Source organism: Condylostylus longicornis, unplaced genomic scaffold (genome assembly GCF_029603195.1).
Source record: "Condylostylus longicornis isolate FDR11 unplaced genomic scaffold, ASM2960319v2 ptg000177l, whole genome shotgun sequence".
Lineage (NCBI taxonomy): Eukaryota > Metazoa > Arthropoda > Insecta > Diptera > Dolichopodidae > Condylostylus > Condylostylus longicornis.
Genome location: NW_026578145.1, coordinates 85,296 through 229,474, shown reverse-complemented (window position 1 = coordinate 229,474; position 144,179 = coordinate 85,296). Strand labels below are relative to the sequence as shown.

Here is a 144,179-nt window from a genome sequence, read left to right as displayed (position 1 = left end):
AAAAACCAAGTTAGCGCGGAGGTAATAGTTGGTCTGTACCACCAGTTTTATCCGTTCGGGAGTAACTCCTACCTGTTTAGGGAGGGAGTCACGCTCCCCCACTGTCGGAGGAAAAAGGCAGATAGCGCCGCTCTTCTTCGTCTTTCGAGATTTTTTCACCTAGTAGAAAAAAAAAAAAATAATTATGTTAAAATTAAGTCTAAATAAAATTTCATAAATACAACTTTAAAATAATTGCAATATGAAAAAGAAAATAATAAAAAGGCAAATATAAGAGTAAATATAAATCTTACTTAATTTAAAGTTGTTTAATATTCTAATAATAATTATAATATAACTTTCAACCAAATAATTTATAATATCTCTAAATAACCTATTCAAAATATTCATAAATGAAGAATCATTTAAGATTTCTTTTTTTAAAATTGATAAACTGTGCTTGTAACTATGTACTGTTGTAGCTCGTCATTTTAATTGAAAATTAAAACCGGTGAAAAAATTGTTAGAAAGAAGAAAAAGGAAAAACAATCTTAAATTTAATCTTATTATTAGCTGAATTTTAATTTTTTTTTACATTTTACTCTTGACATAAATCGGCCTTATATTAGCAGCAATAAATTTAGTTAACTACAAGTTAAAGATTTTCACGATTCTCGATAACATTGAATTAAAATACATAAATAAATAACTTCAGAAAATGCATTATATAAATGAGATGAATATCTATCTTATTTAAAATTAAAAACAAAAAACCTAATAAATATTCATTAAATATTAATTCTAATTTCTTCAATTTATACAATATTTTTCAACTTTAAGCCCGCGCGAATTAAATATTGTACAGAAAAACTGAAACTTGCCTTCTCTTTTTTTTTTCTTTTTTTTAATTATTATTATTAATTTATTATTTTTTTTTATTTTTATTTTTACATTTGTTTCATTATAATAATAATGATAAGAATCTTTTTCTAGCTCTATGCATTAACTAACTTTATATTTTTGAAATTAATTTAACATCAAGAACAAAACTTCCATCACTTATAAATACACATCAAAAAAAACTTCAAAATTCCTACCGGTAGAATCGTATGATTGAAAAAAAACCAACAACAATAAATCAGATAACCCTAAAGAGAATTCCACTTAATATTTAATACAATTTATTCTTATCTAACACCAACATGATCATACACACACCTATAATTCGCATTAGAATAGTATATGACATAATAAGGTTAGCAAAGAATTAGAATATTATAAACTGAAATAAAACAAAAATAAAATACAACAACATTTTGCCAATAAAGTACAACTATATTTATGCGTGAACATGCAAATCATCCGATGTGCGACTGTACACATTTTTTTCTATAAATATATATGTTTATGAATAACATGTGTATACATATAAACATATGTTATATGTACGCACAAAAATGTATTTTGTTAAAGCAAAAAAAAGTTATTATTGTCGATAATTATTTGCTGGATTTTCTTTTTACTCGCAGCTCCTTAGTGTCGTCATGCCGCTTCGCCACTGTGGTTATAATATGACAACTTATTCTGGCTCGTGTACCATTTGGCGCGAAGGTATTGAGTTGAACTCGGGTGCTCTGGAAACAGCGTGCAATCACGTGTATCATCCGAACTGTTTGCTGCCGTGGTTTAAGGCTACTCCAAGTGTCCACAATGTAGGGCGGTATGTAACAGTAAGGATTGTTTGGCTCCAGCCGTGGGGGCTAATACCCGTTCGTGTGCTCAATCTCGAGCTTCATCGGAAAATTTGGCGCAGGGGACCAGTGCTGCTCCTGCTGCTGTGTCTGGTGGGAATCCTGGCGCGAGTCATTCGGAATCAGTACCTGGGTCGAGTGCGAACGCCAGCCGTCGGGTGGCGCTTCTGCCATAGATGACGATAACCGAATTAGGAGCCTTGTCTCTGCTGTTGTAACAGCACGTCAGGCTACGTTGACCGAAAATTTGGAGGGTTTTGGAGGCGCTTATTTCAGCTCAGCTTATTATGGAGCCGCTCAGCTTCGTGATTTAGAAACTTCAAGTCGGGAAGTGCCAGTTCCACAAACTAATCCGCAAGATGTTGGCCGCGTGAGGATTGGCCGAGTGAGGATCCAACGTTTCACACTAACGATCGCGGTGGAAACACAAGCTTTTCGTATTTCGGTGATTTTCGGCCTAGTGACACTACTCTATCCTCAGGTAATAGTAAAATTTCGGGACTTATTTCCGGTTGGGATATTAAATTTGAAGGAACCGCGCCTTTTTCTGTAGAAAATTTCATTTACTGTGTTGAAGGTCAAGTGGTCGATACTCTCCGTGGTAACTTTAAGTTGTTGTGTGAACACGCTCAGATTCTATTCGCTAAGGAGGAGCTAAGGATGGGTACGAGATCTGCGAGAATCTATCGGTGCTCGAAAGCAAGCAACTTGCAGGACCCTTTGCCGTAATCTGAGCTGGTTGAGATATTTCTCCGTGGTCTAAGGCCGCGTGTTCGTCAACAACTGTTATGCGTGCCTGTCCATACCTTGGCCCAACTTCGTTCGTCTTGTCTGAAGGGAGAGACTTTTGAAGGAGACTGCTGGTTCTAGTTCTATCGCGTTTAACCATTCGAGGCCGCAACCCAATCCTAGTGGGAGACATATTGGCGAGGTTGAGGGGAGCGATATTGGCGGTGACGTTTCGGTTCCGGTCTGGCAACCTACGGTTAAGACTTTTGCGGATTCCGGGCCCAAATTGGTATGTTGGATCTGCCGGATAGAGGGGCATAGTTATTGCGATTGTTTGACTGATAGAAAGGTGTTTTGTTACGGGAAACTTGCTAGCTGCCGAGGGGGCATAACAGTACCCTCGGCCGAATTAAAACCGCGAATTCTGGTTTCCGATCCTCCATCTTCGATTTTACCATATATTTCTTCTTACAAACCAATTTCCAAACCGATTATTCCGCACGAGGAACGACTAAAGTCGCACAAAAAGAAAAGGTCTGAAATTTTTGGATATGTCAATTCAACTCATTTTACTCATAATTTTAAACGTTCGTCCGTCCGAATTCGTAATTTTTGGCATAAGATTATATCTCTTCGTAAAAATATTTGCTCGTCTACATGTGCTTTAACTCATAAAAATTCTGATATGTGATCTTATGCTGAGGTGAACATCTTGAATAAAACTTATTTAGGTCTTTTAGACTGTGGCGCGCAAGTTTCGTGTATTGGGGGCGATCTCGCAAAAGAGATTCGTAATAATGAAAACTTCGTCGCTCGTAAAGCTTCAGTTAGAACCCCCGACGGACGTGAGCAGATCGTATTCGGTACTTTTAAACTTTCAGAATCTTTAAGGGAAAGTTTGAATTAATGGAATTTTAAATTGTCCCTATAGGGACTATATTAAACTATAGTTTAACCCAGAATGCGATCTTAGGTATTGAATTTTGGTTTAAATTTCAACTTGCAACCCAACTCATTTCACAAATTGATGATCCCGCGTCAGTCTCTTTGGAGATTGATTTGAATATGCATACTCTTTCTTTTGTTCAGCGACGCCGCTTAGAAGCTGTGAAGGGCTTGTTCTCATCGTATATAATTGAGGGCTTAGGAAAAACGTCTTTAATGTCTTTTAACATAAAATTGAACTTGAACCCGATTCCCGTCCTATTAAACAAAGGTATTTTCCGGTCTCACCCGCAGTGGAGAAGCTCGTGCAACGTGAAGTTGACGAAATGTTGCGACTAGGCGTGATTAAAATGACGCGGAATAGCCCGAGGCCGAATCCGGTAGTGTTGGTTCGTAAATTGCACGTTTAAATTCATAAAACACGTTTATGTTTGGACTCACGAAAAGTAAATAGTCTGACAATTAAAGACGCGTGTCCGCTTTCGCGTATCGAGGGTATATTAAGTCGTTGGCCGCGTGCTGAATTTGGATTTACTTAAGGCTTTCTGGCAAAATCCTTTGGAAGAAGATTCTCATGACTTAACGTGCTTTACTGTTCCTAATCGACTATTCTATATATATTGTGTTATGCCTTTTAGTTTATGTAATGCGCCTCAGGCAATATTTAGATTAATGGACCGCCGCAGCTTCGCGAAAGTGTTTTCGTTTATTTGGACGACCTTCTGATTATCTCTGAGACTTCCGAATCGCATATGGATACGCTTGTAGAGGTGGTGCGTCGATTAAGACTTGGTGGTTTGACCATAAATGTCGAAAAAAGTAAATTTGGTTTGTCCGAAGTCAAGTATCTGGGTTACATCGTCGGGAAGGGTACCTTGCGCACTGATCCGAATAAGGTTTCGCCGATTGCAGAAGTGACCGCTCCTTTAACTAATCTCCTGTTTTAGCTAACGCGAATTACTCTAAACCCTTTTTGATCCAGTGTGATGCGAGTCAGTCAGGAGTAGATGCGCAGTTGAATGACAAAAATGTTGAGGTTTCACTTGCATATTTTTGCCAGAAGTTGAATAGTGCCCAGAGAAATTTTAGAGTTACGGAACTGGAGTGTTTGGCTACTGTCTTAAGCGTAAAAAAGTTTAGAGCGTGCGTAAGACGACAAGATTTCACTATTAGCACGGATCATGCAAGTCTGCAATGGCTGATGCGTCAAACCGATTTGAGCAGCAGATTGGCGAGGTGGTCTCTTAAACTTCAGGGCTTCAGATTAAAAATCGAACACCGCCGGGGCTCCCAAAACGTCGTATCAAAAGCATTTTCAAGGTAGGATTGTGAGGAAATATCGCAAATTGACTTGGCTCCGATGGTAGACTTAAGTGCCGATGCTTTTAAAGCTGAGTAATACATAAAACTTAAGCAACACATTCTAAACAATGGTAGCCGGCTTCCTGATCTTCAGATTATGGATGATAAAATTTACAAGCGGAAATTTTGGATTCCTGAGGAATTGATCACCGAAACTATTGGTAATGCACACTTACCGCCGAATAAGTGTCATGGAGGAATTGCAAAGATGCTGCAGAGATTACGAACATATTTCTTTTGGCCGTCAATGACGAGCGATATAAAGGAGTTTATCGCGAAATGTTATGTCTGCCAGCGAAGTAAACCAGCGAATATCAGCGTCCATTTCAAAAACTTTATATCGATTTACTTGGTGCTTACTCCCGATATAAATTTGGTAATATAGGTATAATTATGGTTCTCGACCATTTGTTTAAATTTCCATTTTTGAAGCCTATTAAGCGGTTCGATTCTTTTGTAATTTGTGACTACCTTAAGGAAAATATTTTCTCTGTGTTTGATACTCCGGAGATGAACTTGTCGGATAATGTCAAACAGTTTAAGTCGAAGCAGTTCGAGAATTTTATGGCCGAGCAGGGCATTCCTCACATTACTTTTGCCTTGTACAGTCCACAAGCGAACGCGAGCGAAAGAGTCAACCGATCAGTGATAGCAGGGATTCGATCGTAGTTAGACAAGGATTTGGGACAAAAACATCTTCGATATAGCTGAAGCGCTGGGAAGTTCTTATCATCAAACCATAGGATTTTCACCTTATTAGACATTATTTGGCTTACACATGGCGAACCACGCGAAGGATTATGAATTGTTACGCCAACTGGAAGCACTGAAAGACGAGGATATTGGGCTCGGTAATGTAGATAAACTGCAATTAATTCAGGCTGAGATCTTGGAGAATATAAATATCGTCCTCGAGCGTCCTAGTAGCAAAAAATTGCGGTAGATGACTTTGTATATCGGCGTAACTTTGTTCTGAACGACGCGAGTAAGAAGTATTACGCTAAATTTACACTAGCCTTCATTAAGGCTAAGGTCCTGGTGATGCGGGGGAATTGCATGTTAGAGTTGCAGGATGAAGACACTCATAGGATAGCTACGCGCCATGCAAAGGACATAAAGAGTTCAGCTACTTGAGCCTCCTAAGTTAGCTTGACAGTGGCCGAAATGTTTTTCTGTATTTCGTGCCCTAATTGCCTTTAAATTTTTTTTTTAAAAACTGCTTGTAAACTTCTTTATTTAGCCTGGTCTTTTTATATTTTCCTTATTGTTTCCCTCTTTCAACTTACATAATCGTATCGTGTAACTTGCCTTGTTATGGGCTAGGTATCCCCGCTCAACATTTTTTTTCTATTCGCAAAACTACGTTTTCTTTCATAGGAAAAATTTAATTTTAAGATCAAAAGGAACTTTTCATACATACAAATTTTAATTTTACATAGATTGCTCTATTCCAGGTAGCAATAATGCAATTTCAATTCACCATCCCTAATAATAATTTCAATAACACAACTTAAAATAGTGGTCAGATTTTATACCTCCTTTTTCATACGCATTACTTTTTTTTGCTTTAACGTGCGTACATCCTATATAACGTACATATGTATGTATGCGCCATACTATTATATTCGCCATACTATTCATGGGCATCCATAATCATAGAAAACAGAAAAAAAAATGTGTACAGTCGCACATCGCATGATTTACATGTTTAGGAATAAGTATGCGTGGACTTTATTGGTTTTGTAATTTTTTTATTGTTCCTTTTCGTTCTATGCTCTTCTCATACCCATAATGCAAACTATTGTTGTATATTTTTATACCCTGCACTTCGTGAAGGGTATATTAACTTTGGTATGGAGTTTGTAACTACTTGAAGGAGTCATCGGCGATATGATCATATATATATATATTCTTGCTCAGCGTAAAATTCTGCGTCGATTTAGACGTGTCCGCCTGTCCGTCCGCCCGATCGCACGATACCTCAAAAGCGAAGAATGCAATCGACTTTCAAACTTTCACAAGTTTTTTCTTTTGTGCCAAGGACGAACCCTATTGTTATTGGACTAATTCGGACAACGGGTTCAGGTACCTGCCATACAACTCAAAGAGCTTATTTTAAATATTTCAAAAACTAATAAAGCTATAAATATAAAATTTTGTATACATGTGTCCAATTATATTCTACATATGCTCTAAAATGGGATAGCTGCACCGGTTCGGGTGGCTGCCATACAACTCCAACAGCAAATTTTTTATATTCGGCAAAATAATAAATTCATGAAACTTGGCAGTCATGTGTCCAACAATAGGTCAAATATATTTTTGAAGTTTTGGAGGAATTGCCTGACAGGTTCGGGTACCTGCTAATTTCAACTCCAGAAGCTAATTTTAAATAATTGAAAAACAAATAAAGTCAGATTCATGAAACTTGGCAGTTGTGTGTCGAGTGATAGGTCAGATATATTTCTGAAGTTTTGGTGGAATTGTTTGACAGGTTCGAGTAGCTCCCATACAAGTCTAAAAGCTTATTTTAAATATTTGGAAAAATAATAAAGTCAGATTCATGAGAATTGGCAGTCGTGTGTCCAGTTATAGGTCAGACATATTTCTAAAGTTTTGGTGGGATTGCTTGACAGGTTCGAGTAGCTCCCATACAAGTCTAAAAGCTTATTCTTAATATTTGGAAAAATAATAAAGTCAGATTCATGAGAATTTGCAGTCGTGTGTCCAGTTATAGGTCAGACATATTTCTAAAGTTTTGGTGGGATTGCTTGACAGGTTCGAGTAGCTCCCATACAAGTCTAAAAGCTTATTCTTAATATTTGGAAAAATAATAGAGTCAGATTCATGAAACTTGGCAGTTGGATGTCCAATTATAGGTCAGACATATCTATTGAATGATTTCACAGGTTCGAGTTATTGCTACAAAATAACGAAGATTGCAGGGTATAATTCAATCGGTTTATACCGACTGAAACGTTTTTTCTTGTTTTTATTTCAGTTTAAAATATTTTAATTCTTTGCTAACCCTTATATGTCTTATACCATTCTAATGCGAATTATATGTGTGTGTATGATCATGTTGGTGTTAGATAGGAATAAATTGTATTAAATATTAAGTGGCATCTTACGTAGAGTTAAATGTTGAATCATATAATTTTTAACACTTTACCAAAAAATTTTTGAAAAAAAGTGCTTATTAGTTTCATTCTATTCCGCCAATCCGTGTGCCCGTTTACAAAACTTCTACACCCTTGAAGATAGAAAGCTGCAATTTTATGCGTACATAGATCTTTACTAGAAACTTATTTCCGTGGAAAAAAATTTTTACCTATCTCCCTCCTTTTAAAAGTTATGCCCCTTAAAAACACTAAAAATGACGTTTTTTAGTTATTGACTGCAGTTAAACTGTAAGCTTTTTTTAAATTTTGTAAATGCAGAAATATAATGGCTGGCTTCTTCTACCAGAGTATACTATATTTAAGCTATATAAGAACGAAATGGCCGCTAAAATATACCGCTATCTAAAGTTAGTTTTTCCCGAATTTTTGATGTCGTTTTTCTTCTAGACCCCAGCCTGTAGAAGCTTGAAATTTTAGTAGCTTTTAGGCATTAACAAATAGTTCATTTCGTTAGAAGAAATTTTTTTTTTCATCTCCACCCCCTCTCAAGTTATCACCTCTCGAAATTTCTAGAATTTGAATTTTTGACGCCTTATATTTCTGAGACGGCAAGCTTTTTCAAATTTTTATAAAACCAAAAAGCTTACGGTAAATTCCATGACATTGAAAATTATATTTATTTTTCTTAACTCATGCAATTAACTCTTAAAATTGAGCATTATGTTAACCCCTCTTTAAATTAATATTTGCTTTATTGCAAAGACTGCATAAATCGTTCATCCCGAATGCATGCAACCCTTAATGAAATAATTTCGTATATGAATGAAAATAATTTTAATGGTGTGGTTGAAGATACACAGATTGTTTTTAAAAGGATTATTTTTAATTGTTGAAGAAAAAAGTGATGCAATACAAACCATTGCTTTGACCAAACTTTATTTTTTGATATGACCTGATTAAATGTTGTTAGTTTTTTTTCTATTGGAATTTTTGAATCTTAGTTTCTGGTAATTCATCATACGATGGTACAGTTAGGAATTTTGAAATTTTTTTATTTGTATGTATGAATTGTGTTTTTTTTTCTTGATATTGAATTGAAAGAAAAAGAAGTGTCGATCATTAAGTACGGAAATAAGTTACGATTCAGACGTGTTAGGAAAAGAAAGAAAGAGAAAGGAAGAAAAAAAATAATAGAAAAAGTACAAAAGTAAAATAAATTGATTTTTTTTAATAATTTTTTAATAAGTTGTATTTATGAAATAAAATTTCATAAATACAACTTTAAAATAATTACAATACGAAAAAGAGTATAATAAAAAGGCAAATATAAGAGTAAATGTAAATGTTACTTAATTTAAAGTTGTTTAACATTCTAATAATAATTATAATATAACTTTCAAACAAATAATTTGTAATATCTATAACTAACCTATTTAAAATATTCATAAATGAAAAATCACTTAAGATTTTTTTTTTAATTGATAAACTGCGCTTGTAACTACGTACTGTTGTAGGTCGTCATTTTAATTGAAAATTAAAAGCGGCGAAAAAATCGTTAGAATGAAAAAGAAGAAAAAGGAAAAATAATCTTAGATTTAATCGTTAGCTGAATTTTAATTTTTTTCACATTTTACTCTTGATATAAACCAGCCTTATATTAGCAGCAATAAATTCAATTAACTACAAGTTAAAGATTTTCACGATTCTCGATAACATTGAATTAAAATACATAAATTAATAATTTAAGAAAATGCATTATATAAATAAAATGAATATCTATCTTATTTAAAATTAAAAACAAAAAAAAGGAGAAAAAAATAGAGTTGACCTTGTCAACTCTGTGATACCCGTACAAATTTGTTATCCTATGTGCTAATAAGGATGCCGTAACTGACTAGGGGACAGACTATGACTTTAAGTTGCCGTATTACCATATTAATGTATGCAAAATTTCAGTACTATGTGTTCTTCAAAATACTGTGTGTGCCAAACTACTATTGAAGTTGTATGGCAGCTACCAGAAAGAGCCAAGAAATTATATCGAATATTATTAAGCACATCGGCCCTACTAATATATTTGCTTGTGTGAAATTTCAATACCATAGCTTTTATAGTTTCTGAGATATAGCCAAATAACTTTTGAAGTTGTATGACAGCTACCCGAACCGATACCCTGATCATGTCCACTTTAAATAGGATTCTGGCACTTAGCACAATAAATCATTTGTGAAAATTTGGTGAACTTAGCTCAATTAGTTTTTGAGTTTTCGTTGGGACGGACGGATGGACGGACGGACGGACGGACAGACAGACAAAGCTAAATCAACTCAGAATCTGTTCAAAACTGACTGAAATGACGCTGATCAAAAACATACACTTGAGTCTATATCTAAGACCGTTATTTCTTAGCGTTACAAACGGTAAGGCAAATTTAGTATACCCTTCGAACATACGTTCGTACGGGTATAAAAACCTAGAACAGCATTTTAATATAGAATTTCAATATAGAAATTCAAAATTTCGAATTGCTGTGCAGAAATTTTTTTTTTTAAAGCATATGAAAAAAAAAATAAAAAAAAAATAAAAAAAAAGGAAGAAAAAAAAGAATATATATACATATAACATTAATATGAAATCATCAAAAGTTTATATGTACATAAATTTAATAAACTAAAGTAAAATTTCATTATACATATTTGAATTTCAATAAGAAAACTAGTAAAAATATTTTGTATATGAAAAGTCGAAAGAAATACCCTGCACCTTTCGTTATTGTATAGCAATTACTCAAACCTGTGAAATCATTCTATAGAAACTTAACGGATATTTCTGACCTATAATTGGGCATCCGACTACCAAGTTTCATGAATCCGACTTTATTATTTTTCCAAATATTTAAAATTAGCTTCTGGAGTTGTATGGCAGGTACCCGAACCTGTCAAGCAATTCCTCTAAAACTTCAGAAATATATTTGGCCTATAATTGGACACATGACTGCCAAGTTTCATGAATCTGACTTTATTATTTTTCCAAATATAAAAAATTTTCTGTTGGAGTTGTATGGCAGCCACCCGAACTGGTGCGGCTATCCCATTATAATTTTTAGAGCATATGTAGAATATAATTGGACACATGTATACAAAATTTTATATTTATAGCTTTATTAGTTTTTGAAATATTTAAAATAAACTCTTTGAGTTGTATGGCAGCTACCCGAACCCGTTGTCTCAATTAGTCCAATAACAATAAGGTTCGTCCTTGGCACAAAAAAAAAAACTTGTGAAAGTTTGGTGTCGATTGCATTATTCGTTTTTGAGTTATCGTGCGATCGGGTGGACGGACGGATGGACATGTCTAAATCGACTCAGAATTTTACGCTGAGCAAGAATATATATATATGTCCATACCGCAGATGACTCCTTCAAGTAGTTACAAACTCCATACCAAAGTTAATATACCCTTCACGAAGTGCAGGGTATAAAAAAGAGCGCAAAGACGAATCACAAGGAAGGAACACGCACGTGGAGACCGGAACAGCCTACAATGTAAGTACTGGGCCCAGTTTTTTTTTTTATTTTTTTTATTGTATTAAACTTTCTGGTACCAAGAAATATAACTGTAGTAAAGAAAAATAAAATCTAGAAGAAAAGAAAGAAATATGGAAAAAAAGCAAACGATATTGTAATGACTCAACAATAATTTTAAGTTTTTTTTGATTTGGTAAAGTACCCGATTAATAAAATTTTTTCTCTTTTAACTTTGGAATATTTTGTTTTTTCCAATTTTAAAAATTTCGAATTTGATAATTCTTGGAAAAAAATGTTTATAATAGCTAAAATGCTTATATGAGAATCTTATAATAGGACATAAGGAATTTTTTTTAAAGGCGTAATATAATTTTTTCTTCTGAAATTTAGAAAAGAAATATCATGATCTTCCTTTTAAGGTGAAGGGTTGCCTCTTATTTCGTTTCCAATTTACAAATTATTATATTGTCATAAAGCTGAGCAACATACCCTAAAATTTGTTTTTGATTTAAAGTTTTTTTTTCTTATAACTTTCTTTCTTTTGAATATTTTGTAAAATAATAAGGTATTCTAAGGCTGACAAGAGAGTCTTTCATTTTATTTGGGGTTTATTTTTTTACACACATAACAATAAAAAGAAAAATAAAATAAAATTTATATATCCTATTGCATTAAAATTTATATATCCTAATAGAAGAACAAAAAAACAAATCAAGGAAAACCAAAATGAAATTGAAACAAGCAAAGTTATATTTTTACTATAATTTTTTTTTATAATTAGTTGAAAGTACTGTGTTGATAGAAGCAAAATAAAACAAAAAAAGAGCTAAGGAAGTTTTTTTTAGATTTTTTTTGTTATCTTATATTTTTTATACTTTTTTTTCTTTCTTTTCACACTTGTGCTTCCATAAAATGGTAATGGTGTTGTAATTCTATTCCGTTTTGGGGTGTCTAAATTTTAGGGGTTTTTTGAGCAAAGATTGGGAATCTCAACACGATCGGAGACTCATGGAAGAGTAGAGCTCGGGACATTGGTGATCCGTGTCAGCACAGTGATGTATCGTGTGGCGCGTCCTCTTTCAATGCTTCACGTTCTGGTTCACTACAAGGAGGTCTAGCTAAATCTAACTATATATGTTTTGCAGTCGCACTAATTTTTTTTTGTTATTTATTTCAACGTGTGCATAATTTTTTTTTTTTTCTGCTTATTATATGTAGCCATTGGTGGTAACCTGCTGCTTTGATTTAACCCACCCCAGGTTAGTGGCCGGTGCCCCAACCAGTGGCGGCCGTCCTAATCATCATCAAGCAACTAGTTCATAACAATTTAGCCAATATACCTGGCGGGCGGTTGTGTGCTCACCACTTCAAATTTTTTGAATATCAAATACAATTTAAAGTTTTCCATTGTCAAATGCAATAAAAAGTTTTGAATTTATCACTAAATTCTTTGATGAAATCTTTTATTTTGTTATATAAGGGTTTTTTTTAAAAATAACAAAAAAAGTTAAAATTATGCATTTTAAACTTTTTTTGATATTTTTCGTTGTTTCAACCATATTGCAAAAACTTGAATTCACAAAACAAAATTTTTAATTCTCGTAATTTTTAATTAATTTTTAAAAAATAAAATATTTATGTTAAGAGTCAACCTTTATTTTTTGGAAGCAAAGACCTTATATTTGTCATAAATATGAAATTGCATGAACTTTTTGCAGTAAGAAACAGAAGTTTTAAGCAAAAATAAAAATCGAATATGAAAATGGTGAATTATTATTTGTTACTTGCACTTTCATATATCTTTTTAAATATTTTTATTATATTAAACACTTTATTTTACCATCGGCACAATTTTTATTACGAAAAAGTGTTTCAGAATATTCTTTTGCATATAAATTGAGTACAACACAGTTTCTCTCTCCAATTTTCGTTGTTGATTAAACTTCTCCTATGGTATAATTATCTCCGCATTTGCAAATTCTCATATTTTTTTTGCTTACCTAAAAAATAATTAATACAAATATCTCTTGTATTAAATCTAAATATTATAATAGAATGTATCAGCTAAATATATTCTAATACAATGAAAATCTTATGCATTTTTTTACGAGGTATGTATGATTTTATTTAACAAATTTAAAAAATAAATGAAATAGAAATATTTATTAATTTTTAATAAGAAACTCACAAGATTAGTTTTAAAATAACTCGCATATAATTTTGGTGCACTGGTGATAAAAGTGGACAATATATTTTTCTTTAAAATTAAATGTTTACAAGTATTGCAGGGGGATTCTTTGATAAATTCTTGGAGTTGGTAAATTATTTTTCTTTGCAGATTGAAATATTACACATTTTATAAATAATCTCAGAAAATTATGATTTGTACAGACGCTCGACATAATTCAATTTTCAATTTTTCAAATAAACAGGTGAAAAAAGTTTAATTCTTGAATATTGGAATGCCCTGCTTCCGAAAACTTTTGGGTTATTTCTAATATATGTATTTTAATTTTACTTTAAAAATACTTTAATTGCTGTCACATTGTTTTTGTACCGACTTTGTAGAGCACGGGAATCACTCTATAATGTTAATCTGTTTAAAATAGGATATGATTTTATTCTTTAAAGATTTTAGTCAAATGCGAACCAAAGCACTGATTATGTCGTTTCCAGTTCTACCACTATAAACCTCCGCCCAAATACCACAATAGGTAATCTTGTTCTTATTCGCCAATATTATAGATATAATATAATATAACAGATTATAATTATAATAGAAGATAGAAACATTACCTGTTTGAAAAAAAAATAAATTAATTAAATTTTTTTTATGTGAATTCAATAAAGAACAAAAAAAATCGCATAAAATGATTTAACAAATAAGTTAATAATGAGAAACTATTATAACCTTTTTGTAAACCAAAATCTTTTTGCAAATCGTAACAAATAAATTCATATCTGAGATCTATATTAGTTCGACCTATTGATCGATCTATTAATCAAACACATTCACTTTTATATAATAGTCTTTTTTTTTGTGAAATTCATACTTGCTTTTTTCTGCTTCAACTAAATTCCCATTTTTTCCGTATAAATAACGCTTGTCCCTTTGCATTCGCTTTTGCATTTATGATGCATTCACTATTATATACCTGAAAAATTGATACATTTAAATACCTCTACAAAAAATTGATACATTTTGGTAAAGTTTAAGTTTGCTTCTTACGTTGTAGATGACCGGGAATAATGTGAATCAACAGTTTTGAAGCTTTCGATATATTTGCGAATCATTGTGTTTGGGGATTAGTCACTATTACATGTTTTCCCCTTTTACCAATTTGAGAAAACCCTAGAGAATGCATAGTAAACTCTTCTTTTGTCAATATTTAATTTATGCATTTATGCAATTGTAAAAATATTGTTGATTCGGTCATCAATCTTTATAATATATAAACTGCATTTTCTTATTTAAATCATAACGTCTACTTCGTTTTATTAAAACTTATTTGACAAAATTGAAGTAAAATTTTAATTTCTCCTAGTCACATGTTATTGTTATCATAATGAAATTGAAAATTTTCTGTAAACTAAATAAAATCAAAACAGAAATATAATTCGTGATTTATTCATATGCAAAAATAAGAAATAAAGTTATACTCAAAGATGAGAATGTAGTGAAACTTTTTCACTTTTTATACCCTAAACCTTCTTCGGTATCGAAATGTACATATGTACATATGTATATATATTCTGATCAGCGTAAAATCCAGCTCGCACGATAGCTCAAAAATGTATAATGCAATCCACACCAAACGTTCAAAAGTTGTTTCTTTTCTGTCCAGGACGACCCCTATTGTAGTTGAACCAATTCGAACAACGGCTTCGGGTAGCTGCCATACAACTCAAAGTGTTTATTTTAAATATTTCAAAAAATTAATAAAGGTACAAATATGAAATTTTATGAGAGTGTGTCCAATTACATTCTACACATGCTCCACGAATATTAATTGGATGACCACATCGGTTCGGATGGCTGCCGTACAACTTAAAACTTGGCAGTCGTATGTCCAATTATGGGTCAGATATATTCTTGAAATTTTGGTTGAATTTCTGGACAGAATCGTGTAACTGGCATATAACTCCGAAAGCTAATTTTAAATATTTCGAAAAATGATAAAGTCAGATTCTGAAACTTGGAAGCCTCGTACCCAATAATTCGCCAGAAATATCCGTGAAGTTTCCATAGAATGGTTTCACAGGTTCGAATAATTGCTGTACAACAATGAAAGATGCAAGGTAAAATTCAATCGGTTTATACCGACTGTAACGTTTTACTTGTTTTATTGTTGCTTTTGTTCCTTAAGTTAAATAGTCAAAAGTTTTGCAAAACTTTCCCTTAAAAATACTACTCAGAAAAAAAAGAAAGCATACATTTTATGCGTAATATCATATGCATAATATCATATATGCATTATATGTCTGCTTAACATTCTTTTTAGCACTTTTTCAAAAAATTTTTGAAATAAAGTGCTTATTAGTTTTACTCCTTCCATTCGTCCGCCAGTCCGTCCGTCCGTCCGTCCATCCGTGGACACTTTTTTTGTTTACAAAACTTCTACACCCTTCAAGACAGAAAGCTGAAATTTAATACGAACATAGATCTTTAAACTAAAAACTTATTTTCGTAGAACAAAATTTTTACCTATCTCCCCCCTCTAGAAGTTATACCCCCGCAAAACCCTAAAAATGGGCTTTTTTAACTATTTATTGCAATGAAACCATAAACATTTTTAAAATTTTACAAACACATAATGGCAGCGGCTTGCTTCTCCTAGAGCGGTATACTATAGTTAAACTTTAGAAAAACAAAATGGCCGTTCAAATTTACCGTTATTTAAAGTCTTTTTTTCCAAATTTTTGATTTCGTTTTTCTTCTAGACCCCAGCCTGTAGAAGCTTGAAATTTTAGGAGCTTTTAGACATTAACAAATAGTTCATTTCGTTAGAAGAAAATTTTTTTTCCATCTCCACCTCCTCTCAAGTTATCGCCTCTTGAAATTTGTAAAATTTGAATTTTTGACACCTTATATTTCCGAAACCGCAAGCTTTTTCAAATTTCTATAAACACAAAAAGCTAACGGTAAATTCCATGACATTAAAAAACATAATTTTTTATCTTAACTCAGACAATTAACCCTTAAAATCGAGCATTATGTTAACCTATCTTTATATTAATTTTTGCTAATCCTAAATATATGCAATCCTAGAAATAGTTTCGTATATGAATGAAAATATTTTTAATAGTGTGGTAGATATACATAGGCTATATTTAAAAGCAGTATTTTCACTAATTATTAAAAAGAAAAGTGCTATAATACAAACCATTGGTTAACATTTCAAATAACCAATGTTAATAATAATCATTATTAACATTTCAAATAAGTAAATACAAAATAGTCTGGTCCAAGTATTAAAGCACGCCGGAAGTGATTCGCTGAAGTTTTGTAGAAAAAAAATCGTATGAGTGTGGAGAGGGGAGGCACACATTGGGCGCTGTGAAGGCATAAAGCATTACATAAGTTAACATTAGTTATCGCATTGGCTGCAAAACGCTGGGCGAGCCATGAAAGTTCCCTATAGCAAAATTGTAAAAGCAGATGTACCGCATAGAGAAAAAAGAAGAATGGGCTTTTTCGAGATATTTAGCGTTTTTTTTAAATTTTCAGTTTTTCAATTCAAGATTTTGTGTTTGAGCTCCTATTAATTGAAAGCGTAAGTGTTTTACCTGTCATTGGTATACCCAAGTAACAATTTCCAATAGTAATATCCTAAAAAATCTCTCTCGTAAGGTTCTTACAATAAAGATTTATCACTTGTACTGTTAAAAATTCTGTTACTCTCATAGCAGAACTACTTTCAGTAAGCCTAAAAAAATTTTAATTCTCATAAAATATTTTTCATGTAGCTTTCGAAAAAAAGTACAGAAAAAATATCTGGAGCATAAAGCATCATCAAATTCTAAAAAACCTAATGTAAATACTATAAAAGGTTCCAATTTTAATCAATCAGACATAATAATGCCTGACGATTCTAAAAATTTACAACAAAATAATAACCTTTTAGGGTCGAGAATTATCAGTGCCAACTTCTTTTTATGTGTTACAAACGGAAACGAATAATGACAACATACCTGTAAACATTATTCGTTTAGGAATCCATTATTCTCATAAGAGAAATTTAATTCTCATAAGCCTAGTTGTTAGATACGCCCATTTTAATATTGTCATTTTTCCTTGTCTAAATTTTAACCCTTATAAGACTGAGAATTATTTTTTTGGAAAGAAGTCCGAAAAATATTTATGGTACAGAAATTATTAAATTATAATTAATGAAATGCAAAATTATAGTTTTATTTGAATATAATAAAGCTTTAGTTGGAATTTATGCACATTATAATACATATTTCTTTTTTGCTTAACAATTCTTAAATTTTAAAATTTATGTAAAAGGAAATAAGATATAGGGTTAAAAAATATGTATAAGAATTTTTTAAATTTTAATTATTTTTAGTTGGCGTTGCTTTTTTTTGAAGTACAATACCAACTTTTATCAATAAATTTTAATGCCAGCAACTTTTTGATTTATAATCATGGCAAAAAAACTATTTTAGTTTCCCATATTTATAATTTTATAATATTAAATTTTGAAAACAAATATTTATTGATTACAAATCATATACGTATGTATATTTTGCTTCATTTTTGTTAGAAAAATTGTTATTAAAAGCGGAATAGATATATTTTTTTAAAAGTTCGAAGTAAGACCGATACATTTATCTTACATTGCTTTCTTTTTCTAGTACCACCATTATAAGTGGCTTGCGAGAGTTTTCGTAACTCTCATACTAGTTTTGGTATGAGAGTTATATGCTTTAAAACTTTTTTAATGGGAGCTTAACTCTCATTACCAGAAATAATAACAGTCCTTATAAAGATCTCACTAGGGAACACTTTTAGTGTTCTACAAAACTGAAATTATTAGAATTTAAGAATTCTCAATATAGCTCTACCAGAGTCTTATGACATAAAAATTGTTACTTGGGTACTGTTATTAAGCCGATGATAGATGAAAAAATTACCCACTAGAGGCTTCTAGTCCAACATATAATACAGAAATTGTAGCCAGACTAAAAGAGAAAACAAAATAATTATTTATTAAATATATAATTAGCTATAAAAATTCTCATACAAAATAACTATTTAGTTGTATCGTATTCGAAAAAGCGTACAGTATCTTCATATCATACCGTATTTAAACACTCTATGCGTAATAGATCCTATGTAATATTTGTTTGCTTAGATTAAGTATTAACATTAAAATCGTTTACGGCCGAAGTTAAAAGTTCACAATTTTGTAACATTTCGAATAAGTAAACATAGGGTAGTAAGTCCAAGTAAAGAGAGGGGAGGAGACTTTTGGACACTTAAAAAAATTTGAATGAAAATTTTGTTCGACAAATATCTATTATAATTTCGAAGCTTAACTAAAAATTTTTTGTCAACTATATAAACTATAACCTTATCTGCAAAGTTCTTCATTGCAAAGTTGCAGCGATAAATGAAAAAATTATAGGCTTTCGTGAAATAAAATATTACAATTTTTTTTTAAATTTTCCGTTTTTCAAATCAAAATTTTGTGTTTGTGAAGTTCATATTATTATGACAGTTTGTAAACGAGCGTAAGTTTTTGAAATGAACAGTACTACAATAAACGCAGTCAATATTTATATGTCCAATATTATGAGTTGAACCAATAATGACATATGAAAGATAAATTTAGTTTTATCGCTAATATAACCTATGTAAAACCAATTTTTACATAGTAAAGTTATTTAAATTACTATTTACTCCCACTACTTATTGCAAGGAAAAAAAGCCATTAAACTGACTGCAAAATTTTGCTCAAATGAAAAATTTGCATAGATTTAGGTTAACGCAGCTATTCAAGTATCCACTTAAACAAAGTAAGTCCATTGTGATACCATAGGATTTCTCTATATATACTTGAAACCTTTATATACCGATTTGGATCCCCGGCTTTTACAGTCGTTAGTTCCGAATGTTAGTTCACTGAACCATTCGTGACTCGATTCCCACCGCTTTCTAATGGCTCTCTACTAAAATGTACATAAAATAGGATTAATTGCCCTCAATGTAATACCTATGTGAAATATCTTTGATCTATGAGTTTAGGGCAACTGAAAAAATTAGTCACCCTTGCAGATTATGGTCCGTCATACAAATACAATTTAACTTATATGATTCCATGAAAACCAATCGCAGACATTTTATTGAGAAGAACTTTATGATTGTCAACTCATACAGAGAAATGCTAACCAAATTATTCAGCACTGAAAAAATAAATTCTATCAAGATATTTTAATATTTGAGATCTAATGGTCTTTTCGAACACTTTTTAAAGCATGATAATAATAAAATTGACCTATAATTATTTCTAACTAAAGAACTATCGCTTTTAAATAATTACAATACAACAGCCACGTTTTACTACCGAACTAAAAAAGGGAAAATAATATTATTCGTTGCTAAATAAAATTTGACCTAACCAAACAAACATAAAAGTAACAAAAATGTGGTAAAAATGTAAAACACACTATATATTTCAATAATTTAATTATAATAGCATCAGCTCTAACATAGCATAGGTTATCTAAGAATCTAATTGTTTACAAGAATTCATATTGCATAAACGTCAATACTGTGACAAAAAAAAACTACCAATTCATCCATAATATTATTAAAAACATTAAAATGATTAATAAATTCACTGCAACAGAAGAGCAGCGCATGCTGAATTCCTTCGCAACCAAATTGTAATTTTACTTTTAAGCTGATTTAAAAAAAAGTCTTACTAATCCACAGTCTGAGTTTAAAGGTTTTCTAGAGATAGGTAAATATAAGCACACTTCCATATAATTTCACACAAGGTCTACTGTCATACCTCCCGATATAATAAAATCATTAGAATCATTAGAATTAGATGCACCCCTTAAAAACACGAAAACTTTTAAGAAAAAAACTAACGCGAATGCTATTTAACCCATACAATCAACATATTCTAAAATAATCCATTAAGCTTCCCCTCTCGTACACAAATTCAATTTATTACACAATATGCATATGAATGTAATACACACATAAATTTATACAATCTTTTTAAATAGTCCAACTCGACCAACATGATAAAAGTTATTAACGTTGGCATAAATTTTTTAATCTGGTAAATTATATATTTTAATATTTCTCCATTCAAAGTCTCTATTTGCAACCTTACATCTGGAACCAGATTAAAGCTGAAACTTTCCTAGAACTACCCAAATACGACATTAAACTACGTACATTATTGCAATAAATAAATACAGAATGAATGAGAAAGTTATAATTGTTAAGATTAAAATTTAAATTATTACTTATTTTGAGTTAATACTAACACTATGACGGCTCAAATGATCCATTTTAAACTTTTTATCAGAATTTCTTTTATCATTTTTATGTTTTTTAACATTAACATGTATATAAACTATTTTGAGTTGTTATTCAACAAACATTTTTTTACTTATGCGCACTTAATTTGCCTAATTCATATATTTTCCACTAGACATTTTAATATATATATAAAATTTTAAATACGGGTCCTTTGACCCTTTGTAGGATTCGTGCTAATTTGCTTATAAAATCCAAATTATGAGTATCAAATCAGTTGATTTATTTCATTCTTTCATTTTCCTATTTTTTCGTTTATTATTTGAGAGCCCCAAATATTTTTATTTTTTTTAATTTTTTTTTTGTTTTTTGCAGCCAGAAACAAACGATTAAAAAATAAAGTTGGGTCAAACCAATGACTTGTATTGTAGCACTTTTCTCCTCAACAATAAGTGAAAATACTGCTCCTAAATATAGTCGTGTGTGCTTGCATTGCAAGCCTTGCAAATATTATGCCTGTAGTTTTGAAATTGTGTTCCATTCTGTGGCTGAGATATTTTAAGTTTACTTTATTTTTTCAAAAACACACCCGTAATATACATATAGATATGTTTTTTCCTAATAAATAATAAGGTAAAACTTAAAATAAGAAAATTTCTAAAAATAATTACCAAAAAATACATAATTAAACAAATAATTAGTTCCTTTGAGATCTCATACCTTTTGAGTAATTTATTTTAGAACCTCACTTTGAGTTATGTCGCATAAAATCGTAAAATACCTTTTACAATAAGCACTTTGAGCGATAAATAATTACTGTATACGCATAAAATAATTCGCTACTAAAATGCATTTACGTATGCATTTATAGTTTATAATACATGCGAATAAAACGCGTGACTGTAGAATGAGTTAACACCAATACTAATGTGTATAGGGTAATGCTTATAGCATACGATTTCTATGCAAAAAATCCCAAGTTCGAACCGTGAAAAATGCGATTTGCCAGATGAACTTTTTTCTATTGATAATCTTATTTTTCTTAAATTAAAATTAAAATAGGCTTCACCCTTAAAATTCAATACCAACGAGTTTCCGTTCTAAATATTATTTTGAAAATACCCTATTTGTAAAAAGTTTAATGCAATACAATAACATTTTCTTATAAAATTTTGCCCTAAAAATATATTGTCAAGAAGTTTAGTGTACACTTATGTTTTGCTTACTAATACATTTTGCATGAAACCACGAAAAGAATACATAACTAAATGCGTACGTACATACTTACAAAACAATGTAAATTTTATTAAAACATTACAATTTTCTTAAAAAAGTGATCACTTTTTGTTATAACTCACACTTCCAAATATGAATATACATACAATATTTATACCTCCAAAAGTAAATAAAAATTACCCCTACAGGATGTAGTACCATTTCGTAAAACACGGCTCCAAAGCACCTTGGGAGGGGTGAAGGAGAGGGCGAGTGGAATTCTTGCTTTTTCTGGGACCCTGGAGGCAAAACCCTATCTAATGCCTTTTATCCCATGTCTCTAGCCCTTCTAGAAGTACCCGTACTTTTTGGTACCTGAAAAGTAGATATATATATATAATATTTTCATTCTTATACGAAACTATTTCTAGGATTGCAGATAGATAGGATGAATGATTTATGCAGTCTTTTTGCTTCATTTATGCAAGCAAAAATTAATTTAAAGAGCGCTTAACATAATGTCGATTTTAAGGGTTAATTGCGTGAGTTAAGAAAAATAATTATTTATTTTAATGTTATGAAATTTACCGTTAGCTTTTTACGTTTATAGAAATTTTAAAAAGCTTGCGGTTTCGGAAATATAAAGTATCAAAAATTCAAATTTTACAAATTTCAAGAGTCGATAAGTTCTCAACTTGGAAGGGTGGAGATGGAAAAAATGAATTTTAGATAACCGTAAATTTGAACTGCCATTTTGTTTTTTTAAAGTTTAACTGTAGTATGCCACGATAGAAGAAGCAAGCCACTGCCTTTCAAAATTTGAAAAATTTTAAAAATGCTTATGGTTTCATTGCAACAGATAGTTAAAAAAAGCCATTTTAAGGATTTTGATGGTGTACAACTTTCAGAAGGGGAGAGATAGGTAAAAATTTTGTTCTATGGAAATAAGTTTTTAGTAAAGATCTATGTACGTGTTGAATTTCAGCTTTCTATCTTCAAGGGTGTAGAAGTTTTGTAAACAAAAAAAGTGTCCACGGATGGACGGACGGACGGACGGACGGATGGACAGAGTGAAACTAATAAGCACTTTTTTTCAAAATTTTTTTTGGAAAAGTGCTAAAAATGTAGACCTACTATTAATATAAATCTTCTTGCTAAAATCATCACCCAATAAATTTGCTTTCCGATTTTTGAAGCACTTCCTTTTTAATCATTTGCCGCTCTTATCATTTCTGTTTATCACCTCTACCGACTCAATTTTTTATTTTTACCGATGTATACAATAAGGTAGGTTATGTGATGGCAACAAATTTTGCATGTCGAGTTTTCTCCAAGGTATGGGAGTGTAAATAAACTATTTTTAGCAACCTGTCGGACTGTGTGTGTATCTCTAGTTCGGCTGAACCGATTTGGATGAAATTTTATATTTAAGTTTTAAATTCGAAGTGTTAAAACAAAGCGTCTATAAATTTTTTGGGCAGAACAGGGCTCAGAAACTTATCTGGGGACCGATTTTACATTTTCTTACCTTATCTACGGGATGAATTAATGGAATTCCTGGGAATTTAATATTTGAGTTCTGGTTGTTTACGTATAATTCGAAGGGCACAAAATTAAGCTCTCCTAAGTGCCGAATTCTAAAGTAAAATTGTAAAGAAGTTTCTAAAACGCATTTTCATAATCTTCTGGAATACTTTTATAATCTAGACAATATTACATTGCGTTCAGTAACGTTCTGATCACATCAGATTGTTTTCAATTCTTTCGTGCGAAAACTTTTAGTTTTAGACATTCTTTCAAGTTTTTATTTACCAGTATATACATAGTCCTCTGCACTTGGATTATTGATATACTTTGTTCGAATATTATTCGAATTGTTTAAGTAAACTTATGTAATTTTTACATTGTTTATTTGTTTTAGCACTTGTCTAAAAAAAAATTTGATGTTATATACCCCCTTTAAAAGTTATATACTGTGTGTGCACGCGTGTATCTAAAGTTCGGCTGAACCGATTTTGATGAAATTTTATATGTAAGTTTATTTCGACCACGGCACGGATTGATCGACTTTTGGGATATATCAAGCCTCGGGAACTAAATTTTTTAGCGGGCTTGTTTTACATTTTTGCCCATTTTAAAGAAAATATTCAACCGATTTACTTGAAATTTCAAATATGAGCTTCGCCCGACCGTCCGCAAAATCTTTTGGAAGAAATCAGGCATCAGTAATTGGACGTTTACTACGGGTCAATTATATATTTTTGCGTATATAAAGAATGCAATTACTAAAGCAATGAATATATAAAATTTTTGGAAGAATCAGGGCTCAAAAACTGATCTGAGGGCGGATTTTACATTTTTCACCATATCTATGGAACGAATTGATGGAATTTCTTGAAATTTGATATTTGAATTCTGGTTGTTACCGAAACTAACTGGTGAGCGTTTCAGGGAATTCGGGTAGCACAAAGGGAAATTCTACTATGAGCCAAATTTACATTTTTCTAGGTATGTTAACTTTAAGCTTACTATTATCCTAAAAATTAGAAAGAAGTATTTAACAGACATTTTTATAATATTCTGTAACACTTTCACTTAACTAGACAGTACACATTGCGGTCGGTTATGTGCTGACCACATCGAAATTTTGTTGTTTTAGTTCTTGCAAGTTTCTTATAATATTTCAAGCGCTTTTTGTTTTTTATACCCTGTACCTTCGTGAAGGGTATGTTCATTTTGGTATGAAGTTTGTAACCAATTAAAGAAGTCGTCTCCTGTATGGACATACATATATATATATATATATATATATATATATATATATATATATATATATATATTTTATTTTTTTTTATTTTTTTATTCAAATTTACAATATGTATTCAAGATTATAATATTTAAGGTCTTATAAAAGTATGCTATAATATATAATATAACAATTTATTATTAACTTATAATTATTTCAAAAACTTAATTAATACAAAATTTAAAATTACACTGTATCATATTGTTACAAAAAAATATTAAATTCTGAATGAAAATTAAAATAAAATAAAAAATGTCCATATATATACAGGGTTTTTCGGAAAGGTATACCACAACATATACCATTGGTTAGAGGGTGGAAAATGGGTAAAACTTTTGTTCCGAACTAGGTTCGAAATCTCAAGGGTTTTCGAGATATAGAGATTTTAACGAATTTTCATAAAATTTCTAGTTATCTAAGCTTTTTTGATTATAACTTCCGTTCCGAAAAATATAGGGGAAGAAAATCAGCTTTGACAAAGTGCGTATGTAGCGCACGAAATATATTAGCGAAAAATAAAAGTATTTTATTCCGAATAAAATATAGCGGCTTCAAACAAACAATTCGTGAAAGGTCTAGTAAAGGGCTTAAAATAAACACCTTCCTCGATTATGTATTTTGTGTACTTTAATTTAAGCGACTAAGGGTTGAAAATTTTTTTATGGTACAGAAGATATAGCACGAAAACTTTTTCTATGTCAAAATTTTAAGCATTATTTTTGATTTTTATTGATTTTAAAGGCTATATTTATCATCTACTATTGCACTATTAATGCACTTTCTTCCTAAAAAACCGGTAACACTTTTAAGAACCGTTATTTTGATAAAAAATCTAAATTTTATTATTTTTATAATACAATAAATTATAGAGAAAAAACACTTTTTTTGAATTTTTTTCGGAACTTTTCTCTACAAATAAATTTTTTAGAGATGCTGTGAGCAAAATAAGTGACCGAAGATTGCCGGAATTCTAAAAGGCCCACCTGTTGTCATCTCATTCACTCTTTCTGGGAGCTAAATTCTTGGTCAACTTTTTATATTTAATTAACTTCAGTTTATTTCCCTTCTGAAATCCCTGAACAGCTTGAGCAATTGAGTATTTGTAGCAAAAAATTGTAAAATAATAAAACCATGGAGAATTTTTTCTAAATTACGTATTTCAATAAAAATGTTGAAATTCAGATTTTTATCAAAATAACAGTCCTTAAGAATGTTATTAGAGTGATATTACAATAAATAAAGTTGGGCCAAACCAATGGTTTGTATTGTAGCACTTTTCCCTTCAACTAGTCAAAATTGTACTTTTAAATACAGTCTATGTATACTTATCACACTATTAAAATTATTTTCATTCATATTCAAAGCTTTTCCTAGGATTGCATATATTTAGGATGAACGATTTATGCAGTCTTTTAAATAAAGCGAAAATTATTATAAAGAGGGGTTAACATAATGCTCGATTTTAAGGGTTAATTGTGTGAGTTAAGAAAAATAATTATATTTTTTAATGTGATGGAATTTACCGTTAACTTTTTCTGTTTATAAAAATTTGAAAAAGCTTGCGGTTTCGGAAATATAAGGTGTCAAAAATTCAAATTTTACAAATTTCAAGAGGCGATAACTTGAGAAGGGGTAGAGATGGAAAAAAATTTTCTTCCAACGAAATAAATTATTTGTTAATGTCTAAGAGCCCTTAAAATTTCAAGTTTCTACAGGCTGGGGTCTAGAAGAAAAACGACATCAAAAATTTGGAAAAAACGGACTTTAGATAATGGTAAATTTGAACGGCCATTTTGTTTTTCTAAATTTTAACTATAGTATACCGCGCTAGGGCAGGCAAGCCGCTGTCTTTATGTGTTTGCAAAATTTCAAAAACGCTTACGGTTTCATTGCAACAAATAGTTAAAAAAAGCCATTTTTAGGGTTTTGGGGGGGTATAACTTCTAGAGGGGGGGAGATAGGTAAAAATTTTGTTCTACGGAAATATGTTTCTAGTAAAGATCTATGTACATACAAAATTTCAGCTTTCTATTTTCAAGGGTGTAGAAGTTTTGTAAACAGACACACGGACAGACGGACGGACGGACGGACGGACGGACGGACGGACGGACGGACGGACGGACGGACAGAGTGAAACTAATAAGCACTTTTTTTCAAAAATTTTTTAGAAAAGTGCTAAAAATCAATAATAGGTGATAAATACAGCTTTTAAAATCAATAAAATCAAAAACAGTGAATTCTTTTAGCTTTTTAGATTTTATTGGGGCCTTTACAATCTGAAATAGAAAAGGTTTTCGTGCTAAATCTTCTGTACCATAAAAAATTTTTCAACCCATAGTGGCTTAAATTAAAGCTGGGGAAAGTGACCAAAATTCTGTAAAAAAAATTTCAAAGTTTCAAAAAATTTCGAAATTACCTGGTTAGAAAAAATTGAAAAAATAAAAAAAGGGAAAAATTTGATTTTTCCTAAAGTTCGAACGATTGGTCTTCCGAAAGTACTCAAAATACATAATCAAGTAAGGTGCTTATTTTAAACCCTTAACTAGGCCTTTCAGAAACTGTTTGTTTGAAGCTCTTATCTTTTTCGGAACGGAAGTTATAATCAAAAAAGCTTAGATAACTAGAAATTTCGTGAAAATTCGTTAGAATCCCTGTATTTCGAAAATCCTTGAGATTTCGCACCTACTCCGGAACAAAAGTTTTAACCATTTTCGACCCTCTAACCAATGGTATATGTTGTTGTATACCTTTCTAAATCACCCTGTATATATATATGTCCATAAATGCAATTACTACAGGGAGTTGAAGCAAAACTTTGACTTATATTCAGTTTTTTCATTTTTGTTTTGTGTTTATTATTAAAAACACAATCATAATCATTATAATCATAATAATTATATTAAACCTTCAATTAGTTGCTTAATTTATCAATATTGAAAAATTTACTTTCACAGGTAAAGAAATGGTCGATTACATTGCAGACTACCTTGAAAATATACGTGATCGTCGAGTCTTTCCCGATGTCAAACCTGGTTACATGCACAATTTATTACCAGAGTCAGCACCGGTTGATGGCGAAAAGTGGGAAAGTATATTTAATGATATTGAACGTATTATAATGCCAGGTGTAACTCATTGGCAAAGTCCCCATATGCACGCATATTTTCCAGCATTAAACTCATTTCCATCGATGTTAGGAGATATGTTAGCTGATGCTATCAATTGCCTAGGTTTTACATGGGCAAGCTCACCAGCTTGTACCGAGTTAGAAACAATTGTAATGAATTGGTTAGGAAAGATGATTGGTTTACCTGACGAATTTCTTCATTTGAACAGTAGCAGTAAGGGCGGTGGTGTAATACAAACAACAGCAAGTGAAGCTACTTTGGTTTGCCTTCTAGCAGGTCGCACACAGGCTATTAAGAAATTTCATGAGCAAACTCCTGGACATCAGGATGCAGAAATCAACGCAAGACTTGTTGCTTATTGTTCAGACCAAGCACATTCAAGTGTAGAGAAAGCTGCATTAATCGGTATGTATTAAAACATAAAATTCTATTAAAATTTTATCATTTTCAATTCCAGGTCTTGTGAGGATGCGTTATATTGAATCAAATGAAGAGCTTTTGATGCGTGGAGCACCACTAAAGGAAGCAATAGAAACCGATATTAAACAAGGCTTAATACCTTTCTGGGTAATTTAAATAGTATTAATTATGATATCTTTATTGCTTAGAGATTCCAAAATATGTTATTATTTTTGGTATGTTTATAAATGCAAAAATGGAATTCATACAATATATTTCTATTTGGTTGGAATTTCAATTTTTTTCTCAAAATTAATTGGTTTTAAAAAAAGATTGGGGAAAATGAGTCCCTTTGGGAGCAATTAATTTTTGATGCCACAAAAAGGAAATTCATTGAAAGCTCCTTAAATGAATTTTAATGATAAAAATAGTTTTTCATCAAGACGAAAAGTAATTTTTTATATTATATCTTTGACTATGCGCATAAAAAATTGTAAACATGTATCTTATATAGAATAATATTAGAACGAATATTTTTTAAAGAGATCCAAAATTGAATATCTTGCAATTCGTTGCAAAATTTAATGTTTCACAAAGTTCTGCAATAATAATGTTGGAAGAATTTAGTGTTCAAATGATTTAATTTAAAATAAAAACTCCTTATATAAGTAACATAAACCAAAAACATTTTAATGTTCATTGCTCTTTTACAACAAATTTTCAAAATTGTGTTACAAACACTTTTAGTAAATGATTGTTTATATACATATGTACACTGTCAATTAAGATGTACATACTTTGAATCAAAAATAGTTTTGTTACATGATACTAAAACTGACGCGTGTGTTTATTGATATTCATATTTGTGAAGTTCTATTCAATACTTACTACTCTTGTTTTTTGATATGTTATATGAACATTGATTTATGATAAAACCTTATATTGATATATGACAAAACTTATTATAATTAAAATTACTTAAAATTTGTTGTATTTTTAAGGTTTGTTGTACATTAGGAACAACTGGAGCATGTGCTTTTGATAATTTGGATGAGGTCATTTAACATATTCATTTATTTTAATATTTATTTTGTAATCTTACTATATTAACTATTTCTATAGATTGGAGAAGTTTGTCGTGAATTCGGTTTGTGGTTACATATAGATGCCGCATATGCAGGAAGCGCATTAATTTGCCCTGAATATCGCGTATGGTTAAAGGGTATTGAAAGAGCAAACTCTATAGCATTTAATCCATCGAAATGGTTGATGGTTCACTTTGACTGCACTGCAATGTGGTAAGTGGAATTTAAAATTTCAAAGCTACATTTTGAAATTTCTGGTAAATAAGTGTTCACAATGTTTGTTTAAGCTATTAGGATTTTTCTGCAAATTAAATTAAAAACTTGGTTTTACATTTCATAGATAATATGGAACTCTAGCTATGTCTATTTTTATAAAACGTAAAAATTTTGCAAACAAAAACACAGACAGTTTTATCTTGGAAATTGCAATTCAAATCGAATTAATTGAACGCAAATAAACAGCAATCAATTACCTGTAACACAAGCTCCCAACAAGACTACAGCAGGCAGTAGCTTAAGAACGAGTATATCTGCCCCCATCCATACAATTTTTTTAAAAATTTATCAAAAAATCATCCTTGAAATTACTTACCACCCTATGCGGAACATCTTGCACAATAACTAAAATATAGTGCACATTAACAAAAGGTTCTACTTCAGCTACGTAAACTGTTTCAATAGTTGCTGAAGGATTAGAAATGTACAAAACTCAAAGGAGTTTTTCTTGAATGAAATATTCATCATCAATATTATCTTTAAAGCACTTTTAATATTAACACAGATTGGGAAAAATCTTCGGAAAGGTTGCTAGAAAAAGTAAAAAAAAAAATTTAAGTTTCGAAAAAGCCAAAGTATAATTGCTTTAAATTTAATTTTCCTGCATGGTGTTTTGTTCAATTATCATTTTAAGTTTCAAAATTTAAACTTTTTAATTCTTTTATTCATTTCAAAGAGTATTATAAATTTGCTACTCTGCTTATAACTTAAATAATAGTCTGACATATTGGCGCAACTGCATGTTTTTGATCAGAGTCGAATTCTGGTTCTATTTAATCATGTCCTTTCGCATGCCCGTCTATCCATCTGTCTGTCCGTCCCAGCGATAACTCAAAACTAAATGAGTTAAATTTGGCTAATTTTCAAAATTAAAAGATGAATTTATGCGTAATTTTCAATTTTTTGCTAAATTTCGGATTCCGAGCTTAAATATAATTATCCAATGTATGATATTCACGAATATAATGTTCAAAATGTATAAGACTTAAATGTAAACTTAAAGCGCCATTTTATTTTATTTATTTTGGTATAATGATAATCAACAAAAAAAAAATAGGTTTTCAGATATTTTAAACTAATTAAAAATCTATTCCAATAAAATAATATACATATACATAACATGCATTTAAAAATTTAATAGAAACAAAAAATTAAAAGTTTCAAGAAAAGGTGTTGAATATAGTTGAATCTAAATCTCGTTTTTTTCTGAAAAAAGAATAATTATTAACCATACATAAAGAGGACATGCAATAGGTTAACTTGTCCGTCTGACCGTTTTTTTAAATTTTACAATCGCGTTTGAGTAAAAAGTGAAATTCAGCTTTCCGAACTTAATGAAATTAAGTTTTCTGATTAAAAATTCTGAGCTGAATCGAAGTTTTCTATTAGAAAACTTAATTTCATTAAGAGCAAACTATTTACAAAAGCAAAAATGTTTCACTTCCCCAAAAAAAAAAAAGTGATTTTAAAAATTTGTGTTTGTCAGTGTGACCACTGATGGAACTTAAGGGTTGAGTTGTTTTGTAAAAGCCATACTAAAAAGTAAAACACTCTCACGTATAACGTTTCCTAAAATGTATTTTAGTAAACTTTCCTTATATTAGGGTCAAGGACAGCACTGCAGTTCATAGAACTTTTAACGTCGAGCCTCTGTACTTGCAACATGAAAATTCCGGACTAGCAATAGATTACATGCATTGGCAAATTCCTTTAAGTAAAAGATTTCGATCACTTAAACTTTGGTTTGTTTTACGATATTTTGGAATTCGAGGCCTACAAAAACATATCAGAGAGGGGGTACGACTGGCACAAAAATTTGAAGCATTAGTTTTAGCAGATCATCGGTTTGAAATCCCAGCAACACGACATCTGGGTATGTCATTTTTTTAAGAAAATATTAATAAATTGCATTTTTTTTGCTGATAAATGTAGGAATGGTAGTATTTCGCATAAAAGGCGAAAATGAACTCACAGAAAAATTACTAAAACGCTTGAATCATCGTGGAAGATTACATTGTGTTCCAGCATCATTGAAGGGTAAATACGTAATTAGATTTACAGTAACATCAACTCAAACAACAATTGAAGACATATTAGAGGATTGGAATGAAATTAGAGTAGTCACATCAGAATTACTAGAAGAAATGAATGTCAAAATTGATCGTATAAAAGTGTTTTTAAAAGGTAATTGACCATATTGATCCAGTTTGTTTAATTTAAACTAAAATTTAAATATTCTCGAATAACAATTCAAGAATAAATGATTTATGAATATAACAAACATGCGTTATAAAAGTACAAAATCCAAGACACGGTAAAATAGAACGTTTTGACGCATAAAAAACATAAATCCGAAAGTAACTTTTTCATACGTTTACTGCAGCTATTTCTGTATGGATGTATAAAGATATACATATATATATTTCTCGCTCAGCTCAGCTGAATCGAATTCAAATCCGGTGCTGAACAAAAATATTATGTAGAATACGAAGAATCACTTGAAGATAATTTATTCATAATTTAATCTCAAAATGAGCAACATAATAAATAATAAAGGCAACTAGAAGGAAAGACCGATTCGATTCGCAATGTGCCAAATTTTCGAGCCCTGAAACTTACCTGCTAATCTGGCAAACTGAGACTTTTTTGAACTTTCATAGTCGCGAAATTTCTTCTTGTTAATTCTGTAAACTTAGCATTAGTTCAATGTCTGAACCGAAATTCGCGGGAGTACAGTCGAAGAAGTAAGATTATTCCTAATTATTTACTTAAAAAATGATACACATACATACATATAAATATTATAGATGGTATATACATATATATATATATATATAGATATAAATAATAGATATAAATAATAGATAGACATTGAAATTGAAGAACTTCAAACATATCAATGTAAAAGTTGAATATTTCAGTATAAAAATTTTCCAAACAAAATTTGAAAATTGCAAAATATTTCCGATACCAGTCATAAAGCATTTGTCTACCCATTTATATAAATTATATTTTCTGCAAAATTTTAATTAATCTTCAATGCAAATAACTTTGTATTTACTATAATTGTTGCTTCGTATTTATAGACACAAAAGAAAAAAGCGAAGCATTTGGCTCAAGCTTATTACTTTCTAATTCACCAATGTCGCCAAAGGTAGTAAATGGCTCTTTTGCCGCAATATTTGACGCTGATGAATTCTTAGCTAAAACTTATGCTGGAGTAAGAATTGCTGTAAGTAAATTTAATTTATATTTTTTTTAAATTTTGCATTCCAAATTATATAAATGTCTTCATCTAATTCAATTTTTATAATTTATAAAAAGAAATTTAATGTTTATGGCATTTATGATTGTTTAATTTTATTTGGAAGTAATCTTGTTTTAAAATTTATGTAAGAAAATATTAATTTAATTTGGGTTTCTTTTATTTTTAGGGTTTATTTTTCTTTAAATGGGTGGAAAAATTAATTTCATATGCTTTGAAATACTTCCGCTAAAGCAGCTGCTTGAATTAAGTTATTTTGCTAAAATTGAATAATAGTTACAGATAGCAGAAACTTAATAAATATATATTTATTTATTAGCTTGTATTGTACTGTATTGTTAATTTATAAACCTTTTAATAGTATTAATTTAATTCAAATAAGTAATAATTTGATTCAAAATTTTTTTAATTTAATTTAAATTAATTGATAATTTTCGGACTCGATCGTTCGGTCCCAGAACTACAAACTGCAAACAAGTACCGATGGTTGTCATAAATTCAGTAATTATATTGTGCTTTCTTGCTTTATTTTGAGCTTAGTAAAAAACTCGATGAATTAATTTCAACAAGAACCAAATATTTTAAAATATTCTTTAATTTATTTATCTTCAGCTTCTTTGTAAAGTTTTAGAATGTTTTACCTTAAAAATTTAAATGTAGTAAAAGAAGTTGGAATACAGAAAAATTTGGTAGACTTCTGTAGCTCAGTTGATACAACGTCCGCCTAGAAGGCGACAGGCCCCTAGTTCGAGTCTAGTTTGAGGAGAAAATTTTTCTAATTTTTCTGCCTTGACTCGTTTCTTTGATTATTTTATCTATTTGTTTAGCAGTTGTTTGAAGAAATTTCCATTAGATATTTTTTGATTATGATAACATTTATACAAGACCTTTTCTGGAGAAATTTTTTCCAATATATACGGCTTTCATTGTGAATTTTTCACAAATAAGTTACATGTAGTTTTATCATGTAAGTTACGTATAACGTAGTTTTAATTATTTCCTTAAATGCAGCTACCAACTTTATATTCGAAAGCTTTTGGTCTTATTTCTTTTTCGGTTCACAAGCATTCAACGGAATAAACATATTGTATAAAGACCGACAAGAATTTTTGGGAAATTCAAACATTTTAAATATGTGTTTCTAATCTAAATCAGGAAATGTGGCTCTTTCTTTAACTTTAACAAAAATTTCGCATTCACAAATAAAATTAATCAAACTGTTTCTAAATTTTTGTTTTTCTTCAACAGAAGACATAGCTTAAAAAGTTGATACATAAACATCGTTTTACAAAATACTTCATACATATGTATGTATATATAAGTTATACAAAATGACAATCTCCAATAAAAGAAACGAAGCTGCCAAAAAAAGCTTTGTTAACACCAAATTCCATCTGAAATAATTTAATATTCGCGTCGAATTTAATAAGACCCTGATTTTTGATTTGCATACCGCCACCGAATCAAAGAAATTTCTAAGCGACTACTGCATTTCGTTGTAGTACTAAATGAATTTTTCTTCTTATTTATTTACGTATTTTTTTAACGTCAAAAACAAAATTATAAGTATTTCAAATTATTTTTACGTTTTTGACATTATTTAAATAGATGCAATATCAAATCCAATCATAATGCAAAAAAATATTTAATTCTAAACAAATACACGTACCTTTTTTTATTAAATTTTTAGAATGCGTACACTGATTATTAATTGAATTTCTTATGCTTTCACTTTGGTATCCAGTATCTATAATGCAAATTTAAAAATAATTTATGTACAAATTGTACTAAAAAAAAAGAAACGCTTTTGTTCATCGTTTAAAATTAAGAATATGCCATATAAAGAAATATGGCGTAAAACAAAACATTGTGTTAATGCATTTACGGGTGACAAAAGCTGTAAGGTTTTGAAAATATTGCTACGTAATAATGAGAATTAAACATACTTAATTTAAGAATAAAGTAACGCTAACTTATACATTCCAACTACCATATGTTTTCATTTGCCATTACATATTAAGAAATTTTATTATTAGAAGCTTAACATTAAAATTTTATCGATTTAAAAATTATCTCAATTTGTTTGCAAAAAGCGCATGTTTTTATGTTTCTATATTAAATGAGATAAACAATATCTCTACAAGGTTTGGCCTTTGCTTTAAATGTATTAGGCATTGCATATTTATTTTATTTACACCTTTTCTACCTTATTTGAAACTTTTTCGAATATATTAATACTTTTTTCAGATGAAATAAAACAAAATTTTATTTAATTGAAACTTTTTTTTCAATTATTACATACAATTAGTAATATTATGTGGTGGCATCAAGTTCGCTTATTGTTGGTGGAAACTCACTTTTCCATAGTACCGAATCCTAAATAAACTATTTTTAGACAGATGTCTGTTTGTCGATCTCTGTGTGTGCGTGCGCGTATCTCCAGTTCGGCTGAAAATTTATATATGATATTACATTTTTGATTATATATTATATTTTGATAAGAAATTGTACAGGGTGATCCAGTAATCAGTTACATAAAGTATACATTTAGGGCATCAAAAATGAGTAAAATTTTGTTTGGAGCATCAAAAATTAGTGTCAAATCTCAACGGTTTTCCGAGACACAGGGATTTTAAAGAATTTTTGCTTATAACTTCGTTGCAGAAAATGATAGAAGCTTTAAATAAGCAGTTTTTGAAAGGGCTAGTACAAGGCTTGAAAGCAATATATTCCTTGACTTTGTATTTCATGCACTTTTGGAATACCAATAGTCGAACTTTGGGAAAAAGGTAAATTTTTACTTCTATTATTTTCTTTGAACACGGTAATTTCGCACGAAGTTTTTGAAACTTCGAAATTTTTTTACGGAATTTTGGTTACTTTTTCAAGCTTTAATTTAAGTTATTGGATGTTAAAAAATCTTGTTGGTATAAGAGATATAGCCATTTCATATAAGAGATAAAACCATTTCTATGTTAAGATTTTAAGGGCCCTAGTAATTATAGAAACTCAAAAAATTGTCACTTGACCTTGGAAACTAGATTTGTTTGCCTATTTAATATACTTTCTAATTTTTATGAAAAAATACAACAAAATTAGAAATATTAGCGTCCGGAAACTAAACTTTCACCAAGGGCTGATTTTATATATTTCATAATACCGAAAATCTTGAAGTCTAACATTTGAGTTATGTTTGCTACCTAAAGTACTCGTAATTGGCGAGTTTTCCAAAAAAATTCGGATGGCTTAAGGCAAACCTCTACTAAGAGCAAAATTTATATATTTCATTTACATCTTTCTTTGTTACCTAAAAGCTTATTAGCATCTTTAAAATTTGAAAAAAGTGTTTAAGAAACACTGTCATAGTTTTGTGTTGTGCTTTCGCCAAACTATAGGCAGTACATCTTACGGTTTCTTTGCTGATGGAACCCTTTTTTCTTTATTCAAACGTTTTTTATCAGAGATTTAATTTTATTAAAAACATCTGATGTAATCAGCACATAACCGACCGCTATGTGTATTGCCTAGTTTAGTGAAAGTGTTACAGAAGATTATGATATTGCATTTTGAACACATCCTTTCAATTTTAAGGAAGTTAGCTTTCAGCTAACATACCTGAAAGTTGTTTACATTGAGATGTTACATGCAATCTACTATTTGAAACACACAATCACTCGTTCTTTTGATCACGTTATCCATTTGTTCTGCAGTTGTATGAAGAAATTTCTATTAAATTAATATTAGTAATGTAATAAGCACATTATTTATTAATTGAACACGTACACGTTGTATTAGTAATCCAATATATTAGTGTAATAGGCACTAGTCATGGGTAATATCGCTCATTTCAGTGATTCGTTCTGAACGAACTACTTTTCTTCACTGACCCATTATCACTGAACTTAATTAAGCAACTGTTTTTAAATTTTTAGGAATAATTTTTGCTTGAAGCTTATTCATTTGTTATCTCCATATATGTTATACATAGAAATAATATAAATATTTTTTTTCTTTTTCAATATAACTTAAGTCACCCAAAACCACATTCAGTTTTGCAACAACAGCTTAAGTCGACTTAATTTGACGAAAATACAAAAGTAATTTTTCACAAATCGCCTAAGTCGAGATACACTTGGCAAAGTGCTTTTTATAAATTTGGTATAACCACATATCTCACATTTTCCATAATTATGAGACTACTATTGGTTGTTTTACATCAGGTTATGAGTTAATCGCTTTTTTGTTTTTAATTAACTTTCGTTAAAAAAAAAATTGGTTCAAAAAACTTAATCACCTTTAACACAATTTATTTTGAAGTGTTAAATTCATTTATCTCGAAATTACTAAAACAGTCTTAAGTCGTTTGTGCTTGAAGAAACTGAATTATATGGCTATTCGTATTTATGGTAAATTTTAAAGAAAAGAATATGTGATGGGTTTTGTAAATATTAGTAATAAATTTTGAATCATAAAATGCCTCTACTTATATAAGCCAAAAGGTTTAAAACGCAGAGAAAATTTAAGACTTTTGCTTAAAAAACTGTTAAATTATAAAACACTTAAAATATAAATAATTTCTTAAATTTGAAGAAATAAAAATTTTAAACCATTTGAGTTTAAATTTATTATTTATAAAAGAAATTTATTAAATAAAAATAAATGCAATTATCTTTATTTTTAATCCTCGAAAAAAGCTGAAATCATATTCTAATTTACTTAAACTTTTGTTTAATTTACTTTAACCTTAATTTTAATCCTTAATGGACTAGTATGTTAACTTATAATGATTATTGTCCCTGTACGAACGTATGCTCGAAGGGTATACTAAATTTGCCTTATCGTTTGTAACGCTAAGAAATAACGATCTTTGATATAGCCTCAAGTGTATGTTTTTGATCAACGTCGAATTCTGAGTTGATTTAGCTTTGTCTGTTCGTGCGTCTCAACTCAAAAACTAATTGAGCTAAGTTCATCAAATTTTCACAAATGATTTATTGTAGTAACTGCCAGAACCCTATTCAAATTGGACATGATCGGGGTACTGGTTCGGGTAGCTGTCGTACAACTTCAAAAGTTATTTGGCTATATCTCAGAATGTAATAGCTGTAATATTGATATTTCACACAAGCAAATATATTAGTAGGATTAGAATTGGTCAGTTCTTGTTCGATTTTCGTTGTATTGCATATAGCGATAGGTTATTTAATATATTGTTCAATTTTATTTGTATTTGATTTCATTTATACTTCATTTCTCGTTTTATACAATACATTTATTTGTATTCTATATTATATTGGTAAGGCAACTGATTCGGTCACTTTTGTGTGTATAGTACTTCGTTTATTCTACTTCTCATTTGCTTTTATCAATATTGCATATAGGAGTATGTCGTTCGTAATAATAGGCACAACACCTATTTATATATCGTCGGTTAAAAAGCAGAAAGCACTAAGTGCATTTTTTGAGAATTCGGATTTCATAGATGAATTAAATCAGAATAATATAATCTTTATTGTGGCAAAAAATCATGCAAATCCAGAATGTAGTTCATAAATCCAGAAATTAAAGAGGCCAATCCCATTGCACTTATTGATTAGTTTTACAATTTTGCGATTTTTTCAAATTGATTTTACTCAAAACACAGTTTAATGACTTGTGATTGTGTGCTTTAAATAGCAGATGCATGTAGCATCTAAATGTAAATAATACTTAATAATCATGTGGATTAAAGTATAAAGCAATGTGAAGAACATTTCGTCGGCAATTTCTTCATACCTCTGTAGCTAAGGTGGTAGAGCGTTTGCCTAGAAAGCGGTAAGTTACTGATTCGAGTCCAGTTCGAGGAGAAATTTTTTTTTAATTTTTCTAATTTTAACTCATTTCTATTTAACATTTATTCTATTTAACATCTATTTAACATATTTTTCTATTTAACATCTGTTCTGCACTTGTATGAAAGAGTTTCCATTAAATTAATATTATTAGTGTAATAGGGACATTACTTATTAATTAAACAACTACACGTCGTGTTAGTAATTCAAATTGGCAGTTAGTTTCGATAACAACCAAAACTCAAACATTAAATTTTTAGTAATTACATCAATCCGTTCCATAGATATGGTAATAATGCAAAGTCGACCCCTGACTTGGTTTCCAATCCCTTATATTTCTAAAAAATTTAGAGTTTTTTTTGTTTTAACACCTTTTTGTTTTATTTAACCACCATATAAATATTTAATTTTATAAAAATTAATTGATTATTTCTCTTTATATACGGAAAAATATACCGACATCTCTCTAAAACTAGTTTAGTTGAAAAAGTGCGTTCCAACCAAAATTTGGTGCTATTATACAAACTACCTCACTATATACAATGTGGTTGGTAAATATAGTTTCAATAAAATTGAAATGATTCAATGAAAAATAATTTGTATAAAATAAAGTTTCGTCGAGAAAAGTTCCTTTGGGTCGAAAAAGTTTCATTATTTTAGAAAACCAGTTGATTAAAGTTAACGATGCTATATGTCGTAAATGTTATTTCTAAAAGCGCTTCAGCTGGAAAAGCTTAGTTTTGTACTTGTCGCAAAAGTCATGTTTAAAAAAAGTGTTACGGAATTGTTAATAATTCAATTATGAGATGGGTTAATCAATATAATATAGAATAATATTATAAGATTATCTTCATACAGCTTTATATGCCGATCTGACGCAAATAGATCATTTTAGTCCAATTACATACTTTTTACCCATTAACAAATTTAACTTATGTTTTTTAAAATTAAAAATTAATTATGTCGACAAACATTCTGTTTGTTCAACATCTCATTACATTCTGAAAATTTTTAGAGCGCCCTAATAACTGGCGCTAAACGTCTTAAGCTTCTTGAGCTTTTAATATAATGACCCACACATCTTCTCTCGTTACAGCATCATCGCTCCAATTCGATCAGATAATCACTTACTTCCGAAAGTGATTGTCTGCTCGACCTCAATGATTGTAGAACTCAGCCTTTGCGGCGACCCTAGCAGCAGATTTTTTCCATTTTTGTCAACCCTCTCGGACAATAAATCAATAGGTGATTGTTCAGGAAGCGTACCGACATCAAGATCCCTCTCCATTCCAATATCGCTAGAATGGAATAGCGCTGTTCTTGCTACTGTTATTTTTGTTTTATTCATTTCTAGCTTGGTCTCATGAGTATTGTGAGATAAAAGTGAAATATCATGTTGAAAATAATATAATACATTATATATGAAAAATCCTCGCTAAACATGAAAAATAGGAATCACATTGGCATTGAAAATTTGAAATGAGTGGCAATCACAATGGAACTGCAATTTTTATATTTTTTTTTCTAAACAGCACATATAGACTGCAAGTGTGAGGTTTGACATTCAAAATAGATTATCTATTTAATATTTCTTTCTTTTTTGTTTAATTTAAGTACTGTTTCAATGTTACTCGTTTTATTTTTTAATTTTAATTATTGGCGTTCAGAATCCAACATTACACACAAAGCTACCACCTTTACGCCCATTAATAAAACGCCCAACAAATTTCACTAATTTTCAGCATCAAGATTCTCCATCAATGCGGCGTCGAGTTCGTGGAATTTTGATGTCAGGTAATTTTTTTAATTTTATATTATACACATTACTTCCAATCAGCACTTTCCATAACATGAAAATATATGTATATAGAAAATACATTCTATTGTATGTTAAATTGTAATCTTTCATATTGCTACATCATGCACCTAGTATTAACTAGTATTATTTTTGTCATATATCATGGGATTGTCAGAATGTGATAGATACGTATTAGGATTTTTTCTTGTGTCGTTGGTGTTTTATAGTTTCGATTATTACATGTGATATTTATTGCATCAAAATTACTTACTTGTGGATAAGTGAGTAGAATTTCTGATTTTTTTTTTACATTTGAATACTGTCAATTGGTACTGTAAACAAATGCTGTTTAAATTTAAACTTTATTTGGAATATATGATTCAAAAAAACGTATCGCGGGATTTTAGTAAAGAACTTCAATATGCTTTTATTTAATAAGCTCTAATATCGATAGGAATCATAGTTCCTATCGGTTTAACTCAAAAAAAGTACTCCCCCATCCTAAGCTAAGAATTCATAAAAAGATTAAAAAAGTTCCAAAAGGTGGTATAATTTCTTTGAACCTTACTTTTTAGGCAAACTCGAGCGGCTTTATTTTCCATTTATTTTTTCGCAAATTGATGTATTAAAATCGGCGAATACATTTTTCAAATCATGTACATCCGACTTCTGGTTCGAAAGGTTCAAAACTTCCTTACATAGTCTTAAATGTATTCGTTACTAATATGATTGATTACATTTCTCCGATCGATCATATAGGTTTGCCTCGTCATCTTAATTAAATTTCTAAATGTTGTATCAACTTAATGGTATGCGTACGATTGGTTTCAAAATTACCATTTTCGAGTTGGGCTAAAAGAAAAAAAAAATTTTCAAAAAACAATCTCAATTATCTCCTAATTATCTCAAAAATGCGGGCTATTGTTTTTTTTTCGAGATGCGTTATAGCATCTTCCACAATTATAAATAAGTTTCCACATCTATAAGAAAGTTTAATTATGAAAATAATTTTTCGTTTCCCGTAAAACGAGGTCGTCTTTTTAAAAATATAGTCGTTATACCAAAGAAAAATACGAGTAAAGGTTTGATGCTTGAATTTTTCTTAAGTATAGAAGTATTTTTCCACTAGTAAAACTGATAGTATGATAGTAGACAGAATAGCATGATGAACAACGATCAACTAAAAATAATTGTTGGAAATTAACGTGCGAATACTTAGTTGTTAATAAGACCACATTGCAGTCGCAAACTTATGAAAATAAATTTACTAGGCCACAAAATGGCAAGCACCTCTGCTTGTGTTTGCAATTTGGACGATCTTCAAAACATTTTATTGGGCTGGCAAGCAGAAAGAGACCTCAACTCCTAATACTCTCTTGCTGAGGGTAAACGTTCGCGGCTACCTTTCCGTCAACAATTGCATTCCGCCAGCTTTGCCTCGGGTGGATCGAGGCCCCAAAGTTCTTCACGAATGAAAGCACAGGAGGAACCGAATAAATTGTCCCCAGCTCGTTCCCTATTGGGCTACAAAACCACTGTGTTGCCACACTAGAACTAGATAGCCAATGAACCATGTTTGATTTCAGGCCCTACCTCCACCCGATGGCTTTCTTGCACGACCAGTTCGGTTTTGAATCCAAAACCAACCCCAACAACCCAGTCTTCCCGCTCAATGATAGGCGGATTTCGCCGAGTTTCAGAAAAATTAGGCAAGGAATCTTATATCTCCTACTGAAAATAACTAAATCCGTCTTCTGATATTTAATAGTTAGCCCACAACCGGCCGCCCAGTTCGAAACGAGGTTAAGGGCGCTCTGCACCAGCCCATTCAGATACGGCCACCACAAAATAATCTGCGTAGGCGACAACCTTATAGCCCTCCCCCTCATAGTGCACCAGTAACCGACTGATTCCCAGGTTCCATTGAAGCGAGGAAAGCACACCCGCTGGCAGGTTACAAAGCTTAATGCATGACCAGCCTTCTGACAGCATGTTTCCTATCAAGGCAGTCAGGGAGCTATGAATTGTGAACTGCCACAGAGCCCGAGTGATCGGCTGCGACTCGACAATATTGAAAGCGCCTTCCATATCAAGGAAGGCAGCCAGTGTGTATTACTTGCATTTAAGGGACCTTTTAGGGGACGTTCGATACGCATGTTCCGCTACCCTTCCGGTACGCATGTTATGCTGGAGAAACCCATCCCGGGTTAAGGTTGCTCCTTATGTATGCGTCTGCCAATTTTTCCAATATTTTTAGTAGAAACGATGTTAAACTAATTATTCACAAACCTTTAGGGCAGCTGTAAGAGCTTCTCCCAGTCATAGGAATGAAGACGACCTAGCAACATTCCATGATTTTGGAATATGGGTTAGGTCTATACACCATCCGTAGAAAATCTTCGGCCAGGGCAGGATGACCTCGGCCCTATATCACCGCACTCGCCGACTTGAAAGGCTGAAAGCTGCGGATGGCCCAAAGAATTCCTCTTTGGTTGCCCACTTCTCAGCAGACGCTTGCATTTGCTGTGAATATCCTCGTATTTATCTTCGTAGATATCTTCATATCTTTGCTCTGCTGAATTGACTTCTGTCCTTCAAATATTTTGGCGGAGCAGCACCTGGTCGAAGGGCAGGTATACTAACGTCCACCGAGATATGATGCCACCTGCTGCAAGACTTCATTGCTGTAAAGAGGTAATAGAAAGTCATTTAAGACACTTTTAATAAGTATGCATTACCCAACTTTTCCGCTGCTGTCGCTATAAAACGGCTTGTATTCTCAGCGGAAAAGGGGCGCAAGCAGATCTGCTTTAGAGTGGTGGAAATTGATCTGAGTTGCATGAAGCATTACTGCTTTCATTAGCCTCCACCAGTATTTTTTCTGCACCCCCTGTAGATCCAGGTGTTTCACATCATCGTCCGTCAGTCCCGCTTCAACCACAATTTTTACTTCTGATGAGAACGGGGACTGACCAGACGACTTTTCCGGAGCCCTAGTAACGATGTCGATGACGAATGGACCACTTTCCGGATGCTCCCGTCGGTTACACTATTTCTAGGATCCCTCCAGCTTCGTGTCACTTTTATACACTTTTAGGGTTATAGGGAAGACCAGTAATTAAAAACGAATCCCTGCCTGTTCAGAGAACCTTGGTCTCTGCACGGGGGATATGGGACTGGATCTTCCTTCATGATTTCAAAAAAGCCCGCCATCAATCCGCTTTCAACTTTACTCCACTTCTCCACTGAGATCCTGCCATCTTCTTGCGCCTGATCTACAACAGCGACAAATAAAATTGTCCTTCAGGATCTCACTGAAAGGGGCAACCGTAGTGGGTGCGCTCAAGCGTCTGCTCGGTAGCGCTGTCGTTTTGTTTCCACCTCCTTCTCTTGGCTCAGTTGCAGAGGACCTTCGTTCACACCTGTCTTTTTCTGAAATCCAACCGATTCTTTCCAGGTTACTGAATGCAGACCGCCGTTCCTTGTAGGCCCTTTACGTGGACGTTATCGTTACTGACGGCGTTCTTTTCTTACTGTGGCTAGTCTGTGCTACTGTAGCTATCGAGCAACAACGGATACCAGGCCTGACTGAATCACTGCTTTGTGTTCGGTAGCTGTGCTTTTCGTATTCTTGGTGATCACCTGCGGTTTTTGTACTGAATTCGCCATCAGCGATGTTTCAACACCGTTTCCCGAGACCGGCCCAAAGGGGACTCGGCAGTGATAGCATACAGTATAGGGATAAGTGCGGGGGAAGGGATTTTTATTATCTTTTGGTTTGAGATAATCCCGTAGAAGAATGAATTAATTAAAAAACAAATTAAATAAAATAAAAAAAAAAAAAATAACACAAATACTACAAAAAAGTTTCCCCTTTTTATGTTATCCTTGGTTTATACCGAAGGCGAAAATAAAATTTATAAAAAAGAACATTTTCAGCACAAGAGAGTAAAAGTTTTCAATATAATAAATGCCACAGACTCTAACATGCACAAAGATTTTGTTGAAGAGCGGCTAGATAAGTCAGATGACATGCTGCTAAGAATTTACGAAATTTCAATGAGTTTAACTACTATGAAAGGCAAATATCCTAATGTATATCAAGCAACCCCGAAGCTACTTTTAAAAGAATTTCAGGAAATAAATTACAAAAAGCTATAAGAAATACCAATGGCGTTAAAGTAAGAAGCACGAATTAGAGGTTTTTCTTAAAAATAAGAATATCGTAGTATGTTTATTGTCGGCAACAAACTTATGGAATGATTTGAATATTTTATGTTATAAATAGTTCAGCTCATCCTGGTTATCTTTCAAGAAGAGATATAGCTATTTACTTGAGGTCACCATAACGAATCTAAAATATTGACGCAGGAAGTATAATTTATTATGGTTAAATTCAACAAAATTTGTAATATAAAGTAAAATATTTTTAAACATCTCCTGTAGACAGCTGGAAACGAATTCTTACCGACTATTATACAAACCATTTGAAGTGGAATTCTACAATGACCGCAAACAGCAGTAAAGGACTAAGGAATTGGAATGCTCACTGATAATCTGACTTATTAGTCTACAGATACTAACAAAATCTCATATCTTATTGCTTTTTAAATCCAAGGGAATTCCATTAAATTTTGTGAATTTGGAAAATTTTTTCCCAAATTTAAAAGAGGTTGATGATTTAATTTCAATTTAAATTCAGATCATGTTGCTGTCATATTGAACAGTGAAGAGGTACCTGAAAAACATTATAAAACAATTTTATTTAACAGAACCACACATTGGATAAGCTCGTCCAAATTAATTTGATCCTGTCAATGTTTTAAAATCAATATGTTTCTTCTGATTTTGAAATTTAGGTGCTTGAACATTGTCTAGCAGCCGCGTTGGACAGCTCACAAATAGTAGTAACACGACTTCACCAATGATGCGCTTGCAGCATTAATTTATGAAAGACTTCATATTATTTTAAATAAACTGAAAGAATTAAAATATATGATATTAAAAAAATATTAACATAAAAAAATTTGAAATGTTAAAAAGAAATGAAATATTAAAAAGAATTGATATATTAAAAGAATTTAAATGAAATAATGAAATAAAATTAAAAGAGGGAATTTTTACAATTGACTTGAAAATAAATCAAATTAAAAAAACATTAAAAATTGTAACAATTAAATCTAAAAAAATTAAAAAATAAACTTTATAATTTAATGGAATCTGAAATTATTTTGCCAAAATTTTATGAAATTGAAAATTATATTAAAGAAAACAAATTATAAATCTATTTATTTTTATCAAATTTTTATATTATCTTCTTTTTAAATCGATTTAGATTCTGAAACTCAAGATTTTACTGACTTTCATAAAAATTATAAAGCCACAAAGGACTAAAAACCATTCCTGAGAATTTCACGACATTTTCAATTGACGCCGTTTTATATCATATTACCCCTATAATCCCTAGCGAAATCTGTTAATTCAAATTCTTTCAGCAGAAAGAATTTGAATTAACAGATGAATCGAATTATGATGTTGGAGTTGTTCCCTGGAAAAATTATAAACCAATCATTTTTTATCTTGAACAAAACAAAGATCTGATGAATCACGTGCATGCAAATGAAAAAGAATTATTATGATATGTTATAAAGATATGTTATAATTTTAATTTTAACATCTGTTTGAAATTTCCTTAATTTCTCTTTTTATCAATTTTCTTGCTAAAAAAAAATTAAAAAGAGTGTTCATTATTTTCTCTACTCTATACAATCATACTCTATCTCTAGCCTGTCGCTGACATGCTTACAAGACTTCTACATCCTTGAAGGTTACCTAGTCTCTCTGAAAGTTATAGCCCCTGAAAACACTAAAAATTCCATATTTTTACTTTTTATTTCAATGAAACCATAAGTATTTTTCAAATTTTGTGAAACATAGAAAAGTAGAGGCTAACTTCTTCTACTGCAGCGTGCCATACTTTAGCTTCAACAAACAAAATTGCCCTTAAAACATACCGTCATCTAAAATCCATTTTTTGTGAAATATTTGATATCGTTTCCCTTCTAGACATGAGATTTAAGAAGTCTGAAATTTTAGCAGTTTTTATGCCCTAGAAAATAGTTTATTTCGCTAGAAAAAAATTTCGGCCACCTCCACCCCCTCTCAAGTTATCAGAGCTCGAAACTTGTAACATTTGAATTTTTGGCTCCTTATATTTCCGAAACTGCAAGCTTTAACGAAATTCTATAAATGCGGAAAACCAACGATAAGTGCCAATAACAAACACAATTATTTTGCTTACCTCACGTAATTAACCCTTAAAATAGAGCATAATGTTAACTCCATTTTAAATTTTTATACCCATACGAAGGGTATACTAAATTTGCCTTACCGTTTGTAACCCTTAGTAATAACGGTCTTAGATATAGACTCAAGTGTATGTTTTTGATCAGCGTCGAATTCTGAATTGATTTAGCTTTGTGCGTCCGTCCGTCCATCCGTCCCAACGATAACTTAAAAACTAATTGAACTAAGTTCACCTAATTTTCACAAATGATTTATTGTAATAAGTGCCAGAACCCTATTTAAATTGGACATGATTGGGGTACTGGTTCGGGTAGCTGCAATACAACTTCAAAATTTATTTGGCTATATTTCAGAAACTATAAAAGTTGTGGTATTGAAGTTTCACACAAGCGAATATATTAACAGGGCCAATGTGTTTGATAAAAGTTGTTGAAAGTGCTTGGCTCCTTCTGGTAGCTGTCGTACAACTTCAAAAGATATTTGGCTATATCTCAGAAACTATAATAGCTGTAATATTGATATTTCACACAAGCAAATATATTAGTAGGGCCGATGTGCTTGATAAAATGCGTTAAAATTTCGTGGCTCTTTTCGGTAGCTGCCATACAACTGCAATACTAGTTTGGCACACACAGTATTTTGAAAAACATATAGTACTGGAATTTTGCATAAATTAATGTGGTAATGCGGCAACTTAAAGTCATAGTCTGTCCCATAGACAGTTATGGCGTCTTTATTAGCACATAGGATAACAAATTCGTACGGGTATCACAGAGTTGACAAGGTCAACTGTATTTTTTCTCGTTTTTTGTTTAATTTCAAAGATTGCATACACGGTTTATGCTAAATGCATGCAACTTTTGAAATATATCTTTATACATATAAATAAAAGTAATTTTAATAATGTGGTTCATAGATTGTCTGAATAGATAGTTTGTTGAATGGAAAGCTACTAAATTACAAATCATTGGATTGACGCTACTTTATTTTAAACATCTATTCCTCAATTTCCTAAATTAATAGTTTTTTAGAAAGTAAATTAATGCTAACTACAATAAGCAAGCTAACTAAATTTAATTTAAAATTATTGAAAATACGTGATTTGTTTTTCTTTTTCTTGTTCTATACAATAACGTTTAATCCCTGAATTCTGACAATTAAAGTACCGTGAGTCCAATAATGCTTTATAAAAAGTTTAAGTATGGTATTAATACGATTGCACTACCGTCTCAGAGCTTTCAATACCTTTACATTGTAAAAAAACTCTTAAAGCTTTTGATCTATTTTGGAATACAATTTTTAGAATATTAATCTTGACATTACAAAAAATCAAAATCAAGACCCTGCTTTTTTTGTGAATGCATTTGTAAAATTGCATATGTATTTCGAGGGAAATGACATTTCTGAAGAATCATTTTTGCCTATTGTCATTTCGAGTTTTTTTACGAAAAGTGGACTAAAAAATAAAATTTGGAGTTTTCTGAACAACATAATCAAAAATTCAAATTTCAACTCAAAATTTTAATTATAATTTGGATTAAATATATTTTCGAGATTTTTCAACATTTTTTTCTACCGCCATGTCAGACAACATATCTGAGAGAATTGAGAGTAAATAAAGTTGGGTCAAACTATGGTTTGTATTGTAGCAGTTTTTCCTTCAACAGAAGAAAATATTGCTTTTAAATACAGTCTACGAGTATGTATACCTATAGAGTGGTATTAAAATAATATTTTAATACCACACTATTAAAATATTATTTTCATTCATAAACGAAACTATTTGTAGGATTGCATATATTTAGGATGAACGATTTCCGCAGCCTTTTAAATAAAGCAAAAATTAATTTAAGTTCTTGAGTTAATTAAGAGGTGTTAACATAATCTCGATTTTAAGGGTTAATTGTGTGAGTTAAGAAAAATAATTATGTTTTTTAATGTCATGGAATTTGCAATTAGCTTTTCTTCAAAATGTATATTATAATGTATATAATTATATCAGAATTATGGTATATAATTATATCAGAAGCATGCATTTTGGAACATATATCATACAAAATTAGCAAACTTGTATATATTAAATACACAATTTCTCAAATTTGAAAAAGTACACCAAAATCAACTAAATGCTTCGAAAAAAAATGCATTAATTTTTACCGACCGTATTGTGTATACAATAGGTAGGTTATGTGATGGCAACAAATTTTGCATATCGAGAGAATGCACTTCCCCATAGTAGGGAAGTGTAAGTAAACTATTTTTAGCAACCTGCCGGTCTGACGGTCTGTCGGTCTGTCGGTCTGTCGGTCTGTCGGTCTGCCGGTCTGTCGGTCTGTGTATGGACGCGTGTATCAAGTTCTGCTGAACCAATTTTGATGAATTTTATACGTCAGTTTATTTCGACCATGGCACGGATTGACCAACTTTTTGGATATATCAGTCCTCGGGAACTGCACTTTTTAGCGGGCCTGTTTTACATTTTTGACCATTTTGAAGACAATATTCAACCGATTTACTTGAAATTTTATATATCAGCGTTGCTCGACCGTCCGCAAAAATTCCTAACTTTTGGAAGAAATCAGGCATCAGCAACTGGACGGTTACAACGGGCCAAATATACATTTTTGTGTATATAAAGAGAAATAATCAACCGATTTTATTGAAATTTAATATTTGAATTCCTGGTATAAAAACAATGAACATATAAATTTTAGAAAGATCAGGGCTCGAAAACTGATCTGCGGGCCGATTTCACATTTTTCATCATGTCTGCGGAACGAGTTGATGGAATTTCTTGAAATTTGATATTTAAGTTCAGGTTGTTACAGAAACTAACTGGCGAACATTTCAGGTGATTCGGATAGCACAAAGCGAAATTTTTTTAATATTCTGTAACACTTTTGCTTAACTAGATGATACACATTGCGGTCGGTTATGTGCTTACCACATCAGATTTGGTTTTTTTCCTGTAATGTAGGAATCTTAAAAAAATGAACGGAAACGGGATGGTTTTTTTAAGTCAATTTTGAAATGTTTTAATAACGCAACACTTTAAGAATATAAGCACTAGTAAAAACTAGTAAGAATGTAAGCACTAGTATAGATCCCATAAGAATACGTGCACTATATCTTAGAGTCTAGGGCTGTTTTTCTGTCAGCCATGATATTAATACACACTTGTTTGAAAATTACAATTTAAAGTTCTGTGCAAATGTTTGTTTTTAACAAACGTTACCTCATCATTCAAAACGATTTACTTTTATTTTACCTACTACGTATAGAATTCTTTAGAAAAAGTGTACTACGTCAAGAGATTTTACTAAACTTTTTGGAATGTGATTCTTTGTAAGGTTTACGTTGTAAGCGCATTATTGAAGTCCCGGTAATGTTAACATAACTAATTAAAAAAAATATCTTTTTAAAAAACAATCCTTTTATTAAATGTACTAAAAAGTAAAAAATACATTTGGAATACACGTTCAATAAAAGTAAAGTGAAAAAGATTTATTGAACTTCGGACCTGATCTCTAAAGCTTCAGTCTATAACCAAAACGTATATGTTCCGTAAATGGCCAGTATACCCGGCTGTACAATACATTTTATATTGAAATTGCACTAATTTGTTGCAGAACTTTCAAGCATGTTGCTACAAAAATATTGCCTTTGTTTTTGAGAAAAATTTTGGTGAATTACTATATTTGAAATGAGTTTTGAAAACTATATTTGAAATTAATTCTGAAAACTATATTTGAAATAAATTTGGTTATTTTTCTCTTGTTTTATTTTTTATAACCGAAAACTACATAACTATAACGAAAACTTTTCATCTCCATATGAAATGTATGTGTGTATCCGGGTATACCGGTTTCGGATGTATGACACTTTTTTTTTGCATATTTTAATCATAAACTTAAATATCTTATAAAAATACTTCAATTTGAGATTACCTGAAATTTTTGACCGATTGTACTCATGATTAAAAAGTTATGGTAAGTTAAATTACAAATGTGCAGCCGGGCATACTGTGAAAAACAGAAGTATTAAATGAAATCATAAAAACTTTTCAAACGTTATTTGAACAAATATAATTTTACTGGAACAACCTTACTTGAAGCTTTTTTTGGCAAAGTACTACATGTCAGTCCGGAAAAGTTTTGCTCAACTTATCATTATTATTTTGAAATTATAAAACTAAAAGAAGATAAAAGTCTTGAACATATACTTATAAAAAATTATACTCCGTTTTTTAAAATAATAAGGGAAATAAGCTTCTAGTATAGATCTACTTAGGTACATATAAAATTTCAGCTTATTACCTTCAAGGGTGTAGAAGTTTTGTAAACATGTCCACGGACGGACGGACGAACGGACAGGGTGAAACTAAAAGCACTTTTTTTCAAAATTTTTTGGAAAAGTGATAAAAATCCCTTAGTAACTAGTAAAAGTATCATTACTTCGAGATGCTTTCGATTTTTTAACATTTTTATACTTTACCTTTACGAAAAAAAGGTTAATAACCAACAAAGCCTTTTTCATTATTCCAAGAAAATAATATTGAGAAAAGTACGTAAAATATCAATCACTTGAGTGAATTAAAAGTAACGTACAAAAGTACATAAATATATCTAAGTAGATGTCGCATTCTGATATTCATTTTGTTTTACACTCTTTGTTACTTACTTTTAATTATAAATTTCGTAGGTAAACAATTCTCTTTGGACTCTGGGATGGATCTCGTAATTCAATCTTGTTGTGATTCTAATACTGAACAAATAGAAGCAAACGCCATTAAAGAAGATAGTGAAGATGGTTTGGAAGGTACGAAATGCAGGTATTGTAAAATATTTTTAAACTCTCATCTATCAATAAAATTTTGGAATATGTATGAAGCCATACTATTTGTTATTTTTTTAATATAATATAAAAATTTATAAACTCATTAGCATAATAAAATTTATGACCTTATAACTCGCGAATTATAACTAGTTTGAGGCATTTTTTTCTTTTAGCACTAGTTACAAAACAACAAACATAAAAGCAATAATAATGTAAAATTCAGTCACTTTATTGCGCATTTTACTAGTATTTAATTCGTATTACCAATATTGATAAAATACCAACCACAGCTTTTCAAATGTTTTTCAAAAGCTAGAATTTCGTTAAGATCAAAATCAAATTCAATTCATTGAAATATGTTCGAAAGTATATCTATTTGATGTAGTTTTACTTGTACCAAACCGTTAGTTTTGGTCTGCATGCCTCTTTCACAATTCTCAAAGTATTCCATTTTTTTTAAGGAATGCTTTTATTGATTTTTTTTTTTAATAATAAGAGTTGTGTAGGCAAAAAAGAAACAAAGTATGTAAAAAACCGAGGGTATCAAAAATAGCGAACTGAAGCAAAATTGAATTAAGTTAGGTAACTAACTTTTTTAACTTTTGTCGTTAAAAACAAAAAAATTATTTGTTATTATACATATTATATTTTTCATTTTATAAAAATTAGGCAAAACTTTCGGATTTATAAATACAGGAGATATAAGTTTAAAATTTCGTGTATTGTTATATACAAATGAGCGTGTACCTGGTGCAGGGGAGACATAAATTGATGTAGTGATATAGAGATAGAGCAATTTTTAAAGCAAAAATGCATATGCTTATGTATTTTCATACGAATTATGTATTTTAAATTGTATCTTAAGACAAGATTGAAATAAAATAAATAAAAATCTATCACACCATTTAATAAAACTTCAAGGATATTATGTCTGACTTATTATTGGACACACGACTGCTAAGTTTCATGAATCTAAATTTAATATTATTCCAAATATTTAAAATTTTTGTTTGGAGCTGTATGACAGCTACCTGGATCTGTCGAGTGATTTCACCAAAACTTCGGGGATATATATGACTATTAGTTTTTGAAATATTTAAAAAACCTCTTTGAGTTATGTATATGGCAGCTACACTTCTCCGAAACGTTCCAATTACAACAGCAGCCGTTGTTAGCGCAAAAGAAACAATTTGTGAAAGTTTGGTATCGATTGCATCATTCGTTTTTGAGTTATCGTGCCATAAATATTTTACGCTGAGCAAGAGTATACTCGCAAATTACAAGTCCATACCGGAAGCGACTCCTTCAAGTTGTTACGAATAAAACAAATACGATAAAAAGTTCACAAGTTGCTTCTGTTGTATCGAGGACGAATCCAATTGTTTTTAGACCAATTCGGTCAACGGGTTCCGGTAGCTTCCATTTAACTTAAAGAGTTTATTTTAAATATTTGAAGAACCAGTAACGATATAAATATGCAATTTTGTACACGTGTGTCCATTCTGTATGTGCTCTAAAAATTTCAATGGAATGGCTGCACTGCTTCGGGTAGCTGCCATACAACTCTAAAACTTAATTTTATATATTCGGAAAAATATGAAAGCTAGATTCATGAAGCCTGGAAGTCAATCATGCGTCTGAAATATTCTCGAAGTTTTTATGGAATGGCTTGACAGGTGCTGGTAGCCGTTACACAACTCCTAATTTTTAACAACAAAAGCTAATTTTTAATATTGGGACGAACACAACTCATGGATAGCAGCATAGAATTTAACAGACGGGTTTCCAATTATAGTCCAGATATATTCTTAAAGTCTTTTTGGACTGGCTTCGGGTAACTCGCATGCTACTCCAAAAGCTCATTTTAAAATTTCGGAATAGTAATAAGGTTAGATTCATTAGACTCGACAGTCATGGATTCAATTGTGACTCAGGCATATTTGTGAAGTTTTTGTGGAATTGTCTAAAAGGCTCTTTTTTTATTACTTTTTAAAATTATATTATTCAAATTATAACTATTTTTTTGTATTTTAGCACTTCCTTAAATTTTTTTTAAATCGCCTTTTGCCTTCTTAATGTGGATATACCATTTTTGGCACCTTGTATCGGAATGAATTGCAGAAATTAAAGTACAATTTTTAAAATGCTTAATATTTTTCACTTTTGAAATGCTTAAAATTTCATCAGAACAACATAAAAGAAACTACAATAAAAGGCGTAAATTTGCGATTTGTTAGTCTCATTATATTGTTATCATGCTTGTACCAAAAACTAACGAGTTAAACTAAATTTTAATAACAAAAAGAATTTCATATTGTAAATGCCAGAACAATATTTCTGCGTCAATATCTCTGCGTTTGCAAAATTTAAGAAATGCATATGATTCCACTACAATAGTTAGTTTAAAAATTGCATTTTTAGGGTTTTGGTGGGATATAATTTTTAGAGAAGGGGAGATAGGTAAAAATTATGTTCTACGAAAATTAGTTTCTAGTAAAGATCTACGTACATATAAAATTTTAGGTTTCTGTATGCAAGGGTGTAGAAGTTTTGTAAACAGACACACGGACAGACGGACGGACGGACGGACAGAATGAAACTAATAAGCATTTTTTTTTTTTAAATTTTTTGGAAAATTACTAAAGAGAAGTTTGTATAAATCGGTGTGACATGTATCTCACGATACATAAATCATTGATTCGTGCGAGTATCATAAAATTGGCACGGTCAGCCCCACCTTTTCTGGTTTTAAATGAGATTTTTAACAGTACTTTTGTCTATTCTAAGTATTATTTCATTTGTTGGTTTGCGTTTCTAGTAATATAAAGTATAAAAGAAAAAGGTGCTTTTGTTATACAAAAATTTTTTCAGAAAATCTTAAAATAGAGCTATTTCAGGGCTAAAAAGTTCCAATGTCAGATTTTTGTGGGACCCTGGAAGCAAAATCCTATCTAATGCCTTTTGTCCCATGTCTCTAGCACTACTAGAAGTACCCTGACTTTTTGACACCTGAGAAGTAGCTATATATATAAAACTAGTCGTGTGTGCTTGCATTGCAAGCCTTGCAAGTATTATGCCTGTAGTTTTGAAATTGTGTTCCATTCTGTGTGTGATGTATTTTGAGTTTACGTTTTTCTTCTTCAAAAACACACCCGTAATATACATATAAATATGTTTTTTTCTTAATATTTTATAAGATAAAACTTAAAATAAGGAAAGCTCTCAAAACTAATTACGAAAAAGTACATAATTAAACAAATAATTAGTTCCTTTGAGTTCTAATATCTTTTAGTAATTTATTTTAGAACCTCCCTTTGAGTTAGGTCGCATAAAATCGTGAAATACCTTGATAATACGCACTTTAAGCGATAAATTACTGTATACGCATGAAATAACTTGCTACTAAAATTCATGCACGTATGTATTTGGAGTTTATAATACATGCGAATAAAACGCGTGACTGTAGAATGAGTTAACACCAATACTAACGTATATATTGTAATACGTAGAGCATACGATTTCTATGCAAAAAGTCCCAAGTTCGAACCCTGAAAAATGCGAGAAATGAATCCTGAAAAATGCAAATTATCAGAATATAAACTTTATTTTAAAAAGGTCATTTTATTTCTTTATTGTTCTTATTTTTAACCTTGCTGATGCAATATTATTTTCACATTTTTGGACACTTTCTAAGTCTTTTGGCTTTTACTTTGAAAATGCTTTGTGCAAAAGTACTAAAATTATTAAAAACTGAAAATATAATTAAAAAAACTTTTTTAATTTCAATTAAGTTTTTGAGATTTTAATTTAATGAAACATTTAAACGTATCAATACCGTTCATAAAGAAATAATTAACTTTATTAGCTGTTAAGTTAAAATAATAAATTATTTACTTCTGAGTTCCATTATAAAAAAATTGCATTAACATAAAATCACAGGAAAATTGATGCACAACTGATTTAATATAAAGCGAATACGATGCGTATTTTTAACATTTTTGGGCACCAAACTTTGTCAAAACATTTTCATACAGGCCATTTACATGATTGCATATCGATGCTGTATCGATTACTTTCCGATTATACCTTAGTATAATTGATTATACTTCGCAAAAAGAATACAAATGTATGTATTTAAGTAAATGTGTATGTATCGTACATGCTATAAAACTATATGTAGATACTCGTATTATTAATTTTTTATTTTCTTGTTATAACTCACACTTATAAAATTTAACTTTTTTCCAATATATATATGTATGTATGTATATTTTTTTTAAAGCTTTCTGAGTAATTTTTTTAAGCTTTCTATATGAATTTAATAATATTCAAAACTGTAGAATATATAGAAATAAATTTTAAACGCATAATTATTAAATCATGGGAGTAAACATACAAAAATTAATGTTTCAAATAAAGAAAAAGTTTAGTCAAAAACAAAATAATAATTTTATTCAAATATATGTATGTTTATGTCAAAAACAAAAAAATAATTTTATTCAAATATATGTATGTATATCAATATATGCATGTATGTTTATATGAATGTTTTAGAATTGAAGAATTTAAAATTTTTCGTTCCAACATATGAACGTATTAGAATCGAAAATTTTGAAATTTTCTGTTGGAACAATTAGAAATAAAATTATTAATACAAACATACATAATTATGAATGGATACCTATTTTTTTAAAACTGTGGGTGAACATATAGGATTGAATTTTCCAAATAAAGAAAAGGTTTAGACAAAAACAAAATAATAATTTTATTCAAATGTATATATGTATGAATATATGAATATATGTATGTATGTATATATGAATGGATTAGAATTTAGCATTTTACAGTTTTTCGCTCGAACAATAAAAATAAAATTTTAGGTAGATACAGACATATGTACATAAATTGTGTATGTATATTTTTTTAAAGCTTGCTGACGAAACATAATATTCAAAACAATAACAAATGAAGCATTAGTATTCAGTTGCCACAAAACATCTGATTTCGTTTATAAAACCTGGCATTTATTTAAGTTTATTTTGATTTTTCGAACTTAAAATATATGTGAGATCATTATATTTTCGAATATTATTTATTTCTCGTTCTCGGTTTGTGTTTCTAATGATAAAAAGTATTATTTTATTTGTTGGTTTGCGTTTCTAGTAATATAAAGTATAAAAGAAAAAGGTGTTTTTGTTATACAAAAATTTTTTCAGAAAATCTTAAAATAGGGCTATTTCGGGGCTAACAAGTTCCAATGTCAGATTTTTCTGGGACCCTGGAGGCAAAACTCTATCTAATGCCTTTTGTCCCATGTCTCTAGCCCTTCTAGAAGTACCCGTACTTTTTGGTACCTGAGAAGTAGCTATATATATGTAATATAAAATTGGATGGTTTTTGGAGAGTTATACGAAATATGAATAAAATATAGAATTATAAAGGGAAATTCGAGGTACTGCGTAGCCTAGTGGTTAGCATGGTAGTCTCATAACCAGAAGGTTATTAGATCGATTATTGCCTGGGATGTTGTCGTATTTTTTTTTTGGATTATTTTAAAAATTTTTTCTTTATTTCATTTGAATTTTTTGTTGTATTTTTTTTAATATATAACAGATAAATATTATTATAAAAATTTAAAGAAAATTTCCAAAAAAAAAATTGTTATAATAGATTGGAAAAATTCACAAAAATTTCAAGTACATAAATATGTATGTATGTATATTTTTCTTTAAAGCTTCCTGAGTAGTTTTTTTTAAGCTTTCTATATGAATTGAATAATATTCAAAACTGTGGTACTGCGTAGCCTGGTGGGTAGCGTGGTAGTCTCATAACCAGAAGGTTATTAGATCGATGCTTACCTGGGATGTTGTTGTATTTTTCTTTCTTTTGAATATTTAAAATTTTTTTTTTCTTTTTAAATTTTTTGTTTTATTTTTTTTTAATATATAACAGGTAAATATTATTATAAAAGTTTAAAGAAAATTTCCAAAAAAATATTGTTGTAATAGTTAAGTACATAAATATGTACGTAAATTTTTTTTAAAGCTTCGTAAGTAAATTTGTTTGGCATATAGAAACACATAATTATTAAATCATAAATTTTTCAATTAAAGAAAAGGTTTAGGCATAAATAAAATAATATTTTTGTTTAAATATAAGTATGTATGTACATGAATATATTAGAATTGAACATTTTAAAATTTTTTGCTCAAAAAATTAGAAGTAAAATTTTAATCACAAACATACGTAACTATGAATGTATACCTATTTTTTAAAACTGTGGGAGAGCATATAGAAATCAATTTTTCAAATAAAGAAAACGTACATAGAATGTATTAAATAAGTGCATTTAAATATATGTATGTACATATAAATGTAATTTTGAAAATAAAGAAAAGGTTTAGGCAAAAACAAAATAATAATTTTATTCAAATATTATGTATGTACATATGAATGTATTAAAATTTAGCATTTTACAGTTTTTCGCTCGAACAATAAAAATAAAATTTTAGGTAAATACATACATAGGTACATAAATTGTGTATGTATGTATATTTTTTAAAGCTTGCTGACGAAACATAATATTCAAAACAATAACAAATGAAGCATTAATATTCAGTTGCTACAAAACATCTGATGTCTTTTATAAAATCTGACATTTATTTAAGTTTATTTCGATTTTTCGAACTTAAAATATATGTGAGATCATTTTATTTTCGAATATTATTTATTTCTCGTTTTCGGTTTGTGTTTTTAATAATAAAGGGTATTATTTCATTTGTTGGTTTGCGTTTCTAGTAATATAAAGTATAAAAGAAAAAGGTGCTTTTGTTATACAAAATTTTTTTCAGAAAATCTTAAAATAGGGCTATTTCGGGGCTAAAAAGTTCCAATGTCAGATTTTTCTGGGACCCTGGAAGCAAAATTCTATCTAATGCCTTTTGTTCCATATCTCTAGCCCTTCTAGAATATATGCGAATAAAACGTGTGACTGTAGAATGAGTTAACACCAATACTAACGTATATACGGTAATGCGTATTGAATTCGATTTCTATACAAAAAGTCCCAGGTTCGAACCCTGTAAAATGCGATTTGCCAGATGGACTTTTTTTTATTGATAATTTTATTATTTTTAAAATGAAATTAAAAAAGCTTCTCTCTTACAAATCAATATCAGCGAGTTTCCGTTCTAAATATTATTTTGAAAATACCCTATTTGTAAAAAGTTTAATGCAATACAATGACATTTTCTTATAAATTGTTGCCCTAAAAATATATTGTCAAGAAGTTTAATGTTTTGCTTACTAATACATTTTGCAACAGATCGCGAAAAGAATACATAACTAAATGAGTACGTACATACTTATAAAACAAAGTAAATTTTATTAAAACATTACAATTTTCTTAAGAAAGTGGTCACTTTTTGTTATAACTCATACTTCCAAATATGAATTTACGTACAATATTTATACCACCAAAAGTAAATAAAAAATTACCCCTACATGATGCAGTACCATTTTGTAAAAAACGGAAACAAAGCATCTAGGGAGGGGGTGAAGGGCGAGGGCGGGTGGTATTCTTTCTTTTTCTGGGACCCTGGGGGCAAAACTCTATCTAATGCCTTTTGTCCCATGTCTCTAGCCCTTCTAGAAGTACCAGTACTATTTGGTACCTGAGAAGTAGCTATATATATATAATGTAAAATAGGATGGTTTTTGAAGAGTCATATAAGAAATTTGAATAAAATATAGAATTATAAAGGGAAATTCAAGGTACTGCGTAGCCTGGTGGTTAGCATGGTAGTCTCATAGCCAGGAGGTTATAGGATCAATGCTCGCCTGGATGTTGTCGTATTTTTCTTTTTTTGAATTATTTTAAAATTTTTGTTTTTTATTTTGTTTATATTTTGTGTTTTATTTTTTTTTTTAATATATAACAGATAAATGTTATTATAAGAGTTTAAAGAAAATTTCCAAAAAAATATTCTTATAAATAGTTTGGAAAAATTCGCAAAAATTTTAAGTACATAAATATGTATTATACATACATACAATTTTTTTTAAAGCTTCCTGAGTAATTTTTTTTAAGCTTTCTATATGAATTTAATAATATTTAAAACTGTAGAATATATATAGAAATAAATTTTAAACGCATAATTATTATATCATGTGAGTAATCATACAAAAATTAATTTTTCAAATAAAGAAAAGGTTTAGTCAAAAACAAAATAATAATTTTATTAAAATATATGTATGTATGTATATATGAATGTTTTAGAATTGAAGATTTTAAAATTTTTCTTTCCAACAAATGAACGTATTTACATATGAATGTATTAGAATCGAAAATTTTGAAATTTTGCTGTTGTAACAATTAGAGATAAACTTATTAATACAAACACACATAATTATGAATGGATAACTTTTTTTTAAAACAGTGGGTGAACATATAGGATTGAATTTTGCAAATAAAGAAAAGGTTTAGTTAAAAAGCAAAATAATAATTTTATTCAAATATATGTATGTATGTATATATGAATGGATTAGAATTTAGCATTTCACAGGTTTTCGCTCGAACAATAAAAATAAATTTTTAGGTAGATACATACATATGTATATAAATTGTGTATGTATATTTTTTTAAAGCTTGCTGACGAAACATAATATTCAAAACAATAACAAATGAAGCATTAATATTCAGTTGCTACAAAACATCTGATGTCTTTTATAAAATCTGACATTTATTTAAGTTTATTTCGATTTTTCGAACTTAAAATATATGTGAGATCATTATATTTTCGAATATTATTTATTTCTCGTTCTCGGTTTGTAATAATAAAAAGTATTATTTTATTTGTTGGTTTGCGTTTCTAGTAATATAAAGTATAAAAGAAAAAGGTGCTTTTGTTATACAAAATTTTTTTCAGAAAAGCTTAAAATAGAGCTAAGGAATTATATAGGGCAAAACCCTATATAACTCCTTTTGTCCCATGTTTCTAGCCGTTCTAGAAGTCCCCGTACCTGAGAAGTAGCTGTATATATTGTTACGTCACCACCATGCTTTTCTCTGCATGATTACAGAATATCCCATAACAAATTCTAATAAAGATTGCCCTCTACCTTTCCAATAAATAAAAGTTGTTTTTATCAAATAAAATAAATTTTTTTTTTCCTTTCGTAATAAAATTCTACTTGCACTTTTTAAAATAAATATTCGAGACGCGTTATGTAACATCCGTTTGCAATTTATCGAATTACATAAAATTTTAATTAAATTGTAATTATGAATTTTAAATAATAAACAAAAATTGCCTATCAAGCATTTTTTACTTTGAATCAAAAATATTGGGAAAGAAAGTTAATAACAAGTAAAAAGTAAGTTAGTTCTAAGAAGCCATAAGTAGAATTAACAAGTTTGTAAAATTAATAAAAATAATTTAAGTGACAAATAATTTAAGTAAAAAAATATTTTAAATAAAAGAAAAAACTTTTGAATACAAAAAATAAAAAAGTGTGGGTTAAAACCACGTATAAAAAAATTCAACTTTTCTTACGCGAAATCTTGAAATACGTATGTGGCGCAGTTCGGTAGAGAATCTTAATCGCTAAGATCTAAAAAGATAAAAAGATTCGCATTAAAGTTGTGTCTAGAAGTAAAAAAAACTTGAAAAATGAAAAAGAAAATTTCTGAAACTAAAAATTGAAAAATTTTTTTTTGAACTTTTAATGTTGGAAAACTTAAACATCCACTAAAATTTTAATAAAATAAAATTATAAAACAATAATCACAAAATAATATTACAAAAAGAAATTAAAATTAAATACAAAAAAAAAATGAACATTGAAAGAAAAAGTGAAAAGTGGATTCCATAAAAGAAAAGCGACTAACAATTAGGTACGGGGAAATATTCAAAATGGCAACAAACAACACTGATGCTTCAACATCTTCAGCTACCGCCAACACTATAGCTCCGCTGCAATTAACGATAGATCCGATGCAGTACATCCAAAATTTACCAGAATTCCGACCAGTTGGTTGGAAATGAAATCCGTCTTGATCAATAATTTTGGAGATAGTAAAACTGCTTTGCAAATTTATGATGAACTAAGAGCAGTTAGTTTTACTACTCATAGTGTGGACTTGTTCAATGAAATTAAAAATATATTGAGGCGACTCAATAGTAAGGTAAAAGCTGATCCTAATTCAGTTTTTACAAACGCCATTAATATCGAAACAGCTTTAAAAATGTTCAAAGTTAAGTTACCAGAACCAATGCGTTCCATTTTATATTGCACAAATCCGGCTACAAAAGAAGAAGCAATGAATATTTTGCATGAATGCAACTATGTACAGTCCTTTCAGAAATAAAGCAAATTTTAACAAACCACTCACACAAAATTTCTATAGGCCTAATAACCAAAATAATTCTAATAGATCAAACAATTTTAATCATAATAATTTTAATAACATTAACCGAAACAGGAATTATAATAACAGTAACAGAAATTATGAACATTTAAAAAACAATTATACTAACCAAAATTTACAAAATAGTTATTTTAACAGTAGTAGTAGAATAATCAAATTAGTAGTCTTCTTCTTCTTCTTCTTTTGGCTCTACAGTTCGGGGTGAACTTTGGCCTTCTTCACGATCTGCCTCCAACTATCACGATCCTTTGCTGTTGTTTTCCAGTTTATGATTGTAAGCTTTGCAGCATCACTTTCAATATTTTCTTCCCATCGTCTTCTGGGTCTTCCTCTGTGTCTATTTAGACTAGGTCTTGCTTGCAGAATTTTGCTTTGTGGTCTATGTTCATCCATTCGAATTACGTGCCCTGCCCATTTTAAACGCTGCGACTTGCCATACCTTATTATATCCTCGCCTTTAATTAAGTCGTTAAGCTCATCATTTGTTCTTCTCCTATATTCGCCGTTTTCTAGATTTATGGGCCCAAATATTTTTCTTAATACTTTTCTTTCAAATATTCTTAAATTATTTTCATCTACTTGATTTAGGGTCCATGATTCGCAGCCATACGTTACTACCGGACGAATAATTGTTTTGTAAATTAGAATTTTAACTTGTCGCGATAGCAATTTTGATTGAATTAATTTTTTATTCGCAAAGTAACATCGGTTTCCTGCCTTAATTCTGTCTTGTATCGAGTAAGATATGCTGTTGTCGTTACATAATAATGTACCGAGATAATTAAAGCTTGTCACTCCTTCGAACTCAAACGAACCTATATTTACATTTTGTGGTCGTCTTCTTTCGTTGTTTCTCGACATTCTCATGTACTTAGTTTTATGCTCGTTGACGCATAGACCAACACTTTTTGCTTCTCTCTCTATTTGTAGGAATATTTCTTCCATTTCTTTATGTCGCTTTGCCACTATTGCTACATCATCTGCATACGCGATAATCTGATACGATTTAGTGAAAATAGTTCCACCTCTGTCAAATTTGCCTATCGCGTATTGCAATACCATATTAAATACTAATGCCGAAAGTGCATCTCCTTGTCTAACACCACTTGTAATTGGAAATTCTTTTGATATATTTCCTTGTACCATTATTTTGGCTTGTGATTCATTCATTGTCATCTCTATCAGTTCTGTAATTTTCTTTGGTACGCCTAGCGCCAGCAGTGCAACCGTAACAAATTTTCTGTTTATACTGTCAAACGCCTGCTTAAAATCAATAAACAACAAATGTATGTCGATGTTGAACTCATAGCATTTTTCCATTATTTGCTTAATAACAAATATTTGATCTATTGTGGATCTCTGACTTCTAAATCCCGCTTGATACTCTCCTATTTGCTCCTCATAATAACTTCTCAACCTGTTACATAATATTTTTGATAAAATTTTATAGGAAGTGTTCAATAATGTAATTCCTCTATAGTTGTCACACAGTAACTTGTCTCCTTTTTTATGAATGGGACATAGTATTCCAGTTTCCCATTTTTTCGGCATTCTGGCAGTCTCCCAAATTCTACATATTAACTTATGTACTCTTAATTGGAGGTGCTCACCTGCCATTTTGAACAGTTCCGCTGTTAATTTATCTTCTCCAGGAGCTTTACAGTTCTTTAGATCCAATATTGCACTTTTCACTTCTTCAATCGTTGGCAATCTATCCTCAGGTTCTGCAGTATACAACTCGAGATTTCTATTTTCTATATCATCCTCATGCGACGTATTTAAAATTTCACCAAAATATTCACGCCATCTATCAAGGATCTCATCCTCATTGTTCAGAATGATACCAGATTTATCCTTGCATGCGTTCAATCTTGGCTGAAATCCATTTACTTGATTTTTAATTTGACCATAAAATTTTCTTATGTTCCCTACATTATGTTCTTCTTGTATTTTCTTTACTTTATTTTTTAACATTTCTTTTTTCTTTAGTCGACACAGTTTTGTAGCAATACGGCGTTTTTCTTTGTAGTTTTCTCTATTTGCTCTGGTGTTTCTCTGTAGCATTCTTTTTCTAGCATCATTTTTTATTTCAATTGCATCCATACATTTTCTATCAAACCATTCGCTATTTCTTTCTATTGGTTTATTACCTATGTTTTCCCGAGCTGCAACGGTCATTGCATTTTCTATATACGTCCATTCATTGTCAATATTATTTTCCTCTTCACTATCATTTTGTTCTAATTGCTGCTCTATGCTGTTTTGGTACTGGCGAAGAACACTCTGATTTTTCAATTTCTCTACATCCCACCTTATTCGTTTTACTCCTTTCTTCTTGACAATGTTCGATATTCTTTGCCTTATCTTTGTTATTACAAGGTAGTGGTCACTGTCGCAATTTGCGCCACGAAAAGTTCTAACATCAATGATTGATGAGGCCCATCTTTTAGATATAAGTACATGGTCAATTTGGTTAACTATGTTTCTCCCAGGTACCCTCCACGTTCCTTTGTATATATCTTTTCTTTGAAATGAGGTACTTCTTATTTTCAACTCATTTTCCGTAACAAATTGACATAATCTCATTCCATTATTATTTGATTCTTCGTGCAAAGAATAGATACCAGCGACGTTTCGAATATGTTCCTCCCTTCCAACTTTAGCATTAAAATCTCCCATTATTACGACTGTGTCGTAGCTAGGCAACTTTTCACATGTATCATTCAAGCGGTCATAAAAATCATCTTTATCGTCATCATGTGATTCTTCCGTTGGGGCATATGCAGTAACTATTGTCAAGTTATTAAATTTTCCCTTAATCCTAATATTGCACATTCTGTTATTTATTGGCTCAAAGCCAATTACTGCACTTTTCAACTTTTTATTAACTATAAATCCAGTACCATATCTTCCTGATCTGTCGACATCACCACTATAATACATTGAGAATGTAGGTTTGTTTATTGTTCCCTTACCTTTCCACCTTATTTCTTGTAATGCTACTATATCCACTTTGTATTTCGTCATTTCATTTACTACCTCCTGCATTTTACCAGGCTGCATCATTGTTCTTATGTTCCATGTTCCAATTTTCAAATCATAATCCTTTATACGTTTCCGGGTCTGTGTTCCATTATTTCCACCAATTATCCGAGGCCTATTTGAAGATTCCATAACAGTTACATTTTTCACAGGGTAGGATCGTTAGCCCTACGCCCAACCCCCATCTTTGGAGGGCCGTGGAGATGCCCCTGGATATTTAGTCCAAGGCTTTGTTTTCTATGGTTATTCCGCCAATACTCGGTCGCCATTGCCTCATCCGTTTTAAACAGGCTCTACCACGTGAAGGTTGAGGATGACATTTGACCATGAGAGGCTATATAATCGCTTCATGGCCCATAGAGCCCAATCAAATTAGTAGTAGTAGTACTAATACCAGAAATAATGACAGTTTTGATAGAACAAATTCTAACTTTAACTCGCATGGTACTCAAAACATCGAACCAATGGGGGTCGGTACGAGTACCACGCGTAGAGTAAACAACTTAGAAGTTAGTAAATCGAAAGGAAACTTTGAAATAGAAAATTTTTCACTCGCAAGCCTCGGAAAAACATTGGAACTTCCTTATATAAAAGTTCAATCAAAGGGAAGACCTTTAATAATTTTAATAGATTCTGGTGCTTCAATGAGCATCATCAACACAGGTGTTTGTAATCCTATTTACAAATCCGAAATAAAACCAATCAATGTAAAAACATTAACCAATTTAATAGAATGTTTATTTCTACATTCTAGTTACAATAGATAGTTTTATTGAATTTGATTCAAATAAAAAATAGAATTCTTAGAATTAAAATTCCATAATAGATTTGATGGGCGTATAGGCAATAATATTCTATTGCCGTTCGAAGCTGAAATTAGTTATAAAAAAAGAATTTTAAAATTGAATACAGGTAACGAAATCCCTTTATACTTCAATGAAAATGAACAAAAGGATTATTACGTTCCTATACCTCTACAAAATATTGCAATATTTCAAAATGAAATATTTTTGGCACGTAACAATTTAAGAATTAATCATTTGGATTTAAAAACCAAATAAGAACTTTTAAAAATTTTGAAAAAAAAAAGTAAAGTTTTCTTTCATGAGGGTGATAACTTAACATTTACCCATGAAATTAAACATAAAACTAATACCATAAATGACGTACCCATTTATATTATAGCTTACCGGTACCCAGAAATACATCGCGAAGAAGTGAATACGCAAATAAAAGAAATGTTAGATCAGGGAATAATTAGGCATAGCGATTCACCTTATTCTGCTCCATTATGGGTTGTACCCAAACAGCGGGATGCGTCAGGTATACAAAAATGGCGTATCGTCATCGATTATAGGATATTAAATAACATCACAACTAGCGATAAATTTCCTATCCCGAATATAGACGATATTTTGGATAAGTTAGGTAGGGCAATGTACTTTACCACACTCGATTTGGCTAAAGGTTTTCACCAAATCGAAATTTTGTGAGAAAGACATTAAAAAGATTGCTTTTAGTACAAACGGAGGACATTATGAGTTCCAACATCTGATGAACTCTGTACTAAAAGATTACATTGGAAAAATCTGTTATGTCTATTTAGATGATACAGTCATATTCAGCACTAGTAAAAAAGAACATTTTGATAATTTATCTAAAATATTGAACAGACTCAACAGCGCGAATTTAAAAATTCAATTGGATAAAAGTGAATTTATGAAGCAAGAAACCGAGTTTCTAGGACATATAATCACGACTAAGGGCATAAAGCCCAATCCAAATAAAATTGAAGCAATAAATAAATTTCCAATTCCAAAAACATCTAAGGAAATTAAAAGGTTTTTGGGACTAGTTGGATATTATAGAAAATTCATCAAGGATTTCGCTAAAATTGCGAAACTCTTAACAGCTTGTCTTAAAAAGGGAAAGAAAATAAATATTACAATACCCGAATACAAGGAAGCTTTTGAAAAATTAAAATTATTAATTATGACTGACCCAATTTTGGTCTATCCCGATTTTACAAAACCATTTGTATTAACAACTGATGCAAGTAACTTTGCTCTCGGTACCGTACTTTCCCAAAATAATCTTCCTGTTTGTTACGCATCGCGGACACTCAACGAACATGAGTGTAGGTGTTCAGCAATCGAGAAAGAACTACTTGCAGTCGTTTGGGCAACAAAATACTTTCGCCCATATCTGTACGGCAGAAAATTTTTAATTAGAACTGATCACAAGCCTTTACAACGGTTACACAACTTAAAAGAACCCAACTCAAAGCTGCAAAGATGGAAAGTTAAATTAGAAGAATTTAACTTTGACATTGAATACTTAGCCGGGAGGGAAAACAAAGTTGCAGTCTAGAATACAAATAAATAGTAACGATATTAAAGTAGATGAAATCACTTCTGTACACGCGACTATAGACACTAACGAAAACGTAGAAACTAATTCAAATAATAATCCACATGAAAATGATTTGGATGATGTGCAAATACGCTCAACTAAAGCTCCTATTTATTCTGCGCAAGAAGATAGTACAGAATACATCCCTATTTCTAATTTACCTCTAAATGTGTACAAAATACAAATTATTATTAACATTGGGCCCCACACTCAAACTATAGTAAAAAAAATCTACGATAGAACAAGAAAAATATTTTACCATCCTAAACCGGATGAAAATTTCATGATTAACCTTTTAAAAGATCATATACCATACAAGGGAATAATTGGTATAATGATTGATAACCTACCAACATACAATAAATTTCAAAACGTTTATTTAAAACATTTTTCAAAAAATAAACTATTAAAATTAAACAAATGTTCATTTCTACTTGAGTACATTTTATGCCGACATGAATTGCAAGAGCTTATTCTTGACCAACGCCAAAAATCAAATCATAGAGGTATCAATAATGTCTATCAAAATTTAAAAAATAAATATTACTATCCTAAATTAAAACAAGAAATCCAAAAACTAATTCAGTACATATGTGGCAATTATAATTAAATAATAATAATTGCCACATATGTAATGTAGCAAAATATGAACGAAAACCCTTAAATCTACCACTAAAAATTACTGAAACTCCTTATAAACCACTAGAAATAATCCATCTCGATATTTGGTTTAAAAGCAAAGGAAATGCTTACCTAACGGTAATCGACAAATTTTCAAAACATGCGCACGTAAAACCAATTAAGTCCAGAAATTGGATAGATTTAAAAAATGCTTTTATGCAATACATCTCATCTTCTGGCAAACCTAAAAAAATTATAACAGATCAAGAAAAGGGTTTTAACAGTTTAAATTTTAAAAACTTTTTAGAAAATTAAGGAATTACGATACATTTTGCCACACCCAATAACCACTCAAGTAACGCGGATATCGAAAGATTCCACAATACGTTAAATGAGCATATCAGAATTTTATACGCAATACAAAAAGAAGAAAATTTACCTATGGATGAAGATCCAGTAATAAAAAGTGTAAAAATTTGCAACGAAGCAATCCATTCCTCCACAGGCAGAAAACCTATTGATTTTGTAAACGGTATCGTAAAAACTACAGATTACCCCGCCATTCACAAAAAATTATTATCATCTAAAATCAAAAAAATTAACAGTATTAATAAATAAAGTTGGATCAAACCAATGGTTTGTATTGTAGCACTTTTCCCTTCAGCAAGTGAAAATTCTGCTTTTAAATACAGTCTAGGTATAACTATCACACATTCTAAAAATTATTTTCATTCATATACAAAACTCTTTCTAGGATTGCATATATTTAGGATGATACATACATGCAGTCTTTAGAAATAAAGCAAAAATTAATATAAAGAGGGGTTAACATAATGCTCGATTTTAAGGTTTAATTATGTGAGTTAAGAAAAATAATTATATTTTTTAATGTCATTGAATTTACCGTTAGCTTTTTGTGTTTATAGAAATTTGAAAAAGCTTGCGGTTTCGGAAATATAAGGTGTCAAAAATTCAAATTTTATGAATTTCAAGAGGCAATAACTTGAGAGGGGAAGGAGATGGAAAAAAATTTTCTTCCAACGAAATGAACTATTTGTTAATGTCTAAAAGCCCATAAAATTTCAAGCTTCTACAGGTTGGGGTCTAGAAAATAAATGACATCAAAAATTTGAAAAAAACGGACTTTAGATAACGGTAAATTTGAGCGGCCATTTTGTTTTTCTAAAGTTAACCTTTAGTATACCCCGCTAGGGGAAGCAAGCCACTGCCTTTCTGCGCTTGCAAAATTTGAAAAATCCTTATGGTTTCATTGCACTAAATAGTTAAAGAATGGCATTTTTAGGGTTTCGGTGGGGTATAACTTCTAAAGGGGGGAAGATAGATAAAAATTTTGTTCTACGAAAATAAGTTTCTAGTAAAGATCTATATATATGTAAAATTTCAGCTTTCTATCTTCAAGGGTGTAGAAGTTTTGTAAACAGACACACGGACAGACGGACGGACGGCCGGACGGACGGACGGACAGAGTGAAACTAATAAGCACTTTTTTTCAAAAATTTTTTGGAAAAGTGCTAAAAACGAAAAAAAGAAAAAGCATCTACTTATCTTAAACTTAATAGAATTACCAAACTTCAACCTCTGCATAAAAAATTAAAATCGAGAAAGAAAGTGATTCTCATTCTAAAATTGATAACGAGAGCTATCCTCGTTATTTCCATCAATTCAGGAAAAAATTTAAATTTCAAAATTAAGACGAAAGTTCTTCTTCTATAAATTTTTTAACCTAGCAAATTTTACAACATCAAAGTACCATATGATTAACAAATTGACAGTCTTAGATTTGATTTTTCGTTACATTTTTATACAATAACTCTTGTTACTTTGATTAAATGCATATAAATTCATACATCATAATTTTATCATAAAATTTTCTGATCTTAATGTCTAAATAAAAATCTATAACAACTAACAATACTAACAACAACTCTGTAATTTTTATTTTAAAAGCAAAATAAAAAAAAAACAAAATAATAATAAGATTCTGAAATATTTATAAAACCATTTTAGCTTATGTCAGCACTAATTCGAAAAAAAAATTTTTTAACTTATTAATCTTTTAAAATTGACAACAAAATTTCTGCTTAATCATATTACATCAAATGTAAATTCTTACTGAAATGATTTTGTACTCTTTCAGCTCTTATTACCGACCGTATTGTGTAAACAATTTGGTAGGTTATGTGATGGCAACAAATTTTGCATATCGAGTTTTCGGTGGGAATGCACTTCTCCATAATAGGGAAATGTAAGTAAACTATTTTTAGCAACCTGTCGGTCCGTCGGTCTGTCGGTCTGTCGGTCTGTGTGTGCATGCGTGTATCTCCAGTTCTGCTGAACCGATTTTAATGAAATTTTATATGTAAGTTTATTTCCACCATGGCACGGATTGATCAACTTTTGGGATATATCAGGCCTCGGGAACTGCACTTTTTAGCGGGCCTGTTTTATATTTTTGAACATTTTGAATAAAGTATTCAACCGATTTACCTGAAATTTCATATATAAGCTTTTCTCGACCGTCCGCAAAAATTCCTAACTTTTGGAAGAAATCAGGCACCAGCAACTGGACGTTTACTACGGGCTAAATATACATTTTTGCGTATATAAAGGGATATAATTGACCGATTTCATTGAAATTTAATATATAAATTCCTCATATTGAAACAGTGAACACATCAATTTTTTGGAAAGATCAGTCCTCGGGAACTGCACTTTTTAGCGGGCCTGTTTTACATTTTTGACCATTTTGAAGAAAATATTCAACCGATTTACTTGAAATTTCATATATCAGCGTTGCTCGACCGTCCGCAAAAATTCCTAACTTTTTGAAGAAATCAGGCATCAGCAACTGGACGGTTACAACGGGCCAAATATACATTTTTGTGTATATAAAGAGAAATAATCAACCGATTTTATTGAAATTTAATATTTGAATTCCTGGTATAAAAACAATGAACATATAAATTTTTTAGAAAGATCAGGGCTCGAAAACTGATCTGCGGGCCGATTTCACATTTTTCACCATGTCTGCGGAACGAGTTGATGGAATTTCTTGAAATTTGATATTTAAGTTCAGGTTGTTACAGAAACTAACTGGCGAACATTTCAGGTAGTTCGGGTAGCACAAAGCGAAATTCTACTAAGAGCCAAATTTACATTTTTCTAGGTATGTTAACTACAAGCTTACTAAGGTCCTAAAAAGTGGAAAGAAGTATTTAACAGACATTTTTATAATATTCTGTAACATTTTCACTTAACTAGACAATACACATTGCGGTCGGTTATGTGCTGACCACATTAGATTTTTTTTATTATAATCGTATTTTGCAACATAACTCACATTAATTGCTCATATATCGAAATTAACGAAGTATAAAATGGAAATGGTTATAACTTATTACAAGACTTCGAATTAAAAATTGTAAGAAATTTCGAAAAAATATTGCATGTTGTAGATTTAAATTTATATGAAGAAACTATTAACGAAATTCAAACTAATATAATCCACTTTCATAAAAAAAACAGAAATACCCACTAATCTTTTACACAATTTTGAACATTTAAAAGAAGAATTTAAGACACTAATTCCCCATCATGTACACAAAAGGGGTTTGTTTAATTTTTTTGGTAGCGGTCTTCATATTTTAGCCGGTGTAATGGACGACGACGACAGAGTAGAAATAGAGCAACACTTTGACATATTAAAAGGCAATAATGATAAAATAACTTAAAAATTAAATCAACAAGTGACCCTGGAGGCAAAACTCTATCTAGTGCCTTTTGTCCTATGTCTCTAGCCCTTCTAGAAGTACCCGTACTTTTTGGCACCTGTGAAGTAGCTATACATATATAATGTAAAATATGATGGTTTTTGATGAGTTATACAAAATATGAATAAAATATAGAATTATAAAGGAAAATGCAAGGTACTGCGTAGCCTAGTGGGTAGCGTGGTAGTCTGATTGCCAGAATATTAATTGTAATATTAATTGTAATAAATTGAATATTAATAATATTCAAAACTGTAGAATATATAGAAATAAATTTTAAACGCATAATTATTATATCATGAGGGTGAACATACAAAAATTAATTTCTCAAATAAAGAAAAGGTTTAGTCAAAAACAAAATAATAATTTTATTCTTATTAATAATAATTTTATTATTATTTTATGTATATATGAATATATGTATGTATGTTTATATGAATGTTTTAGAATTGAAGATTTTAATATTTTTCGTTCCAACATATGAACGTATGTACATATGAATGTATTAGAATGGAAAATTTTGAAATTTTCCTGTTGGAACAATTAGAAATAAAATTATAAATACAAACATACATAATTATGAATGGATACCTGATGATAATATGTTACGGCTGATCGTTAAAAAACACACAAAATTAAAAAGAAAGCAATCAAAGGGAAATTTCGACATAAAAATCGGGTTTTACGCATCAGTTCACACAACTGATAAAGTGATAATAAATGGTTTTAATTTTACAGACTAACTTTAATTTACATAAACACATATACAATACGCAAATATACATATGAACAAACTTAATATAAAAATAAGTAAAAGCCTTGACAATCTGAGTTAAAAAATTTATTTTTAAAATTTAAAATTTGTTTTTGGAGTTATATGGAATATTTCAAATTAGCTTTTGGAGTTTACTGGCAGCTATCCAAAACTGTCAAGCTATTCCACCAAAACTTCATGGATATATCTAACTGAATTGGACACACGACTTTGGCGACTTCTCCTGTAAATGGTCTTCATTTTTGCTAGAATGTTTAGTATAGCCAATCATTTTTCAGAGATCGAGTTGTACCGATTTTTACTCTAGCTTTACATAGTCCACCAAAATAGATAGCCATTAAAGAATAAAATGCCATTAAATTGACTGCTTCGATATGCAATGTCAGTGGACAGAGTTTTGATTATTATTCTTATTGACGTATGGATACTAATATTTAAATTCAAATGCCTTGTGAATCACATTTATTGTATCGTTATGAAGCCATTCTAATCCTGATCTTTGTTTTGGCGGCGGTTAAAATTGATTTATAGCTTCTTGGTGCAATCGTAAGTATACTGCGCCATAATAGTATACTACGAAGCCGTGATGTTCAATTAATTTTACTGAAGTGTAGAAAAGCCACCTTCGAATTTTTACATGATCTACATCGGTTCGTAAGATATTTGCTGCCTCGTATTTTATTCACCAGTACTTAGTTTGAGCAGAGTTTTCATTACTAAATATAGAGCTACGCCTGTACCTAGATGTCTGTCATTAACGTATACTCTTGAATCGGATTATTTAGTAAACATCCCCAGACGATTTTTTGCATATTCCTATATTTGTCATTGATTAATATCTGGCGCTACATTCCTTTAATATCTGCCGTATAAACATGCTTGTGTTGCAATATAATAATTGCACTTTATGCTGGGAAAAAGCTGTTTTCTATATTAAATAAATAAATGAATGTTGTTAATAACATGTTAATGTAAATGAGTTATCAATAGCACGCTTATAAATAAACAAGTATGCAGATAAATGAGTGTAGAAATGAATGTGAAGAACATTATCATCATAATGAATAAGTTCTTGCTGAAGTTTTTGCTGAGTACATGAATAAATGGATGAATGAGTAATATAGTAAAATATGGGTGACAAAAAAAGGTGAATGAATTATGAGGTCAGAACGAAGGTGGTGAGTCACGAGAAAATTGAATGAACTCTGGGGTACGAGAAGCGTTGTAACCTAATGAAATACGCAAGGCACTGCGAGTTTTTGATATAATCATCAAAAATAACTTTTTAGTATTAATAATTGAAATTAACTGAAGAACAGGTGTGCAAGTGAACACTTGATTAAATAATACATATTTATAAATGATGTTAGATTGCAAATATTTATGCTAATGAGAAGTGAATATACTTGTGAACTATACATTTGATATCAGATTGCATAATTAAATGATAGTAAAAAGCTTTTTAACATTAATAATTGATTATTGAAGAACAGGTGTTGTTATAATTCTAAAAAAAGCCTTGTGGCATCAGGCGCCTGTATGGAAGAATATAGTTACTTAATAAATAAACAAGTCGTGTGTGCTTGCATTGCAAGCCTTGCAAGTATTTTGCCTGTAGTTTTGAAGTTATGTTCCTTTCTTCAAAAACACACCCGTAATATACATATAGATATGTTTTTTTCCTAATATTTTATAAGATAAACTTAAAATAGGAAAAGCCTTAAAACTAATTACGAAAAAGTACATAATTAAACAAATAATTAGTTCCTTTGAGATCTAATATCTTTTGAGTAATCTATTTCAGAACCTCGCTTTGAGTTATGTCGCATAAAATCGTAAAATACCTTTGACAATAAGCACTTAAAGCGATAAATTACTGTATACGCGTATTTAAGCGTAATTACTGTATAAAAAAATTCGCTACTAAAATGCATGCACGTATGAATATGGAGTTTATAATACATGCGAATAAAACGCATGACTGTAGAGCGAGTTAACACTAATACTAACGTATTATACTAATACGATTTTTATGCTAAAAGAACCAAGTTCGAACCTTGAAAAATGCGATTTGCCAGATAAACTTTTTTTTATTGATAATTTTCTTTCTTTTAAAATTAAATTAAAAAACTTTACCTTTACAAATCGATATCAGCGAGTTTCCATTCTGAATATTTTTTTGAAAATATTTCTAAAAGGTTAATGCAATAGAATTATGTTTTTTCATAAAATTTTGTCCTAAAAATATATTGTCAAGAAATTTAATGTATACTTATGTTTTGCGGCAGATCACAGACATTTTACAGCAGAATATATAACTAAATGCGTACGTCCATACTTATTATAAAGCAATGTAGATTTTATTAAATCTATAAAATTTTCTTAAGAAAGCGATCACTTTTTTTTATAACTCACACTTCCAAATATGAATTTACATACAATATTTACGAGTATACCACCTAAAGTAAATAAAAATTACACCTATAGGGTGTAGTACCATTTTGTAAAAGCGGAAACAAAGCATCTAGGAGGGTAAAAGGGGAGAGCGGGTGGAATTCTTGCTTTTTCTGGGACCCTAGAGGCAAAACCCTATCTAATGCCTTTTGTCCTATGTCTCTCGCCTTTCTAGAAGTACCCGTACTTTTTGGCACCTGAGAAGTAGCTATATGTATATAACTAGTCGTGTGTGCTTGCATTGCAAACCTTGCAAGTACTATAACTGTAGTTTTGAAATTGTGTTCCTTTATGTGTGTGAGATATTTTAAGTTTACTTTTTCTTCTTCAAAAACACACCCGTAATATGCATATATATATATATATGTTTTTTTCCTAATATCTTATAAGATTAAATTTAAAATAAGAAAGCTCTTAAAACTAATTACGAAAAAGTACATAGTTAAGTAAATAATTAGTTGTTTGAGATCTTATATCTTTTGAGTAATTTATTTCAAAACCTCGCTTTGAGTTATGTCGCATAAAATCATAAAATACCTTTCATAATAAGCACTTTAAGCGATAACTTACTGTATACGCATAAAATAATTCGCTACTAAAATACATAAATGTATGTATTTGGAGTTTAGAATACATGCGAATAAAACGTGTGACTGTAGAATGAGTTAACACCAATACTAACAAAATACTATACAAAAAGTCCCAGGTTCGAACCCTGTAAAATGCGATTTGCCAGGTGAACTTTTTTTTATTGATAATTTTATTTTTTTTTAAATGAAATAAAAAAAGCTTCACCCTTACAAATCTATATCAGCGAGTTTCCATTCTAAATATTTTTTTGAAAATACCCTATTTGTAAAAAGTTTAATGCAACAGAATAACATTTTCTTATAAAATTTTGCCCTAAAAATATATTGTCAAGAAGTTTTATGTACACTTATGTTTTGCTTACTAATAAATTTTGCAACAGATCGCGAGGAGAATACATAACTAAATGTGTACGTACATACTTATTATACAACAATGTAGATTTTATTAAAATTTTGCAATTTTCTTAAGAAAGTGATCACTTTTTGTTACAACTCACACTTCCAAATATGAATTTACATACAATATTTATACCACCAAAAGTAAATAAAAAATTACCCCTACCATATGTAGTACCATTTTGTAAAAAACGGTTACAAAGCATGTTGGGAGGGGGGTGAAGGGGGAGGGCGGCTGGGATTTTTGCTTTTTCTGAGACCTTGGAGGCAAAACTCTATCTAATGCCTTTTGTCCCATGTCTCTAGCCCTTCTAGAAGTACCCGTACTTTTGAAGTACCGTACCTGTGAAGTAGCTATATATATATAATGTAAAATATGATGGTTTTTGATGAGTTATACGAAATATGAATAAAATATAGAATTATAAAGGAAAATGCAAGGTACTGCGTAGCCTAGTGGGTAGCGTGGTAGCCTGATAGCCTGAAAGTTATTGGATCGATTGCCTGGGATCTTGTCGTGTTTTTCTTTTCTTGGATTATTTTAAAATTTTTTTTTTATTTTGTTTAAATTTTTTGTTTTATTTTTTTTAATATATAACAGATAAATATTATTATAAAAGCTTAAAGAAAATTTCCAAAAAAATATTGTTGTAATAGTTTAAGTACATAAATATGTATGTATATTTTTTTTTAAAGCTTCCCATATAATTTTTTTTAAGCTTCCTATATGAATTGAATAATATTCAAAACTGTGGTTTGGCACTTAACTATTGAATCGTGGAGGTAACATACAGAAATAAAATTTTCAAATAAAGAAAAGGTTGAGGCATAAATAAAATAATATTTTTAATCAAATATAATATGTACTCGTATGTACATGAATGTATTAGAATTGAACTCTTAACTTTTTTTTGTTCAAAAAATTAGAAATAAAATTTTGAGCACCAACATACGTAATTGTGAATGCATACCTATTTTTTTAAAGCTGCGGGTGAACATATAGAAATAAATTTTTCAAATAAAGAAAAGGTTTAGGCAAAACAAAATAATAATTTTATTCAAATATATGTTTGTACATATGAATGTATTAAAATTTAGCATTTTACAGTTTTTCGCTTGGAGCAATAAAAATAAAATTCGAACTACATACGTACATATATTCTGTATGTAAATTTTTTTAAAGCTTGCTAACGAAACATAATGTTCAAAACAATAACAAATAAAGCATTAATATTCAGATGCCACAAAACATCTGATGTCTTTGATAAAAGCTGACATTTATTTACGTTAAGATTAATTCGATTTTCCGAACCAAAAATGTGTGAGATCATTATGTTATATTTTCAAATATTATTTATTTCTCGGTTTGTGTTTCTAATAATAATAAAGTTGGGTCAAACCAATGGTTTGTATTGTAGCACTTTTCCCTTCAACCAGTGAAAATTCTGCTTTTAAATACAGTCCATCACGGTGTACTATAGTCAAACTTTAAAAAAAGCAAAATGACTGTTTAAATTTACCGTTATCTAAAATCCGTTTTTTCCAAATTTTTGATGTCGTTTTTCTTCTAGACCCCAGGTTTTAGGAGCCTGAAATTTTAGTAGCTTTTAGACACTAATAAATATTTTATTTCCTTGGAAGAAAATTTTTTTCCATCTCTGCCCCCCCCCTAGTTATCGCCTCTTGAAATTTGTAAAATTTGAATTTTTGACACCTTATATTTCCGAAACCGCAAGCTTTTTCAAATTTCTATAAACACAAAAAGCTAACGGTAAATTCATGACATTAAAAAATATAATTATTTTTCTTAATTCACACCAACTTTATTTGAAAAACTTTTTACCTTGATCCGACTGAGTATTTTCAATAATTAATAAAAGCTCTACCGCCATTTTTGAGATTTTTTTTCATAGCAAGTAAAATACTATTTGCATTTTTATTTTTAACTTTGAGAAAAGTTGTATGCATACTTTGAGAAAGTATCTATCTCAGTTAATAAATATTTATATCCCTTGTTAAATCTTGCATATGGAATAATTTCAACTAAATCAATTTGGCAGGTGTCGTTTAAACCTTTTCGAACAAGCTGCTGCAGCTCAGTAGTATAACTGTCGTTAGAAAAACAGTTGCAAGTATCTGGTCCGCAAAATGAATTACCATAAGTCCAAAGACAAAGATCAAAATAGCTACCATATATTGATGTAATCTTTTTAGATGTAGAGAATTCTTTTAAATATTTATCTAAGTGATTGATTCCATTTTTATGTTTGTTTAATAAAAGAAAAGAGTATATGTTTAAAAACTACCTCTTATAAGTCCATTTTAAATATGAAAAATTCGCTTGGCAAGATTGTTGTGGCTTTTATTTGTATTTTGTAAGCATATACAGGGTGATTCAGAAAGGTATACAACAACATGTACCATTGGTTAGAGGGTCGAAAATGGGTAAAACTTTTGTTCCGGAGTAGGTGCGAAATCTTAAGGGTTCTCGAGATACAGGGATTTTAACGAAATTTCTAGTTATCTCAGCTTTTTTGATTATAACTTCCGTTCCGAAAAAAATAAGGGCTTCAAACAAACAGTTTCTGAAAGGTCTAGTAAAGGGCTTAAAACAAACACGTTGTTTGATTATGTATTTTGTTTACTTTCGGAATACCAATCATTCGAATTTTAGGAAAAATCAAATTTTTCCCTTTTTTAATTTTTTCAGTTTTTTCTAACCAGGTAGTCTCGTTCGAAATTTTTTGAAACTTTGAAATGTTTTTTACAGAATTTTTGGCCACTTCTCCTAGCTTTAATTTAAGCCACTAAGTGTTGAAAAAATTTTTATGGTACAGAAGATATAGCACGAAAACCATTTCTATATCAAGAATTTAAGGAATCTAATAAAATGTAAAAAACCAAAAAATTGTCATTATTTTTTATTTTGATTGATTTTAAAAGCTGTATTTATCATTTACTATCAATTTCTTAATGCACTATCATTCTAAAAAACCGTTAACACTTTTAAGAACCGTTTTTTTGATAAAAAATCTGAATTTTGTTATTTTTATTGAAATACACTATTTTATAGAGAAAAATCGCTATTTTTGAATTTTTTCGAAACTTTTCTCTACAAAAAAACTTTTCAGAGATACTGCGAGCAAAACAAGTGACCGAAGATTGCCGATGTGCTAAAAGGACCACTTTTTGTTATCTCATTCACTGTTTCTGGGAGCTAACCTCTTGCTCAACAAGCTTTGTATATTTAATTTACTTCAGTTTATTTCTCTTCTAGAATCACCGAACAGCTTGAGCAATTGAGTATTTGTAGCAAAAAATTGTAAAATAATAAAACCATGGAGAATTTTTTCTAAATTACGTATTTCAATAAAAATGTTGAAATTCAGATTTTTATCAAAATAATAGTTCTTAAGAATGTTATTAGAGTGATATTGCAATAAAAAATCAATAGTAGGTGATAAATACAGCTTTTGAAATCAATAAAATTCAAAAATAATGACAATTTTTGGGTTTTTTACATTCTATTAGGGCCTTTAAAATCTTGACATAGAAATGGTTTTCGTACTGTTTTCGGTTTGAGAAAGTGGCCAAAATTCTGTAAAAAAGTTTCAAAAAATTTCGGACCAAATTACCTGGTTAGAAAAACCTAAAAAAATAAAAAAGGGAAAAATTTGATTTTTGCTAAAGTTCGAATGATTGGTATTCCGAAACTACACAAAATACATAATAAAGAAAGGGGTTTATTTTAAGCCCTTTACTAGACCTTTCAGAAACTGTTTGTTTGAAGCCCATATTTTTTCGGAACGGAAGTTATAATCAAAAAAACTAGATAACTAGAAATTTCGTGAAAATTCGTTAAAATCCCTGTATCTCGAAAACCCTTGATATTTCGCACCTACTCCGGAACAAAAGTTTTACCCATTTTCGACCCTCTAACCAATGTTGTTGTATACCTTTCTGAATCACCCTGTATATTTGCTATTAATGAATTACAAACCATCATTGAAAAATGGTATATTTTAATCATCCTTTCACTATGATGATTGCAGGACCATTTGCATGTGGAAAAACAACATTTGTTTGTAATTTAATTAGAAACATAATTATATTAGTTTATCCAAAAATTGTAAAAATTAAATGGTGTAACCCAGAAATTTTTGCAATACCGATTTTGTAAATACAGAATTTTTTACAAGCATATCAGGAGAGCTCAATGCAATCGAAAATACCTTCATTTTCATTGTTTTAGATGATTTAAGGTTGGCTAATAAACAATTATGCGAACTTTTTACAAAAGGCTGGCATGACCGTAGTTTATCCAATGAGTAACGAATGATTTTTATGACCCCTGAAATATTTGAAAAATTTAAAAATATATTTGAAAAAGATAAAAATTTAAATTTGTTGGATCAAAAAATAAGAATAAAATGATTTATGATAAAAAATTAAAGTCTCTTCAAAAATGGTATTCATACAGGCAAAACCTAATGAAACATTCAATAAATAAGCGTTACGAAAGAAAAATCCCACAAAAATCAAATGGAGTTACATTTGATGAGGGAACTCAAACCAAGCTCTATTCTAAAAGAGACGAAGTCACAGATATAAAGTGAACCAAATACAAATCCTCAGTAAAGCAAACAAATTATTTACCATTTGCTACTGATGATGTGTTTTAATATGATCTAAAAAAAAGAGCAATCACAAATGGATATTGATCTATCGGTCCCTGATTATAAAAGCAATAATTTTCTTGAAGAATTAGCAAAATCAGAAGCAAAAGGTCATAAAGTAGTTGCAAAACCATCTTTAAGTTCAATTATTTATCGAATATACGAAACGTCTGGAGATATTATAACTGTTGTTGTACCATCACCTGAAAAAAAAAGTTAAGATCGGCTAGTAATTTAATCTGGCATGTTGTCAAAAGTTCCTGAGACTAAAAAGCGGATATTACCCACCATTAATAAGAAGTTGAAAATTAGGAACATCATCAGTGCCGTCGTGGACAATGTATAAACAGTGCAACATTTTGATTTTAAATCAACTAATCAAGGATGAATAATCAAGAATTCTACATACTTTGTTCAGCAATGACAAATTAAATTTGTTTCTCAACAATACTTTGGTTTCTTTTGAAAATAAGCTTCCAAATTGTTTTGATCTACGAAATGGAAACTGTAAACTAGATATTTTGGATATATGTGAACGATTTTCTACAAACATATAAATTTATACGAGAAAAATATAACTGCTTATGCAGGGTTTATTCGTAATCAGGTGATGAAAGATTTTTTTAATGACGTACATTTCTGATGCAAAACATTACGATGTGTCATTTGAAAAAATTCCGGAAGGTAACAGAAAAGATTTAATTCAAATATCACGAATATTTCTCGTTTTCGAATATTCCGAAAATTGCCAAAATTGTTTAAGCCAGTTTTTGCTAGTACTGATAATGATTTATTAAAATGTAGTAGAATCATCTGTTTTTGAAAGAAAAAAAATTGCATTAAGATGCACTTTTTTTCCTTTCAAAAAAGTTTTTCCATTAATATAGAAAATTGTTAAAAACCAACAAATATTAAATTTCAAAATATTCGGTATGTACCTATAGAAAAAAATCTGATGTGGTCAGCACATAACCGACCGCATTGTGTATTGTCTAGTTAAATGAAAGTGTTACAGAATGTTATAAAAATGTCTGCTAAATACTTCTTTCCAATTTTTAGGATATTAGTAAGCTTATAGTTAACATACCTAGAAAAATGTAAATTTTCTCTTAGTAGAGTTTCGCTTTGTGCTACCCGAATTCCCTGAAATGCTCGCCAGTTAGTTTCGGTAACAACCAGAACTCAAATATCAAATTTCGAGAAATTCATATCATAGATATGGTGAAAAATGTAAAATCGGCCCGTAGATCAGTTTTCGAGCTTCGATCTTTCCAAAAAATTTATATGTTCATTGTTTTAATACAAGGAATTCATATATTAAATTTCAATGAAATCGGTTGATTATTTCTCTTTATATACACAAAAGTGTATGTTTGGCCCGTAGTAAACGTCTAGTTGCCGATGCCTGATTTCTTCCAAAACATGTGAATTTTCGCGGACGGTCGAGCTGAGCTTATATATAAAATTTCAGGTAAATCGGTTTAATATTTTCTTTAAAATGTTCAAAAATGTAAAACAGGCCCGCTAAAAAGTGCAGTTCCCGACATTATAAACTTACATATAAAATTTTATCAAAATTGGTTCAGCCGAACTTGAGATACACGAGTGCACACACAGACCGACAGGTTGCTGAAAATAGTTTATTTACACTTCCCTACTATGGAGAAGTACGTTCCCACCGAAAACTCGATATGCAAAATTTGTTGCCATCACATAACCTACCTATTGTTTACACAATACGGTCGGTAAAAATACATATTTTTGAAATTATTGGAATAAAAATATATAATCAGTATGGTGAGACAATAAATTTAGTTCCAAATTTTTACCCGACTAAAATTGTTTTACACTTCAAAAAATAAAATAAATAAAAACAAGCTTTTTCAAGTATTGAACGAGCACATGTATGTAAAATATTACTTTTTAAAAGTGGGGGGAAGAGTTAATGATATCGGAACGTTGCTACAGTTTTATTTTATAGTTCTACCACAGGGTCCTGGGATCTTGTTAAAAAACTAGCTTTAACTAGAGGAACAAATATTCTTAATGATATAGCATCTGGTTCAAATATAAAACAGGCAATAATTGATCAAGGTAAAACAGGAATGAAAAATTTACGAAAATGAGTTGCCAGTTAATTGCATTCAATTTATGGTTGAAAACGACGAGCGGCTATAAAAAGAAATATATGAAATCTGGGCTAGACTTTTTTGTTTCACAACGTATACAAACAAGTACTCTACATTCGCATGTGAATTTCCTCAATACTCCAAAATTACTTTTAAATAACGTTGACATAAGAATTGCACTAACATTAGAAAAACGAGGTTTTATTATTTTTTTCAATGATACTGATGAAAGTTATCTAAAAGTTCTTGAAGCAATTTTATACATGAAACATTTGACAATTAACCCAAACATATTGCTAGCACATAATACAATACTTGAAAAAGCGAATGCAAAATATCAATACCGTATATTAGAAGTGAAATTAAAAAAATTACCATTCGCACATCCAATATGTCATTATACAATGTGTTTATAGTACAAATTGCAAACGCTATTCTATTTTGCATTGCAAGCAATGAAAATTTTAATCGTAACAGAATTTCAACTTTATGTAAATGTCGCACTAGTTCCTAGTTCATCAATTTAAAAAAGTTTTTCAACATACAATTTCTGCAGTTCAACGGCATACTTAACGCTATTCAGTGGAACAGGCATACATCATTCTGACAAAAGTCATCAAATTTCACAAGAGCTTTTTACAAAAGAATACACAATTCTTGCCTTCGGTTTGTCACTAGATGGTTTTGGTCTGAATTTGATGCAAGCATAGAAATTGACAAAAATCGAAACGTCTACGTAAACATATAAAAGAACAACTACACAAACAAATTTATTCTATTACATAATGACTGTGCTTTAGTAGGTATGTCGTTCTGTACCGATGAGAGATTTTCTTAAATTTTCCAACACAATATTCCCACTTAAGAACGATAAGAAAGTACAAAAATCATTTCATACAATTTTTGAAAATCCGAAAAAGACTATAATTACAAGTTCATAAAATAAATTCTTCAGTTTAAATAACAATGGAACAAGAATGAAACTTCGCAACTACTGAAAAACATGAAAACGATTTCTTAGTGGTACCAAATTTGTTTTTAGCACTTTTCCAAAAATTTTTTGAAAAAAAGTGCTTATTAGTTTCACTCTGTCCGTCCGTCCGTCCGTCCGTCCGTCCGTCCGTCTGTCCGTGTGTCTGTTTACAAAACTTCTACATTCTTAAAGATAGAAAGCTGAAATTTAATACGTACATAGATCTTTACTAGAAACTTATTTTCGTAGAACAAAATTTTTACCTATCTCCCCCCCTATAGAAGTTATTCCCCTCCAAAGCACTAAAAATAGCCTATTTTAACTATTTGTTGCAATGAAACCATTAGCATTTTTGAAATTTCGCGAACGCAGAAAGGCAGTGGCTTGCTTCCCCTACCGCGGTATACTGTAGCTAAACTTTAGAAAAACAAAATGGCCGTTCAAATTTACCGTTATCTGCAGTCCTTTTTTTCCAAATTTTTGATGTCGTTTTTCTTCTAGACCCCAGCCTGTAGAAGCTTGAAATTTTAAGGCCTTTTAGACATTAACAAGTAGTTCATTTCGTTAGAAGAAAATTTTTTTTCATCTCCACCCCCTCTCAAGTTATGGCCTCTTGAAATTTGTAAAATTTGAATTTTTGACACCTTATATTTCTGAAACCGCAAGCTTTTTCAAATTTCTATAAACGCTAAAAGTTAACGGGAAATTTCATGACACTAAAAAATATAATTATTTTTCTTAACTCACACAATTAACCCTTAAAATCGAGCATTATGTTAACCACTGTTTATATTAATTTTTGCTTTATTTCAAAGATTGCATAAATGGTTCATCCTAAATGTATTTCTGAAACCGCAAGCTTTTTCAAATTTCTATAAACGCTAAAAGTTAACGGGAAATTTCATGACACTAAAAAATATAATTATTTTTCTTAACTCACACAATTAACCCTTAAAATCGAGCATTATGTTAACCACTGTTTATATTAATTTTTGCTTTATTTCAAAGATTGCATAAATGGTTCATCCTAAATGTATGCAATCCTAGAAATAGTTTCGTTTATAAATGAAAATAAATTTTAATAGTGTGGTGGATATACATAGACTATTAAAATTTAAAAGCAGTATTTTCACTCGTTGAAGGGAAAAGTGCTACAATACAAACCATTGGTTTGACCCAACTTTATTATCTTACACATATTATTTATAACAAACAAAAAAGGAAAATATCAATGGGATTTAACATAGAAAATTTTGCCGCATCAATCATTTTTCAACGTCATAATAAGATCATTTGTGCGATAAATTACTTGGAATGGTACAAATTTCATCAAGATTTCATCAACAGTCAAACAAAATTAACAGCAAAAAGTTGTTCAAGAATACGTGTGAAGATATATTGATAAATGTATTGAAAATTACAAATTAAGATTGCATCAAGAAGTATTTTGTACAGCTATAAATTTCCACATAGCGCAATTCAGTTATTCTAGATTATTTTATGAAATTCCAATGTTTTTACCATAAAAATATGGTGCTCAACAATAAATAAATGTTTTATAAAATATTTTATTTATTTTTAAAAATTTACAAGAGCGTTTACACAGTGAATGTAGTGGGCTGCAATGGGATGGCGGCATAACTGAGTATTCTGAGGTGTCAGAAATTTAAAGAGATTATTTTGGATTCTTCAGTAAAATTTATTGTCAAACAAATCAAAAATAAAGAATACTTGGGCAAGTATATTTTGGATTCAGCAGAAGTGGTCGACCTTAGTGATTCAATTCCTTCCCTGCAGAAATTACGTAGTTTCGCCTGCATATGTCCTTACCAACATGATAATAAAAGCAAGTTAAGATACGCTATTAAAAATTGAAATATCATCTATATGGAATAAAAAAAATGGTGTATTTTAAAAGTATTTGTGTTTTTTTAGGAGGTAAATTTTAGATTTTAACGAATTGATTTATAGTTTTAGTAAAAGAAATTTTTTAGGGGTATATTGACTATAAGCCTTGCAACTACAAAAGTTTTTTTTAATTTGAAATACAAGAAATATATTTATTGCAACATCTTCAAGTTTTTTTTTATTTTTCTTCAAATATGGAATTATTATTTATGTCTGCAAATATGGAATTATTATTTCCAAAAAAAATGTCAGAGTTTTGCTTGTTTTATAAATAAACATTATTTGAAAAATGTCGTTATAACGGCAATTAATGTAAAGTAAAAGGGGCATTTCCAAAATCTTATATTTTCAAAAACCAAGTAATAAGAACATATTAATTTTTAATATTTTAATTATTTATTTTTTTTATTTGTCTTATTTTTTAATTTGACATTATTATTTTGATTTTAACGTTACAGTATAGCTGTTAATTATTTATCAGCTCAAACAGGGCCGTGTGTCATCTGCTAAGATTATGCACTATTAACTTTATCCTCATCTATATTATTTAATTCTTCCAGCTCATCGTTTGTGGCCACTTTTTAGCTAAAACGGCAAGCTTGCTGTAGGATCTCTTTCCTGGATTTTTGTATATGTTTTCCGGCTCTAGCTAAATATTTTTTTCTTCCAAAAAATCTTGTATATATTTTTGTTTTAAATCTTCTGTTTCATAATCTTATGGCCACCCAGAAGCTTCTTTTCTAATTACGAGAAATTTATCCATCACATCTGTAAAAACTCCAGGTTCATTCAACGTTTTCTTAAATTGCTGAACTTTGTATTTCCAAATTTTTTGTATATCAACTATTTTATAACCCATTTATATGGCTTGTTGTACCTGCCTTATCAATTAACCAGGTTCCTGACAACATTTTTTTTTACCAGAATGAAGACATTCATCCTTATGACTTCTAAGACTGCAACCTCAACAAAACATTAATTTATTGTTTTGTTTTATTGGTAAAACATGATGAATTAAGCCAGAAGGCGGATGAATTTCGCATTTGATTAAACCATCAACACCATAGATATCAACTTTCACACATATTTCATGATCTACTAAAACTTCTGAGTGTCCTACTGGAAATTTTTCATATTCGCACATATATGGATACAATGAAAAAATGTTTATGTATTTAATTTTTTCGTTTTCCTTGGCTTTATAAAACATGTAAGTATTTCTAGTTCAGCCACCGTAAGAAGCATCTCTTAGATAATCGGGTGATCCAATAAATATGTCATTTCCTCGTTTTCTTCTAATTGCTTCCTATAACCGCATTTCCACATTTCAATTACTTCGTATCCAAAAGATTTTAAACGATCTCCTCGTGTTCATATATGTTTCCAAAAGTATCAAACTCTTTCCAGAAAATAGTTGCCTGACGTCTGTGTTTAAAACATTTTGGATGTCCATGATAATAACATCCATAAAATTCAAAAATTTGTTTTGTTTCCTCACAAAATCCGTCCACTTTATCGTCATTTATAATGGCTTCAATTATAATTAGTTGCATGACGAATATTTATTTTGTATTTGTAAAATAAATTTTGTAATTGCTCAAAAGTTTGTCACTGATTTTTTATGCTCAAAATCAGTGTAGCAATAATTACCATTTTTAGTATTAAAGCAATATTTTCGGGTATTAAAAAGTTCCTCCTGGAAACTAAATTTCACACTGATACAGTAAAATATTTTTTAAATTGACAAATGCCTCCGATAAAATATACACATCGTTTTGGCAATATTCAATCAAACCCTGTTCAATATTAAATTCAGTGTTTATGTTTTCTTCATATATGTTTTCATAAATGTTTCCCGATTTTCTGACGCCATTGTGTCAAGGCTATAGTACTGTATTGGTGTTAAAGGTCTAACGTAGTTTGCATTTTCTCTCCTATTGAGTAGAAGAGCAGAAAATGGACTTTGCTCTCATTATCAAGTTTGGTTATATATCACTCTTATGAAGCAATTCATGTAATATAAATTGGTTATCAAAATTTAGAACGGATCGCAACTGTCACTTTACGAATTTTTTTGAAATTTCAACATGTAATCTATTAAATTTGGAAAGACATTTGATTTAAAAATTTTTGTTCTAAAACCACGTTTACTGCAAAATGATAAGTTTCTTTCCGCTATACAGAAATAGCATCTGGATGAAAGAACACATAAGTTTATTTCATGTAATTTTACGTCTTCACTATAATTTTTTTGAAATGACTTTTCTTGCATTGTTTCAAGGTCATAAAAAATGGATACAAAATATTATTTTTGGTGGTTAGAGTGTTTCTACTTTTATATTATAGCATAAATGATTTATTTGCACAATTTTCTTGCAATTTTTGCAAAAAACTCACGTCACATGTGTCACATTTATGCAAACCAAGTTTTGTAAAATATATTTTAAAGCATTTTAAACATTTGTAACATTTTTAACATCTAGGCATGTACCCTTCTTATAACAGCTGTAACAGTTTTGGCCTTCAAGGGAACGTATATTTATATATATAGATTGAAATGTTTATCTTTTTATTATTACATGAAATAAAAGAACGGCAACAGAAACAATTGTTATCACATACATGTCGGTTTCGATTACGGTATCCTATATAACATCTTTCGCAATAGTAATTTACAAAACTGATGTTAATGATGTAATTACATTAAAGTGGTTTTGGTGATCGAGTAAATTAATTCTTTTTCCCTCGTTTCTTCCTTCAAAAATTATGCTTTTATTATTGCCATAATCGTGAACTACAATTTTATAGTTATTTCCTTAATAGTCCTGTACCTTATTCAGCACTATCTGTTATATTTATTTTTAAGTTCTGCATAAGTTCCAAAGCGAAATTTTTTTGTATTTTTCCTGTATCTTTCACAATATTTAACGTACAAATACAATTCACGTCTTTATCCACAAAAGGTTTTGCTACCAACACAGCCCTTAGTAGATAAAAATTATCTTTATTAATAACCGCATTGTGTATACGATAGGTAGGTTATGTGATGGCAACAAATTTTACATATTGAGGTTTCTGTTGGAACGAGTGATTCTCCATAATCAGTAGTACGCAGTCTATGTGTGCAAGTTATATATCCGACCAATGAGATTTTATCCAGAATAATAGAACTAAACTCTATTAGTCCTAAAAGTAATAAAATATAAAATTTATTGTATGATTCTTAAAATTTCAACTTATGACTTATTTAATTTCAATTTCAAATTTAATTTCAATTTTATGACTTATTTAAATTCAAACATAAGAATCATAATTTCTGATTTCTTCTTTTTAGCACTTTTCCAAAAAATTTTTTGAAAAAAGTGCTTATTAGTTTCACTCTGTCCGTCCGTCCGTCCGTCCGTCCGTCCGTCCGTCTCTCCGTCCGTCCGTCCGTCCGTCCGTCCGTCCGTCCGTCCGTCCGTCCGTCTGTCCGTGTGTCTGTTTACAAAACTTCTACACCTTTGAAGATAGAAAGCTGAAATTTAATATGTACATAGATCTTCACTAGAAACTTATTTCCGTAGAACAAAATTTTTCCCTATCTCCCCCCCTCTAGAAGTTATACCCCCCCAAAACCCTAAAAATGGCCTTTTTTAAATATTTGTTGCAATGAAATCATAAGCATTTTTGAAATTTTGCAAATGCAGAAAGGCAGTGGCTTGCTTCCCCTTGCGCAGTATACTATAGTTCAACTTAAGAAAAACAAAATGGCCGTTCAAATTTACCGTTATTTAAAGTCCTTTTTTTCCAAATTTTTGATGTCGGTTTTCTTCTAGACCCCAGACTGGAGAAGCTTGAAATTTTAGAAGCTTTTAGATATTAATAAATAGTTCATTTTGTTAGAAGAAAATTTTTTTCCATCTCCACCCCCTTTCAAGTTATCACCTCTTGAAATTCGTAAAATTTGAATTTTTGACACCTTATATTTCCGAAACCGCAAGCTTTTCCAAATTTTTATAAACGCAAAAAGCTAACGGTAAATTCCATGAAATTAAAAAATATAATTATTTTTCTTAATTCACACAATTAACCCTTAGAATCGAGCATTATGTTAACTCCTTTTTATATTAATTTTAGCTTTATTTCAAAGACTGCATATATGCGTCATCCTAAATATATGCAATCCTAGAAATAGTTTTGTATATGAATGAAAATAATTATAATAGTGTGATAGCTATACATAGACTGTATTTAAAAGCAGAATTTTCACTTGTTGAAGGGAAAAGTGCTACAATACAAACCATTGGTTTGACCCACCTTTATTTATTATTCTTATTATTATTTCTTAAGTACTTGACCTATCCTAATTTTGAACAAACAATTAGAATATAAAAAACTAAATTTCAACACATTTATTTTTCAAGTTCATTAACTGAAATATTAAATTACATTAAAACGCAAACATGAAATTATTTTTTTCGTTTATTAAAATTGAAGGATCATATTACAAAACGGCAAAATAAAAACTTGTTTCACAATTTCCTTTTCAGGTGCAACAAACAAAATTTATTGCATTTGAAAAGAAGAATATTACGTAAATTATATTTTTTTTTCTTGTTTTAATAAATTAATGTTACTATGTAAGAAATTGAACAAAAATCGACTTGATTTTTGAATACTTTTATAACAAGATTTTTGAAAGTAAAAAGTTTAGTTTAAGTTTTGGTTTCATCGAGTTTAGTAATAAAAGATTAAATAAAAGAATAAAATAAATTCTTTTTATTTGTTTCTTTTTCTAATACTTAAAAAAGTAACATACAAAACTGGCGCAGTCGGTAGGATCGCCAACTGATGTCAATCGCGAATTTTTAAAAGTTATTTAAAACACAGCGCGATTAAAAAACGCTAATTTTAACTATTGTGAAAAATGCAATCGATTTTAATAATATTAACTCATATAACTATTGTGAAAAGTGCAATAGATTTCAATAAACAATTTAACTCTTATATACCTATTGTGAAAAAGTGCAATAAATTTATAACAAAAAAAAAAAATTTTTATTGAACAATAATAAAAAATAATTAAGGGGTCAGGTTTTTTTTTTTAAAAAATTAGTGGCGATAAAAAGAACCTTAGAAAAAGAAAACATACTTTTATATATATTAAAATCTGAATAAAACCATATAAAATTCCAGTAAGGAATCAAAAACTCAGAAAAGAAAACTTCATTAAAAATTTAAAAAACATAAAATTAAATATGTCAGTAAATCTAGAAGAAATTGCAACTCGGGATTTAATAACTGAGGTGAATTCAAAGGTGATGGCACCTTTGAGCTATCGTCATTCATCAATCAAGTTGATTTAATCATTGGTTTAACACCAGATCCAGCGGTGAAATCGTATCTATTCAGTATACTATTGTCAAAAGTACAAGGACCAGCGGCAGTTAGTATAAGACGTTTGGAAAGTGCAACTTGGGATGTCATCAAACAGCAGCTAAAAAAGTCATTCGGGGTTCAAGAATCCTATCTTAAGTTAAAAGAACAAGCCGATTCAGTAAAGTTTTTCAATGTAAGTCAATTTTATAATGATCTGTCAAATATTCTAGGTAAACTTAATCTTAAATATAAGCTAGATGCCAGTAGTCCTTTAGAATTTAGTCCCAGTGATAACGAAAAGAGTATATTAGAAAAATTTCTTAGTAAACTTAATAGGTCAGATAATATGTATTTAAGAATTAAGAATGTTAAATCTTTAGAAGAAGCCTATTACGAGCATCTAGAAACTGGTATTTCCAATAATACAAATAATAGTAACAATAGTAAAAAAATTCAAATTCAATCCAGAAAAATAAAAATAATAATTTTTCAACATATAATAATCGTAGAAATAATTATTATTATACTCCCAACAACAACAATAACAACAATTTTAACAACAATCATTCTAAATTTCGAAATAATAATAAAAACTTAAAAACTCTTTTTCTAATAATAACTTTAATAGTAACGACCATTACCGTTATAATAATAACCCAAGTAGACGATCAAATTATCGTTACCAGGGTAGCAATAATCGAAACCAAAATTTTAACAACAATCAAAATCATAATGCTATCTCAAGGTATCATTAAACATAGTAATTCTCCTTTAAACTCACCTATTTGGGTTGTACCAAAAAACTTAGATCAGTCTGGTAGCCAAAAGTGGAGAATCGTTGTTGATTATAGAAAATTAAATGACATAACTATTGAAGATAAATTCCCCATACCGAACATTCAGTCACTCTTTGATAAGCTAGGCAAAGCCCAATATTTCACCACTCTCGATCTCGCTAAAGGATTTCATCAGATCTTTGTAGACAAAAAAGATAAGCAAAAACGGCTTTCTCAACTCCCCAAGGCCACTACGAGTTTGTTAGGATGCAATTCGAATTAAAGAATGCTCCTGCAACATATCAAAGAATGATTAATCATGTTTTACGCGATTTCATAAACGTTAATTGTATTGTATATCTTGACGATATATTAATATTCAGTACTCTTCAAGAACATGAAAACGCTATTACAAAAATTTTCGAGAGACTTAGAAGTTTAAATTTAAAAATTCAAATAGATAAATGTATATTTTTTTCCAAGGAGTCGGAATATTTAGGGCATCTTCTCACCGATAAAGGAATTAAACCTAATCCGAAAATAATTTAAATTATTAAAAATCTTAAATTACCTAATACTCGTAAATCAATAAAAAGTTTTCTAGGCATTACGGGGTATTATCGTAAATTTATAAAGGATTATACAAAAATTGCTCAACCCTTAACTTATTGCTTAAAAAAGAATAATAAAATCGAAATTAATAATCCGAAGTACATCGCTGCCTTCGAAAAATTAAAGCAACTTATTACAAACCATCCAATATTACAATATCCTAATTTTAACCAAAGGTTTACGTTGACTACTGATGCAAGCGACTTTGCTTTTGGGGCTGTTCTATCGCAAAACGGACATCCTATATCGTTTGCAAGTAGAACGTTAAACGATCATGAAACACGCTATAGCACTATCGAGAAAAAGCTGCTAGCGATCGTCTGGGCTACGAAATATTTTAGACCCTATGGCGTTAAATTTAAAATAAAAACAGACCGTAGGCCTCTAGTTTGGTTAAACTCTTTAAAAGAACCTAACTCCAAATTACAAAGATGGAGAATAAAATTAAATGAATTCAATTTCGATATAGAATACGTGAAGGGCAAAGATAACAAAGTTGCCGATTTTCTAAGTAGAATTAACTCTGAAAAAAATGAAATTGATATATTGCAACCTAATGATGAGTTGGAAATTGAAACCGATATAGCTACAATTCATAATGGCGTCGAAGATTTGGATGACCACATTCCGATTGTAGAAAATATCGTTAATAAATATTTAAAACAGATTCACCTTGTAAAAAATAAAACCAGCGAAATAATATGCAATGTAAATTACTTAGACGATATTTTGAGAAAATCCAAGAAAACGTAATTTTCTCCAAACACTAAATAATGAGTAGATCAATCTTAACACCAGAGGAAATAGATCTTTATAATATCGACGTTTTTAAGATTCAGGAACTTAAGAGTTCCATAGCAACAACAAATGATAATAAATTAGTATTTGTTTTGGCAATACCAGTTTTAAGCACCGAAAAGGCTATTAAATACAAAATGTTTGGATTACCAAATACTAACTTTGAACTAGTTAATATTCCAAGTTCTGATATTATATCTTTCAAAAATAAAACATATTATCTTACCCAGGAGAGATATATAAAAAAATTGCAATTAACTTCAAATTGTATTTCAAACCTTTTTATACCCTGCACTTCGTGAAGGGTATATTAACTTTGGTATGGAGTTTGTAACTACTTGAAGGAGTCATCTGCGGTATGGACATATATATATATTCTTGCTCAGCGTAAAATTCTGAGTCGATTTAGACATGTCCGTCCGTCCGTCCGTCCGTCCGTCCGTCCGTCCGTCCGTCCGTCCGTCCGTCCGTCCGTCCGATCGCACGATAACTCAAAAACGAATAATGCTATCGACACCAAACTTTCACAAGTTTTTTCTTTTGTGCCAAGGACGAACCCTATTGTTATTGGACTAATTCGGACAACGGGTTCGGGTAGCTGCCATACAACTCAAGGAGTTTATTTTAAATATTTCGAAAACTAATAAAGCTATTAATATAAAATTTTGTATACATGTGTCCAATTATATTTTACACATACTCTAAAAATTATAATGGGATAGCTGCACCGGTTCGGTTGGCTGCCATACAACTCCAACAGCAAATTTTTTATATTTGGCAAAATAATAAAGTCAGATTCGTGAAACTTGGTAGTCATGTGTCCAATTATAGGTCAAATGTATTTCTGAAGTTTTAGAAGAATTGCTTGACAGGTTCGGGTACCTGCCATACAACTCCAGAAGCTAATTTTAAATATTTGGAAAAACAATAAAGTGAGATTCATGAAACTTGGCAGTTGTGTGTCCGATTGTAGATCAGATATATTTGTGAAGTTTTAGTGGAATTGCTTGACAGGTTCGGGTACTTGCCATACAACTCCAAAAGCTTATTTTAAATATTTGGAAAAATAATAAAGTCAGATTCATGAAACTTGGCAGTTGTATGTCGAGTTATAGGTCAGATATATTTCTGAAGTTTTGGTGGGATTGCTTGGCAGGTTCGAGTAGCTCCCATACAAGTCTAAAAGTTTATTCTTAATATTTGGAAAAATAATAAAGTCAGATTCATGAGACTTGGCAGTCGTGTGTCCAATTATAGGTCAAACATATTTCTAAAGTTTTGGTGGGATTGCTTGGCAGGTTCGAGTAGCTCCCATACAAGTCTAAAAGCTTATTCTTAATATTTGGAAAAATAATAAAGTCAGATTAATGAAACTTAGCAGTTGTGTGTCCGATTGTAGATTAGATATATTTGTGAGGTTTTAGTGGAATTGCTTGACAGGTTCGGGTACTTGCCATACAACTCCAAAAGCTTATTTTAAATATTTGGAAAAATAATAAAGTCAGATTCATGAAACTTGGCACTTGTATGTCGAGTTACAGGTCAGATATATTTCTGAAGTTTTGGTTGAATTGCTTGACAGGTTCGAGTAGATACCATACAAGCCTAAAAGTTTATTCTTAATATTTGGAAAAATAATAAAGTCAGATTCATGAAACTTGGCAGTTGTGTGTCCGATTATAGGTCAGACATATCCATGAAGTTTCTATAGAATGACTTCACGGGTTCGTGTAATTGCTACATAATAACGAAAGGTGCAGGGTATAATTCAATCGGTTTATACCGACTGAAACGTTTTTACTTGTTATAATGTCATATGATAATTGTTCTAAAACTACTGAAAAAAGTTACAAGATAGAAGAAATAAATAAAGGTATGATTTTAATAATAAATGCTCAAAACCATACTTTAAAGAGCGATTGTAATGATATAACATATTTACTAAATAAAAATTATACAATTTACTTTAACAATTGTACTATTCAAATAAATAATATTAAATTTTCAAACAAAAATAAAGAGTTTAAGTATAATATCGTTATATAATACAATTAAATTAGAAAATAATAAAGAAATTCATGAAATTAAAAATAAAAGAAATTTTAATGAAAATTTAACATATCTTAATACAATTTTTGTAATAATAATGCTTTTTATACCCTGCACTTGGTGAAGGGTATATTAACTTTGGTATGGAGTTTGTAACTACTTGAAGGAGTCATCTGCGGTATGGACATATATATATATTCTTGCTCAGCGTAAAATTCTGCGTCGATTTAGACATGTCCGATCGCACGATAACTCAAAAACGAATAATGCAATCGACACCAAACTTTCACAAGTTTTTTCTTTTGTGCCAAGGACGAGCCCTATTGTTATTGGACTAATTCGGACAACGGGTTCGGGTAGCTGCCATACAACTCAAAGAGTTTATTTTAAATATTTCAAAAATTAAAAAAGCTATAAATATAAAATTTTGTATACATGTGTCCAATTATATTCTACACATGCTCTAGAAATTATAATGGGATAGCTGCACCGGTTCGGGTGGCTGCCATACAACTCCAACAGCAAATTTTTTATATTCGGCAAAATAATAAAGTCAGATTCATGAAACTTGGCAGTCATGTATCCAATTATAGGTCAAATATACTTCTGAAGTTTTAGAGGAATTGCTTTACAGGTTCGGGTACCTGCCATACAACTCCAGAAGCTAATTTTAAATATTTGGGAAAATAATAAAGTCAGATTCATGAAACTTGGCAGTTGGATGTCCGATTATAGATCAGATATATTTGTGAAGTTTTAGAGGAATTGCTTGACAGGTTCGGGTACCTGCCATACAACTCCAGAAGCTAATTTTAAATATTTGGAAAAATAATAAAGTCAGATTCATGAAACTTGGCAGTTTTGTGTCGAGTTATAGGTCAGATATATTTCTGAAGTTTTAGTGGAATTGCTTGACAGGTTCGAGTAGCTCCCATACAAGTCTAAAAGCTTATTTTAAAAATTTGGAAAAATAATAAAGTCAGATTCATGAGACTTGGCAGTCGTGTGTCCAATTATAGGTCAGACATATTTCTAAAGTTTTAATGGAATTGCTTGACAGGTTCGAGTAGCTCCCATGCAAGTCTTAAAGCTTATTCTTAATATTTGCAAAAATAATAAAGTCAGATCCATGAAACTTAGCAGTTGTGTGTCCGATTATAGATCAGATATATTTGTGAAGTTTTGATGGAATTGTTTGACAGGTTCAGGTACTTGCCATACAACTCCAAAAGCTGATTTTAAATATTTGGAAAAATTTTAAAGTCAGATTCATGAAACTTGGCAGTCGGATGTCCAATTATAGGTCAGACATATCCGTGAAGTTTCTATAGAATGACTTCACAGGTTCGAGTAATTGCTACACAATCACGAAAGGTGCAGGGTATAATTCAATCGGTTTATACCGACTGAAACGTTTTTACTTGTTATTTTAATCATTTTAAGTTATATGTTAATTAAAGCCAGAAAAGAAAGACCTTTAAAGAATATAAATAAAAATGATCCTCAATGTTTTGTTCAGGAGAATAAAAATCTTAAGGATGGGGAAGTTATATACCCGACCAATGAGATTTTATCCAGAATAATAAAACTACACTCAATTAGTCCTAAAAGTAATAAAATATAAAATTTATTATATGAATCTTAAAATTTCAACTTAAACAATTTTATGACTTATTTAAATTCAAACATAAAAATCATAATTTCTGATTTCTTCTTTTTTATTATTCTTATTATCATTTCTTAAGTACTTGACCTATCCTAATTTTGAACAAACAATTAAAATATAAAAAACTAAATTTCAACACATTTATTTTTCAAGTTCATTAACTGAAATATTAAATTACATTAAAACGCAAACATGAAATTATTTTTTTCGTTTATTAAAATTGAAGGATCATATTACAAAACGGCAAAATAAAAATTTGTTTCCTTTTCAAGTGCAACAAACAAAATTTATTGCATTTGAAAAGAAGAATATTACGTAAATTATATTTTTTTTTCTTGTTTTAATAAATTAATGTTACTATGTAAGAAATTGAACAAAAATCGATTTGATTTTTGAATACTTCTATAATAAGATTTTAGAAAGTAAAAAGTTTAGTTTAAGTTTTGGTTTCATCGAGTTTTGTAATAAAAGATTAAATAAAAGAATAAAATAAATTCTTTTTATTTGTTTCTTTTTCTAACACTTAAAAAAGCAACATACAAAACTTGCATAGTTAATTCGAAAAACGACATCTCATTTCCGTCGTCTTTCTATTATAAAATTTAACAAAATTTTCCGTTAACTTAAAATAATAAAATTCTTTCCCATAAATTTCACATTTCTTATTTCATAAAAAATTTCATATTATTCTTATTTATTAAAAATTTGCATAAAACAACAAAAACTCATAATTAACAGCAATTACTTTCACATAAAAAATTTGTTTTCACATAAAAGCTAAATTATCAAATTATTAAGAAAAAATTAACACACTTAAATAATTACTAATGACTAAATAATTTTATGCTTCCAAGTACCTTATGCTAATAAATTAATTTTTAAAATCAATTATTATTAAGTTTACCCTAGAATAAGTCAACTGTTTTTCCGAAGAATAAAGTTAAATAAAGAAAATAAAGTTCGAATTTCAAATTTTGCATTTTATTTTTAAAAAATTATTTTTTTTTATTACGGTGATATAATAACCACGTAATTCGCGTGTATCTCAAGTTCGGTTGAACCGATTTTGATGAAATTTTATATATAATTGTATTTCGACTATGCACGAATTGATGAACTTTTGAAATATGTCAGGCCTCGGGAACTGCACTTTTTAGCGAGCCTGATTTACATTTTTGATCAATATGAAAAAGATATTCAACAGATTTACTTGAAATTTCATATATATAGAATTTGCTCAACCGTCCGTGAAACCGCCTAACTGTTGAAAAAACTCCGGTGTCAGCAACTGGACGTTTACTACGGGCCAAATATACATTTTTGCGTATATAAAGAGAAATAATCAACCGACTTCATTGAAATTTATTATTTAAATTCTTTGTACTAAAACAATGAACATATAAATTTATGAACATATAAATTTATTTTATATATACGGAACGATTTGATTGAATTTCTTGAAATTTAATATTTGAGTTCTGGTTGTTGCCGAAACTAACTGACGAGTATTTCAGGGAATTTGGGTACCACAAAGCAAAACTCTGCTAAGAGCCAAATATATATTTTATATCTAGGTATGTTAACTATAAGCTTACTAATGCCCTAAAAATTGGAAAAAAGTATTTAGCAGTCATTTTTATAATATTCTGTAACACTTTCACTTAACTAGACAATACGCATTGCGGTCGGTTATGTGCTGATCACATCAAATTTTTTTTAATAGTAAAAATACCTTTTCGCCTTAAGCTTTCTTCACTAAATGTAAAATTAGTGAAGAAGCGCGGAAACTTCCAGAAGGCAATGTCGTACTGGCGTTGTTGTTAACTGGAAAGCAGCAGTGTCAAGTCCTTCTGAATTACTTTAAAAATTTTACTGATCAGCTCCCAAATTTCTTAAAACTTAATTTCACTGGCTTTTTTTAAAATTCATCCCAGCAGGAGTGTTTTGATAAAAATTATTCAAAATGAATATAATCCCAATTAAGTCATCCGGTTGGACATCTTTTACTGAATACTCCATAATTTCATCTTTTACTGAATGCTCCATGTCTTTAGTCTACATTATTTAGTCTTCAGTATTATTTGGCACTTTTCTTATTTTAAATGTAATTTTCCTCGACATGACCCGAATTTTTTTGAATTTTAAGTTGCAAAATAATGACCTTCCAACAATTTCAACATCATTACAAAAAAATTTAAAGAAGTTAATTTATTCTTTGTTACTACTTAATGCAAAAAAAGCATATAAAATAATTTTCTATAATGCAAATTAAGTAGAATAGAATAAATTTACTATCAAACTGTAACAGGAATATCCATTATTGAATAATAAAATAAGGTGCAATAAAAAAATTGTTCTTGTTTTTGAAATTGGCTTTCTTTCGATTTGAATAAGATGATACAATATATGTACCATTATACTTATAATGACCATGCAACAAAAAAAAATTATTAAATAAATAATTCAAATTATATTACAAATAAATTTATACTTACATTCTAAGCGGAAGTTGTAAAAATATTTCATGTTCTTGTTATAAAAAAAATCTTTATTGAATAATCAAGTAAGTTGCAACAAATTTAACTTAATATTTAAAACAATTCATTTTAATACTTAAAACAATTAATTGTCACGACTTTTACAAATAATCAACTAAGAATTACCTGTTTTCCTAACATTTCTTAAGAGAAACAATTTTACATTTGTTTAATTCCTGTTTTTGAGCACGATTTTCTTACAATTGCTAATAAGATGATTCAACGTTTCACGATATGATTGCATATTAAAGGGCAACAAAAAATAAATTTGTAACACATATTAGAAAATAACCAATTCTTTTCATATGTATGTAACTACATTTAAAAACGAAAAAAAATAGAGTTGACCTTGCCAACTCTGTGATACACGTACGAATTTGTTATCCTATGTGCGAATAAATATGCCATAACTGACTATGGGGCAGACTATGAGTTTAAGTTGCGTATTTCCATATTAATTTATGCAAAATTATCTGTGTGTGCCAAACTACTATTGAAGTTGTATATAAGCTACCAGAAAGAGCCAAGCAATTTTAACGAATATTATTAAACACATTGGCCCTACTAATACATTTGCTTGTGTGAAACATCAATATTACAGCTTTTATAGTTTCTGAGATATAGCCAAATAACTCTTGAAGTCGTATATCAGGTACCAGAAGCAGCCAAGTAATTTCAACGACTTTTATCAGACACATTGGGCCTACTAATATATTCGTTTGTGTGAAATTTCAATACCACAGCTTTTATAGTTTCTGAGATATAGCTAAATAAATTTTATGGCAGCTACCCGAACCAGTACTTTAATTGGATCATGTCCCATTTAAATAGGGTTTTGGCCCTTAATACAATAAATCATTTATGAAAATTTAGTGAGCTTTGCTCAATTAGTTTTTGAGTTATGGCTAGGACAGAAGGACGGACGGACAGACAAAGCTAAATCGACTCAGAATTCGACGCTGATCAAAAACATACACTTTAGTCTATATCTAACACCATTTCTTACCTTCGATCTTCGAACATACGTTCGTACGGGTATAAAAATCTGAAAATTCGCATTTTTCAGGGTTCGAACCTGAGACTTTTTGTACAAAAATCTTATCCTATACATACGCATTACCCTGAATATTATTAGTATTAATTAATTATACATTTACGGATTTTATTCGTATGCATTATAGAATCCAAATACATATGTACATGGATAAGTAGCGAATTATTTTGTGCGTATACATATTAATCGATCGCTGAAAGTGCCTATTGTCAACGGTAATTTACGATTTTAAGCAACATAACTCAAAAAGAGGTTCTAAAATAAATTGCTCAAAAGATATTAGATCAAATTAGATATCTGCTAACAAAACTTCTACACCCTTGAAGATAGAAGGCTGAAATTTTATATGTACATAGTTCTTTACTAGAAACCTACATCCATAGAACAAAATTTTTACCTATCTCTCCCCCTCTAGAAGTTATACCCCCCAAAACCCTAAAAATGTCATTTTTCAACTGTTTACTGTAGTAGAACCATAAGCAATTTTCAAATTTTAAAAGCACAGAAAGGCAGTGGCTTGCTTCTCCTACGCGGCACACTATAGTCAAACTTTAAAAAAACAAAATGACCATTTAAATTTACGGTTATCCGTTTTTTTCCAAATTTTTGATGACGTTTTTTTTCTAGAACCCCAGGTTTCAGGAGCCTGAAATTTTAGCAGCTTTTAGATACTAATAAATACTTTATTTCGTTAGAAAAAATTTTTTTCCATCTCCACCCCTCTGAAGTTATCACCTTTTGAAATTTGTAAAATTTGAATTTTTGACGCCGCAAGTTTTTTCAAATATCGATAAACGCAAAAAATTAATGGTAAAATCCATGACATTAAAATATATAATTATTTTTCTAAACTCACACAATTAACCCTTAAAATCGAGCATTATGTTAACCTCACTTTATATTAATTTTTGCTTTATTTAAAAGACTACATAAATCGTTCATCCTAAATATATGCAATCCAAGAAATAGTTTCGTTTTTGAATGAAAATAATTATTAAAATTATTAATTAGTGTGGTAGGTATACATAGAGTGTACTTAGCAATATTTTCACTTGCTTGAGGGGAAAGTGCCACAATACAAACCATTGGTTTACAGAATGGAACACAATTTCAAAACTACAGACATAATACTTGCAAGGCTTACAACGCAAGCACACAAGACTATTTTATAGTAAAAAATAGCCTTTTCCCAGGACAAACTGCGATTGTTATTAGTTTTCATTCCTTAAAATTTGTTCGGTGTTGTTAAGGAGAGCCCATCTGCTTTTATTTACTTGTTTTTGCGACGTTATTGTTATTCTCATATTATTTTTTACGGAGCTTATTTCTTTTGCATCAATTTTTTTCATTTTAGTTGTAGTTGATTTTCAACTTCCTTTGCAATAAACGACGACCTCAACGCATGATCTATTAGAACTCGCAATGGCGTATTTGAAACGCATAAAGTTTCTGTAAGTAATAAAACTTTTTTGCAATTTTTTATATGACGCAGTTGTATGGTTGCCTGCCCGAATTTTGTGTTGATGTACTATGTGTTTTTATTTTGCTTTCATCATTTAAAAATCTGTGATGGTTTTTGTTGCATTTCACACATGTGTTCTTTGGAATGCTGTAGTTTCTGACATGATTGCTGCTGCAACAGTTTGAGTATAAGTTGCGCTTTCTTACTGCTGCTCATTTTTGAGTAATACTTATGTCTTTGAGTTTTTGACATGACTACATTTTGTGTTGCTCTTTACAAATTTGACATTCTTCTACCTTTATCACGATGTGATACATTTGGTTGCTTCGTTTTTGACGTTTTCTTTTTGTTGCCGACTTTTTCTTTTCATTGTTGCTTGAAACCTTGTTTCCAGGAACTGTAACATAGCTGTTAATTTTAGGATTCTCATGAAGTTTGGTACTTGTTGTTTGTAAAGATTGAAGTTTTCTTATAAACTTTTTGTAAGATCAGAAAACTAATCATAAGGTGCCAGGAATCAGTATCAATGTCTATGTTCTTTATAGCACCAAGACATTTTTTTGTAGTGCCTAACATTTTTTGTAAACCAGCCAATTTTTCATTATTTAGATGAGATCGAAATACTTACAGCTTGTTCATATATGTTGAAAATAATATTCTTGTTCTCTGGATTGCTTTTGCTTCCGCGTGTGCTCCTCTACTTTTGTAACTATTTTCTAATATTTTTCTTCCACTTCGATACGCTCACCTTTTAGATATTCTGATTCTAGTTCATTCGCGGCATGTGGAATTATTTCATCGTTTACTGTAATAATATCTTTCCTCAGAGATATAAATAACTTGCATATTTTATTTTCGAAATAACACAGTGCTTTTGTTTCACGCCTTCGTCTACCTTTATATTTTATTATGGTACTTTTTGTAACGCTGCTGTTGGTCAATGTCTACCAAATCATTAAAGTTCAACCGAACTTCTTCATTTTTGTGTATGTGCCAGCAAAGTCATGCAGGCCATTTATCCGGTAGGCTATTCCATACTTGATACTATACTGTATACTATATAAATCGATAAAAAATTTACAATTCGTCAATATTAGTTTGGTCCATACGCCATTGACTTAATTTCGAGAAAAACGGCTTTAAAGTTTGAGATTAAAAAAAATGTGCGCGCAAATATAATTTTTACCAGACTTAAATTATGTATAACGTTAATATTTATTTTCCTTAATTATTTATACTTATATTTGAATCCCTTGTGGGAGTCGTCTGCGGTATAAGGATTCTTGCTTAGTGTAATATTCTGCATTGATTCAAACTTGTTCGTCCGTTCGTCAGACTGAAACGTTTTAACTGGCGCATCTTCTTATTTTTTTTTAAATAAAAACAATATCTGTTTTGCTAAATTATTTATTATAATTTTTTTGCTAATTTTTAACAAAAATAAATCATTTCTAACACTTTTTGATAAAAAAAAAATGGTCTTTTTTCATGACTTTTAAAGTTAACCTACTAAATTTTATAATACCAAATAAAAAAAAAATCAAACAGTCTTCTTTGTAAGAGCTTTTGTATTCCTTGAAACAATCTTAAATATAAGTTTTTTTTGTAATAACAATAAATTGAATTTTCTTCAGAGCTTCAGTTACATTTAAATTTTTTTGATTTAATTTTTAATATAAACTTTTAATTACCTATTTCTTATTTTGATCGCAATAAAGCTACATCTGAAGATGGGAAATAAGGAAATAAATCTATCAAGTTTTTTATTTTCTCTTTGAAGAAAAGGCAATTTCAGGAGCCTTTAAAAAAATATTTTTTGGAGTAGCCAATGTTTTTTTGTAGCTATCTTATGTAAAGAGACAACCTTATAATCAATTTCCTGAAGTGAAATTTTATATTTAAGAGATACATATGTTGTTAGATTCAGTGTCTTTTTCGTACAAAATCGATTTTATTTTTAAAAAAGCACTATACTATATTCTAATGTGTTTGCAATTTCAGAGTAGATTTTAAAGTTCGTTGGCTTCATTAATCCGTTGGCTTATTGATAATTTACACTTATATGAATTATAATGCATGCTTGCTAATAAACGAATCAAATGAAGAGTACTGTAAACTTCCACATTTTTTAAATAACGATCGATTGAGGAATGTACACAGTCAACCTCCTGTATATTGGAATGTCCTGGTTCAGAAAACTTTGGAATTATGCATTCAAAGTTAGATGTTACCTCCACAATCGCCGTTGTGTTAATCTTATTCCGATTTTGAGGTATGCGATCCATACCTCAAATATCCTCGGTTCATAAAATAATTCTTTTTAGAAAAGGAAAGTCTTTGCAAGCTTCTTTTAAAATTCTTATCACTATTAGCTTCTGTCCATATAGCGCAATATGTTATATTTTCTTTATCTGGAATTATAATAGTTCCCGTTAAATTGAAAACGTTAAGCTTGTAATAGAATAAACATATTTCCTTTGGGCAAACCGAAAACTTTTTGCATATAACGTATGCATAGGGATCTATATTACTTCTATCAAGATCCCGATCAGCTTTGCAGATTGTTTTTTCTTGCTGATAAATTTCATATAATTGGTTTTCTTCTTCAGAAGTGTTGCTTTTATTTCGAAATATAAAACATTTATCACATATATCCTTTCTAGGCTTGTGGAAAGCGATATTAAATTCATTATTAAATACTTTCCGATATACGGGTAATTTTACTGCATCTTTATACTTTTCCAAATATAGATTGTACATCTTTGTTAAATTTAAGTCTGCTTCTAGATAAGATTTTTGTGATTTAGCCCGACAGTAGTGAGAGTCAACTGTTTGAAAAGAATTTATATGCTCTCGAATTTCACCAATTTTTTCAGAAGGTGTTACTTTTTTGATAGTTTTTCCTCTTTTCATTGAACTTGGAACTCCAGTTTCTAGATTGGAAAAATTCGCAAAACAATAATAAATTCTTCTTTTTGAAACATCCAAAGTATTTAAGAAAAATTTTCGGCAAACACGACAAAAGCTTTTCTATTTTGATTTGACGCGCGGACGTTTAAATGTATCTCTTTTAACAAATTTAAAATAAAATGTAATTTTTTCTTCATCTGGTAGTTTCCAAAATTATTTAAAAATATTTGAACGGTCCACTTGAATTTCCTTTTCTAGTTTTTGGTGTTGAAGATATAGATTCTGTAAGTACGTATCAAATATAATTTAAATTTGTTCTATAGCAACTGTCAAATTAAAAAACAACTTACCATAAAAACTTGATGTAGAGAGTAAACTACGTAAATCATCTGTTTGCATTTTTGTAAATACTGAAAAATTTAAATATATTATATAAAAAAAAGTAAGAGAAATAAATAATAGTAAGAGAAAGAAAAAAATATCTCCAATTGTATAATTTTTGTTATTTTTTGGTAAATATGCTTAATCTGCCCAAACATCGGTATCTATTTGAGAATTAAATAAATAGTGTTCAATTTAATTTCAAATTAAATTCAAGTATTAAAAGAAATTTTATTGTTTTTTTTTCTTATTCAAAAGTGTTACAATTTTTATCTTTGTAGTTTTTCGAAAGCGAAATTAGCTCAGAAATTTTTTTTAAATGATTTACCTGAAAAATCGTCTCTTGAGAAGCTCGAATAATGAACAATTCGTGTTACATTTGGTCTTTTTCTTCTAACTCTCTGAAGTTTTGAATCGTTAGAAAAAACTGAATCCATCATTTTGAAAAGCAAGTATGTATATATATAATAAAATATATATTTTACAACTATACATACGAGTATATATTATAACATAATAATAAAATTTTTACTTATTTTAAAACATCAAGTTCCAATATTGGCTTGGGAGACGATTCAATACTTTTTGGTTTTACTTTTTCCTTTTCAACAACACAACCTCCTTCTACGACGGTTTGAGTACGACTAATGACTATAAATTTTGGCACTCTTATTTATAGATTAATGACAATATTAACAGTACGCCGTGGATATGGACCAATTTTTTTTTAACAAATTCGATGTTGACTTAATTCCATATCCATAACACAACATAAAAGAAAACTTTTTTTGTAACACATGGAACAATTTAAAATTAACGTATAAAAGCATTCTATCTTGTTCCATGTAGCTCACTCATGGAAATGGATCAAATTAACTTTAAGGAAGTTTTTTTCAAAAAATGCATAAATATCTTGTTCCATACGCCACAAATTTGGATTCCACCAAATGGTGAACGCAAACTAGTAAAAATGGTGGACGTGGAACAAAATCGATACTAGGCTTCTAGAGAACTAATAGAGATAATCAAAAACGGGTAAGAGATTCTGAAAGAGCGTGCTTCAAAACCGTAGGATCAACTTCTAACTCAAAATATGCAAAAATGGCGTAAGGAACAAACTAATATTTAGGTGACGAATTTTTAATTATAAGCCTCTGTTTTCTATAAAAATTACTTCTTGTAAGAATTTTGGGACACCCTTTAGATCCTGCTTGAAATCTTTCACATTTTGTGAATATGATACACTAAAATTACCTCCAAATTCTAAAAGTATATCTTCATAATCAATGTCTTATGATGATAAAGACGACATTGATACTAATGTTTCTTCATGCCACAAATTCTTCATATTCAATATTTTTATTTTCTGACACTATTTTATCTTGAAATTCTCAATCGTTAGTGCTATTTCTGCTACAGTAAGGCTTTTTAGGTATTCATTGTTAACTAGTTCTTACGATTTTGGGTCTTTCTTTTCCTTCTTCTTTATCTGAAACTTCATTCGATAATATAACATTTTTATTCTCACCGCACCTTATTCTTTCTGATTCATCATTTTTCATCTTTTTGCAACTCTTTTTTCGTAGCCTTTTTAAATAACTCATATGCTTTTGCTTCCTTACTGTAGATAACAAAATGTAAAAATTTAAATCTTGCATCAAATTTACTTTCAAATTAACCATTTCTCTTAAATGCACTTAAAATCAATTCGCTATTTCTATTAATTATTTCAACTTGTAAACTTTGTAAAAGATTACTCTATGATTGAAATTAAATCTGTACGAAGATCGGGTACTAATAACGTATCGTTTAATCTTATCTATTAATCTTATCTATTCATTTATCTATTTCATCATATTATCCATTTTTAAATTTATTTTAATCCTTTCCCAACAATATTGTTGTATAACGGTTTGCCAAATTAATTACTGTTTTATTCTCTTCTACTGTTTGAGAAGAAGTGCGTATGTGCGTATGTGCGTATGTAGCGCACGAAATATATTAGCGAAAAAAAAAAAAAAAGTATTTTATTCCGAAAAAAAGGAAGTTTTCTTTTCACACCAATAAAAAAAAAAAAGAATTATATTTCGGAAAAATTATCAACCATTGAAAAAAAAAACTTTTTGAATACTGTTTTATGTTTATTTAATTAAAAAGTAAATATTTATCGGTGATCCCATGCAAAACTATGTCAAGTCAACCTAGATTTTTAACGGAGATTATCTTAATTGAAAGACTATACAACACAACTATACCTTTTTGAGTCATCCGCTTTTTAGAAATAATTTTTTTTAGAAAGCATATGCCATTTTAAGGTCCCCAGTTTTTATATATATTTGTATTATGTTTTTTTTTCGAATGTATGCTAACTTAGCTTACCACAATAGAAATCAATTATTGTTGAAACCTAATGTATCTAGCTAATAAAGAATTTTTGTATGTTAGCGTTCTCTGGCTTCCATATTGTAAAACAAAACGTTTTCGGTGCAATATTTTATGTTTTATATTGTATTTCAAAAACTTTTCACGATGTAGTAAGTTCAAAATTGTTTGGAAGCCGTTTGAGTTATCCAGAAAAAAGCAGAGAGAAAAATTTCACGATGCTACTATAAATTTTGTTTAAGCCCACGAAACCAAAATAATGAATATCTTTCTGTTGGTTAAATATTCAACCATTATTTACACATTATTTTGTAATGTAAAAAAGCTAAAAACTCAAATTTAATGGAGATTTAAAAAAAGGTTTAAAACCTATTTTTTTACAAAGTGGAAGTCACCTGTTTAAATGTCAATCAAGGATTGACAACCATGATTGAGTCTGATGAAGATTGACTGTGTAAACATCGACAATCAAAAATTTTCTTCAAATTTTCAAAGCTATTTTTATACCCTGCACTCTGTGAAGGGTATATTCATTTTGGTATTTATGAAATTCGGCATGCGTATGTCCAATTTCCGTTCAGATATATTTCTGAAGTTTTGGTGGAATTGCTTGACATGTTCGGGTAGCTGCCATACAACTCCGAAAGTTAATTTTAAATATTTAGAAAAAAAAACTATGACTAGATTCATGAAACTTGGCAGTTATGTGTCCAATTTCAGTTTAAATATATTTCTGAAGTTTTGATGGAATTGCTTGACAGGTTCGGGTAACTACGATACAACTCTGAAAGGTAATTTTAAATATTTGGAAAATATTAAGACTAGATTCAAGAAACTCGATTCAAAAACAACAAAATATTTCAAAACCAAATGTTTAAACTCTGATTGTCAAAGTGCATGGTATTATTCAGTCGGTTTATACCGACTGAAACGTTTTTAAAGGTAATTTTAAATATTTGGAAAATATTAAGACTAGATTCAAGAAACTCGATTCAAAAACAACAAAATATTTCAAAACCAAATGTTTAAACTCTGATTGTCAAAGTGCATGGTATTATTCAGTCGGTTTATACCGACTGAAACGTTTTTACTTGTTATCAATAACTTTTGACAAAAATAAAATAAAAAATGGGGTAAACATAATTTTCAAAAGAATAAAATGGACTGTAATCAGCTGTTTTAATAGTTTTTTTTTTTTGTTGCGACTCGTTATTTGGTAGTAGAGTAACATATATTCTCATCAATTTTCTTTAATTTCAATAATGATTGCCAATCTTTGGTTGACATTTAAACGCTGCCTAACGGTTAATTTGGACAATAATTACCTATGTGATAATTAGATTTTTTTCATTGAAGTGTGTGTTGAATTACAATGTTGTAAGAAAAGTTTAATTTTAGTTGGTTTGGTATTTCTATTAAGAATTATATGCCAAGTGGATTTGCCCCAATACATAAAATCGAAACTTCTGTCAAAAAAATTCTGATTTATTTTATCCTACTAAACCATACCAAAAGAGAGAGTGACATTTTCCAACTGACTAATTTACACGTATTCTTAAGGAAACTATAGAGGACCTTTTTTAACATTTTAAACCTCCGATAAGATCAAATTTTTTAAATTCCTAGTTGGGAAAAGTTAAAATTCAATCTTTTTCTATTTTACTAATGATAACATTCTTATAATTTTGTGTTATAAAAAATTAAAAAATTAATTTAGAAAATCTTCCCGAATCTATTCATTTTTTTACACTACATACTGTACTTACACTACAGGCAAAAAGAAATAAAACATACATTTGATTTGGTGAAATATTAAGCCGATTTTTATGTTTTTCCTAATTTGAAGAAGTAATATCAAAAGTAGATATAAATATGTTATGTGTTTTATTTAGCTACACAATTTTAATTATATTAATATGTGTCTATATATTTTTCTTTTTATGAATGCACAATTATTTGAAATCACTTAGTCAAAATTAAAAAGCATATTAATAAAATTTTAGTTTAGAAAAACTAAAAGAAAATACAAAATAAAACAAAACTTTACATAATCACATAAGTATCTACACAACTTAAAAAAAATATTACATAATATAAATAATATAATAAAACAGGTAGTTGTTTGCTATAACAATATAATATAAATAATATAATATAACACGTAGATACTTTATAATATTGTTTTCTTTATTCTTCGTAATAAATTTTTTAGTAAAACTATTTAAAATTAAATTAAAATTTAAAAATTTTGCTTTTAGTAAACTACATTTTAAAATGCTTTGCATAAAAATTTTCTTGTTTTTTTTGCATATTATTATATGCAAAATCCAATATTTTTTTATTTACTGTATGAAAAAAGAATTCTACACCTTCGTAAAAAATTCCAGAATGCTTTTTTTTTCAACACTTAGTGACTAAAATTAAGGTTTGAGAAAGCGGCCGAAATTCTGTTAAAAAAAATTTCAAAGTTTCAAAAAATTTTGAACGAAATTACCTGGTAAGAAAAAACTGAAAAAATTAAAAAAGAGAAAAATTTTATTTTTCCTAAAGTTCGAATGATTGGTATTTCGAAAGTACACAAAATACATAATCAAGTAAGGTGTTTATTTTAAGGCCTTTACTACACCTTTCAGAAACTGTTTGTTTGAAGCTCCTATCTTTTTCGGAACGGAAGTTATAATCAGAAAAGCTTATCCTGTATCTCGAAAACCCTTGAGATTTCGCACCTACTCAGGAACAAAAGTTTTACCTATTTTCGACCCTCTATCCAATGATACATGTTGTTATATACCTTTTTTGAATAACCCTGTACTTATTGCTTAACATTTTAAAATAGTGTGCATTTTAAAAAGAGAGAAGGTATGAAGTAGAGAAATCGCTAGAATGAATTTTAATTTGATTTCCATACAGTTGCATGCAATTTGTGAAAAATAATATACTTCATCAAAAAAACAGTTTTTGTTATTGTTATATCAAATAGTTATCACACCTACAACATGAAATAATTCAATTTTTATATTTTTCATACAGAATATGAATTACTAGAGAATACTCCGCTAACACCTCCACCAAGAATATCACCAATGATAAACCATCATTCCCTTCAACAACTGAAAGAACGAAAATTAATGGAGACCAAGGCCTTATTGAGAAATTCAGCGAAGTCGGCTATTCAATTTTCAAAACAACCAAAACCAATTAAAATCGAAATGCAAGATCCAACCCAAGTCGGAAATAAATGTAAACTTTTAGATAATTCTTCATTATCAAGATCAGTGGCAAAATCACTTCGCCAAGAAAAAACAAAAGCCAATGATTTTAAGGGTAGAATTTTTAATTTTAATAATAGATTTGAAGACAAATTTTTATCATACATTAAAAAAAATTCATCTAATATGGAAAATACTTGTAGTCAGTGTAAAGTTCCGTTAAATTTGAACAATGATGATACTTGTGCAAAAGTGAATGAAAAAAGTCAGTATAAATCAAATTTTAAATCTACAGTTAATACCGTTATATTAAAACAAAAAATTTTTTCAAGTCAACATCCCAAAAGTAAAGGCAAAAATATCTTAGCTAAAGAAAGATATTTTCACAACGAAGAACCGATTCTTTCAAACGAAATAAACTCTTCATTTAAGCAAACAGAAAATTCGTCGCTAAAACCACAAACTTATCATGGCAAAAAGTTTTTAGAACAATCTTCAAATAATGCAATATTTGCATTTTATAATATAGTTCCCAGATCTACCAACTCATATCGACATTATAGTAGTATTAGTGATATGTCAGAAGAGGAATTGTCTTTATATGATAGAAATAGTGTTGAATTGAGTTTCGATAGTCATTTATTCCCTTCACCTACAACACAAATTTTTAATAATTCAAAATTGTTAAATAAAAATCAAAGTTCACCCTTGAAAATAGAGTTAAAGAGTGACAATAATGTAAATTTTAAAAGTAATATTGATGCACATGTTAAATGTAATAATAATGAAGACGTTGTCAATCATAATCATGAATTAAAATTAAATGTTGAAACTGAAAATCAGGAAGATATAACGGGGGTTTTAGAACGGTCAACAAGCTCTTTATATTTAGCCGCATTTCTACATACAAACAATGAAAAAAGATCTCCAGTTAAACAATATAATTGTAATATTTCAACTCAGGAAAATCAAAATAATAAAATTGTAACTGGAAAAAAAGAAAATGAACCAAAGAACAATAGTTCAATCGAGAATATGGTTATTCCGCTTAAAAGTTTATGTGAATATAATGAAAATGAAGGAAAAAGTCAAGTTGAAAGTTACGAGAACAGTAACGAACTCAAAACTAACAAAAAAAACCAAAGCTATTTTCATGAAACCAAGACGGACTCATCAACATCCAACTCATCTACAAGTGTTTTATCGTATGCGGCAAGTTTGTGGTCATCTCTTGAAGTTGTTGAATTATTATCGCGATCATCTTCAACCGTACATTTGGGTGCAGACAGTTGGACCGTAATAAAAGATCTCTCCGAAAAAGAGAACTCTGAAAATACTGAAATTTGCAAAAAATGTGGACATAATACCATTACAACACCATCTAATCAGCTATTCGACGTCAAACCAAAACAAAATGATTACTGTAATGAAATAAAGAATATTTACAAAACTAATTCCATAGAATATAAAAATTGCAAAACTAACCGTGAAGATTGCCATAAACAAAGTGTTGTTAGCGAACACACGTTTGAAAGTTGTGGTGTAAATTATGAGGAATCTGCTTGATTGTTACTGATAAATCGAACAAGTACCCTATAACAAAATTTTCATAGAAAATTTAATTAACCGGTTTTTTTCTAAAACAATCTCAATTATTGACTGAAATAAATCAACGACATCTTGCAGTTAAGATTTGTTTCAAATGTTAGCTTTGCATTATATAATTAACTGTCATATGTTATATAGATAGACAATAATTTGTCAATTTGGTCCGTCACAATGAAAAAATCAATAATATTTTATAAATAATTTTTAACAATTCAAAATTATAAAAAAATTAAAGCTATAAATTATAAAAAAATTTTAAAAAACAAAAATTTATCCTATTAAAAATTTGGGTAAAGTTCAAAAGACTAAACATTAAAAATATCAATCAAATTAAGTCAAAATTTTTAAGCAACATCGTACATATCAATATACCCAGCACTCGTCGCGTGAGTGCAATTTTAATCCATAGACCACTTTCGTAATTTTTGACTTAGGACCACAGCCAGGTTTTCAAGGATGAACGTTCAGAATATGCAATCCGTTTTTCGCTATCTCATTGATTTTCTAAATATCCAGACGTTATTTTGATCTACCTCCATTTTTAATTTAATTTGGGACAGATTTTGATTCATTTTTTTGGCAAATGTTTTAGTGCTATAATTTCAGAAGCAATTTTCTCGTTTCAAAAAATCTGTCGTATGGATTCAAATTACCTTTAGTTTACGATATGTATATCTATTTACTAATTAATTACATACTTCCTATATAGAAGCAGAAAGGTGGAAAAACCAAATTCGTTAATTTTGTTTTTATATAGAGTAAAGCGTCCATGGATTAGTTACTTAACTGCTGCGCTAATCAAAAACTTAAACAACAAGCTACATTTATTAAAGTTTCTTATTGAACTACATGTTAAACCATCTTTAACAAAACAAATTAAAAAAATAATGAAGTAAATATTTAAAAAAAGAAATTAATTGAAAACTGTTTAATAACAGCGAACTATTGAAAATTTTTTTTACTTAAGATTTCATTTAAAATAACACACTAGAAAATTAATAAATATTATGTAATATAACTTGTTATAGTATGTAATGTAATTTGCTATGTATTTTAATATTTAAATACTAATAATACATTATTTATACAATTATATTAAGCAAAGATGTATCTTATTATATTTATATTTCCGCATTAAAAATATGTTTCAAGTGTTAATTGTAATCGACATTTTATTAAATATGCAACAAGTTACAAATTATCGAAGAATACGCAACTGTTCTATGTTAAAAACTTTTATTTTTTCTTAAATTAAACAAATATAAAAAAAATTTTATTATAATAAAATCTGAATATAAAGACATTCTATTACATAATTTGTTATTATTGCGATATCATTTACAATTCATTACAAGCTTCTTTGATTTGAAAACATACAAATAATCATGTTTTTTCAGTCAAACGATTTTTGATTTTATAAATAGATGTGACAAAATAGTGCAAAAATGTAAGTATGCTAGCTAATTTTTCATTTTATAAATTTTATAAAAAAACGAACTTTAATTTTAGAGCTTTGAAATTATTTCGAATATAAACTTAAAACTAAAATTTCACACTTGTCTGACTTCCAATTTATTAGCTTATTAAATTTTTACCGACCGTATTGTATAAACAATAGGTAGGTTATGTGATGGCAACAAATTTTGCATATCGAGTTTTCGGTGGGAACGTACTTCTCCATAGTAAGGAAGTGTAAATAAACTATTTTTAGCAACCTGTCGGTCTGTTGGTCTGTCCGTCTGTCGGTCTGTCGGTCTGTCGGTCTGTGTGTGCGCGCGTGTATCTCAAGATCGGCTGAACCGATTTTGATGAAATTTTATATGTAAGTTTGTTTCCACCATGGCACGGATCGATCAACTTTTGGTATATATCAGGCCTCGGGAACTGCACTTTTTAGCGGGCCTGTTTTACATTTTTGAACATTTTGAAGAAAATATTCAACCGATTTACTTGAAATTTTATATATAAGCTCAGCTCGACCGTCCGCAAAAATTCGTATGTTTTGAAAGAAATCAGGCATCGGCAACTAGAAGTTTACTAAGGGCCAAACATACACTTTTGTGTATATAAAAAGAAATAATCAACCGATTTCATTGAAATTTAATATATGAATTCCTCATACTAAAGCAATGAACATATAACTTTTTTGGAAAGATCAGGGCTCGAGAACTGAGTTGCGGGCCGATTTTACATTTTTCACTATATCCACAGAACAAATTGATGGAATTTCTTGAAATTTGATATTTGAGTTCTGGTTGTTACCGAAACTAACTGGCGAGCATTTCAGGGAATTCGGGTAGCACAAAGCGAAACTCTACTAAGAGCCAAATTTACATTTTTCTAAGTATGTTAACTATAAGCTTACTAATGTCCTAAAGATTGGAAAGAAGTATTTAGCAGACATTTTTATAATATTCTGTATCACTTTCATTTAACTAGACAATACACAATGCGGTCGGTTATGTGCTGACCACATCAGATTTTTTTTTAATTTTCTGTAAATTTTTTTGTATTTACGTGTTTAACTTACCTATTAGCTATATGAATTACACAAATGTATATTTTTTTTAAATGTTTGTTTTATACAAATGGTGCAAGATAACGAAATTTAATTTTCAATAATCAAAACGAAAAAATATCCAAATTCATGTTTCTCTATGTACAGAATTCATTTTAACATGCAATTTTGTATTCAAAAGAAAAAATAGTAGTCAACATACCGAATATAGAAGAGATCTTGTTGGAGAAATGACTTAGTCTTAAGAACGATTAAAATATGATCAGGCTATGAAGGTGGTTTCGCTATAGAGCTAAGAAATGTATTTGTATAGAGCTATAGAAATGTATTTTCGCTATAGAGCTTACCGTAATAGGGACTAGCAAGACATTTGTGCAATCATATAATGAAAAATACTGAATTAGCACTTTTGTTTCTTTTAAAGAAAATTCCTACTTTTTGGCGTAAGTGAAACTAAACAATAAACGGTTCTAAAAATATAATATCAATAAACGAACTTTGAAATATTATTTCAAATAAGCTTTGAAATAATATTTCAAAGCTTATTTGAATATAAAAGAAAGTAAAAATTTATTTACTTATGTATATACTTAAATAATTGTACATTATGAAATTTTATTTTTTTAATAGAAAACTCAAACTTTTATTTGCAATTTGTGAAATTTCGCATTTTATACATATTAAAATTTGTGGTTCAAAAATTAAGCAGTTAAGTATAGGTTTTTATATTTTTCATTATATTTTTTACCTACATGAGCTTATGAAAAAATGTGGTTTTGAAATTTCGAAATGTGGTTGACTGTTTTAATTTTGGAGACAAAAGAATGAAATAAATTATGTACTATTTCATTTTACTGTTACTTTTTGGACACATTTTTAACTATTTTAATTATATATTATGTTGATTATTAAACAACATTTTTTCAATTCAACATAAGTAGTAGATATTATAATTTCTATTTAATTTTGTAACTGATAACATTCTCTACAAAAAACGAAAGCAAAACATAGTAGTAGAAATTCATAACTATCACGTTATTTTTAATTTTATTCAAAATTTTTTGTTATTAAACAAAAAAAATATTGGTATAGACATCTCAATTCTCCATACCAGAACTATACGTTATTATTCCATTATTAATGTCTCTATATCTAACAAGTCCCAATGCTAAGAGAGAAACTGATAGCACGACCTTATTTTATTTGGGTTTTTTTTAAATCAAAATGACTACTTTTTGGGAAGAATTAACAAAACAAATTCATTTTTATTATAAAGCAGGTAATATTCCGAAAATATATTTAAAAAAATCAACTAAATATAATAATATTTTTATTCACAGTTATTTTAAAATTCTTAACATGCAAAAAAGCGAAAAAACTACAAGCACAACTTCCGCCTTCAACATTTTATTTGGTACTGAGAGCATTTCATTATTTTTAACTGAAGAGCTTTCATTTCTCATAGGGTAAGTTAACTCAAGATATGGGAAGCCGCTGTAGTGTCAAGTAGAAGAATAATTATTAAATATTGATATGAATACATAGTAAAGAAAAAATTTGAAGAGGGAATTAGAAAATAATATTTAACATGCAATTAAATATTATTTTACCAATACAAATTTTATATACACTTCAAAATCTTACCTCTATTTTTATTTGAAAAAAATTTTTAAAACTTTATATATTACCTAAGTAAAAAAATATTTAAAGGGTTTGGAAAAGACAATCGTATATATTTATGACCGGATTTGAATATTTTTTTAATTCTTGTAATGAATAGTATCTCAGCCAATGACTCAAAAATTTCGATTGTAAAAATGACAGGTATTCATGTAAATTTTTGTCTGCTTGTGTTTATTATTAAGATTCATATACAAGCATTTATAAAGAGGCAGGGTCATTTTATAATGAGATTACTCTTGTTTACCTGCTAATAAAATATCAAAGAAGAACAGAAATAAATTTTTGAAGCACTAATTATAACATGTTTGATCTAGTTTTAAAATAATTATGTACAAAAAAAATTGATTGGAAATAGGTACATATATTTATTTTTAATAACTCAAAAACCAATTTAGATTATTTGAAACAATTCTATAAATATAAATAATCGAGACGAGATAATTCAAATTGTTGAAATGTATCACATTATATTACTTTTATTAACTTTTTTGTTAGCCGACACTACGCAACTTACCTGTTGAGAAATAAAAAGTGTACATGAAAAATCATATTCATATTATGAATTGACTAATGCAACATCATAGTTGTGAAATTAATAAGCAATGTGCTATTACACTAATTATTTTAACTTAATGCAAATTTCTTCATGGAACTGCAGAACAGATGGATGACGTAATCAAAGGAACGAGTTAAAGGCAGAAAAATTAATTAAAAAATTTTTCTCCTCGAACTGGACTCGAACAAGTGATCTACCGCTTTCTAGGCGGACTCTCTACCAACTGAGCTACAGAGGTATGAAGAAATTGCCGACGAAATGTTCTCTATATTGCTTTATACTGTAATCCACATGATTACTAAGTATTTGTTTACATTGACTGCTACATACAATCTACTATTGAAACACACAATCACAAGAAATATATATTAAAAGGTATTGTGCCTATTACACTAATTATATTATGAATTTACTAATACAACATTATAGTTGTAAAATTAATAAGTAATGTGCTTATTACACTAATAATTTTACCTTAATGGAAATTTCTTCATGCAACTGCAGAACAGATTGATGACGTAATCAAAGGAACGAGTTAAAGGCAGAAAATTAAACTGTTACTCTCTTCTAGGATCCAGGCCTGTATCGCTGTCAGCCGTGGTTTCACACGCACAAAAATAAATTTTTTCAGTTTTTATAGTCGAGGACCAAACATTGGCAGAACAAAAATTATTACATATAAAAACTCGAAAAAGAATAATTTACTCTCTGTAAATTATCAATACTATAAATTATCTGTGAATTATGGAGTGTAATAAATAATCATAAAGTTCTCCTTCTTTTTTGTTTACGCCTTTTAATCTTTTTTTAAGAACTACTTCAAGAATTTTATTGGTCTATACACCTCTTTTGACATTTTCAGACTATTGTATTTACAAATATTTATCAAAATAATTCAAATAGAAAAAAAATAGAAACTGATTCTTTGATAATAAGAAATTTCTGTAACTTTTCAAAATATCTAGTGGCAGTTCCTATACATAACAGCAAAAGTCTACTTGCACTTGAAGAAATTCAATTTATGTTCATATAATTTTAAAAAAACATAAAGTAAACTCAAAAGCATATTCATAAATTGTTGAATGCATTACGAATTGATAGGAGCCATATAATTTGAATTTTGAAAAAATGAAAGCTAGAAATAAGGAGTTATCTGTAGAATTGATTTACCAAACATCATATGGTTGGTAATTCTTTAGGCGAAATAGCAAAAAAAAAATTTTTCTACTAGGTGAAAAATCTCGAAAGACGAAGAAGGACGGCGCTATCTGGCTTTTTCCTCCGACAGTGGGGGAGCGTGACTCATACCCTAAAACATCACCTAAAGCCTGAACGGATAAAACTGTTGCTACAGACCAACTATTACCTCTGCGTTTGCTTAATTTTTCCGTACAGGAATGAAATACCTTCTATAAGCAAATTGGTATTTTGTGTTAAATCGAAAGGTCTTTTCCGTTTAAGTCTTTCTGTCATAACGCCATCGTCTACCAGCCGAGCTGCTTTCATATTCACATGCTGTTTTAGACGAGCCCTATGCTTTGTAGCACAACTACTAATTTCATCCACAACCAAAGGAACCCCTAGGTCCCTGTGGATGTCACCGTCACGTATGTATATACCATGACGCATTTACCGTGTCCCGTAGTACTTTATTCTGAAAGGTTTGAATTTTGTTAATGTTATTCTTCTTGGCACAATTCTACAGTTGAATGCCATGTAGGCTCATTGGTTTAATGGTTTGCTTATAAGTCAATACCCTATTATCAATTGCCAAATTGGACTCATGACCTAGGAGCCAATAATTTTCTCTGTATCGATTTCTAATTCTATGTGTTTCCTCTTTATATGTTCTTTCCACCTTAGCTTGACATCTAAAGTCACTCCTAGGTATTTTGCTGAGTTGTAGGTCGCTACGTTCGTTCCATTTAAGTTAATTTGTGATGGATTCACTATTTTCCGATTGGTGAAGTTTATGTGAACCGATTTTGCTTCATTCAACTTCTTTTTCCAATCCCTAGTTCACTTATTTATTTTAGGGCTTATTTTGTTACCTGCCTCCTGTAATCTCCTTCCGAATCATCAATGTTCGATCCCACTGCCAATATTGCAGTTTCGTCAGTAAAAGTGGCTGCCGTAGCATTTCCTTTTTCTGGAAAATCACTCGTGTAAAGCAAGTACAACGTTGGGCCCAATATACTGCCTTGAGGCACACCTGCTCTTATTTCTCTTAGCGTGGAGTATTCAGCGTTTTGTTTAATTCTAAATAATCTATCAGCTAACATTTGTCCTAACTTAAATATAAGGCCTTTGCGCCATACCCTGTCGAATGCTGTGCTACGACTAGAAATATAGAAAATATTTCTTTATTTTCCAAGATTTTTTATACAATATTCGTTTTTCTATGGACCCGGTCTATTGTAGAATGGTTTCTTCTAAAACCAAATTGATGGTTTGGTATGAGGCCCCTATTTTCTATTATTGGTAACAGTGAAATGGTCCTGTGAGACTTTGTTTCCCTCAAGGATTTTCCGGGTTTGGGCACCATGATTACCCCCGTGACTTTCCAAGTACAACGAGCGTATCCAAATTCCATAGCTGCATTCATGATTTTCGTCAAATGTTCCAATACCTCGTCTGGTGGCTCTCTCAGTACTTCCGCAGTAATAAGATCAAAACCTGGCGATTTTTTCAACTTCAGGAATCTTCATTTGCTATAGATTCTACCAAACTTACATCTGATGTTTTTCCGTTTGGCTTACTCTAAATTACTCCTCGCCCAACTGCCATTTGCTTTGCCTCCCATAAGAAATAATTAGTTTCCTTCGTAGCTTACAAGTTCTTATATAATTTTCGTATGTTACCGATTTAAATTCTTGGATTTTTTCTTTAAGCACCTGGGATAGTCTGTTTAAAACAGTTTTATCATGAGGGCGACGCGACCGTTGCCATCTACGTCTGGTCCTTCTCTTTTCACCTATTAAATCAGTTATTTCTGTAGGATAGCTATTTGCTGTCGGTTTGTACTTTGACATTTTTATTGTACCATGCAGCTTTTTGTATGATTTTAATAAATCCTTCTCTGTTCTCTCGATTGTATATTAATATTTACATCAATATTGTTTATTATTTCGTATTTAAAGCTCGTCTAATCTGTAGTGTTATTTGTCAAACTTAGCTTTAATAATGTTTTCGTTATTTTTTCACTTAGTTTTAATATGACAGGGGAGTGATCTGAATTAAAATTATAATTATCTTCAAGGCTTAGAAAGTTTTCTGATATTTTTTTGGTTATGAAAAAGTCAATAACATCAGAGATCTTGTTAGTATCCGTAGGCCAATAAGTAGGAGTGCCAGTGGAGTGATAGCAACAACCTAGTTCTTGAATAGCTTTTCTTAGCTCTCTTCACCTAATTGAGGTGATTCTAGAACCCCAATCTGTATGCTTGGCATTATAGTCACCTCCTATTAGATATCTGTGTCCATATTTGTGCAGGAGATCTTTAAAAATATTTTTCTTAATGCTGCAATTTGATGGATAGTATACAACACCAACACTAAAGTCTTGTTTAGTAGATTTAATTTTTATCGAAATAAGCTGAATTTTAGCTGTTTCCATCTTAATTCTTCATTATGTATCGCACTATTCTTTATTAGTATCGCACTATCTCCTCTGGGTTATTGCTGCGATGTACCGCTTTATACCAATCACAACCTTTTACATGTCAAATTATTTTCAACCTATTTTAATAAATTATATTATTTTATATGTCAAATTAGCCCCCGACAGCAAACAAATATTGTTGTTTCTCGTTTGGAGAAAAATCGCTAATTCTTATTTCTTAGCATTCCAAGTTACTATACGTATTTCATTTACGTACATCTTCTCTTAATTTCTTTGGTGTACTTGTATACACCTCAGTGTATCTATTTTTTATTTTTAATAATATTTTAGAGATCTCGTCAATTCGAATTAACATACTATGCATCATTTGCATAATGTCAGCGTCAGTGGAGTTTTATTCTCAGGTTCCTTATTATTATTCTTATATCCTGTTTTGCTTTAAAAAACCCTTTCCCTTTAACACCTTGTTAGGTGCCGTTATTCTGGCTATTTTTGGAGCTCTTTGCTCATTAAATTTAACTTCATTTTGTTTGGTTTTATTCTTTTTTATCTCCTTTTTTGCAATTCTTTTGCAATCAAACAACTTCGATAGCTAGCAGGGTGTGCCTCATTGCAATACGCACATTTGGGCTGAAAATTTTCATTCTTGTTGCACTCTGCTGTCATATGATTACACATTTTACACATCTAGCCTCTCATTGGCAAAATTTGTGTGTCAAACATTCTATCTCTTCCGAATGGTCAAAAGATAACGTAAAGAGCGGAAGTTTTACTGAAATATATTTTCCATTTCCTTTTTTCCTTTTGATTTTATTTACAACATCTAAACATTTAAAGACTTTGCTAATGAGCTCTTTTTTTGTATCCTCTGGCGCACACGATGGATGGAGATTTCTAACTACCTAAAACTACTGAAACTTCTAATAGCTAAAATAACTGAAAAAAAAATAAATTTACGGTTTAAACTGTTATTAAAAATTTTCAACATACCGGGGTCAAAATTACGCTCAGGTAGACTAAAAATTTTTAAATATGTAGAAAAAAGGGCAATAGAACGACAAACAAACATGAACCCGAAAGTTAGCACTGCAAAATTAGCCTCAGAGATAGACCCCAAAACTATAAAAGTAGCCAGTGAGTCCACAGTTAGGACAGTATTACATAAAAGGGGATAAAACAGTCGAATTGCACGAAAACAAAACCTTTTATTAATGAAAAAAACAAACTTAGGAGACTGAAGTTTGGCAAAGAGCAAAAATATCAAAATAATATGGCTTCCTGCCGGAATTTAGCAAGAAGGCCACTTTATGTTCTTAATTTTTAAAAAAACAAAAAAAACACAATATTTTAAAATTCGGATATAATTTTTGTATTATTATTATTTTATTTTTAAATCAAAACTATACATTTGCTTAATTAACTATTTTATATTTAATTTGGAAAAAAACTTAGGATTATTAGCACTTTTCCAAAAATTTTTTGAAAAAAAGTGCTTATTAGTTTCACTCTGTCCGTCCGTCCGTCCGTCCGTGTGTCCGTGTGTCTGTTTACAAAACTTCTACATTCTTAAAGATAGAAAGCTGAAATTTAATACGTACATAGATCTTTACTAGAAACTTATTTTCGTAGAACAAAATTTTTACCTATCTCCCCCCCTCTAGAAGTTATACCACCCCAAAGCACTAAAAATGGCCTATTTTAACTATTTGTTGCAATGAAACCATAAGCATTTTTGAAATTTTGAAAACGCAGAAAGGCAGTGGCTTGCTTCCCCTACCGCGGTATACTATAGTTAAACTTTAGAAAAACAAAATGGCCGTTCAAATTTACCGTTATCTAAAGTCCTTTTTTCCAAATTTTTGATGTCGTTTTTCTTCTAGACCCGAGCCTGTATAAGTTTGAAATTTTAAGACATTAACAAGTAGTTCATTTCGTTAGAATAAAATTTTTTTCCATCTCCACCCCCTCTCAAGTTATGGCCTCTTGAAATTTGTAAAATTTGAATTTTTGACACCTTATATTTCTGAAACCGCAAGTTTTTTCAAATTTCTATAAACGCAAAAAGTTAACGGTAAATTCCATGATATTAAAAAATATAATTATTTTTCTTAACTCACACAATTAACGCTTAAAATCGAGCATTATGTTAATCCCTGTTTATATTAAATTTTGCTTTATTTCAAAGACTGCATAAATGGTTCATCCTAAATATATGCAATCCTAGAAATAGTTTCGTTTATAAATGAAAATAATTTTAATAGTGTGGATATAGACTGTTTTTAAAAGCAGTATTTTCACTTGTTGAAGGGAAAAGTGCTACAATACAAACCATTGGTTTGACCCAACTTTATTTTTATTTTAAAAACACTTGTTTATTTTAAATCAACTTAGCTACACTGTGACCACTTTCAGAATAGGAAAAAAAGAAATGAATTTCAAATCATTTATATGAGAGTATGAGAGAAATATTAAAATGAGAGAAAAATGAATTTTACAATTAATTCATTTTTCGAAATTAAACTAACTTATAATGTATAAGTGAATCATTATGTAGGTAATTTAAGTATACATAATTAAGTCAAGTTTAAGAGAGTATGTTAATATTTAAGAAAGTGTGTGAAAATGTTTTTCAATAAAGTCAGGGGTGTAGAACCTTTTGTGAGAAAGATCTCAACATCACCCTCCTCCGAAATTTAACGTATTTAAAATGAGATAAAAAAAATTTAATATGATTCGAATTAAAAATTGAAATATGAAAATTGCAAGTAAAAAAATTAAAAAGGTAAGAAAAATTTATCTAACTCCAAGAATTATTTAAACTCAAAGTTACGTGGGCCCTTGTGACTATTTAATTCTGCCGCCAAAATGCTAAATGCAGGCTTCAATTGAAATAGAAGAATTTCGTCCATAAATATCTATCACAAAATGTTTTCTTAATCTTCTAATGACCCTGAATGGTCCGTCATAAGGAGTTGTTAATCCCGTTTTTACTTTATCAACCCGAACGAAAACGTATTGACAATTATGTAAATCTTTTGGGTAAAAACCTTTTGTTCCGTGTTTCTCGGTGCCGCTGGAATTAGAATACGTATAGTTTCCCGAAGCCGCGTTATTACAGTGTCGCAGTCGTTAACATCCGATTTTTCGTCGACAAAAATGTCACCAGGTAAACGGAGATTTTGTGCGTATACCATTTCTGCCGGGGAACATCCTAAATCTTCTTTGATTGAGGCACGAAATCCTAGATTTCTGCGATTGGGAGCTCGGAACTCTTATGGATCGTGTTACAACGGGCACATGGTGCGGATTTAAGTTGTCGGTGAAACCGTTCTACCATTCCGTTCTGAGTATGGGAAGGGGTCGTGCGGATCTTGTGGATACCGAATAAACTCGTAAGTTCTGCAAATAACTTAGATTCAAATTGTGAACCCTGGTCCGTGGTTATTCTAGATGGAGTTCCGAATCGCGGAATGTAGTTCTCGGCGAAAGTGCGCGCGACTATCGACGCGATCATGTTCCTGATAGCGTAAGCCTCAGGCCATCGTTCCCGAATTGTGATTTTGTGTGTCGTGGAATTTTCGATCATTGCCAAGCTAAACAAGCTCTAATCCATTTCGCGACGTCAACATTCATCCTCGGCCAAAAATACTTAGCCGTTGCAAGGTAGAGACCTCGCAATACGCGTCCAAACCAGGAAGCGAAATTTTTTGAAGTCTGAAACTCGATGATGAATCAGAGAAAAGGGTTTTTAACTCCCCGTCAGTCTCCAGAGCTTTGGAAACTTTTCCAAGATCGACAATAAATTTGCTGGAAGAAGAATCCAAACTATCTATTCGAGATAAACCATCAGCGACAACGTTATCACTACCACGAATGTGACGTATATCAGTCGTGAACTGCGAAATATAATCTAAATGTCTGGCCTGACGCGGGCTTCGCTCTGTTTTGGTGAAAAGAGCTGTCACTAAAGGTTTCGGGTCGGTAAGTATTGAAAATTCACGTCCTTCTACGGAATACCGAAAATGTTTTATAGCTAAATAAATAGCAAGTAGCTCGCGATCAAAGGCTGAATATTTTTGCTCGGCGGGAGTGAGTTTTCTCGAAAAGAACGATAGTGGTTCCCATTTGTCATCACGCTGCTGCTGCAAAACAGCGCCGACGGCAATATCAGAAGCATCCGTGGCGATACTAAACGTTCCGTTCGAAAGTTAACTACCGTAAGCGCGCCATTGAGACTTTCAGGCCAACTAAAGTTTTTGGCAGTTTTGGGCCTCCTAAGTAACTCAGAGAGATGAGTGTAAATAGGAGAAAGTAATTTAGCAAAATCGGGTACGAACCGATGGTAATAGTTAACCATACCTATAAAGCGTTGTATGTGGCGGACTGAATTAGGTACGGGGAAGTTAACTATCGCGTCTACGCGATCCTGTGAAGGAAATATACCAGCACTAGAAATCTTGTGACTCAAGAAATCCAATTCCGAAACACCGAAAACGCACTTAGAACTGTTAATCTTAATATCATATTCGGGAAGAGGATTTGCAGGTGTTGCTTATGCTCGGATGGAGTAGAACTGGCGACCAAAATATCGTCGATATATACAATTATGAAATCGAGATCGCGAGTGACCTCGTCCATAAACTGTTGGAAGATTTGGGCGTCATTTCGAAGTCCGAAAGACATACGACTAAATTCGAACATGCCGGAAAGAGTAGTTATGGCCGTTTTATGCATGTCGTCTTGGGAAACAGGGATCAAGTGATATGGCCTAACAAGACCGATTTTTGAAAAGATACGTTTGCCGAATAAATTCATGGAAAATTTTTGAATGTGAGGAATAGGGTAACGATCTGGCACCGTGACAGGGTTCACACGCCGGTAATCGCCGCACGGCCGCTAATCCACGTTATTTTTCTTCCTAACCATATGGAGTGGTGACGAAACGGATGACGAAGAAGATCTACATATCCCGAGGTGTGGAATAATCTGAATCCTGAGTAAGGGTTAGATAATTTACAAGAATTTCGCCGTATTCACTTTCCACGACGTAATGCAAAGGTGTAACAACGTCAACCTTAGCCTGCGAAACCTCAACCGACATATTTGTGGTTGGATCTACCAATCCCCTGTTCTCAAGATTGACCAATAGCCCGAAACGTTCCAAAAAATCAGCTCCTTTTATAGGTCTACCTACTGACGCGATGATAAAAGCGTGTGAAAATTGTCTGCGCACCGATGTTTAGTTGAAGTAGTTTAATACCGTAAGTTTGTACAGTAGTGCCGTTTGCAGAAGAAAGCAAGAAGTCCGAAGGCCGATTTTTGCATCCAATGTTTCCCGATTTGGTATAACAGAGACGTCAGTGCCCGTGTCGACAAGAAATAAAATGTCGTTGTTAACGTCTCGTACGAATAAGCGGAATGAAGAGTAATTCCCGTTTTTAGCCGCGACAATAACGGGGCGCTTTAGTTTGGGGAGTTCGTATTTGTACTGGTGGAAGTAATGTTCGCCCTATGAAAGGAGACGGAAAATCTACACCGTCCTACACATTTCAGCGCGTCACGTCCGAATTTTTGGTGGTACCAACAAATGGGTTGCCCAGAGGCGGACCTATTTCGACTGGAATTCCGACTTCTAGAACTACTTCTAAAAGTTGATCCCGTATTGAATTTCGCTAACATTTCTTCAATCCTCGACAAACAATTTTCTAAATTAGATGAAGTGTCGGTGAGTTGACCCGAAACTGGAGAAATAACCCATATATTCGCGCTATTCATTCTCGAAATTGCATTTAAAAACGCAAGTTGAGAAACCTCACAAATTTTATCTGCCAGAGAAGTGAGCTCATTAATAGGCTTATCACACTCGGCCAGTAAGGTGATGTAAATGGTGTTGGTAAACAACGAAGCCGCAAATTTCTTATAATATTTTCATTGACTGAGCTACCCGCTAGCGTCGGCATGGACCTAAAGACTTGGGAAGGCCTACGATCGCCGATATCTTCTCGATCCAGGAGAGACTCCAATTTTTTAATTTCGGAGAGTAAATGTCTTTCTATGAGGGCCCCCTTCAGAGTTTCATATGGCTGCGAACTTGGTTGATTATTTACAATATCAATCCCGGAATTTAGTGTATCTGGAGGCAATGCGCACACAGTTAGATAGTATTTGGTATCACTACTGGTTATTCTATAAACCGAAAAATGCGCTTCGGGCTGAATGAACCAGGTCGCCGGGTTGGCAGACTAAAATGGGGATAAACGAACGCGCACAGAGTTTACTTCGTGTTTTATTTCGGTCGTAGAAATGAAATGGTTTGAGTCGGCATTTGTTTCTTCCTCCAAAGCACTAGGATTCGCCCGGAAAAGGTCGGAAGTCGGAGGCATCAAAGGATTTGTAGAATAAATAAATTAAATTAAAGATTTAAATAAATATCAAAGTCCCAAATAAAACTCCCAAAATAAACGAATTGGATTAATAAGGCTCAGTATACACATAATAGGTCGGTATAGTGTATAAAATGGTAAAATAGTTAAATTTGAAATCAAAAAACTTAATAGTATCGATGAAAAAATAGCTATTGCGAATTCAAGAATCTCCTCAAAATAATTTCATATAAGTATACGAATCCGCGAATCATAAATTTAAATTTTTTTTTTTAAAATGAAAAGAAAAACTTGGTTTAATTTAATATTATTTTAATTTAAAATTCATTTATTAAATTAGCGTTCTATAAAAAATGGTTTTACTGTATTCACCAAAAAATAAAAAAAAATAAATGTATGACCACTTCAGGTAAAAAAAAATATCAATTTGAAAGGTCACAATGCACTAAAATTTTGACAATGTATATGTGCATACCCCTATGTACATATATGCAAAGGATTTGTAGAATAAATAAATTAAATTAAAGATTTAAATAAATATCAAAGTCCCAAATAAAACTCCCAAAATAAACGAATTGGATTAATAAGGCTCAGTATACACATAATAGGTCGGTATAGTGTATAAAATGGTAAAATAGTTAAATTTGAAATCAAAAAACTTAATAGTATCGATGAAAAAATAGCTATTGCGAATTCAAGAATCTCCTCAAAATAATTTCATATAAATATACGAACCCGCGAATCATAAATTTAAATTTTTTTTTTAAAAATGGAAAGAAAAACTTGGTTTAATTTAATATTATTTTAATTTAAAATTCATTTATTAAATTAGCGTTCTATAAAAAATGGTTTTACTGTATTCACCAAAAAATAAAAAAAAATAAATGTATGACCACTTCAGGTAAAAAAAAATATCAATTTGAAAGGTCACAATGCACTTAAATTTTGACAATGTATATGTGCATACCCCTATGTACATATATGCATGTTAAATTAAAAAATTAATTTTCAATATTTCGATATTAAAAAAAAAATATAAAATTCATTAAATACAATTCCTATATATATGCATGCCCGTATGTAAGCATGTACTTATAAGGGAATATGCAAAAAAATTTAAAGATGTAATTTATATTTAATAATGTTTTTTATTTTCAATATTTAAGAAAAATTAATATTAAAAAAATTTTAAATTTTTAGAAGTTAAAATTATAATGTATATATTATTTCAAAATTTAATTAATTAAATAAAATAATATTTGTATCACTAATTAAACAAATTAATTAAACCAAAAGTTATAATTGGAAAATTATGTTTGTATGTCTTTATGATGCTAGGTAAACGTCATTTTGACCTAGGTGTATTTTTGGGAAAAAAAAATTTTTTCTAAATAAGCAAAAATACATACAAATCGCACACTCCATCTAGTATATCGTAAGCCGAAAATGACACTTTTAAGGAGAGCGTTCTGAAAAAAAAAATTTTTTAAATGCGTTTTTCTTGAGTTGTATTGTACGTAGAAATGTGGTTCTTGCGTCAAAAGATAGCTAAATCTGCATTTATTTAATATTACAACAGTTTTTAAAATATTTTATTCAAATTCGGCAGATTTTAACGAAAACTACTAGAATGTATAATTTATAAATTATATAAAAAAATATTCCATTGTAACTGTACTTACGCTCCTATTTTTGAAAGTTTGTACGAGCATTATTATCACAAATCGACTTACGATATACATAATCGTTTTTTTCTTTATACTTGGTGTTGTAAGTAGTAGTTAAAACAAGAACGTTTGGGGAAACGAATCCTACAAAAATGCAAGTACATATACTCATAATTGATTTGTTCTGTGTTTGTTATTAATGATTGTAAAAATCCGAAATTGTAATATAAATAGTGAATAAAATAATTAAGAACACAAATTTATAAAAAAAATTGTTTTCATTTAATTGAGATTTTAATTCAGTTTACATAATGCAGTTGTCATAATAATACAATGTATCCTTTACAGGTATTTTTATAAACAAAAAATTTTATGTAGTAGTTTCGACATCACTGCTTTCCTCGAAATCTTCCAGCCCCTCCAAAGCTGAATTGGTTATATGCTCTAAGTTTTGATAAAAGCTGTGATAATATGATGGCATAAATTTTGTAATTTCCGTCAAGTCCTTGTACTTTTGAGAAGAAATTTTCAGAGATTCTTCATATACAATATTAGGTTTTTCATTTGGTAATCCTTTTGAACGTTTTTTGCGGCCACTAATAGTTTCGGTAGTATATAAAACAATGGTAAATTCTTAAACGTCAAATTTTACAAAATTTGAGTTGTCTGAGTTTACGAATACTCTACTGCGTTTTTACTTTAAGTCAAAGTTTAAATTCTTATACGTTTAAAAAAAGTCAATTAAGCGTCAAAATTGCAGATTTTTTTTTTTTACATGCAGACAGTCTGACGTAGTAATTCAGTAAATAAATTAGATGTATTGAGTGACTATCATTACGTTAAAAATAATATAAAAAATATTTTTTTTCTTAATTTTTAATATGTAAGTATAAAATTATTTTAAATCTAAAAAAATTTTTTTTTTTGTTTTGACGTTTACGGATGATCAAAATTCAAAGTCAATTACGGGTAAAAAGTTTACTACATTTCTGTCCGTAAAAGTTTTATACGTCAGACAGTTTGCAGACTGAAAACAAAATTTTGACGTTAAAGAATTTGCGATAAGTGACGAAAATGTTGACTCTTCTTCTTTTCATAATTCTTCAAAAGAATATTTAAATAAAAGTATGTTGGGTTTCGCGCTATTTACTTGCAGTTGTCTAATGTTATTCCACTTAATTTTGATATTATTTGAATCCTTAATTAAATTCATTATATTCGTAAATTTTGTAAAATCAAAAAATTCTTTATTAGACATTTCATGGACGTTATAGTATGGTGCATTAACTTTGCAATTTCTTATTAAGGAATACCATTGCGAAGGGACGTAAAGTTTCTTGTGTTTTTTAGATTTTTCAATTAGTGAATGAATATTGTTACCCTCATTTTGGGTATGTCCCTTTTCCAAAAAAGTGTGCTTGATATTAATATTCATTAATTTAGAGACCCAAGTATAAAAAACGAACAAGCATTTATTCTTATTTTGCCCTGGGCAATTATCGGAAAAGAAATTAAAAGTTTTGACACCTTTCTTTACATGGTATTCGATATTCCACTTCAAATACAATCTATACATTTTCACAATTTTCATATCACCATCAATAAATTTTTTAGAGGTTTGCTTTCGTTAGTAATGGGATTCTATCGGTGCAAAAGTGTTTATATGTTCTTTAACTTCATTTTTGCGAATCTCATCTAATTCTGATAATGTCCACTCATATTTTCCTAGATTGTCTCCATAAATATTTTTATTAACAGGCGAAAGTTTTAAGAAAGCCGTTTCAACCATTCTACAACTTATTTTTAGAGTGCTCAGAAACATTTTCGCACATACTTTCACTTGTATATTTTCCGCAAATATCTTAAAAAGTAATTATTGTTACATGTACGGCGACTTTTACCTGACAATCTTGTTGCACTTTTTTTGTCTGACTTCTTTACTAGACTAAGAATATATTTCCATTGAAAGATATTGCTTTCCAATTTATAAAATTTATCAAAATTTTTTTGTCTTTCAAATTCAGTTATTTTCTCGTAACATTTATGACGACAATTACATGCCGGCCCCATTTTTTTTTTGGTGAAACTGTTTTGCCAGTTAGGTTGGACTTGTATTGATTTTTAGACCTAGTGGTTTTTGATTTAGGTGAATAATCATATTTATTAGCATTTGCATTATCCCTAAAAGTAAAATTTTTTACTTTAGGAGTTATGGGACTTCCTGTAGGATTACTTATGCTATCGCTAGAAGATGACGTGTCTGGTTGATATTCACTACCACTGTTAACGAAGACTAGTTTTGTTTCTGCTTTAAAATGGTTTCTAAAAGAAAAAAATTAAAAATAAAGTTAACAATTTGATGTAACATTTTTTGTGAAACATTATAATATTTTGCTTTTAATAGAATAGTAAAAAAATTAAACAAAGGAACTATTTATGAAAATAAAGTTGACATATTGGTTTTTTTCTTTTTTTAAAAATAAATAATGTTATATGTGTAGGTTTGTTTAATTAAAATTTGTCAGGCAACATATCGTTGAATTATAATTTAAACATAATTATAAAAAATATAAAACTACAAAATTAATTAATAAAATAAATAATATTAATAAAAAATAAAACATTTAAAATATTTAAAACTCAGGTAAATAATGGTATTTTAATTAACACTACATTGTTCTTATAATAAATATGGTCATGGGTTCATGTCAATATACTTTTATGATGAATTAAAACTGAATTCGACTTTTTAATTCGAAAATTTAACGTGAAAATTAAAGGTATGAAGAAAATATGATATTTTCAGGCTTTAAAAATAATTTCACATAACATTCTAACTTAGACTGTAAACTCCAAAAAGACAGTTATCAGTTAATATTATCAGTTAATCAAATTAAATACTAACCTAAAGTAATTATTTGAATTTTAAATAAACAAATAGAAAAACTTACCAGAATCTGATCAATCAAATACATTATCACGTAAAGTCAGTGGAATTGAAGTAGAAGGTTGATCTGATTTAAGATGTTTAAAATTTGAATTTTCCCAAAATAAAGAGTTTGGATCATTATTATCTATAGAAAAAAATAAAGTTATCATTTTTATGATATGTAATATCAAATGTTACCTTCTTTCTCTTCATTACCATGAGAAGTTGACGGAATTGTAATAAAATTTTCAGTACTGGGCTGGCAATATACTGAACAGTCCACGTTATTTCGTTCATATTTTTAAGTGCAACTGGACACTCAGAAGTTTTATTTCTGGTAAAAATATTTTCTAGATCCAGTTTTTTCTTAGCTTTTGATTCTATTAATATCCTCATTTCAAAACTTTTTTTAAAAACAACACAAAAACTTACCATTTTTCATTTCCTTCACAGCATTGACCATTAAGTAACCACGACGCATTTTTATTTTTAAGTTACATACATATATAACGAGAAAAAAATAGAGTTGACCTTGTCAACTCTGTGATACCCGTACAAATTCGTTATTCTATGTGCGAATAAAGATGCCGTAACTGACTATGGAACAGACTGTAACTTTAAGTTGCCGTATTATCATATTAATGAATGCAAAATTTCAGTACTATGTATTTTTCAAAATACTGTGTGTCATAAAGCAAGAATTTACTATAAGACTCTGTTTCGATATTTTCAAATTGAATATAGCTAATTGAAATTTTACAATTTTTTAATTTAATAAAATTATTGCCTTTAATAAAAATGTCTTGTGGATTTTTTCCGCAATTGTAAATAATAATGTTTCATTAAAATTTTTTGTAACTACAACTGTATCTGATAATATTTTAATTTCTGATGAAGTCTTTTTCTGAAAGGGACATATTGCGTTTGTTTTAAGTAAGTTTGATATACACTTATCTTGAAATGATCTTAAATCTTCTTTCAGTAACATCCTTTTTATCTACACTTTTAAAAATATTTTGTTTCCTTGTTATTACTTCATTAATATTAGTATTGAGCTCTAAAATGTTATTTTTATTAAAGATTTTTTCTACAATTGCTTTAAAACAAGTTTCTCCACAAGGTTGTTGTAGCCTGAAATTTTGTTAGAAGAAAATCCACTTCCCCCCGCATCTCAAGTTATCGCCTCTTGAAATTTGTAAAATTTGAATTTTTGACGCCTTGTATTTTCGAAACCGCAAGCTTTTTCAAAATTAATAAAATTTCTAATTTGCTAGTGAGAATAATCTCTTTAATATCAGATATTTGTTTTGTAAGTTAGTTTACATTTTCATTTATTTCTGTTTTAATTAAAAATATTTTAAATCTTCATTAATTTTATCTACACTATTTCCAATTTTACCGATTTCATTATTAATTTGATTTTCAGCTAGGTTTATATGATTAGTTATATTTTGAACCTGGTCTGAAATTTGTTTATTTATAAACACTTGATTATTTAAATTATTTATTATTTGAGCATTATTTTTTTTAATAAGATCAAAGTGTTCTTGAATCTCTTTTTAATGTCTTTTAATGTCTTCATATCTAACAAGTCCCAATACTCAATTTTTTTTACGAAATGTTACGAATTTTTGGCCCCGTTGTTGGTTTTTTCTTTAAATGCCACTGATCGTGTCATATTTTTTATTATTTTTTTCTTTTTTTTTACGTAAAAAAGAGATTAATATTTTAAAAAATATCAAGATATTATACACATTTTTTAAAAAGCTTCCCATTTAAATTCTGTTGCACGAAAAAGAAAGAAAGGTAGGAGGAAAGAAAAAAATTTCAAATTCATATTTCAGTATGGTTTCAAATGTTAATGAGGAAGGATGTATGATTTTTTATGCACATTTTGTATTTCCCAATAAGGTAAGTTGAGTAGTGTCGGCTAACAAAAATGTCATTAAAAGTAATATAGGTTGACACATTTCAACAATTTGAATTATCTCATTTCGGTTATGTATACGTTACTTATAAAATTGTTTCAAATAATTTCAGTTAGTTTTTAAGTTATTAAAAATAAGTATGTATGTACCTACTTCCAATAAATTTTTTTTTAAATAATTATTTTAAAACTATTTCAAACATGTTATATTGAGTGCTTCAAAAATTTTGTTGTGCTCCTCTTTCATATTTTATTAGCAGGTAAACAAGAGCAATCTATTTATAAAATGTCCCTACATGTGTATGTATGACCTATCTTAATTCTAAACGGAAAGAATTTTAAAATACCTGAACAAAAATTTTAAAATACTTGTTATTTTAGAGTCGGAATTTTTGAGTCATTTGGTAAAATATCATTTATTTCAAAAATAAAAAAATATTCAAATCCGGTCATAAAAATATATGATTGTTTTTTCCAAATATTTTAAATATTTTTTTTTCTTAGGTAATTGATATAAATGATAGTAAGTTTTTAATATTTTGTCAAATAAAAATAGAGGTAAAATTTTGAAGTTTATATAAAATTTGTATTTAACAAATAATATTTGATTGTATTTTAGATATTATTTTCTAATTCCCTCTTCAAATTTTTTCTTTACTATGTATTTATATCAATATTTAAGAATTATCTTTCATTAATTATATTTTCAACTTGACACCACCGTTACTCCCCATATCTTGAGTTAACTTACCCTATGAGAAAAAAAAGCTGTTCACTTAAAAATAATGAAATGCTTTCAGTAACATATAAAACGTTAAAAATATTAATATATTTTTTTGATTTTTCAAATATATTTTCTAAATTTTACCTGCTTTATAATAAGTGTGAATTTATTTTAATATTTCTTCTCAAAAAATAGCCACTTCGATTTAAAAAAACCCATATCAAATATGTTCGTGCTTTCAAGTTTCTCTCTGAGCATTGGGACTTGTTAGATATAAAGACATTATTCTTTTCTATCATTATTGTCCATTGTTCCTAAACGCAAACCATTTGCAGCCACATTTATTAAACCTCTCTTAGTAACATGATGTGATATAATACTATTGAAATATTCTTTTAATTGTTTTAAATTATGAAGTAAAGAATTAGGTATGTCAGTTTATTCATGCAAACGGATAATGTTAACTTCTATTTTGTTAATACTTTCGTCATATCATTCTTTTATAACTATGAATTATTTTTATTTCTGACTTTTGGAAAATAATATAGCCATTACCCTTTGTTATCGGGTTTATTTCAGTTTCCGACAATGCCAACGTATAAACTGGTATAATTAAGAAAGTTCAAATTTTAAAATACCTAAAAGACAAATAAAGTAGTAAATGACTAACGGAAAAATAATTCAAATTAACTTTAAACTTAATTTTTCTTTTGAATTGATTAGCGTAACGTGGTAAAGATTTATTTATTTTAAAATGGTTTTCACTAGAAAGGGTAATACCTTTCTAGTGAAAACCATTTTACCTTTTTCTGATAAGGTTGTAATTTGGTTACTCTGTTAAGTTTAAGGTAACTAGTAGGTTTTCCCTTTTTCCTTTTAAAGTGAAATTTCTTTAAATAACCTTTTAAGATTATATTTACTTATTTTTAATTTTAATTAATGTATTATGAATAGTTTGGCATTGATCTTGAGTGATTGTTCCGTTAAGGAAATCAATAGGTCTTCGCCTAGTTGAGGAGTGAATTGTCTCATTATAAGTTTTCAGACTTCTAATTATTGGGTCTTCGTCCAATGGTGTGCTTTGTTCTTTTTTGACGATACTCAAAATTCGAAGATGTTCATTCAATGTGTTATGAAATATTTCGATATCTGCGTTACTGGTTGAAGTGGATGTCTATACCTTCATTTTCCAGAAAGTTTCGAAGGTTCAAACTTGTGAAACCTTTTTTTTGATCAGTTATAATTTTGATTGGTTTACCAAAGGGACCAATATATTGCAAAACCCCATTTTCAGATCAATCCAATTTCTTGAACTTATAGGTATAATTATATTATAGGGCATGTTTCGTGAACTTATCGATAAATGTTAAATAGGCTCTACTTTGCAATGAAACCAGACGTCCATATTGGCTAATTGCAATGGTTTATTTGGGGTTTCCGTAATTTTTAAAGGTAGTTTCAGCGGATTTCTCTCATATTTGGCTACATTGCAGACATGACAATTATTTATTTCCTTCTGAATTTCGATTTTAAATTTAGGATAATAAAAATTTTCTAGTAAATTGAAATAAACATCGTTCATTTCTCTATGATTTGATTTGCTGTACCAAAATAATTTCTTCTAGTTCATTTCTATCTTTTACATGTTGTTTCTTTTCAATCTTTTACACTGCTCGAATAGTTGCTCGAGTAGAAAATCATTTGCATTATTCCATGTGCGACAACGCGTCGGCGACATGAGTTTCCTTCCCTTGTAAATATTCAATGTTCCCTTAAATTATGAAACCATTGCAACGGCTTGTGATCAGTACAAATTTGAAATTTTGCGACCGTATAGATATGGGCCGAAGTATTTGGTAGCCCAAACAAAAAAAAAATTTACAATTTTGACGCTTAATTGACTTTTTTTTAACGTTTAAGAATTTCAAGTTTGACTGAAAGTAAAAGCGCAGTAGAGTATTCGTAAACTCAGACAACACACATTTTGTAAAATTTGACGTTTAAGAATTTACCACTTGCCTTACGTAGATTAGAATAGTAGAACGATCGAAAAAATTGCCAATGAAATCCATTTGCAAGATTTCTACTATATAGTCATATTATTAATACTAAGCATATCCAAGAAATAAAAGCTGAGAATACTTGGAGGTGGTATACAGACGTTACCACCAATGCCACAACTTGAATTCACGTTTTTATAACGTTTTTTTATCGTAATAATGTCGTAAAAATAAACGTTGAACTAAAAAGTATTCGCATAGAGTCGAATCTTAAGGGGGGAAGAGTTACATCTACATCTACTCGAAATACTGAAAACCATATAAATATGATTCATACTGAAAACCCTAATAAGAATAATAACAATACAAATATTGTTCTTTTAATTTACCCATTAAAATTGTAACAAATTCAATAACAATTTCTAATCATTACTTTCTTTCTTTTAGTTTTTTTTTAATTATTTTTCTTACATCTTAATTATTTTTCTTACAAAATTTATTGCTTAGGACAATTACATCAATGTGAACGAACGACCTATTTTTCTTATTATTGATTTTACAATGTTTTTAATAACAAATGTGATACAATGCATAATGACAAACGGCTAACATTTTGGTTTGCATATTGACAAAGAGTTTCATTTCAAAAATAAACAAAATTAACAATAATTTTATAATATGTTCTAAAATAAGAAAAGTATTTTTGTTTTGTATAATTTTCGTAGTGTTAAGATGGTTTTAAATTTTTGTAAAATCAATAAAATTCAGTTTATTTGTTACCAACAAAACAATCAGTCAATCGAGTGAAAATTAAAAGAAAACTATTTTTTCTTTTAATTTTTAAACCGTTTCTATGAATATGTTGATATATAAAAAAATATATTAGATAAAAATTTTATTAAACTTTCAAAAATACATAGAAAAGAAATATATACATAGAAATGTTTTCTATGTTGCTATTGAAACATAGAAATACATAGAAATGAAAGAAATATTGAAAACTAATAATTATCTGAAATGTTTCTTATATCAAATAATTAAGAAATACAAAGACTAGGAGAATACGACAAACATATTTCCTAAATGCACACAGTACCAAATTTTTTAAATTTCTACATATGTATTCCCAAAATAGCATATAAATCAAAAATGTCTTTAAGCCCTACACGCAAAACAACAAACTAATTTTCTACAACAAAAACACAGTAAACACTCTTTACACATAACTAAAAGTACAGAAGACAAAATGAATAAATCGCATTTAATATATAAAATAAATAGCCAAGAATTCGAATCCTGCTTTGTAGAACAAACAAAACAATATCTGCAAAATAAATTAACTCAACATAAATATGATTGCAAAATATAAAGCAATAATAAAACAGAAAAAATAGGCACTGGCACAATATCATTTTAGTAACCGTAATCATATTTTTAACTTCAAGGAAAATAGTAGACAGGAAAAAAAATTGATGCAAAAAAAATAAGCGAAATGATAGTCGCAGCATTAAACAGAAACATAAATTACAAAACAGATACAATAACTTAAATTTATTTTATAAATCTACATATTTATGAAATTCCCAAAAATTAAAACAAGCGGTAACCTCAGTATAACAAATAATAGATCAAAACAACAAATAGCTGATTTGTAATATTTTTATTTTTATTATAACGTACATAGTTTAAGTTTTGTAAAAGTCTAGTTTTGTTTCATTTACAATTTGTGTTAATTTATTTTAGTTGTTTACTTATATGTTATTTTTTAAAATACAATAGTTGATGATTTTATGAATTTTATTAAATTTAATGATTAGAGCTAATGCCATATATATCTATCAGGTCTTCAAGTTTATAATATTTTCCGAAATTTTGAATCTGAAAAAAATACAAAAACAATTCTTATGTTTTGTATTTTTTTCCGATTCAAAATTTCAATGTTTTATGTTTTCGAAGTATGTATGCCGATTGAAATATTTTTTTATTTTTTTTGTGAAGTTTTTGAGTATTCTTTATAATTCTCATTTTATTTAGTATGATTTTAAAAGCCATTTAGATTATAATTATTATGTTTTTGTTTTTTTCTCAAAAAATAGCCACTTCGATTTAAAAAAACCCATATCAAATAAGGTCGTGCTTTCAAGTTTCTCTCTGAGCATTGGGACTTGTTAGATATAAAGACATTACTCTTTTCTATCATTATTGTCCATTGTTCCCGCCAATAAACACAAACCATTTGCAGCCACATTTATTAAACCTCTCTTAGTAACATGATGTGGTATAATACTATTGAAATATTCTTTTAATTGTTTTAAATTATGAAGTAAAGAATTAGGTATGTCAGTTTATTCATGCAAACGGATAATGTTAACTTCTATTTTGTTAATACTTTCGCCATATCATTCTTATAACTATGAATTATTTTTATTTCTGACTTTTGGAAAATAATATAGCCATTACCCTTTGTTATCGGGTTTATTTCAGTTTCCGACAATGCCAACGTATAAACTGGTATAATTAAGAAAGTTCAAATTTTAAAATACCTAAAAGAAAAATAAAATAGTGAATGACTAACGGAAAAATAATTCAAATTAACTTTAAACTTAATTTTTCTTTTGAATTGATTAGCATAACATGGTAAAGATCTTTATTTATTTTAAAATGGTTTTCACTAGAAAGGGTAATACCTTTCTAGTGAAAACCATTTTACCTTTTACTGATAAGGTTGTAATTTGGTTACTCTGTTAAGTTTAAGGTAACTAGTAGGTTTTTCCTTTTTCCTTTTAAGGTGAAATTTCTTTAAATAACCTTTTAAGGTTATATTTACTTATTTTTAATTTTAATTAATGTATTATGAATGGTTTGGCATTGATCTTGAGTGATTGTTCCGTTAAGGAAATCAATAGGTCTTCGCCTAGTTGAGGAGTGAATTGTCTCATTATAAGTTTTCAGACTTCTAATTATTGGGTCTTCGTCCAATGGTGTGCGTTGTTCTTTTTTGACGATACTCAAAATTCGAAGATGTTCATTCAATGTGTTATGAAATATTTCGATATCTGCGTTACTGGTTGAAGTGGATGTCTATACCTTCATTTTTCAGAAAGTTTCGAAGGTTCAAACTTGTGAAACCTTTTTTTTGATCAGTTATAATTTTGATTGGTTTACCAAAGGAACCAATATATTGCAAAAACCCATTTTTCAGATCAATCCAATTTCTTGAACTTATAGGTATAATTATATTATAGGGCATGTTTCGTGAACTTATCGATAAATGTTAAATAGGCTCTACTTTGCAATGAAACCAGACGTCCATATTGGCTAATTGCAATGGTTTATTTGGGGTTTCCGTAATTTTTAAAGGTAGTTTCAGCGGATTTCTCTCATATTTGGCTACATTGCAGACATGACAATTATTTATTTCCTTCTGAATTTCGATTTTAAATTTAGGATAATAAAAATTTTCTAGTAAATTGAAATAAACATCGTTCATTTCTCTATGATTTGATTTGCTGTACCAAAATAATTTCTTCTAGTTCATTTCTATTTTTTACATGTTGTTTCTTTTCAATTTTTTACACTGCTCGAATAGTTGCTCGAGTAGAAAATCATTTGCATTATTCCATGCGCGACAACGCGTCGGCGACATGAGTTTCCTTCCCTTGTAAATATTCAATGTTCCCTTAAATTATGAAACCATTGCAACGGCTTGTGATCAGTACAAATTTGAAATTTTGCGACCGTATAGATATGGGCCGAAGTATTTGGTAGCCCAAACAAAAAAAAAAATCTACAATTTTGACGCTTAATTGACTTTTTTTAAACGTTTAAGAATTTCAACTTTGACTGAAAGTAAAAACGCAGTAGAGTATTCGTAAACTCAGACAACACACATTTTGTAAAATTTGACGTTTAAGAATTTACCACTTGCCTTACGTAGATCAGAATAGTAGAACGATCGAAAAAATTGCCAATGAAATCCATTTGCAAGATTTCTACTATATAGTCATATTATTAATACTAAGCATATCCAAGAAATAAAAGCTGAGAATACTTGGAGGTGGTATACAGACGTTACCACCAATGCCACAACTTGAATTCACGTTTTTATAACGTTTTTTTATCGTAATAATGTCGTAAAAATAAACGTTGAACTAAAAAGTATTCGCATAGAGTCGAATCTTAAGGGGGGAAGAGTTACATCTACATCTACTCGAAATACTGAAAACCATATATGATTCATACTGAAAACCCTAATAAGAATAATAACAATACAAATATTGTTCTTTTAATTTACCCATTAAAATTGTAACAAATTCAATAACAATTTCTAATCATTACTTTCTTTCTTTTAGTTTTTTTTTTAATTATTTTTCTTACATCTTAATTATTTTTCTTACAAAATTTATTGCTTAGGACAATTACATCAATGTGAACGAACGACCTTTTTTTCTTATTATTGATTTTACAATGTTTTTAATAACAAATGTGATACAATGCATAATGACAAACGACTAACATTTTGGTTTGCATATTGACAAAGAGTTTTATTTCAAAAATAAACAAAATTAACAATAATTTTATAATATGTTCTAAAATAAGAAAAGTATTTTTGTTTTGTATAATTTTCGTAGTGTTAAGATGGTTTTAAATTTTTGTAAAATCAATAAAATTCAGTTTACTTGTTACCAACAAAACAATCAGTCAATCGAGTGAAAATTAAAAGAAAACTATTTTTTCTTTTAATTTTTAAACCGTTTCTATGAATATGTTATGATATATAAAAAAATATATTAGATAAAAATTTTATTAAACTTTCAAAAATACATAGAAAAGAAATATATACATAGAAATGTTTTCTATGTTGCTATTGAAACATAGAAATACATAGAAATGAAAGAATTATTGAAAACTAATAATTATCTGAAATGTTTCGTATATCAAATAATTAAGAAATACAAAGACTAGGAGAATACGACAAACATATTTCCTAAATGCACACAGTACCAAATTTTTTAAATTTCTACATATTCCCAAAATAGCATATAAATCAAAAATGTCTTTAAGCCGTACACGCAAAACAACAAACTAATTTTCTACAACAAAAACACAGTAAACACTCTTTACACATAAATAAAAGTACAGAAGACAAAATGAATATTTCGCATTATATATATATAGCTACTTCTCAGGTGGTAAAAAGTACGGGTACTTCTAGAAGGGCTAGAGACATGGGACAAAAGGCATTAGGTAGAATTTTGCCTCTAGGGTACCAGAAAAATCTGACATTGGAACTTTTTAGCCCCGAAATAGCTCTATTTTAAGATTTTCTGAAAAAATTTTTGTATAACAAAAGCACGTTTTTCTTTTATACTTTTTATAATTAGAAACACAAACCAAGAAATAAATGATACGTTTTACGTTATTTTTATTATTAGAAACACAAACCGAGAAATAAATAATATTTGAAAATGCAATGATCTCACATATATTTTAATTTCGAAAAATCGAAATAAACTTAAATAAATGTCAGATTTTATAAAAGACATCAGATGTTTTGTGGCAACTGAATATTAATGCTTCATTTGTTATTGTTTTGAATATTATGTTTCGTCAGCAAGCTTTAAAAAAATATACATACACAATTTATGTACGTATGTATCTACCTAAAATTTTATTTTTATTGTTCGAGCGAAAACCTGTAAAAAATGCTAAATTCCAATACATTCATATATACATACATACACACATATATTCATATATACATTCATGCACATATTTTTACATACATAAATTATTATTTTGTTTTTGACTAAACCTTTTCTTTATTTGAGAAATTAATTTTTGTAAGTTTACCCCCATGATATAATAATTATGCGTTTAAAATTTATTTCTATTTATTCTACAGTTTTGAATATTATTAAATTCATATAGAAAGCTTAAAAAAATTACTCAGTAAGCTTTAAAAAAAATATACATACTACATACATATTTATGTACTTAAAATTTTTGCGAATTTTTCCAAACTATTATAAGAATATTTTTTTGGAAATTTTCTTTAAACTTTTATATAACATTTATCAGTTATATATTAAAAAAAAATAAAACACAAAATTTAAACAAAATAAAAAAAAAAATTTTTAAAATAATCCAAAAAAAGAAAAATACAACAATCCAGGCAAGCATTGATCCAATAACCTTCTGGCTATGAGACTACCACGCTAACCACTAGGCTACGCAGTACCTTGAATTTCCCTTAATAATTCTACATTTTATTCATATATCGTATAACTCATCAAAAACCATCATATTTTACATTATATATATATAGCTACTTCTCAGGTGGTAAAAAGTACGGGTACTTCTAGAAGGGCTAGAGACATGGGACAAAAGGCATTAGGTAGAATTTTGCCTCTAGGGTACCAGAAAAAGCAAGAATTCCACCCGCCCTCCCCCTTCACCCCCTCCCAAGATGTTTTGTAACCGTTTTTTACAAAATGGTTTTACATCCTGTAGGGGTAATTTTTTACTTACTTTTGGAAGTATTAATATTGTATATAAATTCATTTTTGGAAGTGTGAGTTATAACAAAAAATGAAAACTTTCTTAAGAAAATTGTTTTAATAAAATCTACATTGTTTTATAATAAGTGTGTACATATGAATTTAGTTGTGCATTCTTCTCGGGATCTGTTGCAACATGTATTAGAAAGCAAAACATAAGTTTACATTAAACTCCTTGACAATATATTTTTAGGGTAAAATTTTATAAGAAAATGTTATTCTATTGCATTAAACTTTTTACAAGTAGGGTAAAAGTTTTAGAACGGAAACTCGCTGATATTGATTTGGTAAGGGTGAAGGTTTTTTAATTTTATTTTAAAAAAAAATAAAATTATCAATAAAAAAAGTTGATCTGGCAAATCGCATTTTGCAGGGTTCGAACCTGAGACTTTTTGCATAGAAATCGTATGCAATACGTATTACCCTATATACGTTAGTATTGGTGTTAACTCATTCTACAGTCACGCGTTTTATTCGCATGTATTATAAACTCCAAATACATACGTGCATGAATTGTAGTTTATAATTAACAATAATTTATGGCTAAAAGTGTTTATTGTAGAAGGTATTTTACGATTTTATGCGACATAACTCAAAGTGAAGTTTTAAAATAAATTACTCAAAAGGTATTAGATTTCAAAGGAACTAATTATTTGTTTAATTATGTATTTTTGGGTAATTATTTCTCAGAACTTTTTTATTTTAAGTTTTAAGTTTTATCTTATTATTTATCAGGAAAAAACA

The 144,179-nt window shown here is 29.7% G+C and overlaps 1 protein-coding gene and 1 long non-coding RNA gene across 6 annotated transcripts; one reads left to right on the top strand and one right to left on the bottom strand.

Moving 5' to 3' along the window:
* Nucleotides 1–13,104: 13,104 nt before the first annotated feature.
* On the bottom strand, nt 13,105–14,863 carry LOC129616306 (uncharacterized). Its single transcript, XR_008697531.1, has 3 exons — nt 14,645–14,863; nt 14,469–14,570; nt 13,105–13,415 (listed from the first exon to the last, which is right to left on the bottom strand). It is a non-coding gene; the product is annotated as an uncharacterized LOC129616306 (long non-coding RNA).
* Nucleotides 14,864–24,603: 9,740 nt separating this feature from the next.
* Nucleotides 24,604–114,083, top strand: LOC129616305 (histidine decarboxylase). Of its 5 annotated transcripts, none has more exons than XM_055531887.1 (11): nt 24,604–24,643; nt 27,896–28,474; nt 28,527–28,636; nt 29,470–29,523; nt 29,591–29,766; nt 31,434–31,702; nt 31,762–32,013; nt 32,916–33,061; nt 40,668–40,719; nt 51,731–51,847; nt 111,080–114,083. In XM_055531887.1, the coding sequence occupies exons 1-11, from the start codon at nt 24,619–24,621 to the stop codon at nt 112,822–112,824; spliced, it is 3,525 nt and encodes a 1,174-aa protein (XP_055387862.1). In that variant the 5' UTR covers nt 24,604–24,618; the 3' UTR covers nt 112,825–114,083. The 5 variants fall into 5 exon arrangements, with proteins under 5 accessions (XP_055387862.1, XP_055387861.1, XP_055387863.1 ...); XM_055531886.1 differs by having other exon boundaries at nt 40,593–40,719; nt 111,080–114,081; XM_055531888.1 differs by having other exon boundaries at nt 40,593–40,719; nt 51,731–51,860; nt 111,080–111,219.
* Nucleotides 114,084–144,179: the final 30,096 nt, after the last annotated feature.

What these genes read in the sequence shown, in the direction of transcription:
- LOC129616305 (XM_055531886.1), top strand. Translation starts at nt 24,619, where the DNA reads ATGAGCCAAATTTACATTTTTCTAG. An exon ending in AAGGCTTAATACCTTTCTGG is followed by an intron (nt 28,637 to 29,469) that starts GTAATTTAAATA and finishes TGTATTTTTAAG; the next exon opens with GTTTGTTGTACATTAGGAAC. An exon ending in ATGCTGGAGTAAGAATTGCT is followed by an intron (nt 33,062 to 40,592) that starts GTAAGTAAATTT and finishes ATTGGCGTTCAG; the next exon opens with AATCCAACATTACACACAAA.